Consider the following 144,179-nt stretch of genomic DNA (forward strand, 5'->3'; position numbering starts at 1 on the left):
TTGAATCAGACTCGTTTTGACTGAATGTGCTTTCAGACAAGAACAACTAGGTAATCAAAGGGTGAGGGAGTGGAAATCAAACCTTTCCCATGGATAGATAAGTGTGCACATGCACACATGCACACACGCACACACACACACACACACACACACACACACACACACACACACACACACACACACACAGACAGCCTACATTATACACATAAATAGCCTAAACTTAATTAGTGAAGAGACTATGAGTCAAAGGGGTTCTCTTAAAGCACCTGTCCTAGATCCCCCTCCTCTTTCTCCTCTCTTCCTTTCACACAACACTTGATGAATTACAAACAACACACACACACACACACACACACACACACACACAATGTTCAAATGTTGACAAATGTACTATTACTCTAATATCTTATACAGACGAAAAAACATGCTGTAACAAGAACAGAAACAGAAGTAACCAAGCACAGATATATTCCCTTCCTCACCACACACACACACACACACACACACACACACACACACACACACACACACACACACACACACACACACACACACACACACACACACTCCAAAGACCAGTGATCCATCCACCGATGCAGTGGGAACAGACTGCAGTGACACATTCTCACAGGTATCACATCCGTACATACAGTGTACCAGGTGGACTGTGTGTGTTTGTGTGTATGTGTGAAAACGAGATGGCACATCTTAAGGGTTTAATTTGATGTGTAATGTAATTTGTCAACATGTTTGTGTGTGTGTGTGTGTGTGTGTGTGTGTGTGTGTGTGTGTGTGTGTGTGGGGGGGGGTGTGTGTGTGTGTGTGTGTGTGTGTGAGCTTGAAAACAATTACATGACCCCTTACACTGTATAAAGCCTGCTCATTAGTTTATCAGCCTAGGAAATACACAGTGTGTGTGTGTGTGTGTGTGTGTGTGTGTGTGTGTGTGTGTGTTTCTAGGCATCATTGTATCCAATGGTAGCAATATGTAGTATGTATGGCAAAAATAGAAAACTATCAAATACTGTTCATACAGGTCATCTCAAACCATGAAGGTAATCATTAGTAGCATAACTTCTGCAGCATAAAGACTGATCCCTGTGAAGAAAGCTGAAAAACTCAATTGTGTACAATAATACAATTGATTATTTGATAATTAATTTAGTCTATTAGAAAGTGTTACCATCTATAATTTTAACATCACAATGCTCGTAAATGATTATAAGAAATTATTATTTAAATCAACCTTCACATTCCTTGGGTTTGCAGAGAAGTAAAAAGTTTGGACATGGCATTATTGAGTGGATTGCACCAAAGCTATTAACACACCTATAGTGAATATTAAAATGTTAAGCAGCTGTATGAAGCAAAACCTGTTTTCTAGACGTCAAAGATCTTTCTCAGCCAACAAACTGACTATTTTCTGAGGTTTTTACTTAAGAAATAATTCCCACAGCTGAGTGTGTGTGTGTGTGTGTGTGCATTTTCTTTTAACAACACACACTGAATTTTGTTGATTGACCCTGCACCACTTTAGCAAATTCTTCAAATAAGCAACTTTTAATAAAAAACAATCAGCAACGGGTTTGTTCTACAAACCTTCACAAACACTGAAACAGAATTTTGCTAGAATAGTCCTGTTTTTACCAAACAAACCACGAGAGAGGGGAAGTGGGTGTGAAACTGAGAGCTGAAAATGGTGCGTTTGTTTTGTTTTTGAATTTCTGCACCGATGCATTATGCAGGGATGAACTCCGAGTGAGGTCTGTTGGATGCTTGAATACATCGTGGCAGAGGTCAGCACTCCTGATGAATATATGCACCACTCCGACCGCCATCTGCCCTGAGTTGTCCCTGATTCACCAACCACACCACAAACACCGCCCGAACGCACCCGGGAGGGCTAATTTCATCAACATATTCAACAAACCTTGTTCGAACAGCAAAGGTTAACCATCCAGAGGAGGAAACAAGAGCGCGTTCTGAATCTGCTCTCCTTGTCTCTCAAAGATTACTATCCCTCTTCATTAAGTAAATGTCACATCAAATATTTGCTGATTGAAAGACATTATCCGCACATTAATTTTCAGCTCTCACTTTAGTATAAACGGACCACTTCACCTCGTTGTGAAGTGTTTGCGGTAATCTTCTGAGATCCTGTTTCTCAGGAAATGTTTTTGATTTCTTTTCTGTATTTTTTCTCATATAAGAGCAAATACACTAATACAAAGTCAAGTAACATCCATCTGTCCCATAGAAAAGATGTTGCAGAGCAAAAGAATTGTATTATGCGCTCAAAAGCTCCTTTCAACAAGTTCTCATTGCCTTCTGCAGTACAAAAATAAATAAGATGTAAAGGCCTTTAACCCTTAGTTTTTTTTTCTTTTTCAAACAAGGCTAAAGGTAGGCATTTTAAATTGGCAACTAACCTTTAATCCACCATGTGTTCACCAAGTCGCATCTCTTCACCACTCACCAGGTTCCATACAAGGTTATACAAATTAATAAACCATCCGATTTACCATCACAGGTTTTCAAATGCCCGTGCAAACACCAACATACAAGGGTAAAATCAAACACATGCAACATCTAACATCTCCAATTGTATTATAGTAAAGGGTGAGGAATGGCTGCAGTAAAAAAAAAAAAAAAAAAAGAAATAAAATGACAGCATCAACCTACTGTGAAATTCCAGCTGGGACCTCAGTTTCCTCCATTTCTCTTGAACCCAACTGCCACATATCAGCCATTGAGCTTCAGCCGTCAGCATACACTGTTCCTTTGTTCCTTCTGGAAAGCTCACAGACATTATTGGACTTGCTTAATATATTTATGTCACAGCATGCTGCATGTTTAAAGAGACTTTTATTTTACAATCAATATACAATTGTGGCACCCGACAAGTTTGGGCTTCTGTCTTTACATAGTCAACAGTGCTGCTGCTGGCATACTGCGCTTTGTGACTCTGTTCTTGTCGCTTTTCTCCTCTGCTCCTTGCAGTGCTCACAGTCTGAAAGACAAATCAAGTGAATAACAAAATGTTGAAACGCACGGGCAGGAAAAAGGGACAATCAACCAAATATAATAAAAAGAAAAGGATAAAATAAATGACGATGAAAGTGGTGGCTATATGGGGGTACTGTAACACTGCTTTATTCAGGACAATTTGAAGGTAGCACTTGTTGGTGTCTCAGCTCTGAAGTGGCAGTTGAATCCTTACAAAATCTGTCTTCCCAGACTTGTGTTGTGTACTTGCGTTGTTTTTCACTGTGAGAAATAGCTGTATGAATACGTTAAGTTCATCATCTAATTAAAAAATTAGAAAGGTTGTTATGTAAAACGTTTAAATAAAGTATAGAGTGGAACAAAGAACTTGGTAAGAGTGACGGAGTAAAAGAACGAGATATGTACAGTACATTATGTGCATGCTTATATGTATGTGATGTAATCAGATGAATTGAAGCGTTCTCTCCCCACTGGCAAAGAAAAAGAGAAAAAAAAATAGAATAAAGTCATACAGGATGGATGTAGACGGTAGCTAGGCAACAGGCATCTTGCTAGTTGTAGTTAAACTTTTTAGTGGTCACTACTTATTCTTTCATGTTTTGTTAAAAAACCATATTCATTACTAAATCACATTGGTTGTTTGTATTAATCAGCTTGAGTATGCAGTGCACAGATCATATTACAGTAAGCAGAGATAACTGTTACGTTTCTGGATGGGAGGGGCGGATTCATTTGAACTGTTCTGCATGAAGCAGTGCGAAGGCTCATGGGAAAAATAATATGTGTTGTGAACAGTTTCTGTCCTAGTTAAGTGTGATTTTATTATGTTCTGTTAATGTTGGGTGTGCATTAATGTTATCTGGGTTTTAGTTTTGTATGGTAGATTTAGTGTTCATGTTTATCTACATTTATTGTTGCACCATGACCGAGACCCGAGTGGGGACTGATGGGGTCTGGGCAGTGAAAGAAAGTTTTTGTATAATTTCATAACTAGGAGTTTTGTCTTTCACACAGAACAATACATTGGCATAAGTCAATGTTGTATGGTAATACTTATCTTTTCTCTTTAATTGAAAATTGAATGCAGTGTTCTTAAAGTCATACTGTCATAAAGGAATAACAATGTTTATATAAACATAATTTCTTTGATAGAAATAGGTAGCATAATGTTTTGTATTTGTAATGTTTCTTCACATGTTTAACTTAACATCTTATTTTAGACAACATGTCTCCAGAAAAAATTTAATTTACATTTAATAAAATTTTTTAGTAATGACTACTAATGTAAACTGGATTTGTCCACTGCATCACCTTACCGCTCTGTGTTAATACAACTTGACCTGTTAAGTTTCACCTTGTGTTAGAACTTAGACGGTTTAAGGCAACGGGTTTCCACGCAAATTTCTAGTAAAGTCAACTAATTTGGGATAACAGTGCATGATATAGACTTTTAGTTTTGTTTATCACCTTTGATGACACATTTGATCAATACAATTGGAGTTACTTTGAAGTTCATCAAAGGTTTTTATAGTTTAGAAGAGATTAGAGTTTTTTTTTAAATGGCAAGTAAACCATTGGAAGCACTACTTTAATCAATGGAATGTGACAGGTCATGCAAACGTTTTTTTATTTTCCCCAAACATAATGTTGAAAATTACTGCCATAAAAGCCAAAAGAATAACACTTGAAATATGTTTTTCTCTTGAACTCCAGAGCATAAATTAAATGTCAAAGCATAATGAAGGCCCCTTGAATCCCGTTAAACGTAACCCTAAAGATCCAATCTATAGATCTATAGATCCAACTGATAATTAAATCAAGGCAAGTGACATTTAATTTAATTAAGTCACACAGCTTTGCATAGGCAGCACTATATAATACAATCCATCCGCAAAACAAGTCAGACTATATAAAGAATCTAAATATAAGATTATTTCACTGAGGGCCTGTTTAGAAATAAAGTTTTGCATTGCGTAATATGCAGTTTAATCAATAGCCTGACATTCACAAAATCGAGAGTAATGGAATATATATCTCTGCTGCCATTCGTTTTGCCACTTGAACTTCTAAACATGCTTAAATTAAGACGACATTGAAATGATCCTCGCACTTCCAGGGTGCTGCACATGTTTGTCTCTTTATTTAATATTCATTGACTGCTGTCTGTGGGCCATTTTTTCCTCAGGGACATTAACAATCTACCTTTCTCTAACCCACTTCACTCTACGCTACTCATTAGAGTAGGTAGCTAAACTGTTAGCTTTCTCTGGAAAATGATTCTTTTTCAGACATGGCTAAGGTAATTTACTTTGTGAACTTCATAATGCTTAAGACTACAAGGTTAAATCTGGTCTCATCTAGGCTAAATCGATACGGTCAATTTCATGCCTCATCTGACCACAAGGAGGCTATAGAACAACAAGCACTGAGAGAATCACAAAACAAGAGAAAAAAAAAAAAGACAGATAGAGAAAGGAATGGCGAGATGGAGAGCAGTCTTGTATAAAGTACTTGAAAGCAATACTTGACTAAAAGTACAAGTATCTTACCAGAAAAAAGACTTTGGTAGAAGTTAAAGTCACCTTTTAGAATATGAAAGTATCTGATATTAACTGTACTTAAGTATCAAAAGTATCTTTCTGATATTAAATGTACTTACTTATTAGAAGTAAAAGTAAAAGTTAAGAAAAACCTTGATTATGAACTTTATTGATTTTCAGGGTTTCCACATCTTTTTTAAACATCAAACTCAGAGCCTGACATCCACAAAGACAGAAACAGAAATTGGAAAGAAAAAGAAAATTGCAAGGAAGAATCTTTCACTCCAATGTACGAAAACAATTTTTGTAAGTAACGATTAACAAAGATGCTTAGGGGGAAATGTAATGAAGTAAAAGTATATATTTTATTTAGAAAATGTAGTGAAATATAAAAAATGAAGTAAAGTACAGATACGTGAACATTCTACTTAAGTACAGTAACAAAGTATTTGTAGGCAACTACATTACAACACTGATGGAGAGCCACCCTCTGACCCTTCCCAAACCCAGATCTTACACATGTGTCCTTTCCCCTCAGCTTCATGTTTTGTGTTTGCCACAGCTGCAAATTCAGCACCATTCTCGCTGCTATCGCTCCTGTCGACAGGCTCGTCTGCGTGCAGTACATTACACAGAGAAATTATAATTGGTCTTCGAGGGGAAAATCATTACACGGGATTAGGGTATTTGTTGTAGGCAGCCTCAAGCTAACTGTATTTCAGATGATGACAGGCTCCTGTTGGTCTGACTGATAAGCTGGTTAACGTCGTGTTGGGTTATTTACATATCTGGATCCACGCAAGCTTGTAACCTACTGACAGCTGTTCAAATACAATAAAAGACAATGTAAACAAGAATCTAACTCAAATGGACGGAGTCTCTCTTCTGTCTGTCTGTACGCCTGGGTACAGCTCTCTATCTGCGGCTTACTACAGTACATTCAAAAACAGATGAAAAAAGAGAGACTGGAGATGTTACATTGCACACTCAAACTATTTCAAGCATCAGCAATTTAACTTTTGGAATGAACACTTTTGTTCCCGGAAATAGCCTGGTCCCAAATTTCTAGCTGTTAGCAAATGACGCAAGATCTCCAGCAAAAAAAATGTTTACCTGTTTCATTTCATCTGTTGGTGAGATATTTCTCTCAGGAGTAGGTGTACTGTTGAGCAAAATAGAGCTTCCATATCAAATCCAAATTCATAACAGATCCATATCAACTTTACAAGGTGATAATGTGTCAATATGGTGTTTATACATTGTTCTGCTGCAACCAAGTGGCCATGTGTTTGTTATTATTACAAAATGTCAGCTTTTGTGCCTTTTATGTTTAACTGTTAAAGGTTTCATTTGCATTAACAGTTTGAGAATTTCTTTTTTGGGACCTACAGAACCCTTACATATTTTTTAAATCCTAGTGATTCTCTAATTCAAAAGTTAATCCTAACCAAGCAATAAACCAAGCCAATTTCGTCGTTCTTGAAAAGTGTCAATAAAAGAACGAGCTCATGACTTAGAAGAAACGGTCCCTCAGCCAGGCTCACTCTGGCCACATGGCATTCATTTAGAACCAGTGGGCCTAGAGGCCATGTGTGCCCCTGGCTGCAATGGGTGCATATTAAACATGAAAGGATGACACTGACAGGCACTGGGTCTGCAACTGGTATATTGATAAGCACCAGACAAGGCAGTGTGGTGGGACCTCTGTGGGTTTAATGTGCAGACTATAGGGCTTGTCTGTAGTGACAGGAAGACAAAAAGCATAACATTTCACTGGGCTTGTGGCCTTTCTCTGCTAAATTGAAAGAGCTGGTATGATGAAAGCAACATAGCAAGTAGATTAAAAGGAGCGATAATTACACAAATATCAGTAGAAAATGGGCAACACAATACAATTTGAAAGTCTTCTCTCCCTTTTGTCAGTCTCTTTCTGTGTAATAAAGACCAGAGCTCAAGGGCTCAGAGATCAAACAGATGTGGTGATGAAAAGAGTAGGTCTCAGAGGGCTGATGGAGAAAGGAAGGGACGAGACACACAGATCAGAGAGAAGGACCAAATGAAGGCTAATTTGTCCTGATGATCTACATATAATGTAACTAAAAAGCTTCAAAGAGTAGCAGCACAAACTTAAGATCATTGGTCAGATTATGTAATTATACACCGATCATCTCAACGCACCTCAAGAGCCTGTTCAATGGAGTGCATCTTATTCCTGATCATTTTACCTTTGAAGACGTTTTCCACCTCTGCCAAACTATTTATAAGGAACTGAGCTAACTCGTCGGTAGGCACTCAAGTTAACAGTTCATGTTCATGAGGGCCCTTCGGAACTTTAATATGATGAACATGTGGCTGTTGAAGGAATAATCCAATAATCATGCTAATCTTATATATATTTACTGTTGAAGCATTAGTTGTGTGTTAGACTAAAGGTTGGGTTGAGAGGCATACAGCCTCTTATTATTTAAGAATGTCTATTTCAACACAAAATGTTTCAGCTTGACCTTTAATTAAATATGATCAAAAGAGGGTTAGATAAGATTGCAGAAAACCAGCTTTACTCCAAGGTTAGTTTGTTAGAAGTGTGGTGTAACTGTCAGCCGCGGTAAAAAACAGGAATATTAGGAGAGTGAATCATCGTTCCACCCTGGATACAGGAGAGATGAGCCGGTTGCTGGGGTGATGACCTGCCCGGAGACTGGAGGAGCAGAGTCAGAAACGGGGTTCATATTCTGGAAGGGACTGGACGAACCTAAACTCCGTACAGCATTGTCTGATTGCTAGGGCGAGTCTAGTCTTAAGATTGTGAAGCCGTATGCATACGTCTTGTAATTCTTGAAATACTGACTACTAAATTTGTGAAGCTGATCTCCATCGTCTCTGTGAAGTTACTTTGTGTCTTCTGGTCTTACCATCGACGAATACGTCGGGGAAGAAAAGACATTAGAGATAATTGGAGTCAGATTTTAAGGGGCCTAAGGGCCCAGGAGGTTCAGAACTTATCTTCCTCTTCACTGTGTGAATGGAAATTTCATTAAACCCACGATTAATATGCTTCTATTATCTATTTACCCTTATGCCACCTTTACCTTCAAGTAACAAACCTACTTACTTCTTACTATGTCTTATTAGGCTTTACACCAGCCTTCTTCAAAACAATTGAAGTACAAGTTATTTAGAATATCTTTAGGTTTAAAATGGATATAAGCTATATCTGCCACTGACAATCTAAGGTTATACACTAAGAATATAAAATCTTAATGTATTGGGTAACATTGAGGTAACAACTGCAATGTTATTGCAGTAGCAGTTATATATTTGTTCAGGCATGCTCTATGGGGTTGTGATGTTTCGAACAGCATTTGATTCTGTATCAACTGTTTGTGCTGAAGAACCAAGACATAAAGAAAATCTAAAGTACATCTAATAAAACTATTGTACTATTTATCAATAGTGCAATCACATACTCAAAGGATTAATGCCACACTGACTGTCATGAACACAGTTTGTCCTTACTGCATCTCTAAAGGACATGTACTCACCTACTTTTTTCTGAGAAAAACTCCACTATGGGGATAAACAATGCACTCTTAAACATACAAATGGTTGTAGGAATTGTAGAAGAGTTTATTAACTTTTATGACACAACAACCAACAGCAAACACAAGGGAGCTCCTCTTACATAACACATTTGGGAAACCACATAAAATACACAATTAGCAAGGCAATGAGTGGAGAAAACAGAGAAAAAGAAACAATGTAAAAGCTTGCATATTTTATTGTCGTACAAATTCACGTTTATACCCTAGGCATTTTTCATTTATAGTAATTATTTTTCAAACCAAAAACTAATGCAAGTTTATTGATATTTAAGCCTATTTTCAAGATTGTGATTTTGCCGCTATAGCTGTCATGTGATGTAATTCAGGGGCCACTGCACTTTTCAACCAACAACAATCCTAGAATAAATGCTTTCTAAACTACAGGACTGAATATTTTTATGTTAACAATGGATTAAAATGATTAAATGTGTGTAATATGAAAGATGTCGCTGATAGTGGTGGACCCAAAGTAAACTGTTGCCCACTCTGCAGTTCCCAGAAATGCAGGACTCGCATCACATGACTTGACTTGAGTTAGATTCAAGTCACAAATTTTAGGACTTGAGACTTGCTTGATAAACATTCATAAAAGACTTGACTTGACTTTGACTTGTGTGTTCATGACTTGAGACTTGGCTTAGAGTTGAGTCAAATGACTTGAAATGACTTGACTTTCTGTTTATTTCTGATATTAAAACATATACATATGAGAAAATCTGATTAGGTGATCTGATTGGGTGTTGTTGCACGCGCAGCCGGGAACCCGTTGATAATATTACCAAGTGCGGTAAACGAGTAAAGTAAGCCGCTCTCTCTCTTTCCCTCCTTCCCTCTGAAACACATCCCTATACCATAAGTTACACTAGTAGTAACAGCGGTCAGCAATCCAGACAGGACATTTTTAGCTTCATATATTAGACTAAAGTATAAATATATAATATAAATACAAAATAGCATCAGCTGATTGGCTTTGAATTGCAGCTCCTGTTTTGCTATCACACCTCTGTGCAGATGTCTCATTGGATTTAACAAATTGACTAATAAAATGCTTTACCATGGTGCCAACATGTAACTGAGTCACCATTGCAACAACAGATAGCACAGCAGCAGATCACTTGTTAATTAAAACATCTCATGGAGATAGGCTTGTGGATCTAAAGGAGAGTCTCTATATGCTAAACACCTGCTGGACACCTGGATGTAAAACAAGGGGGAAACTAGCACAGTGCTGTACAATGCAGCCAAGACACAAACCAGAACCCTGAGGCTGTTTTCACATGTTTCACAATGGTCTGAGCTGCACTTTCCGCTGGCTTAAGTAAGATCATAATTGATAAAAATAAAAATAAAAAAAACTTTTAAATTTATAGTAAAGAATCAATATATTAATATTAAAATTGTCTACATCACATCATGTGTAGGTAGCCTTAAGCCGCCTACACATGATCCGTGGCAAAATTGCGAGGTAGGGCGCAGCACAAAGAGGCACAGAAATTAATTGGTTGCGCCAATGGTTGCACATTGACAGCGGTAAATAGGTCAAAGTTGAAAAAGTTTGACTTTTGAGCTTCATTATTCAGTCAAGTTCATGTTGGGGCTAATATGAGCACACCAATTTTAAGTCAACAAAGAAGCTGCATTCGTGGTTGCTAGAAGGAGTTGTCCATATGTAGACCGGGTAAACCCAGCCCGATCTGCCTGTGATTTGATTTCGCCCTGCAGCTCAGGCTGGAAACCTGTACGTTTATCTATCCTGCTTCCATTACAAATTTGCGGGAACCAATCACAAACTGGCTTATCCACCTGGTGCGCTATTGGCGGGTTTAACATGATGACGATAGAGAAGCGAAGGCAAGCAGCTTCTTGTTTACATTCAACATGCAGCAACCCGCTGTCACTGCTGTTTTAAAAGATTTCAAAGGCAAGTTTTCTCTGAAAACGGAACAGAAACTTGCCCTGGAACAATTCTTACAAAAGAATGATGTGTTTGCCTTACTACCGACCAGCTTTCGCTCTGCTTTACTCTGCAAAGTACGTAACCCAGTTCGTTGGTCTGATTGGTTGAAAGACTATCCAATTTCATACAGAGTCATTTGAACTATGCCCGTTGATCACGCCTCTTGTGCAGAGAAAATACAGAGCATATTCCCTAGACTAATGTTCAATTAATGGGGTATTACTATAAGCTAGCACCTCCACTTTTGATAAATCATTTTAAACAAGCATCTGGTTGTCAGTCAATTTGAAAGTTGTTACAGGTTCAAAGCCTGTGTTTTGTTTACATTTAAATGACTAATTTATGATTGTGCATTTTAAATTACCTTTAAAACGTTCACATATTTCCTGCAAGAAATTATGAGACTGGTGTCAATACTTGCTAGTAAAAATTATATCACGTAAGAGGCAATTCCACTAAAAAAAGTATGGTCCTGCTGCAAATTGCATGAAAATAATCTAACATTTTAAGCACGTCAATACAAATATGTATCCACTCAAATGAACTGACTTTGGATTGTGGTATTGTTTCTAACTTATCTGTGGCCCCGACAAGGAGCAGAAACACTTGAGAGCACTTGATTTACAAAATGAGAATAAGCTCATGGCTAGGAGTGCTGGAGACTTTGAAGTGTAAACGAGGACTGAGAGAGGAAGAGGAAAGTCAGACAAAATTGGAAGAGCAAAGGAACAAGGAGAGCTGATGTAACGTTTAGAGGAAGCTAGCCATCAAAAGGTAGGAATAGGAGTAAATAATGAGAGCAATGAACTGCTGGAAGTGGAAGAAGGAATGTCATAAGCAGATTGTATAAAATACATTCTATTATCTTCTACCATTTTCATGGCAAAAAGAGAATATCACCAGAACTTTACTTATGTTTCCTCAGAAACCAATTAAAAGTAGCAATAATATCACATTTAATTATCCTCTCCAATCAGTGAAGTTGAGTTTTCTGACAGAAACAATATGTGGTGCAGGCAGAAATATAGGCTACTTCTAATTAAAATACATTAGATTGAAATTTGTGCTGAGCGTCACGAAAAAAACTGCTTTAAAATAATGTTTTCTGGGGTAAAAGTAAAAGTAATTATAGTTGCTCCGCAGCGATGGTCAGGGCCAAGCATTTTAAGATGGAAAAAGAAAAAGAAAAAGCTGTGAATGGAGAAGAGGAAGAGAAAAATTGCAAATACTGTAGATGAGCATTCTGTCAGCAGAAGTGCCAAACATTCCTGCTAATTACGTTGATTATGCCCAAGGAACAGGCCTATTGTTTAAGTGAAGGTTGATGAGTGGTGTGTAGGGGATTGAAACTCTGAACACCAGTATCAACCTTGTTGAGCTAGAGCTCCTTTAACAAACCTTTGTCTCTAATCCCCACAACATAAAGCCAGAGTACAGTGGCATGTTAACCTAGGACACAAACTAATGAGCTTATCATTTCAGACAGGTGTGATGCTCAGAAACATCAAAAACATGCAAAGAAGGTGTCCAAAGCACAATGGCTGAAAAGGTATAAGATAATCACATTATAGCTCCTGGAGGTTGAACTCACAACTCTCAGGTATAAAGGAAAATGCTCATCATCATTGGCAGATGATGACACTTTTAGCTTCTATGGGCAAGTTGGTCAGAAATGTTTTCATCATGAGAAAAATTCTGAGCATGTGTGTACTTTGTCTAGTAAGGTCTGTAATTTATTTTAAATCGATCCAGGTCAATAGAATTTCAATGCAAATGCAGGTTTTAAAATACTGTCAAAAATTAATGAATCACTAGCAAATTCTTAGAATTTGTTCTTTGTCTAGACAACATAAAGATGCCTGTAATTGATTGACTTTCCTAAACTGGAAATGGACTGATTGTTAATCAGAATCAGGTGTGTTAATGCAGACACACATTTAAAATATGCAAGGCAGTTGTCCACTGCACAATGCCTGATTAGATATATGTATGATCATCTTGCAACGCAGTACGTATTTGCGGCACTGTAAAAACATGGCCAGAGGCATGTAGACCTTAGACCAGGTTGAAAACATCAGTGTGGCCTCCATCAGCAGGTTCAAACTCCTCTTAGACGTTTTAGCAGAGTTAGGAGTCACTTCCTGTTTGGTGAGTTTATAAAATATTTTTACTCTTATTCCTAAAAGAAGACAGAAACATGTTGGGACTAATTGTGTCCTCTGAGGAACTGTAATTAGTTCAGGGGCAGGCTTTTCACAATAAGAGAATCCTTTGTGAAACAGAAAAACAAATGGCAAAGGTGGGATTTGAATTAACAACCTTCAAACTGCAGAGCTGTTTCTCTTCCAACTGAGCTGTCAGTGCTCCGATAGGTGGGCTCAATATTTCAATTATTATTACAGAGTCGGTTGACATCTGTGAAACAGGTTGCAGGTTATTTAATGGATTGATAAATGTATTCCACTATATTAAATGCTTTTGATTGGTTATCATTGGAAAGTGTTAAAGGTTTTTTTGAAGGATTATCGACAAATTTTAGATGTTTTTTTAAGGATTATCTGCATGTTTAACAGGTTTAAGGGGCAACAGAAGGAAAATACAAACTGTGTTTCTCTGCAGGTTGATGAAGGTGATGTTTCTTCTTTCTCATCCCTGGATGGTCCAGTGGGGAACCCCGCCTAAGCCACACAGGGGTGTTTGGGATGGATGGATGTGATTTCATTTGTGGTTTCCTACTTGCGAATTTCCAACATCGATTTTGACTTGCGCATTTCCAACATTGATTTCAGCTTGGGATTTCCAACATCGATTTCAACTTCTGACATCAATTTCAACTTGCAAATTTCCAACATCGATTTCAACTTTCAACATCGATTTCAACTTGTGAATTTCTAACATCAATTTCAACTTGCAAGTTTCAGAATTTCTATTTTTAGTGAGTAATTAGTTGTTATCACTTTAAATTGGTTTTAGTCTGCAGGTTGTTCAGCGGAAATTATAAAAGTTTTAAAGTGCCCATATTATGAATAAATCTGGGATTTGGGGTGTTATTGTGTGTTTCTGGTGCTTCCACACACATACAAACTTGGAAAAAACAAACATCCATGCTGTTTTGAGTGAGATACGGGTTTCTGACTGTATTCTGCCTTCAGTCTCCGGGTGAGCTGGTCAAATTTGGCAGGGCCATCTACATCATCGGATGGAACATTTGGTTTGTGCTAACCACTTTAGCTAATACCACATCAGCTAGCTGTTTCTCCAACTTCGGTCAGTACAAGGCAGGATTAGCCGGGAGACTTCTTCTAAACGAGAACGCATTTCCAACTTTGCGTGGAATACCTGCAGACGACGGACATGTAAGTAGTTCTATACAATTTATTTTGTAGATTAGGGTGAACTTGTGTGTGTTGTAGCAGTGTTTTGCCATTGAGAACGAGGTGGCTAACCGCTAGCAGCCCTAGCTAGTAGTCCTTACCTAGCTACTGCGCATGTCCAACTCCCAAAAAAGATGGCATAGAAGTGTGATGCCTCACTCTGTAGCTTAAACAGAGAGCTCAACACACAGGGTGAAAAGAGGAGCTGCAGCAATGTGCAGTACAACAAACATATGGTGTTTTTTGAAAATGAAACCATGTAAACCTATTCTGGTACAACTTCAAAATACAATTATTAACCTGAAAATTAGCATAATATGGGCACTTTAAAGTAATTAAAAGTGTTAAACCCCTTAATATATACAGAATAACATCACGTGTAACTACACTTTGTGTCATGTGACCTTTAACACAGAAAGAGAGATGATTAATATTAAAGAGACTGTCCTTCCCCGAGAAACTTTCCCAGAGGTCATTTGTGCAATTACGACTTATATTTACGTTTATATAGACAAACTGGCTGCACTAGTGTTCAGTTGTCTTAGTGTGTTTTTTGCAGTGCAAAATACAGTATACTGTAAAAGTTATATCATTCTGATTCTAATTCAACTAATTCAATTCAGTTTTATTTATAGTATCAAATCATAACATGAGTTATCTCGAGACACTTTACAGATAGAGTAGGTCTAGACCACACTCTATAATTTACAAAGCCCCAACAATTACAGTAATTCCCTCAAGAGCAAGCAGTGTGACAGTGGCAAGGAAAAACTCCCTCTTGGGAAGAAACCTCAGACAGACCCAGGCTCTTGGTAGGCGGTGTCTGACGGTGCCGGTTGGGGATGTGATCTAATCATTCTATTTAAGATGAGGCCCTACCATAAGGCTCCTGACAAGAGAGTGAGGAAGAGCATGCCAAGCATCATTCAACAAATCAGACAGCTACATAATGACAGCTACACCTCTAAAACATTAGAGAGTTACTATAAAAGATCCATGTCAGTAAAAGTGTGATAAGGAGAAAGATAGATGCTGTGCACAATAGTATTCTTAATTCAAATGTACATTATAGAACGTATTCTGAATTATATTATAATGTTTAATTTGGAGACTGCTCCATCTTCTACACTATAAAGGTATGTGCTGAGCTTACACATACCTTTTATAGTGTGATGAAGGAGAAAGATAGATCTTGCACACAGCAATAACAAGGCTTTTATTATTTAAACACTCAACAAAATGAGAAATAAATTGTTTTAAGACATTCTCTCAATTGTATTTGCTAGATGGTGAGCCAAATGACTATGCCCAGAGCAGTGCAGAGTCAGAGTATGCTACAGGACACAGACAGAATCAGGAATTGAGGAGAAAGAGACCATATCATTGTTATGAGGAGGGGGGTTAGAGGGGTTAGAGCAATAGCCCCACTAATAAGTATTGAGTTGAAAGCAAAAAACACAATAGCTGAACATCGAAGACACTGCTAAAAGCTATATTACTATAAGACTATATTTGGTACTCTGATTGCTTAATTGACATGTCTATTTTGTGATCCCATCTCCATCTCCTCCACCACCTATTTAATACCTCAGTAAACATTTGAGAACATATGAGTTTATGCTCTCAATGGCTAGTTTCAAGTCTTCTTCAACACAGCATTATGTTAATTTTGTAAATTATGGTCCCATTTATTTTCAAATAGAGGATAAAGCAGGAGATGCTTTAGGGCGTGTAGCTACACGCCAACCTGTCAATCAGGCTTAGCAATGCTTATGCATGGCACTGTGTAGCCTACCTTAAAATAGCGGTTAACTTGTTTTGGGGTGTTGTCCAGGTTTTCGTCATAAACTTTGACTCTTTATCAGGATGTTTTCCCTTCATAAAAGCTTATGGGAACATTTGCTGATTTTCAGTGTACTGCCATACATGTAGATGAATGGCACCAGCACCCAGAGGTCCACGTTAACCCACCGGTAAAACTCTGCCAGGTGACTCGCTTCAGCCAGTTAAAAATCCTTCCCAGCTGCATCCTGTCGTCCAAAAATCGTCACGTCCGGTTTCAAAAAAACAAAATGGCGAAACTAAAGGCTTCAAAATTGTAGTCCACAAACCAATGGGTGACGTCACTGATGCTACGTCCATTGTTTTTACTTTCCACCACTGGATGTAACCCATGTGATGTAATTCTGCCAGGGCTATCACGTCCCCTGTAGCAACCACTAGTATGTTGATGAAAACTACTGTATTTCCACAGGTCTTGCTGGTACAATGCTGAACTGTGTCAGCAAGGAAAGGAAATGACAAAACCAGCTGTCAAGTTCAGCCACAGTTGCACATTTTCCATCAGATCTGCTAGATGTGGTTGGTCTGCTTTCATGCTGTGACAGAGTGTCAATCATTCACCTTGTCATCATCTTTAAAGTAAATAGATGCAGACAGATATCAAGATGAATTAAGACTTTCTTTATTTGGTGCTGCTGTAAAATGCCTCGAGCTATCTTGTGCAAAAAAATGTAACACTGCCTTCTAACAGTTTTCTTTATAAAACATTTAGTTCAGCTTGATTCACATTGACACTGAAAATACAGTGTTTCCTGCAATGTGTTCCTGCTGAGATCTGCTGAGCACTTGAGAGCAAATTGTAATCTCTTTGGTGTATTACCTCTTTCTCTGAATTCAGTCACAGTCAACGGAAAAAAAAAACTCAAGTCTCATTTTTATTATTTCAAATCCCTGGTTATTTATTTGGTCTAACATTATTGACAGACATTATTGCAAACAAAGGTTTGGCATGTCAAGGGGAAGTATTTAACTGAGTTTTTAAGTTGTTTCAAATTACATATTGATATGTTTGACTACTATGTACTTACCATGGAATAGTATTATAATTAGTACAATTAGCATCTAGTAGCTAGAGAATGGTAGAAATGTGAAATGGAAGTCGGCCATAAGAAGTAGAGTCATTCAGTATCTCGTGAGAATTAATCACACATGTAAATTCACTTAACGTTTCATTTATGTTTTCAGTCTTTAAATGGGTTATATATTGCAGTAACTTTTGAGATTTCTTTTCACTGCCTTTTTAGCCATGCTGGCAGCATTACTCTAGGGATGGCATGTCAGTCAGTCCACCGCTTTGGTCTTGAGTCAGACCCAAATATCTCGACAATTAAAAATAATGGATGGATTGACATGATTTTTTTTTTTTTTACATTCACTTTCACAAAAGGATAAATCCTTATAACTTTGATGATCCTCTGACTTTTCATCCAGCGCTATCATCAGGTCAAAAATTCACTTAGTCAAATACTTGACTACTGCTAAACTCACGGCATTACCATCAGACACAGCAGTTGTGTTTAGTGCTAATTAGCAAACGCAAATATGCTAATATATCATGATCCTGGTAATCAATACACCTGCTTAAAATTAGCATGTTGGTAGCCTATTGTAATTATGAGCATGTTAGCATGCTAATATTTGCATTGATCTCAAAGCAATGCTGTGCCAAGTACAGCCTCACAGAGCTGCTGGCATGACTGAAGACGGTCTTGTAACAGCCATTTGAGTTAAATCAAATTCTTTTGATCTATTTGAACTCAGCAGTTTTTATTGTTAAACTTAACGTTGATTTATTTTACTTAAATTAAATGTGCCTGATTCTGTTATTAATTGCTGCAACTTCTCAAATTTCCCATGGTGGTCAAGAAAGTTTCATATTCTCTTAATACTGTATATGATCAACAAATGTATTTTTACATTCAGGCCTAACAGATGTGTTAAATGCATTTATTTCCTCATAAAACATGCATGGAGTGTTTTTGAATAGTCTATTTTGAAACCTGTATTATTTACATCTGTGTTTCCTACAATAGCTGCCAGTGTTCTTCTCCACTGCTGCTGCGTTGGCACATTTGCAACCTATTACCACCGGGAACTGTCAATCAGCAGAACAGTGTTAAATGGCAGCAGGAATGTGCATGTTGTGTCCTTGTGCATGCACATGATGCAAACCTGGTACCTTAAATCTCACAATTACCAAAGCAAATGTGGTACAACTAAAGAAAAACAAACTCTTACACCTACTGTTTTGACCTCTTGTATCATAAAACTGAAAATGATCACAGTTGATGTTAGAAATAGAGTCAGTTGGTGTTGAGCTCCAGCAGTGCAGATACAGTACACAGGAACCTGCATCTATTCCCGGCCCAGCTTGATGATGAACACAAACGTTCTCACAACAACACACATTGACAGTGGTGTCTGTTGCGGTTACTGAAACAGAACGTGAGAATGAAGAAAATAAACACTCCTTTCCACTATGGTGGACACATTTCAAGTGCATCAGCGCCTCCTCCTTTTGGCATCTGTCTACGCACGATCAACAGCTTCCACTATCTGCGTGAGTCCATCTGTAAGAATCCTGGATCACTAGAACATCTCATTCACATTTGTGACAGAAAATCCACAGACAATCCTGATTATCCCACAGAGAAACCTACATCTTTCCACACTGTCTGACTATCTCACAGACAACTGCATCTTGTTGTTTTAACACTTCATTTAGGCTGTTTCTGTATTACTTAGCCACATTGTGATTTTTGACTTCATCTTTAAAGGAACACGCCGACTTATTGGGAATTTAGCTTATTCACCGTAACCCCCAGAGTAAGACAAGTCAATACATACCCTTCTTATCTCCGTGCGTGCTATAACGCTGCCTGACGGTTCCAGCATTATCTTAGCCCAGCACAGATCCTGCAGGTAACTGGTTCCAACTAGCCTACTGCTCCGAATTATGACAAAAGTGACAAAATAACGCCAACATGTTCCTATTTACATGTTGTGATTTGTATAGTCACAGCGTGTACAAAAAACAATGTAACATGAGACACAGCCGTCTTCTAACAGTAAACAAACCGGGAACTATATTCTCATACAGGCTTGCTGCGAGCATATCACTCCGCCCAAGTACTATATTCTTCCGCCTGAGAATATAGTTTCCGGGTTGTTTACAGTTAGAAGAAGGCTGTGTCTCATGTTACGTTATTTTTTGTACACGCTGTGACTCTATAAATCACAACATGTAAATAGGAACATGTTGGAGTTATTTTGTCACTTATTCAGAGCAGTAGGATTGCTGGAACCATTCACCTGCATGTTCTGTGCTGGCCTGATGCCGCTGGAGCCGTCAGACAGCGTTACAGCACGCACGGAGATGAGAAGGGTATGTACCGACTTGTCTAACTCTGGGGGTTACGGTGAATAAGCTAAATTCCCAATAAGTCGGCGTGTTCCTTTAAATATTTATAGATATTCTTCAATATATTTGGTAGTGTATCTTAGGAAACTTTATCTTTGAACAGAAGTGAGATGCCTCACTCGGTAGCTAAAACAGAAAGCTCAACACACAGTGGGAAAAGAGGAGCTGCAGCAACGTGCAGTACAACAAAAATATGGTGTTTTTCGAAAAATTAAACCATGTAAACCTATTCAGGTACAACCTGTATACACAATTATGAACCTACAAATGACCATAATATGAGCACTGTAAGTTAATCTTGTGTTACCATCTGTCTGATGATTACTTTATCAGGTGGGTGCCTTCCTTCACTGCTGTTACAGGAAAACAGGCCAGGAATAAGTTCTGGTATCCCACAAAGCCCAACCCTTCACACATGCTACATTATATTACATAAGTATACCTGCACAACACACACACACACACACACACACACACACACACACACACACACACACACACACACACACACACACACACACACACACAATTCTTTTGTACAAGTTGTGATGTTAAGATATTGCCAATAGTGTGTTGTTGTGGTTGTTGAAGGCCAATAGAGAAATAAAGATATGTAAGTCATATTGGTGTCATTATGTAGATATAACACGATCAGTATTTATGTTATGTCTGGTATTTTAAATACTTAAATTAAAAATGGTATCTGGTATATTTATTAAAACATGATATTGTAAAATATGGTCTAGAGAACACATATTGCAGCAGGTCTAAGGTTCTCTCTCTCTCATATACCAACCATATATTCACGTTTCTCAAGACAAGTCAATTTATATTTGATTACGAACCAATTCTACGGCTGATATTATGATGACTGATGTATGCTCATTACAGAATGAATTAACCATGTTTGAAATGTATTTGTACAATCAACCATACTTTGAATTCACATGACAATACTACGATTTCTGGGGAAATGAGAATTTTGAGGCCTAAAAATTAGGTCATGAGCCAGAAAAGATGGAAACGATTCAAGTGTTAATACATAGTCTTGAAGCCAGTGTCTTCTGGGAGATTCTGATGTGTATGTGACACTGAATTGTGAATAGCACAGTTTTCCACACATAATCAATATGAAATAGTGTGTACTGGAACTTCTGTTTCATAATGCATAACTTCAGTTTTGTTGTCATGAAGTATATTTGCATAACTTCAGTTTTATTATCATGAAGTATATTTGCATATTCTGGATTTCGTGTCTTTTCTTTAAAGCCAGAGCTAGCGATTGTTTTTGTTGGCTGCTTCAGAAGTTGTAATCTCGACCATGAATCCCCAAACTCCCTGAGTAAACTGGTGGTGCATGAGGCTACAAATCCATGACAGCAAGCTTCCAAAGGGTTTACACAAGCATCACAGCCTCAGCCCCAACTGCTCGTTCTTTGCATCTTTAGTCCTCTTAGTCCATATGTCTCATCTGCTCCATCTTACAGTGTCACAGTTAGTTAGAAATAGTAATCATCCATAGAGTATTGGATCAAAATACCACTTCAGGTCAGGGTGGTGCTGACTTTCTCTGACAGGAAGCTGCTGCACTGTGCCACCACACTGATTCACCAACTCATCCAATGTGAGAAAACAAAATAAAGGGTTTTCTCGAAGGACTGTGGATATTGAATATATATTGGACTGTTGAATATCAGTGTAACGTAGACCAGACTGTACAAGACCCACTAAGACCTCCACCAAATATACTTTGTAATTGTTTTAAAACAGATGTCTTAGATGACACAGGCCATTTACTGTACTTCATAAAATAGTGAGGTAATACAAAAGTCTTCACTTGACCTCATTCCCAAGGGTGCAGTCACAATAAGCAACATGAGTCAACAAGCTTGTCTGCCATAGAACTGAAGAACCTTGTTTCTTAACAAGATTGCTTTGGTGACAAGTGTTCACTGCTACAATGTCATACTTCTTCTTTTTTGCTCATGTGCAGTGAGTTTTTGACTTCAGCTTCTCAAGTGCAAAATGGACAAAAGGTCGGGTATACTGTAGCGATTTCAAGCGTCTCAGGTCTCTAGAACATTTAAGCTATGCAATAAAACCGGTCTGCCCTTGGAGGAACTGGGCAAGATGGCGCCAGTGTGTGAAGCGGGCCGTCAGCTACTCCGACTGTTGTGTGTGTTTCTGCTGCTTGTGACACTTGTTGCACATACTGTCAACACTCTGCTGGTGTATGATCAGCAAACGCCAGATCGCTTGTGAATAAATCATTTATCCTTAAGGATTTCTTTGTATCCCGGGAACTGGATTTCCTTTTTATCTCCGAGACCTGGCTGAGTGTTGGTGAGTCCAGTGTTTTCGCCGACATTTTCCCAGATGAGTGCTGCTTTTTTAATTCTCCTCGGACGTCTGGCTGTGGAGGAGGAATTGCGACTGTTCTTAAGAGTGACTTTAAATGTAAACAGTTATTGCCGTCATCCTTCACCAGCTTTGAACTCAATTTGTTTGAGCTGGGGCATTCTAACTTGGTTCTGTGTGCTGTGGTCTACCGGCCACCCAAATACAACAGAGACTTTTTACCAGAATTTTCTGTGTTTTTGGCTGATATTATGCCTAAATATGACCGGCTCCTTATTGTTGGAGATTTTAATATTCATGTGTGTTGCCCTGAAAACCCTTTGGCGCGTGACTTTTTAAACCTCATTGACTCTTTTAATCTTGTGCAGTCTGTAATTGGGCCTACACATGAACATGGTCACACACTTGATCTTGTTTTATCTTATGGTTTGCCTGTTTTTAACCTGGTGGTCTGTGACGCTTTTTTCTCGGATCATATGCCTGTAGTTTTTGAAGCTGCTGTCTGCTGTCAGACAGTTAAACCTTGCGCTGCTGCTCGCAGATGTCGAGCTATTAACCCCTCCACTGCTGCTCAGTTCTCCGCAGTTTTCAGCCAAATCTGCGTTATTCCCGAGTCTGCGTGTGAGGATACAGAGGCTCTTAACTTATGGTTTCTCGACACCTGTCAAACTGCTATAGACATTGCGGCTCCATTAAAGACCAAGCAGCAGAAAGCCAAATCAGAGCCTTGGCTGAATGAAGCTACCCACACTGCCAGACAGGATTGTCGAAGAGCTGAACGAAAGTGGAAAAAGGACAAATTACAAGTGTCTTTTCAAATATTGAGGGATCGCTGGCGTCATTACCAATCCACAGTGAAAGAGGCTAAAAGAAAATATTTCTCTGACATTGTTCTTCTAAACTGTTGTAAACCTCGCGTGTTGTTTAAAGTTATTAACTCTGCTTTAAATGCACCACAGAATGTCATTGAGGCCTCTCCTGCTGTGTGTGAGAATTTTCTTCACTATTTTATTGATAAAATCACGTCTACCAGATCACTTAGTTCACCTGCTGCTTCTGATCCTTCGGTGTTTGTCCCCTGCCCTGCTGTGTTTGACACGCTTGAGCCTGTGACCCTGCCTTTTGTGCAGGAGATTGTGGGTCATCTGAAGCCCTCGGGTTCTCCGGATGATACTGTCCCGCCCCGATTTTTTAAGGAGGTTTTTTCTACTGTTGGGCCATCTTGTCTCACGGTTATTAATAGCAGTCTGTCGTCTGGAGTAGTTCCTGTAATTCTTAAACATGCAGTTGTACTGCCTCTATTAAAAAAACCTGGGCTGGATCCTACTATTTTGGCAAACTTTAGGCCTATCTCCAAATTGCCCTTCTTCTCTAAAATCTTAGAGAAGATTGTATATTCCCAGCTCATGGACTTTTTAAATGAACAAAGTATCTTGAAAATTTTCCAATCCGGTTTTAAAACATTGCACAGCACAGAATCAGCGCTTTTAAGAGTTTTTAATGATATCTTTTTAGCTACTGACTCTGGTCACTGTGTTATCCTTGTACTTTTAGATTTGACTGCAGCATTTGATACAGTCGACCATGATATCCTCATTGCTCGTTTGGAGCAGTGGGTGGGCGTCCGTGGCACAGCACTGGAATGGTTCAAGTCCTACCTGTCACATCTGACTTTCTGTGTCGGCCTTGATGACTCGGTATCCTCCACTGCTCCTCTTTCATGTGGGTTCCCACAGGGCTCTGTGCTCGGCCCTCTTTTATTTTCTATTTATCTACTCCCTCTTGGTTCCATTCTTAGGAAACATGGGATTTCCTTTCACTGTTATGCTGATGACAGCCAGCTCTACGTCCCCCTCAAAAAGACAGAGTCCTACTCTGTTAACCCACTGCTAGAGTGTTTACACGACATTAAAGCTTGGATGTCTTTACATTTTCGAAATTTTAATGAAGAAAAGACAGAAGTCATGGTCTTTGGTGTTACTTCTGTTACCACTCCTCTAGTTGATCTGGGTTCTCTGGCACAGTATCGCAAGCCAATTATAAAAAATTTGGGGGTAAAAGTGGACTGTGATCTCAAATTTGACAGCCAGTTTAAAGCTGTGGTGAAGTCTAGCTTTTTTCAGTTAAGGCAGCTGGCAAAAATAAAACCAATCCTTCAGAGACAAGATTTTGAGACAGTAATCCATGCCTTTGTGACTACTCGGCTGGATTACTGTAATGCACTTTACATGGGGGCTAGTTGTTCCTCCATTACTCGTCTTCAACTGGTTCAAAATGCTGCTGCACGTCTTTTAACTGGCACAAGAAAGTATGACCACATTTCACCTATTTTAGCTTCACTCCACTGGTTGCCTGTCCATTTCAGGATTCATTTTAAAATTCTTTTATTTGTTTTTAAAGCCTTGAATGGCCTTGCCCCACCTTACCTCTCTGACCTGCTGCACCCATACACTCCTAGCCGATCTCTCAGGTCAGCTGACCAGCTGCTCCTGATGGTGCCTAAAGCTAGGCTCAAGCTCAGAGGGGATCGAGCGTTTGCCGTTGCAGCTCCAAAACTTTGGAACGGACTGCCTCTGCACATTAGACAAGCCTCCTCTCTGTCTAATTTTAAAACTCTTCTTAAAACCTACCTCTTTTCTTTGGCTTTTAACACCAGGTAGAGTGTTGATGTTATGTGCATATTTGCATATTTTAATTGATGTTTACTTATTTAATTCAATTTAAATCGTTTTTTATTGCATTTATTTTATAGTGGGTACCTCTGCTTTTATTGTGTTATCTATTTACTTTGTTTTATCTTTTGTGCAGCACTTTGGAAACCTTGTGTTTGTTAAAATCGTGCTATATAAATAAAGTGGATTGGATTGGATTGGATTTATTTGAAAGGCTAAAAGCAAATGTCTCAGAAACTTGTACAATATGTTGCATTCAAATGCAATGCCATGTAATGATTTTTTAGAACTTTATAAATGGGGTTTCCAAGGTTACCTTTGAGAAAGCAGAGAGATATACACATAGGAATAGAGGGAGTAATGAGTAGTTTTAAAAAAACTGTCTTTTTAATATAAAATCAAGCTAACTGATGAACTGAGCACTCTATTTTACTACTGCACTAACACTCTAGTTATCTGAAACTAGTTATCTGCCGAAAATTATACTGTCTGTGTGCACTAGGGTCCACCAGGGTCCACGTGACGTAAATGTCAACATCAGAGGGTATACGCATAGTTTTGATCGCTGACTGTGTCTGTCTGCCTTTTGGTGCTGAGCAGGTAGTGTACAGTGGGGTTTTAGAGCTTTTTTAACTGAAAAAAGCTTTTTACTGCAGCTGGAAAAGGCAACGTCACATTATGAGAACAGTAAAGTTGCAGGCCGGAGGGCCAAACAATGAGCTCATGAATCTCCACAAAGCAGAGGGGAGCTGCAGATTGGGATGATAATTCTCCATAGGTTCATCACTGTAACTGCTCCAAATTACACAAAGTCAAGGAAATCATTATTTGAGCCAATATTGCTAAATCTATCAAAACACCCATAAACATTTTGATCAAAGACAAGTTTTGGGTGACTTAGCCTGACACTTGAAAATGTTCAGCTTGAGGCAACTGTTGGTATTTGATTTTGTTTGCCTGGAACATTATGCACTTTGGCTTTCTAATGAGCTCAGCAGAGTGTTGGAGCTATCAACGAGCCACCGCAGCTATTATCCATGCTCACTGCTGCAACACACAGCGTGTTTGGCCAATTAGAGGAAGTGCTTTCTGTGTAGAAATGAACACCATTCTGTTTTTGTTTTTTTGTCTCCAACTGCCTCTCTTGGAAAAACAGACAAATAACACACACACACGTACACCTTTACCTGCCCTATTATGGTGCAATGATGATACGTAAAGAAATGTATTCTAATTTTAAAATGCTACAGTATGTTTAGTGTTTTCTTTGTGTGCAAGAGTGGGATGCCATGTGTAAAAAGCTAAATTACTCTTCCACTGATGGAAATTTGTATGTGAAGCTTTTTTCATGAAATACCACCCTGCATCTGCACCTCTAACTTGACATTTAGAGCAACCGCAGACTCGAGAGTGTATATGTGTATTTGTTAATGAACGACTGATAAGATCTGATAAAAAAAGAGCTACAACTACTCCTACTGCAACTATGAAACATTTGACCTGGGGAGGTGCACAACTTGACCATGGATGCATTTGAGATAGATAGCCATTTTTTGATGAAAAGGAGTAATGATGCTCAGTTGATTTTCCCTGGATAAATTAAAAGTAAAAGAAAAATTCCATTTCTCTGAGAAAGTTACTCCTTTGGGATTTGAAGCTTTTTTTCCCCTGTAATTGCTAGTTGTTTCATTCCCTTTCTGGGTAATAGGCACTGTGGAAATGAATACAGGTCCTATTGGGATGAGACTGGAGCACGAAGTCGCTCAGGCAGAGATAATCCTGCACCAGCGTGAATGAAGAAATAGACCCTTACTCTCAGTTTTGGGCACACGCAGATAATAAGAGCTCAGTATATCCCCAGACATCTTACAGTGTTGCAATGATTTTTTTCATCACCTGTCCCTTCTGGGTTCTTAACCTTCCAACTATGAACAGGTAATAAAGGCAGTATTCAAGGTGCAGTAGTAAGTATATAAAACTGCATTCACTTGTGTGTGCATGCTGCTTTTTTACATTGTGTGCACTTCCTCAGAAGCATTTGTTTGCTCTCCCATGAAAAGGCTGTCATGTCTGTTTCTTGTGAGGAGGTAACTGGCAACATGTGGTTCTCCCTCACAGGACACACAGTCTGACAGGGATTGAAGAGTCTTCTCCCACTAAAGCAGGATAGATAACATCCTGCATGAGCATAAATTCTGACTAGTCTGGATAAACAGAAGTACATTTCTAGTATAATTGCCTGATTTTAACTGGATCCTTAATCTGTTTTCTCTTCTTAACATGTTGTGTACAACCTCAAATGACTAATTTATCCACAATGGATTCATTTTCTCTTGTTACTGCAGTCAAATGGTGGCATTTTCAGTTGGACAAAGTAGGACATTTTATTCACATCTTCAGGTATTCTTTCACATCCTCGGCTGTTTTAACATGAGGTTCTGACTCACTTGCCAAGACACGTACTTCATTTCCAGGTGCTTCCTCAAAACTCCAGTGGATAACAGTGGTTAACAGCAGATATCTGCTACGATATATAATGCTGACACAAACCTAGACCTTAGACCATCACTGAAGACAAGGTAAAACTCCTCCAAAGTCTCCATTTGAAGGAAAAAAGGGCAGAAACCTTGGGAGGGCATACTCAAAGCGAGATCCCCCTCAAGGACGATCTGTTGATGGCTGATTGTCTCTGCTGTTGTATAATGGAAGTCAACACTGGATGAGGGATTCAGTTGGCTGCCTACAGAGTAGGAAGTGACTTGGTTTACAGGGAAGGTGTGATTTGTCAGAGTTGCTTGTCAACACCTCATGGATGTGATGCACCCATGAGTTAGATGGCTTTGTGAAGAAGAGATGTTAACTGTATATAAACATCACTTTATCACCCATCATCAGTGTAATCACTTTCAACATCTCTTTCAACATCACCTCATGACCCTCTGCCTGGATCCTCCAGGCAGAGGGTCATGCACGACATCTGCAGCGGACTGGTTGACCCCCACGTCAACCTCAGCAACAACTTCTGACTGGTTCTGTGTGCTGCAATATTAACTCAACAGACAAAGTCCTGTGACAAGCATCTGGAGCTTCTTTTTTCCTCATCATCATCATCATTATCATCATCATCATCATCATCATCCTCAAAGGAACAGTTGACAGCACCAAGATGATTGGCTCACAGAGGTTATGTCATGTAGATAAATAAGTAAGCATGAAGATAGTCTTCCTGATTGAACTTACGCTATGCTTAATTTCATTACCTCATCTGTGTAAATTCCTTAGTTTAGTGTAAAAGGAATGCCTGCACGCTTCCACAATCTAATTACATAGATTTTTTTTTATTGCAGAACATTGCTTGGAAACAGTGAGTGGCTGATAATAACAATATACAATTCATTATTAGAGCATTGGCTACTTGCCAGCTGGCTGCAACAAGGTTTTAAAATTTTTGCATTCAGAACTTGATTAATTTTCTTCCTTGGCCTTAGGCTATGTTTGCAAGTAACACCAGTTCTTCAAAAAAACAATTATTTCACAAACCTAGCAGCAATCCATCAATAATTATGCATGTGATAAAAGCCTAGTGCAGCTGCTACTCCTGATTTGGCCGATCAGGGGAACTGGAGCAGTGCTTCTGGATGTCCACTAAACGACCATAGAACAGCTGAATGGCTGGCTCATCATAAAGAAGGGTTCCTCCAGGGTTTTGGCTAGCGTAAGGCATCCAAATTTAATTTAAACTTAAAATAATCTTGAGCTATAACAAAAAAACTGTAAATAAAGATGACATTGACATTAAACTTGAGCAAATTTAACTCCAAGAAATCCTACAAATAAATCCTATATGTGGTCAATGATGTGTCATTACCATGCTTAATGGCATTGTGAAGGGTTCTGCCAGAAGTGCAAAGAACCATTTTAGTAAAGAGTGTACATCAGAGAGGAAGGCTACTTCAAACAAAGCAAACAGATGATGTGCCAGCCCCAGTCTGCTCCTCAAAAGGCATTATCTGTGCCTCCCTTATTTGATAGCATATCTATCTATATCTGTATATCTAAATGAAAGTGGACAGCGAAAATGATTTTGGTGCAATTTTGCCATGATCCAGACTCTGTTTACAGATCAGTGTGGGCAGGCGAATGTACAAGATGCGCAGAGGCCTCTTTAGAGAATCAAAACCATGCTGGGTTAATGTCATTTGATCCCATCAGTAAACAGAGCACTGAGTGACACAAGACTGATGTGATTATAGGGCAAACCATTTATATTTTCTTCAAGCATTCATTTGTTTAATCACACCTGAAGTTGAATTGTTTGGACAATACACAAATTTGCTCTTGGCAAAAGTTAAATGGAGTTGCCTAGCAACCTTAGGACAATGACAAAATTCCTGGAAGACACTGTGCCTGGCCAAGAAATATTCCAGCACACAACTCCATGTAAACACTACAAATTGTTGTTTTTACACTTTATTTTTGTACTGGTTAAACAACATAATTGTTAATTAATGAGCTTTAGAGGTGCTAGAAGGCAGATTTTTTACCTTTGGAGAGCTGGCTAGCTGTTCTCCCCCTGTTACCAGGGTTAGCTTAGCCGTCTAATGGCTATAACATCATATTTAATAGACGGAGTTGAGAGTGGTATCAATTTTCTCATATAACTCTCAGCAAGACAGCAAATGTATATTTCCCAAGATGTCTAACAATTCCCCTACTAGTATATCCTGACAGTGCATTCAGTTCAACAGCTGCTTTCTGATCATTTCTGTTATGCATTAAAGCAGAGTATCCCTTCCATCCATCAGCATGCAGTCACTTTACTGCCCTTCCCAATCACACACCTTTTGAAGCAGGTTGCTTCTTTATGTTAGCAATAAAGAAACATGATTTTTGAAAAAAATTATGTTGGAAAAATGGTCCCATTGCGAGTTTTCCTAACATTGACGGATCAGTAATGGTAAGGCCGAATTTGTCAGTACCTAGTTGTTTTGGAATCATCATTTAACTACATTTTTAAATTGTGTTGTTCTGAACTAAATGAATGAACAGACATGGGGGCAGAAAGAAGAGTTTCTGGAGGGAAATAAAAGAAACTGGTGTTCCTGGTCATGTTTGAAAATCCGTCTGTTTGAGCGGTTACACAGAGCTGCTACCTGTTGCCAAATGCCAGTTAGGGAAAGCTATTTACTGCTTTTGCCCAGAAGATACAGAATAAAAGCTGCAAATTCACTTCATACATTTGTGTGATATATCTGCTACAGAGAGAGACTTTGCCCAAAAGCCAATTGAAGTTTGGTCAAGACCACAAGGACATGGAGCTGGTGGTAATACAAACCACTCGAGCCAGATTTAGAAACGCAGATTGCCAGGTGGTACTATATGGTTTTAAGTCTTGAAAAATAATTATTTCGCCTGCAGACAAATACAGCCATCTCTCTCAGGGACTATTGTCTCCAATCAATGCTGTGTGTCCCTGTGCCCATAATAAAATGGCAATGATGGAAGATGCCCTGGTTCCTCCATTCAGTAAGTATGCGAGTGTCTGTTGGCATTGATGGCAGTTCATTAGAATGGACTAGTATTATCTGTATCTGTCTCTGGTTTTTAGCACGCAAAGTGAAATTGACAGCTATTCAAAGAGTGACTCATCTCCTCACAACTGAACTGGACGCGTATTTGTGGTTGTGTACAAGTGGGCTTTTGTGTGTATGTGTTTGCATGTGAGTGGTCTTTTTAGTGTGTGGCAGCAACCTCTATTATCCTTTTTGTGAACCCACACGTGGCACTTTCCGTCACTGCCTTCCTGTTGTTTGGCTGGACTGAGGGAGCACTGAGCGAAAGCCAAAGCCACTGCAATCTGCGGTAATGTGTCGACTGGCATGGACTTTTATAGGGTCTGACTGAAGTGCTTTTAGACACCTGACACCCATGTCAATTTTTAAACTGATGCTGCCAGGATTTTTGTGCTGACACACAATATATTTTGACTATTTCTATTTTAAAAACTCTGAAACACAAGGATGTATGGGCAGTGTTACAAAAAAGGCCTCGTAAACAGCTTTTGGACCATCAAAGGACACTTAAACATGCCATGGAAAGCCAGACTAATGAAGGCAGATGCTTCCATGGCTTTTGCAGCTCCATAAGGCATAGTGACACAGGTTTCATTTAAACCTCCCACACAGTTAGTTAGTAAGAACAAAATGCAAACAGTTACTTAGAGATAAATTATTTGAAGTTATCAGGCTGTATTTGAGAACTGCCGTATCTGTTCAGACAAAGGCTGGACAGACCGCCAACATGAAAAAGTGAGTCTTGGCAGTGTCCCTGAACAAAATAGCTTTGCTTACCTTCAGACCACTTGGAGAGTGGGATGTTGGCTTACCTTGGAGCTTTTCCCAGCTAAGTATTATGTATAAAAAAGGTTTTAAGCCATGCTAGTAACATCTACAGTATTAGATGATTTGCCATGAAATTTGGAACAGACATTCATGTTCCCCTCAGGATGAATTGAACTTCAGCGATCCCTTTACCTAGCGCCCTTATCATCCAGCGCCATCATCAGGTCAAAATTTTCGTTTTCCCAATACGGTTGACAAAATACCTGCTATAACTAATTGCGTTATCATCAACCTCAACTGTACTTGTGCATGCCAAGAGCATAATATGGTAAACATGGAAAACATTATATCTGCTTAACATTATCATGTTAGCATGCTCAAAGCACCACTGTGCCCAAGTACAGCCTCACAGTGGCTGTAGACTACAGCATTAGTCTTGTTACAATGTTTAAATAAATGCAGAACATCCATGCCCTCCATGTCTATGACAATGCTTACACTCAGCAAACTATAATTACAAGTCTGAGCAAAAGAGAGAAAATAAGGGATGTTTTTACCCAAACTATAAAGAAACACTCTCTTTATCGAGCTACAACACTGTAGAAAATGTGGCATGTGTCAATGCCTGCACAGTATAATGCGATCAAAATGCAATTGCCCTGCACTATAAAGCTAATAATATTCGATTTTTGTTGAGGCTGAGCCAGAGTGGTGTGATTCAGCTTGTTGGTAATTTTTGAAGCTGTGGTTTGTGGTGGTGGTGGTGCTGTATAAGGAGATCTTGAGAATGAAAGCTGTTCATGCAAATATTTAATATCAGAGCAGCAAAGCAAACAGCAAGATTTGCAATACAACATCATCTCTGAATTAGATTTAAAGATGTTCACCAGCGATCAGTGATCAAAACAAGTGTTTTTTATGTTTGCAAAATCATGATTTATTTGTGTGTGAATCTGCCTCTACATCTTCCCCACCAATTCTTTCAAAGCCTGAGGCAGAAATGTGGGGAACTGGCTTTCATTTCAAATGTGAAAAAAATCATTTCAGAAGACTTTTTTGTGGTTTTCTGTGCGTTTCTGTGTACACCTGTGTGTGTGTGTGTGTGTGTGTGTGTGTGTGTGTGTGTGTGTGTGTCTGAATGTCTCTGAATCCTATCCAAAATTATTTATTTACCATGCCGTAAAGGGCTTTTTTCTCTTACCATTTCAGGGACATGTAAAACCTTGCCACACCAATTTTTAAGTAATTTCAACTACTTACATAACTTATCAATACTGTTATAATTGTTTGGGTTAGCTAAAAAAGAATGCAGCTTTATCTTTAGATGGCCCAGCAGTCACTTTACTTGCCTGTAGATGCCACACATCTGCTTTTCTACACCTTTAAACTGCTGTTGCTGCTGCTTTCATTTTTGCCCAGTTTATTTTGGGTAAATCCCAAAAACACCGTCTACAAAATGTCTGTTGACCTGCAGTTAAAAAGTCCCAAATTAATGCACTATTTCCAAAGGACTTTCACACAGGAGAATTTTGTGTCCCGTCACCTTCTCTGTCATGTGTCATGTACGTACTCACAGAAGTGAAGTATGTAACAAATGTACTGATTTTAATCCAAACCACAATCTTTTATTGAACTTAATTAAGTCATTTTGTTGCCTAAACCTAACCAAACTGTGACCGTTTCATAGCTTTAAAACCGTGATCATTGCGTTTAGGTATGAAGTTGGAAGGGCACGCTAATTTATAAAACACACATGTGGGTCGTAAGGGTAGGAACAAATGACCCATGTGGTCATATGGTTTGGAGTACTTGTGGCTAAATCACGTTAACTTTAGTATAGGTAGCGCAAGGGATGGGCGATATGGAGAAAATCAGATATCATGATATTCTTGACCAAATACCTCGATATTGATATTATGGCGATATTCTAGGGTTGACAATTGGTGCTCTAACAAAATATTTTCACACTTAGATTTTGAAATAAATAATCATCAGTAATGTGGACGTAATGTCTAAGTGGGGAGAAGGCAAATAATAGAACAGCTTGAACAGTCTGGTAAGTTCAGAAAAGTACATCACTTTACTGTAATGCAGCCTTTAAAACCAGTACACTTATGTCATATATGTCATATATCTCATATCACGATATTGATATAATATCAATATATTTCACAGCTTTAGGTAGGGCATCAATGATTGCCAGGGAACAACATAATAGTGGTGCACATTGTTCTGTTTTGAAAGAAGATAGCGCAGAGCATTGTGTCTTTTGTCGCAGCCTTCAGAATGCGTCATGTGTCGTTGTTGCCTTGGCCAGCTCTACCAATGCCTGCTTTACCGCAAACCAGAGGGCTGGAATTCATTGGGTAATGATTATGTTGTGATAGCATTGAAAAATCCATGCCACCCATCTGTCTCTCTTAATGACTAATAGCTGATAATGGAGAGCACAGTTCTCGCATGTACTACAAGTGTGGCCCAAAGTTGCATTGCACAGTATACCTTCACTACTGTTCCCACACTCTGGATAGAACATTTGGTTCAAATTATTTGTGTTGCTCTTGATTTGTAATTGTGTAGGTGGTGAAATAGCTGGTTTGTTTTGGAACTAATGGATTGATGTTCAGAAAAATGATATTTGAATACTCTCTTACCAAGTGATCCTTCATCCCCTAAAAACTCCAATTTATTGCTCTTGTGGAGGAATCTCAGGTGAAGTCACTGAAGCCACACAGTAGTAGTTTACAATCAGTGGCCCTCATTTATCAACCTAACGGAGGAACCAGCGCAGATATGAGCGCAGAAATCATCTTACGACAGGCTTCACGTGGGATTCATGAAAAGTTCGTATCACACCAATCCGAGCGTAAGAATGGTCGTACATTGATAAATGCGGCGGCTGGAAACGATCGTCATTTAAATATCACGCCCCAATATATTCTGGGTTTTGAGGCCGCGCCCCTACAATTTACGACATGGCGAGACGTAATCCGGCTGAGAAGCGGAACTTTTCAGAGGTGGAGATTGAAACCCTGATATCTCAGGTTCATTTGCACTAACGTGTGTACTATTTGGCAGCCTGAAAACTGTTATTAAAGGCTGTAGAAAGGATGAAAAGAGATCACTGATGCGGTCAACAGTGTTGCCGTAGTAAATCGGACTCCAGCTGAAGTTTAGCCTTTTTAATTTATACATCCTTGACAGTGACACATTTTCTATAGTCCTAATAGTAATATACAGGCTTCTATTGCAATCTATTAGGCCTACATGTAGGTGTACCTATAATTAAATAAACACACGGTAGCGGAGTTTGTGCAGTGTCTTTTATTTTACTCGTGTTCGTCGGAACGAGGCAACAGCTGAGGGAGAGCGCGTGTCCTCCGACCCCCGTGCTGGACCCTGTCTCCTGACAGCAGAGGGGCTGGAAAAACAAGCCGAAATAACTTGGTCAATGGCAGAAATAAATCATTCACTTGAAAGAGAAACAAAAACCTGAAGAATAAATAAAAATGTTGTGCATCATCATGTTTCCTGTATTGAATATCATTGCCAAACATAACACTATAGGCTACCTTTTAAAAGTGAGGAATAATATCCTGTCTCCTTCATATAGCCCTCAGTTGGGGCTGTTCTGGACACTGCTTTCTGGGCATCGGGTCATCTGGCTCCATCGCTACATTTATGGCACCGTGTCTTCCTGTGCGATGTTGTGCAGAACCCCACAGGCTAAAACAATGTTGCAGACCGGCGCATAGAGGTCTTCTAAAAGAGCCAGATCTGCCATTACTGATACGTGATCAACTGATGACTTCTCCTTCTCCTGTTAAACTCATTACATGCTGCACCGCAAGTCCACACTGACTCGAAAACTTGCGTACACGAGTTCAGACCAGACGTGAGATTTGATCGCAGCCTACGCTCACGTCCAAATTGATAAATGCCGAGCTTTGCGTAGGAATCGGAGTACGCCCGTCGTACGCCTGTTTTAGGTCGTACGCACGTTTCATAAATGAGGGCCAGTGTGTCTACAAAAGAAAGAATTGAAACAAGGCTAAATTCAGATCATCATTTTCTTTTAAATCTACATGTGGATCAGATCTGACACGAGGCACACGCTTGCAGAAACACTCCGATGATTCATATGAACCCTAGAGCTGTGTTGTGACACAGAGGCTGGCATCACTGCAGGGGTGTCATCACAACTTCAGCATCTTTTACTGATCTGATACTATGCATCCACCCGACTCCAACTTTGCATCAAAAACCTACAAAGCCAGAGGAATGAAAAAGATATCAATACCGACATGAATTATGAAAGTGATGCCAAACACCTATAGAGCGTCCTCCCTTTTTTCTCTCAAGCTTTTGTTAGAGGTTGCTTAAAATCTACACATGTGAGAAGTCTGACATTGTGACTGAGTGATTACGATTCACAGTAACAAGTTCCTGAGTTCAAATGTTCACCCTGATTCCTTGTGTGTGCAGATGTATGTTCTCTGTGCAAGTTTGTTTTCCTGTTGTCATAGTCATAGTTGTGAAACATGAGCATAAGTCATGCTAGCATTCATTTCAGGAATATATCCCAGGATGCGGAATGGAGAATTTGTGTACTATATAAAATCATTAGATGCTTATGTTTTAAGATTGTTGGTTTCCAACCTCCACAGTGTGATTAATGCAAAGTGCTGGTCTCTCCATTGGAAAGGTGAGTAGATGCGGATGTGTTTTACTTACATACAGTACAGAAAGGCTTTTTGCTATCTCTTATAAAAGTGGGTCGTTTCTGATTCCAGCTTAATTACCTAAAATCTTCTTAATAATTACATAGCTTTGCAGCTTGAGACAATTCCTCTGTTTTTTGTCTCCCCGTTTCAAATCTTCGCAGCAAGACAAACACATTGTATAATGGCAACAAAAACAACACTGAATAAAACATAAGATTCTCAGTGAGAAGGCCATACTGATGTAATACCTTGTTATTCCGAGTTGTCTATTCTATCCCAGTTAAATGAACAGCAGACAACACACCAGTTCCATAGTCTTGCAGAATAGAGAGTTTGTGTGGCAAATCTGCTGACCTTGTTGCATAACTTGCATGATAGCATAGAGGAGTGAGTCAAATATGTACTGTATTGGAAGCCTTGGCTTTTATCCGCTGCTTTCTACCTTATTACAATGTATATTTTGTTTAAGGAAACACATGGAATGGTCTTTTGTTTTAGATGCAATGTTGTTAATAAGCAAGACAGAAGTAAACTGTTTTGAGGAGTTCAAGATGGTGACAAGCACACACGCATGACTAAACTATGATCATAGTTCATTAATTCGGCTGTTTCATCTTCAAAAGTGACAAGATAAACAAATTGTTCATTGCTAATTAGCAACAACAAGGGTGACTGTCAATCCTCTATTAACAGATCCTAATTATGTCTCTTTGTATTACAGAATGAGCATTGGTGTGAGTGGGAAGGTTTAGTATTTCAAAACAATGAAGCAATAAAGATGGGAAGATAATTAGAAGCAGTTTGAAGGTATTAGGCAAATACTTTTGGTTCACTGCCGTGAAGGATGGAAGTAGCTTACAGTTTTTTGAGGTGACAGGAAAATTAGTAAAACTAAAACTCATGAATATTATCATGGATTAAAACCCCTCAAAGCTGGAGCCAGGGTAGCTCACCTGGTAGAGCACTGGCCCATTTACAGAGGCTTAGTCCTCGACGCAGTGGCCATGGGTTCAGTTCTGAACTGCGCCACTTTGATGAATGTCATTCCCCCTCTCTCTCCCTTTACTTGTCTAAGCTGTCCTGTCAAACATAAACCCTAACATGCCACTCACAAAAGAAAAATACCCTCAAGCAGCTCAGAACATTCTCCAGCAGTCTGTACAAAACCTCTCTCTTTACATTTTATGAGCTCATGAAACATTAGATTATTGTTTACTTTTGACAACTGCACGTCCAAGACAGGGTGCAGACCCACACTGTATACATTTTACATCACATTTTGTTACATTTATTCATTTTATTAGTTATTAAGTCATTTATAAAACAGCTTGACAACCCCCTGCAATTTTGGACTTCATCAGCCAGCAGTGAGAAACGTGCAGGTATACATCCTTTTTGCACCTTTTTGAATATTTGCGTGTGTCAGATAATATACTGGAAAGAGACAAAATAAAATTGTGAAATGAAACTTCACAAAAGAATGTAAATTCAATGCTTCCTTCAGTTTGTCTCCATGTCATTATTATACTGAACGTTTTTATAACGGACCAACCGTGTTCCTAAACTATGTAAATGTTTGTACTATTAGATTATTATATCTACCTGTATGTTGAATCATGGAAACTGCAACATTATGATCTAAATACTCCTGTGGAGGTTGTGGGTGTCCTGATGACAATGCCTGTGCTGTCTAACTTGGTTGGTTGAAGACATTTGCACTGTTTGAATATGCATAAAGTTATGGATTGCAGCTTTTTTATTAATGCTGTTATTTTAATAGATATAAGAGACAACTACAACATTTGGTTAAAATTAGGGAAAGACTGCTGTTTAAAAAATAGTTACATTTCCTTCCTCTCTCCACATTTACTCTCTCTCTCCTCTGTGCAACCCCCTGCATGCACTAACCTCTCAAATGTTAAAGGTGCTCTAAGCAATGTCACGCGTTTTTTAGGCTACAACATTTTTTGTCACATACAGCAAACATCTCCTCACTATACGCAAGCTGCCTGTCCCCTGAACACACTGTAAAAAACCACGGTCTCTGTAGACAGCCCAGGCTCCACAAACGGCAACAAAAACAAACTGTGCCAACCTGCACCAAGAAACATAACAAATAGTGTTCCAGCCAATAACTGACAAGAAGGATTTTGGGGTGGGGGTTAGTGCGTGGAAGGGAGGGGACAGGATGAGGAGGAGGAAGCTAGCCTCCGTTTGGTTTGACAATACTTCGAACGTCAACAAGAAGTGACATCACCCAAAATCGCTTAGAGCACCTTTAATAGCATATGCTATGCTATTTAATCGCAATGTGTTTAGAGATTACTTATTTATTTACAATAACATTTTAATGCAAACCCTAATTTAAAGAAGAATAAGGAGTCATTACAGCATATATCCATTATCTTCCGTATATATTATGAGATTTACTATTTTTAGCATTTATTTTCTTTTGGTTATGTTTGAAATACTACATTTATTGGAATCAAACCTTGCTTGAAATAATTGCTTCCCAGCAAACACAAAATGTACTGAGTAAGAAGACAGCATATTTTGGAAGGATTACTTCCTGGTAGAGTCCATACATCTGAAAGCTTTTAAATGCACTTCAAACACAGGAGAAGAGCAATAATGATACATGATGATGAAGTTACAGTTTTTCGAATTTTCTAGCTGTGGCTGCATTATTATAAACATATTTCATTTGTGAGTGAGCACTTGCTTCCCAAACAATATAAGCATGAATATGAATCGTTTATTGTCTGCACTCTTGTCAATCCTGTTAAATCAAGGGAATGTTACTCCACAGCATGATACATCCTAACAGTGAATCAAGGGAATTTGAACATCAACATAGTGAGCAATTTGCATAACACCCATTAAACACAGATTGCTGTATTGGTGAGTTGAGAGATTGATGGAAAATGCAACACAACACCTCCAACTCAAAGACAGGAGCCAGCTCATTTTATAACAAGTCCCTAATTATGACCATCATCCGTACCCCTAATGTAACCAAAATGACATCAACTGGCTCTTTTTGCATTAAGGATTTTCTGGTGCCTTCCTTGTTTCAACTCTTTAATTAATCTTTCCATTGCCTCTGGATAAAAACCTGCACAGATTTCACACTTGCTCTGTTAAATAAATATGTGAACATCTAATGTGAGCAAGGACATTCATTGGGGTTTAAATTCACAATAGGGATTACCCCTCTCATGTCCGCCACACATATAAGTCCAAAAACAACTTGAATCCTGCCTGACCTGCTAAACATGTACATCACACAAGGACATTCAGGGGTTTGTCAATAGATTATGTTAGACTGAGTGGAACACAGGTTTGGAGTAATTCCCCTCTTCTTGGTTACATGAAAAAGTGGCTTAATTTATCCTCAGGAATTCTTCTGAATCCTCTATTGCTTAAATATAACAAATGTTGACTTATCCTTTTCATATTAAATACTCGAAAGATTGATCACAAAGATGTATTTTATTATGAATCATGAAAATATAAGAACTTTTAGAAAAGTTAGGACATCACTTGTTGGGAATAGTAACATAAGGGGCTTAAAACGATTAGTTTTCAATAGTTTTCGAAGTCAAAGTCACACAGATATTAAACTGCACTACATATCCTCTATTTGACATCTCTTTTTAGCCCATTTCCACCATATGGAATCCCAAATTAACCTTCATGAATAATATAGTGTGAGATTAAAATACGGTCACAATGAACCACTGACACACATGCAACCTTTATGAAGTAGCCTATCACAGAAAATGATATATTGACTGCTAGAGAAAGCGCTTGTCTCCTTATTAGCCTTGGTTGCTGGAGGTCTGTTATTACTCTTATCTTGTCTTCACACCACCTCCTCACTGACGCACCTCTCTCTGAGCTCTAGCTATCGCCAATAAGCGCGCTCCCGTTGGCGCGCTCGCCCCCCCACCTTTCAGTCGACACTGTAAACGGGTGTCGGCGTGAACGTCGCTGAGCTGTGAATGGACATTAGGGAATGTAATGTTCCTCTGCCACTGCCTGGTTTCTTCTATCATTTATTCTCTGCAACGGAAGCCGGGTAAGTTAATATTTTGCAGGTTGCACATTTGTTGACAGTAAGGCTGTCATGCAGTTTCTGAATTCATGAACCGAAATTGGAAAGTAGTTTATAGACGGGCGCTTTATGTGTACGTGCACATGAGGTGTAATTGATATAACATACATTTCCACTTGTCATCTTAATTGGCTTTTAAACATTGCACTCATCAACGTTGTAAACAACCAGAGCACCTACGCTGCCTCCACCTTTGTGCTGAGTATAACTATTTTACTGCATGTAATAAGATAAAGTCTGGGCATGATGATCCTATAGACATATAGTAGCCTATAATGCATCTATGCATCTGTATCTTTCTAGAATTTTTTGTCAATGTGTCCAATCCAATTACAGTTTTTTCTCGATGACTGTATGATAATCAGAAGGTGATTTAATTATGTAAGAGAGAAAACAATAGCCAAGCTGGTGGTTGTACAGAGTGATTTGTATTGACGGACTGTTGCCAGGATCTTTAGCAGACCTGAATCATTAAGAGGGGGTCATGATGAGGAGATTCCTCTTCTTCTGGAGGGTTAATCTCAAAGCAAAGGCTCTACAGTGACTGCATGTGTTTGTGAATGTTCAGTAGCCTATGTCCACATACCGTATCTGTTCAAAATGAACTTCACATCCAGTGTAGACTTTATTAAAAGTAAGCAATGTGCCCCCCCTAAGACCCATTGGAATTTACCTGGGAATCTGTTCTGCTGCAATGCAATGGTTCTTTAAACCAACAGTGGGTCCACTTCCGGGACGTTTCTGGACCAAACCCACAAAATGATATGTAGTGTGTTTAAGAAGGATAGTGTGTGCAGTAGAAATAGAATGTAAAAGGGAGAGCATTGCGTGTGTGTGTGTGTGTGTGTGTCTGTGTGTTGCAGCATATGTGTAGGATACAGTCAGACTGGGTTGGTGTGATGGAGAGACAGTGAGGGAATCACAGGGGTGAGTGACTCGCAGGCTTTTCGAAATTTCGGGTCTGTGGCAGGATGCAAACTCTGGTCTTTTGCACGGCAGTTGGACACTGTACGTGCACATCCACCATCCTAGCTCTAAATAAAGGAAACACCACTTCCTGTGTTATCACTGCACACTGATATTGGATGTAAATATGGACATATACTGGGCAGGCCCATGCATGCCCACAGCAAAAATGTAAGCAAATGTATGTACAGTAAAGCTAGGAATTCCACTGCAGTGAAGGACATATTATTGAGGACACTTTCATTTAATTACTTGAAATATTGAAGAAGGGCTCCACAGTGAGCTCTTTCTGGCCGAGGAATCGCATTTACTCATGGTACTTAATTTAATGGGGGAGTTATCTCTGAAAGAAAAATAATAGACACCAGTGATGGGTAGCAGTGTGAAACCAAGGACACATCGGGGCTTCTGATGATATGAGGACATGAGCAAGCATTTACTGCAGTTCATCCTGTAGCACCCTGGCTTTTTTATGGGGATCTACCAATCGTTATTTTCCTCTACTGATAGTGATGATGATACTTGTCTAGTGACCGATACCAACAGATCTGATACCAATGGTCTTTTTTTCCAGTTGAGTGGAACTGGATCATTCTTTTATGTTTTTTTTAGAGTGTAGCTCCACACAAACAGGCGTCTGTATTGGTGCCAATACCGATACATTATTTATGTTCAAGACGTGGAGACCAGAGTACTACCTGTAACTATTATGAAAAATGCACCTTGTTTACCTTATTCTTATTTCAATTCAAATGTCCTTGTACTCCTTCCTTGTTTCTTCTATTACTTGCTTTCCCTTAGGGATCACACAACCTTAATAACTCTTAAGATGGCACATTTGATGTCAGCCAATTGCAATGAAATATTAGTAGCCATTTTATAGAGGGCACATTTGCAAGCTTACATGTTACGTAACTTAACTGCAATAGCTTTACAGATGTACTACTCTTTATTTACATATTCCTTAAACATGTTAGAAAGTGCTTTACAAGGAAAAACAACGCAATAAAAAGCAAGCAATAAAAATAGAGGCAAAAGAAAAGAAAAGCAATAACAACAATCTCATGAAACACTAGGAGGATAAAAGTGTCACGTCTTGTCCAGTGTTTAGTTGGTTTCATGTTTTCTGTTGGTTTTCCATTTCCTGTTTTGTTTTGTAGTCTCTCTGTTCTCTCTATGTGTTGTCTTGTTTTACTTCCTGTCTTTTGGTTTTCCCGCCTTTGTGATTGTTTGCTTCGCCCTGATGTCTTTCACCTGTTCCCTAGCCGCATAACCTGTATCACGACGGTGGTTAACAACTAGTTCAATCAACCCAGGGTTTCCCAATACAGCGGCGTGCGCGTTCACATAAAAGAGGCGGTGTTTGCGCGCCACGACCAATCGCAAACATCTACCAGAGCCGCATGTTTTATATAAGAAGAGCAAATTATAATTCTACATAAATATGAAGAACACAGACTCGGTTTTACAGGGAAAATGCAATACAGTCACTGCTTCCTAAAACAGGAAGGAAAGCTGGCAAAAAACATTTGCCGATCACGCTGTAAAAGCGTAAATTAGCCTACTCTTATCAATATCACTTCCCCATCATGGGAATGATGGGGTCCTGACCATAATTACACTTGTGCTTTCCATAATCTGTCGTTGCTTTAGCCTATTATTGCAGTTGCAACCCTGGCAGTGGTAAGCGATCGTGAGAGCAAATAAAATATCTAAAAACATAATTCAAGCCGATGTGCACATTGGCGACACACGGCTCAAGAAGCCAAGAAATAGCCGATATGTAATTCCCTCCCATTAAAATATATATAGGCTATTTCATAAAAATACCCATCAGGGAATGTTAACGGGGTTGTCGGTCTCTAAATGTTTTAACTTTTATGAGCGCACACCTCTATTATTTTAACCCGTTGGTCTCGGTGTTCCTTAGCCTGACAAGCCAGACCCACATCAAGATGTTGGGTCTGGGAACTCACCGTTGACGGAGCTCAATCCGAGGGGCGGGATAAACGGTTGTCTTTCAAATTCCCTCTGCATGTAATAGGATAGCGCTACAACCAGGCAGAGCAACGAAGAAGGTAGCGAAGCTAGTTGATAGATTAAACTTTTGCCATATCCGGTCAGCAAAACTCCGAACACATCTTCCTTTTTTAAGAATGATTTCTGTGTCGCTCTTTGTTCTTTTCTCAAAGAAAAGCTTAACTCCAAGTCTTCCAGAAGACCGCTGTTCCCAGCAGCAGCAGCCATAAGCCCCACCCACCGACTCTATACACGATGTGATTGGCCTCACCAAAATTTGTTTTTTCCTGCTCGCAAGTCAACGGAGAGTGCCTAGACCCCCCTGGCTGCAAAATAAATTTGCTGCCACTAGGGTGCGTCTAGATTTCTAGGCTAGATGTTCCTGGTATTTTTGTGATTTTCCTGTTTTGGGGATTCTGCCTGTCCCTGTTTTTGTATTTTGCCTGCTATTTTCAGGACTCTTTTTGTATGGATTGTTGTTTATTAAATCCTCAAACTCAACACTGCCTGTCTTTAGCAAAAGCAAATGGGGGTGCGACAGTAAAAACAGAAGCACATGTCAAACATTCACAAAAGTTCTCCACTCCACTATTTCTCTACTAATTCGACTAACGGTCGTCCAGGTGAAAAAAGATAAAAGCATCCTTGCAACTTTATTTAAACCTGCATATGACATCATTTCATTGATCCCAGGTAGCTGAAAAGGTTAACATGCTATTTACCAATGTATGCTAAAGTAACAAGAAAAAAATGATGCCTCTACTGAATCTCGTGCTAACTGGGTGTTGTGGCATTGTGCTATGAATATTTCACAAACTTTGACCTGTGACAGCCAACTGGCAAACAAAATATTTAGCTGAGCCAAGTTGAAGGTGTAGAGGAAATGGTTGCTTATTTTTACAATGATGTTGAACGTTGAAAGTGTTTCCCCACTTATTTTGTTTAGCCTGCTGGATCTAAGTGGTGAACTAAAAGTTCATTGATCTGAAATAACACTAAGAGGTTTATAATATATGGCTGGTACATGGACAACCTACACAGCTCCATATTTTTAATTAGGCCCACTGTTTCTGTTTTTATTCTGCTGGTTTTACACATTTTTTTGCACCACCGATAACATCACAGAATGCAACCAAGCTTAAATAACAGGGCCTTACCTTCTTTGACTGGAAGGGAATATTTAATACTTCTAATAATTCTGTTTGTCCTTTCTTGTGACAGAGCTGTCTTTAGCGTTTAATATAATTTCATTAGGACAAAGGTAGTTTGTGCGGATGGCATGCTCTTATGGTCCAACCACGTAAATTAGATTGATGGATTAGAGATGGATACATTTTTTGTAAAAACCTTGGCTTGTGTAAGCTCTTGGTGCCTTTCTATTTTCCCCTGGCTCTAGCAAAGCCCAGACAGATAGACTATCTGATGTAAAGCTTTTCACTGACAGTGGGGAGGGCCTCAATCAAAATCTGTCTGGATACATCTTACCTTTTCATGTCAGACAATGAAAATAGGCCTTTCTGAACTCTGTCTTTCCCTTATGTGTCTGCTAGAACCGCCTATTGTGAACGTTACTACATAGATGGCATAGCATTCAAGAATCAGTGTTTAATTAATTGTCACCAATCCGTGACAGATGAAAACTCAAATTCTTCTGCCAACGTTAGCTGCCAGAATTATGCAAATGCTTGACAGCTCTCATTGTTTTTTTCATGGATCTTTGAAGAGGGGTCTTTAAAACAAAGACAGCATAGAGCGAGCATACCGGTACTACCTTAGGGAATTTTGTTTGTGTGTCCGACAGATGGAGAGAGTGCCTATTTGCCTGCTGTTCTCTTGTTAGCAGAAAGGAATTGTGGCATTATACAGTAACTGACTTTGTAACTTTGACAAACTTGTAGGGGCTGAAGTTGACCTTAAGAGACCATCCATCAACTAGCTACATCTAAAAGAGTGGCCCCAGTCTGGTCTTTTCCTGTGGCTTCTTACAGGAAATTGACTCTTAATGGAACAAGAGTAAAAGCCTAAAGCCCCACTAGCAGCGCCTAGAGGCTGCAGTGTCCATTATATTTCACAAACAAGAGTGTTCTGTACTTACATTTTTGCTCCTCTTACAGCCTTACCAGTTGTGGGGCTAAGATACAAAGCTTGTCTTGAGGGTGCAATGGAGGAAGTACCATTCAGTTATTTACATCCATCCATCCGCCTAACTGTCTGTCCATCCGTCATCCAGTATTTACCCGCTCATCCTGTTGAGGGTTACTGAATCTTCATAGCCTCACTAGCATCACAGCAAGCTTGTTAGTTTTTTTAATCACTCCTTGTCAACTCGTAAGGTCAAACATTTCCAGTCATCAAATCAAATTTGTGGTACCACTGAGCACCACAAGGATGCGCAGAGTGGAGAGCGGAGCTGCCGTGGAGACGCAGGAACACTATGTTTCCTCTGCAGCTTGTTCAAGTCACAGTGAGTCAGAGCTATGCTGATAAAGCAGTCACACGTGTGGTTGAACTTTTCAAAACTACACGCAGACGTTTGTTGCAATACTGTATAAGATGGCATGCCGAAAGCAGCGGCGGTGTGGTTCCACCTCCTCTGAGACACTGGTGACAGACTGACAGGCTGGAGGTTGTAGGGATGGGTTTGGGAGGGAGAAGGGAGGTAGGAAAAGGTTTTTGTGTATTTTGTGTGGTGTGAAAAAGCTCTAAATTAATAACAAAATGTTCCCAGTAAATAGGATGAATAGGTTTGGACTTATTTTTACAACTGTAATTATATTTTTGTTATTCCGAGAGAGAATAACTAGAGAAACAAAGCACCAGTCCCCCGGTATAAGGCATAGCTGAGGCACAAACTATAGAACTAGAAACTAGAAAACTAATGGAGAAAAAAGCATTCCACACACTCAAGTCTGTGCAAAACTAAAGCAAGCTTCCGGTTAAAGGTCTCCGACTTGAGTGTGCGGATGCTTTTTTCCCCCATTTATCATCACCGAGAGAAACTTCTGAAAAAAGGTACTGTTCGGTATTGGTACCAGATTCCAGGTAGCGGTACTGGTACTAGCATCAGTTCAAATGTGAACGATACTCAACCCTCCTTGCCTTCCAATGATTTGTTCAGGTTTAGGCACAAAACCACTCGGTTAGGTTTAGGGAAACGTGGTTTGGGTTATAACTACTACTTTGTTAAGGTTAGGGGACCTCATGCTGCCATCCATGGAGGACATCTACACCCAGTGCTGTAGCAAGAAGGCCAACAGGATAATAAAAGACCCCAATCACCCAGTCACAAACTGTTCTGCATGCTGCCGTCAGACGATTCACAATTTTTTAGTTTTAGGCACAATACGAGATAATTAAAATCTCAAGGTAAATAAATCGCCATTTTTGTTATCTTTCATGTTCTGTGAGGGACAATTGAGTGAGATTCAACTGTTTTTTGTTTTGGAGGGGAGATATAGACACACCCACGGGGGGAATCAAAGTGATCAATGCTACTTTACCAATAGACCATATATTATATACCTAAAATAGAAGTATTTTTAACTAAGTTAAGTGCTGTAACGTAAAATGTTTATAGTGCCATAGAATGAGAAAATCCGAGCAGCGGTTGTATTTAGCCGCTACAGAGCTCCGGGACACTGGCTACCAGCGGCAGTTGTTTAGCCGCCAATAGGTGATTGCGAGCCGGCTACATGGTCCTTTCAGGGGCCATGGAAGTTGAGTTTAGCCAGAAAAGGTGAGCGTTATGCAGCGATGACAGTTAAGTTTAGGCACCAAAACAACTCGTTAAGTTTAGCGGTGGTTAAAACACTCCTGAGGAAAGAACAAGCGTTTCCTGGGTGAAAATACACTGTGATTTATGTTGACACCACGTTGTACTATTTCATTTTAAGATTATTTTCCATTGAATATAGAAGTTCATAAATAAGTGTTTTGGCATGGCTGACCGATATCCATGGTATTGAAAGGGGGATTCAATTCCTGCTTGTTTTTGTTTTGTGAATGATCACAAATTGTACCCTGGACACACCTACTAAGTGCACTTTTGTTGTTTGTATTTTATTTCTCTTTATATTTTACCCCATGTTTCAACTTGCACTTGCATCTCATGTCTTAGATATTATATATTTAGTCTTAGATTTTGGTATTCTTTTTTAGTTTTTTATAAATACTGTATTTAATGAGCATCGTTGGAAGGTGCCTGGGGCCTAAGATTTCCATTGCCAATTCATTGCTTGTCTAAATTTTTTGCACACATGATAAGAATAGATGGACTTATTTACCTCCTTTGCTCCCGTCAGAATTACTATGGCCGCTAGAGGGTCACTTTGTCACAGGTAAACAGACAATATGTGGTTTTGGGGCACCTGCTGAAATTCTTGGAAGTTCTTATTCCAGTTTATTAACAGGATGATTTTCTTTAAAGATAACGCTATATCTCTTCATCTCTTTATCAGCAAATCCTGGGACATTAATGTGTCTGTGTCTCATACAGCTAATGTCTCATTCAATAGCAGTCTATTGATTTCTAACACCCATGTGATTAACAACATGTCAAAGCTGCTAGCAAGAACAAACGGTTGAGTTTATATATATATATATATATATATATATATATATATATATATTTATTTTATTTGAAAGAAAAAGGGGACAATACATATTAATGAACATTTTCACAAATGTAAATATGCCAGATTATAGCCTTAGGCTAATTTCCATCTGCAGACCCCCTGGCAGGTTGGTGTTACACACAAATTAATGAATACATACAGAGACACTATATGCAGACTATATACAAAGAGACAAGGACAAGAACAAGAACACATCTGTCAACTTCTGATATACAGTATTTATTAAAAATAGATCATAACCAAAACCAAACAACAAGCGCAAAGCACAAAATAGCTTGTGGATGCAATTTTCTGTCCTTCTGTGGGGAAGGACAGACTAAATAACATCACCATCCTTAAAGCTGAGTTGCTAGGATGGCAAAAAGGAAGAAAATCTATTTATCAGAATGGAATTAGCAGTAGGGCAATGTACAACATTCACTCTTCCTACATACAGAATATGCTTTTATTTAAAATTAGCTATTAAAATGGGATCCAGACAAAGGACTCATCTCAGATTGTCTGCCATTATCACAAACTTGACATCTGTGAAAGATGGTGGTTGAAACTCCACCTCTTTGCTTTTATTATTGAACACAAAACTGTCTGTAGTCATTCCCCCCTCACAGATATTAGCTTGATGTTTCAAAGAGATGAAAAGGTAGATTTGTCCTTTGTGTAACTTTGATTACTTTTCTGTTGGTGCTGACTTTTTGAGCAAGCAGTGCCATTCTCACAACCACAAAACATTGCGCTTATTTGCTGAATGTGTGGGATAAGTCAAAGATCAAAGCTAATATGTTATGTTATTGCTTGGTGAATTTGGGATCCAGGCAGCACTCAGGGGCACATTGTAGCAAGTCAAGCTTTGAATGATAGATACTGTAAGCAATGCACACAAAGGCGGGCTAGGAACAACTTCCAGTTTTTCCTCCCATTTCCCATTAGTCTTAGCTGGGGACAGGCACAGAAGTTATGTGTCAATTCACCAGGGGCCTCATGTATAAACGTTGCGTACGCACGAAAAGCTTGCGTACGCTGGTTTTCACGGACACTTTGTGATGTATAAAAAATTAACTTGACGTGAGAATGTGCGGGCCGTCACGCAAACTGTTGAGCAGTCGTGAGAATGTGCGGGCCGTCCGCAAAGTCTTTTCTGGCTCTGTAACGTGGCAAATTCTAACTGAAAAGTGCCAAAAATCACTAAACATTACAAAATAAAGTTTCCACTACAGTTACTGGCTTACGTCTGTAACGTTGTCTATGAAAAAAAAATAATTATATCCGCTGATACTCCATAAAAGTTTGATCATTTATGTGGATAATGTTTCACATCTTTCACACAACTGTTTAATTCGCAGGCTACTTAATCTCTGTTAAACATGAGGATGGAAAATTATTGATAAATCCACTTAAAATACTTTCAATCATCCTCTGTATTTCCCATAGATGAAATATCTTACTCGCAGAAAATTACACGGAAAATGCAGTAGTGTCTAAAGTCTTTAGTTGCTGAGGCTCAGACATCCATGGCGCACAGGAGGCAGGACGCACGGATCCATCTCCCCAGGAACAAACGCTGTGTCGGGGGGACTAACTCATGTGATGCGTCATTAATCCCGTGGATGATTTGTAGACTATAAAGTGAACAAGGTGTACCCGTTCCACCAAACAATAGGCCGTCTTGACTGTTTTAATTCTGCACATATTTCTGTTACTGTAGTCCTATTTACTATTTCATTATTTCATCCATGCTTGGCACAGCGGATCTGTACGCACTGTCACCTGCCGCGGGCCTCACTAACATCTCCTCCTCTGAGTCAGGTCTCCCTCGCGCTGGACTCAGTTTCACTGAGCTACTAACACTTAATAAATAAAATAAATGGCATTACATCAGTGAGTTCAAGCTGCTTATTATGCGTAATTTGGACTGACACTGAGATGTATGTTGTTCTGTAACTGGTGTGGCGCTGCCACTATTCTCTTGCTTTACACTTTTATTATTCTGCCATGGTTCGGTGCATTCACCGCCCGGTCACCATTTGCCATTCTGGGCATTTTCTTTTATTGCTTATCCAAGATGACAAACCTCCAAACGGAAAAAAAATGTCTTGCCTCCACCTCCGCGATCAGCACCTCAACCTCAGTCAGTGAAGTTTTTTATTTTTTTGTCTGCAGCGGGATAACCCGTTGTGATTGGACAAAGAATGACGTTGGGGGCTCATTTATAGTAATTTCCATATTAATTTATGGGAGGAGGCAAGGCGGGGTCAGTCACTCATTCATGTGCGCTCAATTTCACGTGGATTGTCATGTATAAAGGAAAGGTGCGCAGGATCTGGCGTACGACCGGTTTTATACATTTACTGTGCGTAGGTACTTTTCAAGTTTTGGCCGTATGCCATATTCTGGTATGAAAGCTGCGCAGTCTTTTATACATGAGGCCCCAGGTCTTCATCAACGATTGAGGGTAAAACTGTTGCATAAATTTCAAATGGTTAATAAATGAGCTTGATCTCATGTTGCAAAAGCGATGAGCACAGTTTTAGTGCCTCAACTGATTCGCACTAGGGCTGCACAATATATCGTTTTGTTATCATCATCGCAATATTAACTGGTGCAATACACATATCGCAAAAGGCTGAGACATTTTTTATCAGTAGAAAACGTCATTTTAAAATGTAACTGTCATTCTTTTTTAGTGGTGCCTTTTATATTCAATCCAGTAAATAAAAGAATGTTGGAAGTGATCGCCTTTCATTTGTTTTAAATTCAACAAGCAATTGTTGTATTTAAGTAGAACACTGAAAGCAGCAGAAATGCAGAACTGAGTATTTATCGCAGGTAATATCGTTATCGCGAAATTCAACGTTATCGCATATTTTTTTCATATCGCGCAGCCCTAATTCGCACGTGTAAAAGTGTTTTAAAAAAACTGGATTTGATTGTGCAGCACTTGTCCATTACTCATCCCATGAGGATTTGCAGTGACCTCAATGATGCATTCAAGTTACTTTCAAAACTTTGTGTGTGTGCGGGAGGGTTGTTGATGCAGACAGGATAATGCGTGCGTGAGTATTTTGTGTGACTGTGTGTTAATGTGTTTGTGTCAACTGTGAACTTTCTCACAATGTGCACCGCATCACTCTCTTCCTACTTATAACTGATTTACTGCACAAGTGTGAATATCCTGTAATGTGTTCCCTGAGCTTTATAGGCCCACTTTTATTGCTCTCTTAAGCTGTACTGGAAAGGAGTCACACTCACACAGTACATCCTAAGAAGTGTGAAGTCTGGAAAGCCATTGTATCGATAGCAATCCTCTGGATGTTGTTCTGGTAGGGTTGTAATGGGAAGACAATTTGAATTGCACACATCTTTACTATCATCAACAGAAAACTCAAGGCACTCTTCATGAAGAGTTTGGTTAACTAATAAAGGTTTGGTTTGGGTTGAGTTATTTAATAAAATTAAAGTGATTTGGGAAGTATTTGCGGCTTATGTGAGCATTTTCCATATCTGTGAGCTTGCAATTAGGATATTTAATTTCTGAGGGTTTGGCTGGTTAAGGTTGGGTGAGGTTAGGTACAAGAAGCATCATTGATCGTTCACTGACCTTCTCTTTATCTTATTATCAAGTAAACTCATCTAATATCATTGCCACAATAGAGGAATCTGTAATTGGCTTAACTTATGACTGTGAGTGTAGTATTGTAAAATAATTGTCTTGTAAACTTCTTACATAAGGTTTTAAGTATGTGGGCCCAGAAGCAACTGTTACTGACAACGTTTAATTTGATACATATAAACTGTAGACTGAGGTAATGAAATGACGTTTTAAAATATGACAATATTTGCACGTTTGCAGTCATTCACTACTCCACACTATATGTTGACCACAACATGGGCTGATACAACATAGTAAAATGTCGTACATGCTCCTGCTATCCTTTTGTTTACTCAGGTGTTGTTATAAAACAAATCCATTACTTATCAGTTATCTGACAAAATATTTCCGCATTTTTTACAAAGATTTGTTTTTGTGCTAACTGCATACAATTGTCAAGCCTCCATGCTAGTTGGATATGTCCTCTATCAGGATAGGAGAACCTCCCTCGTACATTAGCAACTATAGCTTGTCCATTTGGAGTTGGCTGTCATCCAGAAATGTTGTTCCTTACTGAGGTTGTTGAGAGCCTGTGTGTCCCACAGTGATAATGAAATTACAAAACTAAATATTTTTAGGTGGATTGTTTTGCATGACTGCCTTAAAATCACAGCTGTTACTCCAGGTCACTACCGATTCAGTGACCAATTCAAGTCACTACCCCATTCATTTGTTATTTTGGGCTTTCTTTTTGGGAAAATAAACAATCCAATTCCACTTCCCGAAATCAAATTAGACCCTAAGTAATTAGCTAATCCTAACTTTAAAAACAATTTAAAAAAGAAACCAAAAAACACACTGTACATCATGAATCTGTGTGTAATCTAACGTAATTAATGAGCCACCCTGCTTGACCACATCTTTTCATCTATGTTAGGAACAATAATAATGTATATTATCTGCCGGTGAGCAGAGTAAAGGCTGATGGACCTTCTGAAAAATTAGTTTTGAAAGCCCTTAATCTCAATACTTGATAACGTAATTCAATTGGAAGTTTGTAATATATTGAAGCCCAGCAGCTATGTTAGTCATTCTCACACATATTTAAATTATAAAGCTTCATGCTGCTGCACTCAAAGCCTTTTCTCTCACCTTGCAGGTTTTAATCACTGATCTGTTTCCAACAGTGGAGAGCATGCAGTTTGATTCAGCAGCATATCAGAAGAAAATTCAGTGTTGTAAATTACCTTTTTTTAGAAGGTTTTATCATTTATTTCCATAAACATGTCACTAATACAAATAAAGCAAAAATCCCTTCCCATCATATTCTCTCACACACATAGGTCCACCTTGAACAATCACATACAGAGAGTGAGCCAAGACAATTACTTATCTTATTTTATCACCCAGTTTCTATCCTGCATTAGTAGCTACATTTTCCAACATCACTTTAACAAATGTCCAGAATGAGAGTGTACCTGTATAACCTTGATCTGCAACAACTGCAAGGAGACTTACTGAATAGATTGGTCCGTTTCTGTGATGCAGTATAGTGAACAGTCCACCCACCATGTATTTATGTGGCAAAGTTATGTTATTACATTGCAGTGCTGTTGATGCATTCAGGGACAACACTTCTGAGACATCAAAGTTTGCTGTTGAACAGCAAACTTTTTAAATCAAGAAAGGTCAATTCACATTATTCTTCTCATAGTGTTGATTTTAGTCGTATGAGGACATGCCATTAAAGGCCATTAAAAATTCCCTTTCCACATGAATTATGTATTTTTACATGGACCTCCCATTAGTTTAGCCATTTGCTTCATTGCCTCAACCCAGTCCATAATAAGGTGTTAGCTCCTGCTGGTTTAGGGAGGTACACTGATTATGACAGTATTTAGTCTAATTTTGTATGTATGTATGTGTGTGTAAACATATAGCCACAGTGTATTCATCTGACTGAGAGAACGGCTGCTGCACAAACTCATGTTGATTTGTAAAGAGTCATTGTTTATGTTTGAGAAATAATATGAGGTTAATACTAACATATTGATTTATGCACTAACTTAAAGCTTCATTAATGAGTAGTATTGTGATATTAACTTCAATCAAATGACTGAGCATAATGTGAAAGCATGCAATCACTCACCTTTGCAGCTATTTGGACCTTTTTAATCACATTAATTGAGTCTCAGTCTCTGTTATCAAACCCCAGAGCAAATCTCTCTCTATATATTATAAATTAGCAAATGAATACACTACACATACAATATAGTTTGACATCATCATCAGATCACAGATATTGAAACCGTCTAAGAAGTGCATGCATGCTAAAGTCCGAGGATGCATTTTAGATTTTTGTTAATATTTTTCAAATTCTTTTATTGAAATTACAAATAAAATATGGGCCACCTTATATTTGTGCAATTTTTTCCACTAACCTTCTGTTCTATTTTCACTATTAATTTCCACCCAGACCATTTACACATCTTTTATTTACACTCAGTTTAGACATTTTCTTATTTTGAAAGTAGGGTTCAAGTACATAGCATGATTGACAGTTATATGATTAAAATATTATATTATTTGTATTAGCTATTACAGGTGTTAATTTGTTGTCAGCTAAATCTGTAGCAAACATTTCAAGCATCAGCAATGTAACTTTCAGAATGAAGAATGTTGTTCCCTCTAAATAGCCTGATCCAAAATAACTAGCTGTTAGCAAATTACGTGTATATACTCTAACATTTCTTGGGCACGCAACTATGTCATGGCAGGTGTATTGCTCAGGACCCAAGGAAGCAAAGTGTTGACTGTAAAGTTGTTTGAATGGGCCAAGCAATCGGCTTGTTCCGAACAGGTACGCTTTGAACAGGCACTGCACTAGTGAACATACTTGTAAGAGGGCAGCGTTGCTTGCAGTTGTTTTAAGCTGTAAGATCTGATTAACCTGCTTCCTCTGTGTGCTGCCAGCCCACCACTGAACAGCAAAGAGAAAAGGTTATCCGCTAGCTGGTGAACATTTGAGCAGGTATTTGTCTTTAGAGCTGGAGGGACCAAAACAGAACTAAAAGAAAGTTTAGAGTACCTCAGTACTCAGAGAGAATACCTCAGTATTCAGGTAGCCAGAACACAGCTCCAAATGAATCAAAAGGTGAGGATGTGGTGTACACATATTTTGCCAATGCATTATCCGAAACAACTTAATTAGCTAATAATGTCTGGCTGCTGTTCTATCTGGCAGTGTGGGTTGATGTAGTGTTAAGGGGCCATTTTTGGCTGGTGATATTCTTTATATTTTCTTCTCTTCAGGAGTTTTCTAATATTGCCTCTTCTCCAGGGGAATAGCAATTTGAATTCATTAAGACCACATTTCTACTTGAACATGATCCTAACAGCTGTAACATTTGGGTACACTGTAAACGTAGATTTAGTTGTAATTCAACTTGTTAGTGGTCACTACTTATTCTTTCATGTTTTGTTAAAAAACATATTCATTACTAAATTCAATTCAATTCAATTCAGTTTTATTTATAGTATCAAATCATAACAAGAGTTATCTCAAGACACTTTACAGATAGAGTAGGTCTAGACAACACTCAACAATTTACAAAGACCCAAATGAAATTAGTTGTTTGTAATAATGGATGTTAAAAAAAACTATTATTATTCTAATGTTTAGTAAAACATTCTTGTGAACCGTATGCAGTGCACAGATCATATTACAGTAAGCAGAGATAACTAAGGATGTTAAGTTTCTGAATGGGAGGGGCGGGGTCATTTGAACTGTTCTGCCTGAAGCGGTGAAAAGGCTCATGGGAAAAATAATATATGTTCTGAACGGCTTCTGTCCTAGTTAAAGTGTGTTTTAATAATATTCTGTTAATGTTTTGGGGGCACATTAATGTATGGTTGCTTTAGTTTTCATGTTTATCTACATTTATTGTTGCACCATGACCGAGACTCAGGTGGGGACTGATGGAGTCTGGGCAGTGATAAGGTATATTGAATTTATATATATTTAAAATCAAAATTCTGTTTTCTAAGTGATACTTTCCACACAGCACAATACATTAGAATAATTCAATGTTATAAGTTGATAGTTTTCCTTAGTTATATTTGGAACTAATATGTTGAATATATTATTTTTGAAATCATACTGACATAAAGGAAAATAAATAATTGGTATACAAAAGAAGTTATTTCTTCAGTAGTGACAAGTTACATAATCTTTTATATCTTTTGTTTGTTTACATGTTTAACTTAACATCTTATTTCAGACGACATGACTCCAGAAAAAATGTATGTTTACTAATGATTTTTAGTAATGACTACTAATGTAAACTGGATTTGTCTACTGCATCAACTTACCGCTCTGTGTTAATACAACTTGACCTGTTAAGTTTCACCTTGTGTAAGAACTTAGGTTTAAGGCAACGGGTTTCCATGCAAATTTCTAGTAAAGTCAACTAATTTGGGTTAACAGCATATCAGACTATTAATTATATCAAACTACACACCTGCTGGGTTAAATATAAAAAAAAAAATCTTTGAAGTAAATAGCACAGATGTGTCCGGCTCCTGTTTCAGCCTTCTGACAAGTTTATTATTTTGAAAACTCACATTTGTATCTCCAAATTATATCCAATTTGGCAATTTAACACTATTCCCATGCAGAATGTATTAAATCATGCCCACCTGATTTAATATATTTACTATCTGATTTATACCGTGTTCATCCTAATTTGCATTGTGTGTTAAGGGCAAACCTATTCCTATTACACTGACCTTGTCTGTCACAGTTGTATTGGAGATTATTTTAATTTCGATGATTTGTAATGTAGAAGAGTGGAGAATTAACCGACTAGTATTATGTTTGTGTGATTATTTAGCTGTACCTTGATTTAAAGACCCTTATGTATTGCTGTCTGTGACAAAGTAAAAAAGCGTAAAATCCTGTAGGGGCTTTTTAACAAGGTAAACCGTAAGTCAGCCTGTTAATGGCGGGGGGTTTTGATGCAGCGCGTTCCAGTTTAAGAGCGCAGATCAAACATACCACCAGTCATGCTGGCTTCAAAGGGACTCTATCAGTTAAAAGGGAATGCCTGCTTCATGGAGTCTGAAATAAACTGTTGATGACAGACACCAGTAACAATTGCCCATTGATTTTAAACTCAGTACACTGCTTTTGGCATGTATTGCTATAGTCACACTAAACTTGTATTGTTAATGTGGAGCCAAAATCACTGCTCGCTTGATAAAGGCTTGAGCGGAAGCTTTTTATAATTATGGAGAATGTCTAATCAGAGTGATTTTTCACATTATCTAATTGCTGTACCACATGCTGTATGTGTGCTTGCCAGTGAAATCACCAAAAGTATGATATATGAATAATTGAGGCATTCTCACCATCATCTTTTGACAGATAATGATAAATTCTACCATGTTTTCCGTCTAAATGCAAGAGCTTTTAACCCTAACCACTAACCCTTTGTCAAGCTCACTTCTGATTCTGACCTGGACTCAACTTACAATTTTTTAAAGGTGATTTTTTTGGTGAAATTCATGTCTTTCAGTCAAGTCAAGTTTATTTAAATAGCACGTTTAAAAACAACCGGAGTCGAACAAAGTGCTCTACAAGTTAAAGTGAATGGCACAACAATAGCGAGTGAAATAACATTGACAAAAAACATTATATAAAAAAAGCTCAAATATGAAGTCTCTCCACGTTTGAAAGAATTCATCCTCCTCTGTAAATGTGCTTTTTACTTTCTCCTTCCTTACTCACGCATGATGTGACAGCAGCAGAGCACTGAGGCCAGATTTCTTTATACAAGCTGGATGATCATACAGTACGTCACCAACTTCCAGAAGCATTACCAGTCTTTCACGGTGTAGATATTTGTAATGGCTGTCCTGTATGTTGCTTCATTGAACTGAGTCAGTTTAAGCTAATGCATGGATGTACTGTATATAAATCAGCCTTAGCCAAAAGTACAAAATAAGGAAATTCAAATCTATACTGCATTCACATCCCAGATTGAGTGTAGGGGCACACATTGAGCAACTTCACAAGAAATAGACGTACAGACCCACAGATGCTAACAAGAACCATTAGATCCTTTTCAGCACGATAGAATACTGAAAGATGTATGTATAAAAAAAGGTTTCTGTCAACACAAACATTACTAAACGTCCTCTACTGAAAAATGTGTTTTACTTATTGTTACTTCATTTGGATGTTTCACTGTACAGAATGATTTATGTGCAGACTTTGACACTAGAAGGCTGTTTTCACTTTTACCTGCTGAAGGGGGAAAGTTTCTCCTTATTATGAGTCTAAGACGTGTACTTTATGCGTGTACTTGCTTTATGCACAAGCATAAAGCAAGATTTTTATGACATCACAACTAGTTTAGCCAATCAATCATGGTCCAATGGTCCGTATAACTAGAAGCCTCCAGTGCACATACACTGATGATGGTGATGATTTTGAGAATCTGTACAGTTAAATACCAAATATTTACACACAGCACACCACAAAGTGCGAAAGATGAGGTAAAAATGACCATTCGATGTGATGCACTGAGGTGTCGTAAAACCATATCGTTCAACACTAGAAATCACTGAAAAAGAATGTTAAATATGAAAACATTCAAATGTGTGCAACGTGCATCATGAAGTGATCCAGTCAAGCTTGAAACAAGGACACAGGTCAATGAGTGAGAACATTGCACTGCTGCAAAGTGGACATGACAGCAGTTTAGCCCACTCAGGGTAATGGGAATGATATCAACCCTTTTTTGAAATGCAGGACAGTTAGTACACACATTAGCCATTAGCACATACGTATTGTCTTTTAGTCACTTGTCATTATAATCCCAAATACTAGTCACTAGTACTTTTTTTTTCTTAATACTTGATGTGGAGCTAGATTTTCATGCTAGTGGTCTCATCTGTAAAAATGTGATTAAAAATGAATAGCAGTTGAATGGGAAAAAAAGACTATTAAAATATTAGTGGAAGGTTTAAGTACTCAGCCCTCTAATGAGCCTTTTACTTATTCAAATCGTCCCATGCCATTAACATTCCCAAAAAATACACTTTATTATGTTACTTTATCATGGCCATGTTTTCATGTAGGGTGTTTTTCTGTACCATAATGGTATAATTCATATTTACCTTCACTTATGTATTCCATTTCTTTCCACTTTAGTTTCAGGAGAAAACAAAAACAGTATTTTATGTTCTTAGAGGGAGCCCTTTGCAGTATTACTACCTGCCGACTTTGTCATTTACCTCCACAACCAAATTAAATACACAGCTGAGGAAAAATGATAAAGAGACAGACTGGCAAATGAATGAGAGTTGCTGTGCCGTCAGGTGCTGCAGTAAGTCATCTATTTTGCATCTTTCCAGAGGCTGTCAGTCAGCTTTTTCACAACTCTCCTCTTTAACAACTACACTTGGCACCTTGATGCCCTGCTTAGGCCAAACTGTTTGCGTTTCAGAGATTGTTCTCCATGTGACGGCTGCATCTTCCCTTTTCTTGTGAGAGAGAGAGAGAGAGAGAGAGAGAGAGAGAGAGAGAGAGATTGAATGTCGGGGGGTTGACATTCTTTTCGGTGACTGCATACCTAGAGTAAAGTTGAGGTTTGTATGTGTGTGCATACAGTATATATATATATATATATATATATATATTGTGAGTTTACAGTGTATCTAAGGGTGCTTGCTTATGTGTTTGAGCTGTAAGCGAGAGTTGAGAATGGAATAAACTAATCTTTATATCTTCATCTCTGAATGTGGAGGAAATATTTGACACGTTTCTGCTTTGTCAGCCTCCTCCTTATCTGCACAACCTTAATCTGTTACTTGTAGACTGCAGGAGCATCATCATGCAGTATTTCTGTAGCTTGATATTACAGTCCCATAATAACCAACTCAAATTGATTTTGAAAATTATTATTTGAGTGCTGAATAAATCTGCTAATATTGTAAAATCTACTGAACGCTATCAGGGTTTACTGGTTCTTATCTCTTATCACCCTCTCCATAATCAGCAGATCATTGATGAAGGAAATAATGTGCTGTAGCAACACCATACAAAACGAACTTGAAAGTTACAATATCATTTAACCCTTGTATGTTGTTCATATTTTAGTTAGACAGCCAATGTTCCCGGGTCTTGTGAACCCACCACATTATTAGGCTTTTAAATCAATACAGCCATAACAATTTATTTAAAAATATTAACAGATGTTTACTTTACCTCAATTACCAATGATATATATATCATTTATGGTTCATATTTGCCATTTACCCCTGTGAGATCACATTTATGATCATATGATCATTTTCGTTTTTTGTGAGAAAACAAGGAAATTCAATTATAAAAAAGGTTAAAAAATAAATAAATGTATTATTGGTGCTTATTTCTTAGACCTTAATCAGAACAGGTGAAAGAGCATGAAATGTAACAATTTTGTAACTTTGTGTGGGAATAGCAGGTGCAGAAAGACCTAGTTTCATAGCACCTACAATTAAATACACTCATATGTAATAGTTATGTGTAGGGGGGGTGTACCGTGTGCAGTCATTGAAAATAAGTTATTTGTTATGTTCTTCACAGAAAATGAGCCAAGGCCAAGGAGTTTGAGTTAGAAGAAATAATAAATAGCATAGTTTTTCTTTTAGCAAATATTGAAAATGGGTCCCACAGACCTGAACAACACACAAGGGTTAAAAACAATGTGACCGTCAATCAGTGAATGAAGCTGTTGTCCCTGTTTTGCTAAATTCATGCAAGGGCACTGGGTTTTGTTCTGAACAAAGCAGAGAGCCGACTCACTCTGCCTCGCTGGAGCTTATCTTAAGATGGCCTTGAACAGAAAGCCTGTGTTTTAGAACTTTTAGAGACAAAAGCAGATGATTTTCTTTGTTGCACCTTATGACAGGCTGACACTGTTGACACATACTGTCAATCTCCGCATGTAGCCTACATACATGCATGCTCATACACACGCCCCGCTGAGCCCATACTGTCTATTTAAATATATGTTTGTGCACTATTTTCAGATGCTCAGAATATGTCAGTGCAGTGACATAGAGCACAACAGATGTGCAGCAGTAATTATCATCTATCTATCTGAGCAAAGTGATCTGCATATCAAGTACTGTTTATATCCAAATTCATTCGAGGGTACTGTACATGGGAAGGCGTGTATAATTGCATCACACTCAGAGGAAGAGAATTTTGTTGTCTTTAAAGACTTAAATTACAGGTATGAAGAAACAAATACTCTCTATTGGTCCACAGCAATTTGTTCTAGAATAGCTATGACACCATTTACATTTTGAAAGTATTTTGCAGTGTAGCATAGTGAACTGTGCCCGACTCTTCTCAGCAAAGAGCTTAATTAAAGTGTTTGGTGAGACTTCACTTTAGGAAATAATTTTCTTGCACCAACCCTGAAAATCAATTTGAAAACCTTTGCTAACAGGCCAGAGCTGCTGTTTTTTTTAACACCACGCTCTGGCACCGTTAACAGTGAGCTAGACAAGTGTGTCAGGAAAAATATAAAGTAAACATAATTTGTAGTTAAAGTAATATAATGTAAAAACAGTGCTATGGTTCTTCAATAATCTAAACGGTTGTGTCAGTATGCTTTATACAATACAATAAAACCAACACACTAAGCAAAGAGCACCTAGGTGACTCAGTCTGGATAAGGGATGGCCAGTGCCCACACCTTGAATGAAGAAGGGAGACAATACTCATATGCCTCTGCACTGCTACTACACATTTATACTGTATAATGTGCTCAATATTGTAACGATGATGAGAATGATATACCATATACGGGGTTAGCTATGGTCCAACAGTAAATACACATTTCTGCCTTTATATAGAAGCCTTTTTGTCAAAAAGGGGTTTTGAAAGTGTTCCTGGTAAATTATATTAGCTGACACTGCCATCTGTTAAGGTGAACTGAAATCTCTCATCTCATTCCGTTGTCATGTAGCCTTGGCACCCTGCTCACCCACCCATCTACCCCCTGGACCTACTCTGGGAATCAAACAGTCTCAGGAGAGACCCAACAGTCAGAGTTTGGCTGCTTCTGCTCCATCGCCACATTAAGTAAAAGTACTGTACTTCTTGTTTCTATAGCAACAGTTCCCACTCTATGTCTTCAGGACACTGCAAGGCCGAGAGTAAATAGGAGAGCTGCACTGACAATAATACAAACAATCATAGTGGCTGTTGTTAAATTATTAATCAACCAATATATTCCCCATATACAAAGAGTGATATTTTTGGATTGAAGCAGCTAACAGTCTGATGTTGTATGGCTTCAAATATAGGCCTAAGTATGTTCATGGAAATAATTCCAAAAAAGTTATCCACCAAAGTTTCGTATTCTTATTAAGTTTGAAAAGCCTTTGAAACAGCATTAAGACTGTGATGTTATGAACTCAGGGTACTAATATTATTATGCAAGCCAATGAGCTATGTAAGACTGACCCTAATCGGAAGAGCAGAAGTCACATAGGTGAAACATCTTAAAATAAGAGCCACAGATTCAGAAAGTGGTTCACATGAATTGGAGAGTTGATTGAAATTCAAAAAAAACATGCAAACATTAGCTTTTGAGAAAGCATTCACGATTCGTTCATCTGCTGTGTAGGTGTACTCGTCCTTGGCTTGTTTTTTTACTGTATTGCTTCTAAATCTTTTTTTCTCTCTTCAATCTTACATCCCTATTCTCCTCTCTCTCTCTCTCTCTCTCTCTCTCTCTCTCTCTCTCTCTCTCTCTCTCTCTCTCTCCCAGGTGTTAATGAGTGATAGAGGTTATGTGATGGCTGAACAAGCAGGCAGGACAGATCCTGCTGCACACTGAACCAACTGGATGCAACACATTAGAGCCTAGACAGGTAGGACTGGATCGCTGGATTTTGACTTTGACAAGTTAAAATAAAGATTTTCAACCATTTAATGGTGTAAGGCCTTGGGCACAGTCTTTAAAGTGCATAATCTTCAAAAGCACATTCTGAGTGAAAACTTTCTTTTTATCCACTTTGGCATGTTTTATGTATGAAGTGCAGGAAGAAGAATAGTACAATTCTTGCAATCATTTTATAGTGCTAAAATGCTGAATGACTGATTAAATTACATGCCATATTATAACCAAATTAAATAAAAACAATATACACAGCAGTCAAAAAATTACAGACGCAAAAGGATTTGTCATCTACTGAATAAAGGATTTTTTGAAAATACTTTTTCCCTAAACTCCCTGCTCCCTTATGTCTAATGTACAACTCCCTTTCCATTCTGCTTGCAGAATGGATTTTCCCAGTTACACTGAGGGGGTGTTTGCCACAAACAGCAGTGGTAATGACTCACTGGAGACCACTAAACTCCCTCCCAGTAAGATCCTACTTTCGCTGACCCTGTCTGTACTGGCTATCCTGACTACATTCTTCAACTGCCTGGTGATCACAGCTATTGCAGTCACGCGCAAGTTGCACCACCCAGCCAACTACCTCATCTGCTCATTAGCAGTAACCGACCTGCTGGTGGCTGTGCTGGTCATGCCCTTCAGTATTATGTACATCCAGAAAGAGACCTGGCACATGGGCCAGGTGGTGTGTACCATCTGGTTGAGTGTGGATATCACCTGTTGCACATGCTCCATCCTGCACCTTGCTGCAATCGCCATCGACCGTTACAGAGCCATTACTGATGCAGTGGAGTACTCCCGCAAACGCACGGGAGCCAGGGCTGGGGCGATGGTGGCAGTAGTGTGGCTGTTGTCCATCCTCATCTCACTACCTCCTCTAATCTGGCGGCACTACAGCGGGGATGCAGAGCAGGAAGACCAGTGCATCATGATGCACCATCACATTACCTTTACTTTGTACTCCACCCTTGGAGCGTTCTACATCCCCCTGCTGCTCATACTCATCCTCTACTACAAAATCTATCGGGCCGCTCAGACCCTGTATATGCGCAGGGAGGCCAGCCGGGCCAGCCGTCACTCATGCATGACTAATGGGAGCATGATCCCATCATCCTACCCTGCTGGAGATGGTGATGGCGATGGGGGACCTCGAAGTCCAGAGCCCATAAGCCCACCAGAAAAGTCTTTCTCTGAACCCTCAACTGAGGAGCCTCCACGTGAACGAGTGCGTGTATCGGTAAAGGCTTTCCATTGCAAGTCACGCCGGCATGAGTCACGTAGTGAGTCACGTAGTGATTCACGTAGTGAATCACGTCGGAGCCAGTTTTACCAAGGACCACGGATCTCAGGCTCACGGGAGCGCAAAGCGGCATCAACGTTGGGGTTGATAATAGGGGCCTTTGTCATCTGTTGGTTGCCATTTTTTGTCAAGGAGGTGATTGTTAACACCTGCAGTTCTTGTAGTACTTCGATGGAGATGGCTGACTTTCTGACATGGTTGGGCTACCTCAACTCGCTAATCAACCCCCTCATCTACACCATCTTTAATGAAGACTTTAAAAAAGCTTTCCAAAGACTTGTTAGGTGCAGTCATTACCTCTGATCGTTACAATTGTGCATGATCATACCCATAAACCACCACACGTACACATGTAACTGGCCGGAGGTCAGAGAGTACTGACTGTATACTGACTAAATGTGCCTGAGAGACAATAAGGATTTGACTCCCATCTCCACCAAACACTCCAACAGCCTACATGACACCAGCTCAGCAATGAGCTTTGAAGCAAAGTTCCATGTTGAAATCCAAGTCCTGCTATTAATAGAACAGCCTGAGATTTCCTTGATGTTAATTGGCGTGTTTGAAAGGACACTGACATGTTGGTTTTTAGAAAATAGGCCATCGCTGACCTTTGAGGTTTGGGTTCTGAGCATTAGGATCAGCCCCATTAAAGGAGCTTGAAATAGCTGACCATTATAGCTATTCCATCTAATGACCTCCCTTCTATCTACTCCAAGCTGCTGGCTAACGTGTAAAATACCACAGCATACCAAGTTGTGATTTCCTGTGGCCATTATATTATAGAGGGTGATATTTATCTGATTGACTGTCGAAGTGATTGTTAACAAAAAATGTTGAATGTGATTTGTCTTCAGCAAAACACTCCAACACATATGAATTATACATTTGTAGATTGTTAAAGCTTTTTGTCTGGTAATGGCAATGTACTGTCTTAATTCATTTGAGAATCCGAAAGCAGGAAGTTATTGCCTGCCATTCATAAATTTCACAATGCTGAACTCAACATACCATGATAAAAATGTTTAGGATAAACAGCTAAGAATGCCTTCAATGTGAATTAAATGTGACCAAATCATACTATTAATAAAACATTCACAATTTTAAAATAAGATTTACTTGGGGACCAATAAAAAATGTAGCTTATTTCAACTTTACAACAAAAGGTTACCTTTTGGAGAGGTCTTAAGGTATTGGGGTTACATGTTCTATAAGATACTGCCACTTTAATTGATGTTTTGCACAACATTTTATGTTTCTTTAACTTATGTAGTGGAGTATTTATTTATGCATCTATCCTGGAGCCAATAAACACCCCATCCCATCTCACTCCCACGCAATAGCCAGCATTAGGTCAATGAATGTGAGAACCACCGGTGCAGAAATCCTCATTACATTGATCCCACTCAAGTACTTGGAATAGAACTACTATTTCTTTAGTGCCTCCAAGAGGGCACACGATATGTTGATGGAAATATTGTGGATGAGTCATGTGTGAGGGTGTACTGTACGCCTGAGAGATAATACACAGTTTGTTATACACACACATACATCAGTGACAGTATGACCAGTATTTGTAAACTGTTTCTTTCTTTGTCTCTCTCTGTCTCAATAATAAATAATAAACAGTCCACATATGAATGATCTTCCCCGTTCTTCTGAGTTAATGATCATTTTCTGAGTGAAGATTTGGTACAGAATGTGTACGGAGAGAATGATAGCAGGAACAACATAAATTACAACAAACTGATAATCTTTATGTTTGAATGAACATTGATAGGATATATTGCAACCCCATATTTCAATCTTCTGACTGTTAAATGTGAAGAAACCAGTTATTTTCCATATTCTGATGTGATGGTGCCCCCTTGTGGATAGCAGAAAGACTGCAGACATTCCAGTTGGCTGTGATGAACTGCATCCCTCTCTCTCTCTCCCTCTCTCTCTCTCTCTGGATCTGGAAATATGGTATTGCTCATATGGCCTCATACATCAAACAAATGAAAGTAATTAAAAAAAAGACATATGCATCATTGTGCTGGTCCTCTCTGTCACATAGACTGTTTCATGGAAAATATATATTTGCTTATTATTATACAAGAAATATTCTAAGAGTACATTGAACCAGAAACTGAATGCCTTAATTCACTGTAGCCTATATGTGATAGTGAACCTTTTCCATTGTATCCAGCCCTCCCATCATAGCCACTAGCCTTCAATAACACAGACATTCTTTTTTTTCCATCTGTCTTGACAAACTTATTGTTATGGGGATCATGTTGAAATCCCATTTTCTATCCCATTTTCTATTTTAAAAATGGAAAGAGGAAAGAAAAATGTCTCTTTTATTCCCACCTTTTCTCGCCAGTTTGAAGTTCCCAGTTCCACACACCATTGTTGTGGAGCTGATGCAGGCAGGAAAGTGGTTCCTTTGATACACATATGGTGGGGCCAGCCGCTTCTGTTTAACCTGTCGGTCGGTAGATTTGCTAAGGTAGGCTGTAGAAGTCCACACTATGTCTCCTTAATTAAGGCACCTTGTGCAGGAAACCTGTACAACTGGTGGGTGTCACTAGCAACTAGGACGAAAACAGGGACTTCACACTCTTCTCTTCTCCGGAACACACCACTGGCAGAAATAGAGTCCTAGGTCCCAACAGTGGTTTTTGCCCCTGCACCACCTATTATCCAAACTGAAGTCTGCAATTTGTTTCAAAAGTTTAAAAAATAAAACGTATAGGTAGAGGGTATATGTGCATGTACACACAAGCTTGTGGAGTGCTTTCACAAACCCACTGAGCCCACATCTGTTATGATACATTACATACATAGCTGTATGTAATGCAGGCATCATGCATAAATGAGGCAGTCTTTTTCCAACATGGTGAGAAGAACAGAATGCCTTTCAATGAATCACCTAGGCAGGCCCTAAAAAGTGGTTGATGTTCTCAGAGGTAAAGATGTTTTGCCCCAGTTCCCTTCTCACTGACAGTAAACAAACAGGAATACTTATGCTCTTTACTGAAGTTGATGTTACCAGTATTATTTTAATTGGCAGCAATTTAAGAGACATTATTTGGCTATAAAATGACTCCTTGGAGAGGGCTTTGAAAAGTTAAGGCAAGATGCCTCTTTCACAGAAGAATATGTACAAGTAAAATTTTATTTCATCTTTATTGCCAGGTTTGTTGCCTTAAAATGTACACCTTCTACTTGAATATATAATTGACTAACTTGTTATTAATAGATATACCAATTAGAGCCTGTAACACTCAAAACTGATTGTAAATTCTACTGAAAACACTTTTCTTATGCCTAAAATAATTTATAGAACAATACTAATCTGATGATTGTAAAATTACTTTCACAGACAGAAATTATGAAGATGAAGATATTTACAGTTTTTATTCAAGTTTATATATCCAGCTCAAATCAATGGCATAATGTGACAATTTGACTTTTACCTCCTATTTACAGGGGCCAACATCAAGCTACCTACACATATTTTAGCAGTGTGATTCTGACAATAGGCCCATTTCATTAGTTACATTATATTATTTAAATCAGTATTTAATCTATAAGAGGCATTTAAAATGGTTGGAGATGATGGTTTGTTGTGTGTATTGTCAATAACACAATAAACTTCACTAGTAGGCTACGTTCTACTGAGCTGTGGAGATACTGTAGGTCTGGCAATGCGAGACGAGTTTGTCATTACAGGGTTGCCAGGTTGGAAGTGTTTTGTCGTGGGGGATAGGAGGATGCTACCTTACAAACCTGGCAACTTTGGCTATGCGCTGGATACAGCAGACAGTATGGCGGACAGCGAAAGTGATTTGGAAACAGACGGGCTTGAATTAGCTCTGGACACACTGTGTGATAGACACTGCAGCGATGAGTCGTCTCTGAAGAGCAAAGGCTATTGCTCTGAGTTTTGTGAGGTATGTTAGACTCCATTTTGTTTGATGGTCTCTCCATAGTCGGCGTCTGTTTATTGCTAATGCTACTAGCTTCGCTAGCTAACGTTAGCCTCCAGACTAGCTCTACGTGTAGCTAAGCTAGCTACTGTTGCATCAGAAAAGCAACAGAAATAGTTAACAAAATGTAGATATCGACTGTGCTCCTTGCTATGTCACTTCACGTAGTACCCGTGTGTCTCGAGATATCAGCTTGACATTTGATAATGCTTAACGTAAGCTAGCTTTATACGTTAGCTAGTCAGTTAACGTTAAGCTAAGCTTATTAACGTCAACTAAACGGTAACGTTAACGGTATGAGGTTAACATACATTTAGGTGTTCTAGCAAGAAATAGCAATCATGTTATTAGCAGTAAAGTTAGTAACGTAAACACTGACGTTAGCTAAGGCTTACTTTAAGACACACGAATGTGAAATCGTATATGCACTGAACATGCCTACCTCACTGAACTTACAACTAACTTCAATAGTAGGCGTGCTCAGGAAACTATTTTAAATACGATGTTTTAATTGGTCAATTAAAAAAGGGTGGTGATCAATTGTAGCCCCTTGAGGTAAATTGTACGACTTTGTAAGATAAACTATTATATTTAATATTAAATCATATTGAAATGACCAAATATTTCATATTTCTACATTTTGTGTTCTACCTGCACAGTTGGTTGAGGAATACACAGGGCAATGGCAAGTTCCTCTCCCTCAACTAAAGGTGCTGCGCACTGCACTCTGCAGTTTCACTAAAGCCACTGCTGCCTTCCCTGATGACTGTCAGCACATCCACTATGTTCTCAGCAGTATGGCCTTGTAAGTAGTTTGTTACAACGCAAATTGAATATTCAATTTCATTAACAAGCATACTTTATTTTTATTTTATTTTAGTAACTATTACCAGAAAGCATGATGTGTCAACTTCAAAGCAAATATATGAATTGAATAAAAATGATTAATCAGTGTTTAATAGTGTAAGGTATTTAGCTTTTTCATTGAAACAATGTTTGTTGATTTTTCAAGAGGCAAATTAGCTTTTTAAAGGGGTTGTACTCAAAATACTGAAAAAATAAACTTCTGTCTTTACATAGAAAATATGTGTTTACTGCTATGGTAATGTTCTAAAAGTCGAGTACAGCCCCTTTTAGAGTATGAGTTTTACTGAGGGATTCTTAGCCTACACTTTGTATATCCATACCGGTAATCTAAAACTAAACCATGTACCGTAGTGAACATGGCAGCCTTGTTTGCTTGTTGTTAAAGCTGTAGTGCGTAGTTTCTGTCGCCCCCATGAGGAATTCTAAGTAACGACAACAACACTGTCGGCTTGTCCACATGATACATGCCTTACGTGATCGTACACGCACTACCACCCCTCCTTGATACAGTTGCTAGCAGCTAAGGAGGACAGGAGGATTAAAAAAACACGATGGACTCTTCAGAAGAGATAATTGTCTTCACTCGAGTTTCTGCTTGTGAATGTCACCAGACGACACAATCTTCTGAACATAGCCATACTGATTACTTGATTAGCTTTGTAACAACTCATTTGGCAATTGCTTGAATGTAACCGACGTTTATTAATATCAGAAAGTTACACACTAAAGCTTTAAGGAAAATGCTGGAGCATACTAATAGTAGACCAGTAGCGCTACAGTTAAAAAGCATTTTGCTAGGATCAGCACAGTAAATTATTAGCAAAATAGTGGCACATCAATGTGGTCATTATTTACTCTTTGACAGTAGCACTTGCATGGAAAATAACTGCTAAGGGTTTGATGAGCTGAATTTACAGATTAAGATGTCTCACTTACTGTGCAATGTTTTTTGGCAAACTAATGTTCCTCTCATTGTTTTGCAGGAGCTTCTTTGAACTGATGCTGTTTTTCAGCAAAGAAGAATTTGTGGAAGAGCCTTTAAAAGACATCCTTGATTCCTTTCAGGTGACAAAAACTGACAAACTCAATCCTTAGTTTACTTATTCACACAACACACTTTCATAAAACCCACTGCCATACCTGCCATTAATTAGTTAGTTGTGAGTGTTTAGTAAAAGTTACCAGCACCCAACCGACAGGTCTTACAGCAATTTCTTTTGTTTAAAATAACGACTTGAGTGTTTGCTACTGCTACTCCAGCTGTCCGTTGTAACTTAGATTCTTCTAGTACGCAATAACCAACTAAAAAATCCTAAAAATCATTGTTGTGAATGGCCATTTCACAAAAAAGATGCATGTTCTTTAAGAAAATTTGGTTGAACCATTTTTTTTGCCACTCTTTGCAGGAGTGCCACTCTCAGCTCCTGAGGCACAGGAACATCTACCTTCAGCATGTGAAGCTGATCATCAAAGCGGGAGGCCCGTGGGAGAATCCAGTGCTGCAAGGAATCCTGAAGGAGGCAGACTTGACACGAAAAGAGGGTAGGCTCATCGCCATATTTAATAGCTGATATTCCACACAGAAAACACTGCGTTGTAAAGTGAGTCACCCCACTCGGGTGACCGTACTTGCTACTGATAAGACCCACTGAGGTTGTGTCATCAATAAACATAATGGAGAGATGCAGATAGAAGAGAAGAGGTGAGCACACAGCTTTGTGGAGCAGCAATGCTGATTGATCAGGTGCGTGACAGGTTGTAGTCATAGACTCGTCTTCCTGTCTTTTCTTAACTAATCCAGTGGTTTCTAAACCCCAGAGAGAGAGAGAAAGAGGTGAGCATCAATAAGCTGTTTTCCCACTAAGGGTTAGTCATCAAGACACAATGCGATTTGACTGAGAGATTGGCAGTCGGCTCCTTAGATCGAATTGTAGTCACCACTACGCATTTTCTTGTCTTTGTTTTGGTAGTTGTGGTGTTTAGTTAAGCTTCATCGTCTGCTTTTCATTTACCTGGCACCACTTTAACAAATTTCTCCATGCTTTTCTAGCTGTGCAGCAGAACTGTGCATAATTTAAACAAGAATGTTGCTTGCAGGCTGTCATGGCTGATAGTCATGTGTCATTTACAGTATTTGATAAATAGTAGCTTTTTAAAAAGTCCAGTTTCTCCTAAAAAAATGTATTGAGCTCATCAGCAGTTGACAAAATGTTTTTAGCAAAACTATTAGCTGATTGTAAGCTGTGTATTAAGCTGTTGTTTATGTAATGCATAAAAAATAATATACCTAAGATTTTACAGTACAGCAAACCTTTTACCATCATATCGAAGATCAATAACACTCAAGGGCCAGTATAGGATTCTAATGACACCAAAATCAGACAGTGTTACTCTATTAGACATTACCCAAGCCAACATGTAAATACCCCATATCATATGCATTAACTCATTTAATTCCCTCCCGTGCAGTTGAAGACTACTTAAGCTCAGAGTTGCCAGTATTCTTTGAGCTGCGGATTCGCTATCTGTGTGCCTGTGAACGGATGCAAGAGGCCATGGCCCTGGCTAAAAGCTGCCTGGAAAATCGCGAGGCTGCAAAGCATCTGTACTTCCATCAGGTCTACCTGACCTGCCTCTACAAGGCCTCACTGCATGAACACCTCCACAAGGAGGTAAGAGACAAAGAGTGGCAAAGGATTTGAATTTGAGGCATTGTGGGGCTGTGTAGGTGAAAATGTTCCTCCCTCTCAGATGGCAGAGATGTGGTTGGTGGAAATGATTATATTTAAAGACAAGAAACTAAAATAGTTACACCATTGAAATGGGGAAGAGAACAAATTGTATTGCATGTTCTCTCCAAATAGTTATATGACTATGCTGTCAATAGTTTAATATGTATATCAGCCAGTGGTAATCTAATAAATGATTCAAACTGAACTCATGATTATGATGGTATACAAAAATGGAATTTGTCAACGCTGTGTGATTGATGTCAATGGACACTGCAATTACGAGCAGCCAGTTGAACACAACTTTCTTGTATTCCCTTTATCCCTGATTGTAATGCATTTTGATTTATTTTGTATTTGTTGTATTCTTTTATGCATGTATATGCTTCTGCATATCTCCTTCCTCAGATGGCAGAGATAGATGGCCGTGATGCAGTGGAGATCATCTGCAACACAGAGAGCGTTGAAAAAGATGAGCTTCCATTGTCTCTCTGTAAAGCTTTCCTCACCCAGCAGCTACACAATGGAGACATGTACTACATCTGGTAAGAATGACCTTCAGACATGTATACCACACTAATACTACATAGGGGTGGAACGGTACACAGAAGTCATGGTTTGGTTCATACCTCGGTTCATACATCACGGTTTGGTTTGGTACAATGGAGAGAAAAGCAAAACAAAAATGCAGAAGGCAATTTTTTTTATTGTGCATTTCTCAGGCTGTACCACCTAGTGTCATACGGTCTCTCCCCACTGAGCTGGCTGCAACAGCCTGAAGTGTGTAAAGCAATATGTAAACAGTAAACAATAAGTGCCCCACATCATCTCCAGACTCAATCTGTAACTTGTAAACAAAATAAGACAATCAGCTATAAAACTGAAAATCATTCAAAAATTCTGCTTAGGCGAGACCCTTCCCCACAAAAGATAAAAGTTAGTATTCTTGCTATTAAGTGCGACAGGCCTACCTTTCTAGTTTCCACTCTGCCACGACCTCCTGTAGCTTCTCAGCTAGGGGAGTGCTTGTGTGCTGCTCATAATGGGGGGCCGCGTCTGTACAGCTGACGCTTTCATTTCCCACTCAGTCAATAAAATGAGCAGTCACCGTGAGATAGCTTTCTGTAGCACGCAAAGTCCAACCATCAGTCATTAGTGAAACGTAAGGTGCAGCTGACAGCTCGTGCCCCATCAACGTCCGTGTTTGGTTGTATACGGAAGGGACTAGTTTGCCTCATGTGTAGACGCGATGGCATGTTGTAACGAGGTTTGAGTACATACAGCAAATGCTTGAAGTCAGGTTTCTCTACGAGTGAATATGGGCGTATTGAAGATGACATGTACATTCCGATTGCTTCAGTGATTTATTTTATTTTTTGGTCCTATTTGGATGTGTATCTAAAGGCTGGTTAAGCACTGTATGGAGGAGAAGTTGGACAGTTTTTTTTTTAGGAATTTAATTTAGGAATTAGAACAGTTGTTTCTTAATTAACACATAACTGATGTCTTTGGCTTGTCATCCACTGCCTCCTGCAGGGACTTGGTGTTCATCTGGAGCAGGTTGCATCTTAGGGCCCATCCCTCCAGACATGGCTTCCTGGGCGAGTGCTTGCAGTTGGCTTCTTTGGCTACTAACGCCAGAGCCATCTTCCCCTTCATCAAGCTGGTCACCACAGAGGTGAGAATGACATCTCAGCATCGTTTTTTTTTTTTTCTCAGGACAAATGATGAAAAATATTTTGCACGTAGTTTGAAGCTTTCATCTGAAACCTGTATGAACAAACTGACAAACACTTCGATCTGACAAGGATCTTACACGCTCCTCATACCTGAGGAAGATGATTGTTACACTTTTGGAAGCACACAGCTTCAGTTTTGTCTTGAGTCAAATTGAATATGTATTTTTTTCTCATCTTGGTCCATCGCATTTGATTCTCTTATCTTCCATTTTACCTAATTATTTGTATTTGGACAGCTGGGGGTTGACGGAGTCCAGGTCTGTGTGGAGCTTTGTGCCAGGGCCTTGCAGCTGAGTGACATGCAGGTAGACAGTGTAACCCGGTCCCTTATCTGCAAGACCATCGCCTTCCTGCAACCTCATGACCTGGAGATCTGCCGGGCGTGTGCCCTGCTGGTCTTCTGCCAGGAACGCAGCCTGGAAGCTTACCGAACTGTCTGCCTGCTTTACATGCATCCTGACCAGGAGCCGCATCCCCACAATAGCCCTGTCCGGACCAGTGTTCGCTTCCATATTCTGCAGGTGGGAGGGGATGAAGAGCGGCATATATGATCTGATATAATGACATATTGGATATATTAGCATTATGATTTGTGGCTAAGACTTTTACATCTTTGTTTTCTAGATGCTCAAGGAGCGCCTGTGTTTTGACCCTGAGTTTTGGAACCTCCTGACCCTCAGGACCCATTGCTTGGAGTTGATTAGTGACAAGGCCATGAAGGCTGCTGTTCTCAGTGAGATAAAGGAGGAAGAGGAGAAGGAATACAGTGAAGAGCTGTTAATAAACCGGTGTATAAATGACTCATGCACTCAAGGTTTCAATTCCTGCCAGTGCACTGAAGCTGCTTTTGTGAACCAAGACCTCCTAGAGGAGCAGACTGTGGATGGAAAGACAGAAAAGTGTGTTGACCCATCAAACCATGCTCTTCCGAAGAGGAGAAAATGGAGGAAAAGCCTGCGAAGGAGAAACCAATCTATGTCTGACGATGAGGCTGACCTTGGTGATGATCCAGAGATCAAATACAATCTCAAATCCACCTCTTTAGGCAATAAGCCTGTGTATTCACTAAGACACAATATCACTAACATGGAGAGTTCAACTTCTGTAAAAGGCCCCCTAACCCGCAAGAGAGAATACTTGTCTAGATATGTGAAGAGCCAAATTTTGAAAAGGAAGGGTCAGAAGAAAAGATGGTTGCAGGGTGTTCCCAGGCTGGAGCAGGTGCAGACCATTAAAGAGAAGAAGGTGAAAGTTAAAGAGAAGAAGGTGAAAGTTAAAGGGAAAAAACGGGGACGGAAGCCTTTACAGAAACTGGAACTCTCCTACCCTGATAATGAAATGTCCCTTACAGAGGAAGAGTCTGGTTTCGAAGAGATAACTGACACAGAAGACAAGGAACTGGATATGCCTCACCTGGAGAATGAACTTGAACAAATGAGCAAACCGAAAGAGAATCATTGTGAGCAAATGGATGATCTTGAGAAGGAAAATGGACTTGAGAAACATCCTGACCTTGTCTGTGGTAGCAGTCTCAATGAACAAACCCAAATGGAATCTCAAACACAGTTCTGTGAAGGTCTTCCCTGTGAACCTCAAGCTGCTGTTCCTGCTGTTGAAGCTGATCCTGAACTTGATGGTCCGCCCTTAGACTTATTGGATTGTCCAACAATGTTACACAGCTACTCTCTTAAGTCCAAAAAGCCTGATGGTGAGAAACTGCATCCTGCAGAATCCTTGGCACCAAATGAGGTTAATGGCGACTCGGGACAGGAGCCCAAACCCACAGTACAAACAGAAGTGTCAAACACTGAGGTCAGTTGTTTGTCTGTTATTATCCTTCCATTGTATATTCATAATTACCGGAATTTATTATAAATGAATGTGTCTGTATCTTGTCTTAATTGTTAGATGATGCATTAGCAGAATTTTGCTTTGAATAAGTTACTGCAGTGAAATGTGTGTGTTGCCACACATTTCTTGTGAAAACGGTTATTCAGGGAGAATATTTTTTACACTGACTGCATACAAGTAAGGAAAATATAATGACATCAGTGGGTTGAAGTATCTTTTTGTTTTGAATTTGATTTGATATTCTGCTGACTTTTTCTGTTGAACTCGTAGCACTTCTTTCAGTGGTTTGTTTTCTTTTCCTCCAGGTAAAAGCCAAGAGAACGTGGAAGGACCGAGTACTCCGTACTCAAAAGTATGCCCACTTGATGTACCACTGCAACTTCTGCCGCAAAGACTATAAAGGCCTGAATGTTATGAGGCATGCTCTCTCACACCTTAAAAGTAGAAAACTAAAATGTATACTCTGTGGAAAACGCTTCAAACAGTTCTCTTTTGCCGAAAAGCACGTCCTGGACCACATTGATGAAATGTGCAGGCAGAAGCCCCCTGATAAGGAGCCTCGCATCCAGGACACTCCAGCTGCTAATGGAATTGTAGATAATATGAAAAAACTGAGCCAGCCTCAGGATGAAATTCAGACTCCCATTTCGGATGAGAAAACTCCCGAACAGAAACCCGGAGGCAAAACCAAAGTGTCGAGCCTCAAGAGGGAAGATCGAATCATCAGGAACCTCCGCACCCTCATCAAAAAGACATCTGTGCTTCACAAAAAGTGCAAGAACCCTGACGCTAATATATTCAAGCAGGTAGACTTCAAGGATGAGCAGGTAGTCATTAAAGATGGCCTGGTGATTGTAAAAGATACATCTGTGATGGTGAAGGAGAAAGAAGGAGAAGGGGAGGAGAAGCCGGCAGGAGAAAATGGCTACGGTGTGGACATCACGTATCACCTGTGCCCCTCAGAATCCTGTGATAGAGTATTCTTGAGGATCAGCACCACACTAACAAAGCATGCCATCAAATGCCACATTAACGAAGAGAAGGTGCTGGAGAAGACTTTTGTGTGGGCCAAACACAAGTGCAGCATATGCTTTAGGTAAGACGCACAATATGTTGGGCATCACAGACTTCCTTATGTGGAGAGTTTAACATGATTATCTTTACACATTTATCTGCTCTATTAAATATTTTTTTGGGGTGTATGCACAGTACAATTAAAAGGTAGGAAGTTGGATATGGCTTGTACGTCACAACATCCATTTTATCTGGCATAGCTGGCAATAAATAGGTTCCCAGTTCTGCATCTGCGGAGGAGGGTCTGGCTAGTCCACACAGCATTCCGGGATGGAAGGAACTTGTTTTGGTGGAAAATGCTTGTTCAAAAGTTGTTTAAGTCGTGCGACAGAAAACTCAGATTGGACAGATGAGGGACATCTGGCGGAACCTCCGGCGGCACCGGACAATCGATATAGACTATGAATTAATCACCAACACGCTTTTCTGATGGGGCCGCTCATGTAAAACATGGAGGATGATGACACCCCAGTAGAGATTAGAGCATCTTCCTTGCATAAATAGAAGTGTTGGTGCCTTTTTGGATTCCTGAGTTTTAAAGACAAACCAGTGGTTGATGTTTGTAAACTGGCAAAGTTGACATGATGCCAATTCAGGATCACAACCATTATTTCCTTCTCCTTAGATGCCAAATGTACTAGCCTGACAAGCCAGACCCACATCAAGATGTTGGGTCTGGGAACTCACCATTGGCAGGGCTCAAACCGAGGGGCGGGATAAACAGTTGTCTTTCAAATTCTCTCTGAACTCATAGCTAACCAGAGCAACGCTAGTTGAGAGATTAAACTTTTGCCATATCTTAATCTTAACTCCAAGTCTTCCGGAGTCACGGCCAAAGCCGATTCGAAAGGCCGCTGTTCGCCAGCAGCAGCAGCCATCTTCTTTGTTTTCAAGTAGCAGGGAACCGTCGCAACTCTGCCGTCCTTATGTTAAGCCCGCCCACCGACTCTATTCACAATGTGATTTGGCCTGGCCAGAATTTGGTTTTTCCAGCTTGCAAGCCAACGGAGAGTTGCTAGACTGACCCTGGCTGCAAATTACATTTGCTGCCACTACGGTGCATCTAGATTTAGAAAATTCCACAATTTTTGCACATTCAATAGAAGTTACTGTTATTTTTAGTTTGTTTTCGAGAGGAGCTTATTGTGCTGACTGTGCTTTCCTCTAACAGGCAGATACAGGTCCTCCAGCATTACAAGGACCACATGAAGCTCCACAATACTGCTCTCCAGCACTTCTGCTACCACCTGGAGTGTACCCAGCGCTTTTTGACGCTGCAGGAATTAAAGGACCATGTCAGAACTCATCAGCCCTTCAGACCTCAGTGTTCGGTCACAGACTGTGAGAAGCTATTCTCGACCCTTCAAGGTCTCTATGACCACGAATGGAGACACTACATCCCAGCGCCTCAAAGGGAGGAGCTAGAGATGGGACTCAGCAGACAGATGAAGCAAAATCCCGAAGCTCCGTGGAAGCAGAGAATGAAGGTTGAGGAGATATGGCTGCAGAATAAAACGGAGCCGCGGCAGAGTCCGGCCCTTGACCGTGGCGTGGCCTATGGTATCGAGGATTTGAACGTAATTGTAAAACCTGAAGATCAGCTTTGTGAAGTCTCAGGCAGTAATCAAAACCTGTCTATACCTGAACACTGTGTGAAAACTGAGAACACAGTCACTCGTGAGCCCACGGATGAGAGCGTAGCCGCCATTAACGGACATGAGGCCGAGACGAGAAACCAGGCGTCAGAGGGGAAGATCTCCACTTCCCGAACAGGGAATGCTGCAGCAGCTCCAAGTAAGAGCTGTCGAAAAAGAAAGCCCATCGAGTGGGACCCCTTGAATGTCCGAGACCCTGAGGATTTGTCCACTATATCTGAGGGAGTGCAGCAGAAACTGGGAGAGCCACACATCACTGAGCACAAAACCTTCAAACCTGAAGATCCATCCTACGCGACTTTCATCAAGGCCCCCTTCATCCGGCCGCCGCCCTCCACCTACCTGGATGAATCTCGGCTCTCAATGCGCAAAAGGAGGTCCACCGATGAGGCTTCGCCGAGGAAAAATGCTTACTGGAGCAATAAGAAAAAGATGGAGCCTGTCCCAGAAAAGCAGCAGGTGGAAAATGTGGCCTCTGCGCAGAAGATGAGGCAGCGCTGTGACAAATGTCTGTCCTCCTTCAGCAGCTTAGAAGAGTTAGAGAAACACCAAGCCCTTAACACCTGCTCTGCACTCTTCGGCTTTGATTCCGACGATGAAAGTAAGTGTGCTTGATGCACTGATTATAAAGTGCAACAAGCAGTTGTTTATTTCTAACCCACTTGAACCACTGGATAATCAGTTTTTGTTTTGTTTGTTTTTTTAGGTTAGGAAGAGGAGCTGTAACCGGGGTGACAACTGAACTCATGAAAACAAGCCAGCTGGCTCAGGGCAAGCATTCAAGATAAAGGAACACTGGAACCCTTTCCTAATACTCGGATACAGTACTTATTTAATTCCTGAATACCAGTTTGTAAACATATGTGCCAACATGGTTAATTGGAGTTTTAGTTCATTGATGGAACCCTTTTTTTGAAGCAATAATTTCAATAGCTAAAACTGGTTTAGTCACGTTGTGTGTCACTTTGTCAAGTAGGTCAAAAAAATAAATAAAAAATCAGCGATAAATACACTCACGGGCCACTTGATTAGGTACACTTTGCTTATATCAGGTTGCACGCCCTTTTGCCTCCATTCTTCATGGCACATATTCAACAAGATGCTGGAAACATTCCTTCAGAGATTTTGACATGAGAGCATCACACATGATGCGAGTCTCCCTTTCTACCACATCGCAAAGGTGCTCTATTAGATTGAAATCTGGCGACTGTGTTAAACGATGCTCGATTGGACCACGGTAGAGATGTTCCGATACCGATACCAGTATCGATATCAGCTCCGATACTGCCTAAAACGCTGGTATCGGGAAGTACTGGAGTTTATGCACCGATCCGATACCACGTAATAAAGCCCTAAAGAAAATCTACATTAAAGTAGTTTATTTATGTTCTTTTTCCGTTATAACAGACTGTCAAACTGGAGAATAAAAGAAAGTTCTGGGGCATTCATTGTTTGTGTTTGTTCATGTTTCACAAAGAGTTTAACCTGAGCCAGACCGACAGCAAAGATAGAAATCATATCACATCCATACAGGGATAGTAGTATACAGCTGTTAAAACATAATGAAATATATGACACTCTGGTATCGGATCGGTACTCGGTATCGGCCGATACGCAAGTTCAGGTATCGGAATCGGTATCGGGAAGCAAAAAGTGGTATCGGACCATCTCTAGACTACGGGGCCCAGCGTGTGCCAAGAAAATATCTCCACACCACCACCAACCTGAACCGTTGATACAAGGCGGGATGGATCCATGATTTCATGTTGTTTTGACCATGTGTACATGCCTAAATGTCCTGGAGTTGCTGCCACGTGATTGGCTGATTAGCTATTTGCATTAACGAGCAGTTAAACAGGTGTACCTAATGAATGGCCGGTGAGTGTATATTCTCTTGATCTACAAAAAAAAATTATTGTTTTCTAAGCAAGTCTAAATGTAATGCTGAAAAATGTCTGACAAACCAAATATGACCCAAGACAACCTCCCTAGAATAAACAAACCCAATACTTTATGTGCCGCCTTAAAATAACTTAGACCACAGAATGCCAGTGTTTAAATGACGAACCATTGCTGGACTCGCCATACCATGGTAAAGTTACAGTACCACGTGGTATATGTAACTGAAAGATATTTATTTGTGTTTGGTTGTCTTTCCGTCTGACCTGTTGACACTATCATGTCCATTTGGGCCACACGCTGAAGCCTGTTGCAGTCGGCTAAAGTGAGCCTGAATGAATGTCATTTTTAATCCCAATGGCTTTCCCACCTGTGGTGTTCAGAATTAGCCATTAATGGCTTCCACTTCATGATTTGAAAATCCTATCCTATTTTGTCCTTAGAGTGTAGATTTACATGCAGTATATCATGAGTAGTTTGCAACTGTATGACATTTTCCAACTATGAAATATCCTGTTAACTGGCGGAAAGATGAGTTCAATGCTGTTTAGCATGTTTGTTTGATTAATGTAGTCTTCCAAATGAATCATACACAACTCTGAGCTTTGGTCTTTGTAGAGAGGATGTATAAAATATTATAAAAAGTCTCACAAGAAATGACAATAATAGTGGATATGTGGTGGTTGCGTCCTCTTTACCTTCTCTATACTGTATAAGTTTTCCAACCGAAGACGAGGTGTTTTCAGCATACTTTTTTGTAGGCAGCGTTTTTTTTTTTTTTTTTTTTTTGTGAAGCACGATTGGATTTGCCTGTATGACAGTAGGAATCACTCGAAGTCGTGACCAAAATGTCTGAAAATCTGCCTTCTTACTGTCACACTATTATTCTGTACAGTATACAAATAACTCACAATTGTATTAGTGCCAAGACTAAATCAGTGTTACACTGTAAGTAAAGATAAACATTAAAGACAGTAATACAGTACCTTAATACTTTGAATTTCAAGTTTTCTATTTTTACTCCGTTTAACTCCATGACCTTGTCTGTCATGTAGAATATTTAACATGGGTCGTTTATGTATATACTTTTGAGATGGTTTGATCTGTTTAATAACTTTTTATTGTAATGTTTTTATGGGACTGTGCACTTAACGTGCTTATTTATATGTAAAAATGTTAATAGATTCAATTTGTAAAGGTATTGATAATTCCTCATCTATTTTCTTAAAGAAAGTGATTACATTTGTTTGAATAAACAAATTGAAACTACGCCTGTTGTCATGGATGATATTTTTTGTTGCACATTCACGTAAATCAAGAACCAAGGAGTTTTTCTTTTTCCTTTAGTGGCATCTGCTTTAAAGCAGATATGTCGCATGCAATGATATAAAGTAAAAGAGACCGTAGACAAACTCATACATTTTATTTTTTAGTTCAACATTGCATATTTACTATTCATAAACATATTGCTTTATTGTTAACCCCAGGAAAGAGGGAAATAAATAGAATTGCTTGTTTAAAAAACTTTTTGCATCACTTTTTCCTGATACATTTTGAAAAAGTACAGGGATCAATAGTATACGTAAATAAAACCTTTTTTTTTCTGTCCATTTTAGCCCACAAAATGTCTTCCCCTTTTCTTTCTCAGTCACTCAATAATGGAATTGAGTGTAGTGAAGCCAAGGGTGTACTTGTCACTGAATAAATGTATTGACAGATGAAATACAGTCGGATGTTTTAAGTCTATTGCACATATTGTATTCCAATATTAGGGTCTAACTGACACTTTATTTGTCTAATTGGGGGCTACATGTTAAGGTCCCAATATTTCTTATGGCTAAATTTACAGGTTTGAAAAGAAGCAGTAAGAGAGGCAGTCCTGCTAGAGTCCAGCATTAAGATTGGGAAGTTTTCCAATATCTCATGCAGCAAAATGCATTCCAGTTTTAACACATGCTAATTTAACCATTTGCTTTGGTGCTGCTTATCGCTTAAGGACAAATAATCCTGACAGTTATAGTAATGTGCAGGACACAATGTCCGGGCAAAGGAATATGGACTGTGCAGACAGAGTTGAAATTGTTATACACAACATGCAGCATAGAGTGCATCGATGACATCAAACAACTTAATATCATTTTCACTCACATACATTTTCCTTTGACCTGAGATAAGAAAATCCTTGAATTATGGAAACAGAGAAAGGCCCTTAAATAGTTCTTCTAAGCCACACACAATCCTTATAATCATATAGAGTAATTATATGCACTTAATGTGTGTCCATCACACTGGAAGATTTATTTTTAAATGAAGTCTTACAAACGTTTAAGGCCAGGTAAAATGGAAACTAATAAAATGTTGGGAAAAATAAATGAAAAGTCTTGCACAGTTTTGTAGGCAGAAACTCAACACACCAAAAACCTGCAAACTCTAATCAAGACTTAAAACTGCTACATTTAATTGTTTCCATGACTACTGATTTGGGTAATGAAGTTTCTGCAGACTCCCTGGAAATAGCTGGATAAATAAACACAGCCCAGTACTCGCTTACTGACCAACAGGGGACATTTTCTTTGTGAAAAAAGTACAAATATGTCTCAACAGCATTCAAAGTTAGTGATAAACATGCTAAGTGTCAGAGTGCATCCCAAAGGGGTGACTTTTTGATACATATTTCTATAATTCAAAATATTAACTCTATCTTTTACCAAATAACTGTGCCAAAAATACAGCAGTAGCACTTCTCCGATTTAAAATGGAAGACCTGGATCGTAAAGATGGGTGAACAAGCATGTAGCTTCACGTGAAGGAAGGGAGAAACAAAACGCCACTAGGGGGGTTAGAAATGAAACCTGATCCAAGACATGCAAAAGTCGGAGCGCTGCATCCGTCTGTGCGCTCTAAACAAGTAACACTTTCATTTCTTATTCAGGGACTGGATCCTACAAATACGGGGGGGGCTTCAGAGGATACAGCCACCTCAGAGCCACCGCACCGCGCTACAGTTCCAGTCCGACCTGTGCCTTTTGTTTGTCCAATGAAAAAGAGCTTAACACTTGGGTCATAGATGTTTAGGAAAGGAAATAAATTACACATTTCTAAAGGCTAACATCTCGTGGTTTACAGCCACGAGCAAAGTAGTGTTTGTATTTTAGTATTTAATGACCACGGCATGGGATGATATACTAATGTGCCATTAGCATTTAGTGTTGCAAAGTGCAACAGCTGTTACTCTCGTTCCCTGTAGAAAACCAGGTCCGCTTGTCTACATCTGCAGGTTAAATGATGGACCAGCCTGGTGGAGAATCTGCAGCCCACTTAACATGAATGAGTGGGTTTGGTAAGTTCAAAGGGTTTTGATATGGCTTGTCAAGGCAGTGTGTTTGTCATCTCCATCTGCTCGGAGTCAATGCTCCACGTCAATAGCCCGACGAGTGTTGTACTGAACCGAGAAGATTGTGATAATCTATGACTCCTGAGTTGCTGACAAGTGTAAATACAAGGACTGGAGAGCATGGAAGCCATATTGATAAATGTTATTATTATTATTATTATTATTATTATTATTAAGTATGCTTTTGATTAGCTTTCTCCGCGTTCATTTACTCTAAGATAATTTGGGGAATGTCTGTCAGTTTTCAGGCTTTGACGTTTTACAAAAGGACAGTAATAACGGAAGTCAATAACACGCTTAATGTGCAGCTCATCCTATTAATTTATGCTGCTGCAGTACAAAGTTTCTGTGTGCAGCTTGATTTTTATAATAGGCTCTCTGTTACTTAGTGTACAACTCATATACAGTTAAGACTTCCAAACAGAAGTTATCTGAGCTTACAGTAAGAACTTAAAGCTAGGATAAGCCTACAAGAGAAGTAGGACTTGATGGTACAGTGCAAATGCGCCACTTATCACCTCTTGGATTTACAGTTTGTTTTCGCATTTAAAAAAAAAAAAAAAAAAACATTTGCATGGTTGAGGACCAGTGGATTGCATTTGGCAAGCACGTCATCACCAACCTACTGGATTTTAAGTAGATGCAGCTTAGCAGAAAGTGGACAGATGCAAAGAGACGTAGCATATAGCTGGACGTGAATGTGTTGGTGTGGGCATGCTCAGTGGGTGCTATTGGTGCTCCAGTCATAAGGGAGGAAGCTGACTTTGGTCTTCCCAGCAGAAAGGACACCCTGCAGGCTGGTCTTCTTCGGAGAGTCCCCCATGTGCTCCACCACCCACTTCAGCAGCTACAGGAGAGACAAGGTGGCAGGGAAAACCATCTGTGAGGTTCACGGTCGGGTTAGTCTATATCGCTGTGGAGCAAGGTCTGGCAAAGCGAGACTACAGTCGGGTAGACGATTATTGGGTTTTTAATATCACCATCTCTTTCCGCCAGTGTATAGCCATTTTAACCATGGATTGTGACATTAAGTTCATTGACTTAAGTACTGTACTTAAGTAAAGTACCTCAAATTGTACTTAAGAGTATTTTTATTTTTATGATTTCTACTTTCCACTATATTTTGGAGGCAAATATATTGTACTTTTTACTCTACTACATTTATTTGATAGGTTTATCAGAAATTAAATAGGATATATTATTATAGGTTAAGTAATACAATTAGCCCCACCTTTACCAGCTGCAACATTAAAGTCATGTACACATTAATGCATCACTAATCATAATCTAGTAATGTAATATGTAGGATTCTGAAATGGGCCATTCTGCATAGTGGGTACTTTTACTTTTGGTTCTAGTATATTTATAAGTATAAATGGGTTTGAATGCAGGACTTTTACTTGTAACAGAGTACTTGTACACTGTAGTATTGCTATTTTAAAAGATCTGAATATGTCTTCTACCACTGCTGTCGTCTGTGAATAAGACCACACGGTTGGCAGCCATAACTACCTTTTCATCAGTTCCTCCGAAGTCAGCTTTGTACCACTTGAATATCTGACTGAGTCGCACTTCTCTTTTCCCAGAATCCACCATACAGGCGTCGTCGTTCTCCAGGAAGGCCTCAGCTGCTGTGCGGAGCTGGCTGTCAATGTCCTGATAGAGTTGAGTAGATCAGAATTGATTTCAGACCATTCAATCCCTAAGTATTTACCAGATATGTAGATGACCAATATACCCCATAAGTGGTTTTGAAATGTGCTTACCTGTGGAGTGTATGTTTTAATTGGTGGGCAGCCCTTTGCGCCACAGTTCAAGGCAAAGTGAATGAGGGGCTCAGCATCCGGAAGGGCCACCTAGTGGACAACATAGGAAATGGAATTCCTCATTACATTAGTTGTTCTGCACAAAAGTGTCATTGGTGAAATAGTGAAATGTTCAGCTGTGATTTAACAGAATGTCTGAATACTTGTAGTCGTGGGTCTGTTTTGGAGAAGGGCCTTAGAAGCTGTGCGACGCCTTTCCTGTTCCCTCTCAGAACACCATTCTCAATGTCCTGTAATGTAAACACTTCTCCTCCAATCAGGTAGCTCACATAGTTGAAGAACTATAAATAGGACAGGAAACAATATTTTAATGTAATGCCATCCATTCCTGCTTAAATACGATGCAAATTGAATCAAAAAGTAAGACAATCTTAAATATAACAAAAGATTAAGATAACATGACCATTCATGCCACTTAGAATGCATGTTTTCTTTTCTTTTTTCTGTGCATCTTTATATTTCAATCTGGATGTAATTAGTGTAAATCAGCACCAAATATGGCTATCCTCAACCTAGCATTATTATTATTTAAAAAAAATAATACTTTTAGCAGTATTTGATAGCTGTTGCTAGGCTAAATTATGTAGAGCTCAACAGTAACCTCCCACCTTTGAACGGCTCTGGTTTCGGAAGGGATTTTCACTATTCAATAACTCCTCAGACATTTCATTAACGGCTTATATTAAGAGTTATAAGCCTGGAGCTAAGCCAACCAGCTATGATATAAATCTTAACCATGAAACATTTGATTTGGCACAAAAGAACATTTTGAAAACGGCAAAAAAGGAAAAGGTACAAGACTGTGTACATGAATGATCACAGACTTCAATGGTAGCAGCCCGCTCGCTCTAGCTGTTTTGCAAGTTTGGTAAACATTTCAAGTCAAGTCAAGTAGAACTTTATTTGTCTCCAGAGGGGCAATTGGTTTCCATGGTAACAGCGAGCTCCACCAATGAGAGACGTCACTGTTATGCTTAGGATTGTGGGTAGTGAAGAATTTCTTCATGACATCGCATAAAAGCATAGCAGAGCATAAAATATGTTTTTCTTAAAACAAGGTTAATATCATACGGACAAGTGGCTTCTACAGGAGCATAAACCTTTGTTTCACAAGCTCCTAGTCAGTCTACCTTGGATGGTTTAGACATAATAATAATAATAATAATAATAATAATAATCCTTATGGAGAAAATGAATGGGATTTTTACTTCTGGAACCACACTGTTGAGCTCTATAGGGACTCTGTGGAATATGGTAAGGACCGGGGATGTTTATCTTCGAGCGCAGCTGTGTGATCATACTCTGTATCTTTGCCACATGTTGGTGGGGGCCCCCAGGCGTAGGTACCCATGGATGACCAAGGCATTGTAGATGTTGATGAAGAAGGCCAGCTTCTCCTCCCGACTCAGCGAAAGCAGCTCCACCCTCTGCAGCTGAATGGCTAGCTCACAGTAATGCTCAAAGGCAGGGTTGACTGACATGCCCTTGTAGTCCACAGACTGTGGGAGCAAGGACAACACATCAAGTACATACCCTTGCAGTTAAAAACAACCATACCAACATACAGATGAATACGCTCATCACACATTACCTTGCCATCAGCAGAGAGATGCTCGGAGAACAATTTCAAAATCAACTCCCGTACAAGCAAAGAGAGCTCAGCAGCTGAGAGAGAGAGAGAGAGAGAGAGAGAGAGAGAGAGAGAGAGAGAGAGAGAGAGAGAGAGAGAATGTTTATTAGGTTTAATAGCATTTTGAGACAATATCAATATCTGAATGGTAAGAGCAATTGTGTTAGCATAAACCCCTTAAATCTTAACAATAATTGGATCTGTTTATAAGATATACTCAATGTTTTGCTGTAATGTAAAATCAACACAGTTCATAGCCAAATTTCAAAACATTAACCCCTGAGCTGGGACAACATTTTGGGGGTATTACAGGGTGCTCTTACATAATCGGTAAGTGTATATTTAAAGTAGCTGTGAAATAAACCCAAGGAAAAAAAAATTAACAGCATAAAGATCAGGCTAACCTTGATGTTGTACAAATGAGATTACCATTAGGAAACATTAACTGTGAGAAAAGCATGTTGCAGATAAATCCAAGAGAAAAAAAAAAAACGGCCAAGCATAATAACACTAACGCTTACAAAAGCAGTGTGATTATAATCACCTCTGTGTTGTACTGCACGGATTAGCTTGTTAGTTAGCCTCTAGCGGTGTGCAACATTCAGGTATGAATAGAATACAGAGCCAGGCAATACTGCATGTCTTACCACTACCACAGAACAAGAAAAAGGATTAATCTGTCAAAAAGATAACCGCAAACCTGCATAAACACAAACATGGTTTTGAAATAGGGCTTCAATGATATATATATTTTCAGGCCAACTTTTCATTTTTTCTTCAGGTGCTATCAGAATCAATTCAGGAGTTCTTGATACATTTGCTAACAGAAATTATAGGACTAAATATAATTTACCAGTTTCTTATACAATATATTTTCAAACACAGCATTTTATTTTTTCTTCAAAATATGACAGGTATTGTCACTACTGCATCATAGCCATCATACAGGAGGTGGAAGTTACTGAGGGAATGAAGATGAAGGCCATATATCAGATACATCATTAAGCTCTACTTCAGTTCTTCCCGCCACAAAGCTCACTGACATAATACACAAACCCAAGCAAACCCAAAAGGGTCATATACCAAGCCAGCAGCAAAGAAAGGACAGGAGTTTAGAGAGCATTTAAAGGACACCAGTCAGCGTGAACCTGGAATGCGATGTGTGTATGCCCCAAAGCCTGATCCAGTCCTGACCTACCCTGGATGGGACTGCAGGCTGCCGTCTGTCCTGCGTTGAGGGCTGAATGAGGGTCATCCTCCAGCAGCCTGTACAGTGTGTCTTTCCCTTCTCCAAAACTGCCATCCTGCTGCCCACAGCCACGCACACTGACCATGTACTTCTTCTGCAACAATGCTTGGCCAGTATTACAGGCCTCAGCACTGGCTAACACACACATGGCCACAGTCAAGAGTTGGCAGATTGTTCAATGAGTTTCCAGATTGTTCTAATAACTTCTACAAAATCAAACTGACACAACACTAAAAGCCTGTTTTACTGCGGGTCTGCAGCCTTACTTACCCATGCCCTTCTCTTTCTGCAGCCAGTCAACCAGTTGATGACCTGAGAAGCTCTTTTTGTACAAAGTCAGTCCCCTCCTATGACTGCCAATCACAGTGCCATGTTTCAGGTCCTCTACCACGTCCGCCAACTCATTCCTCTCACACATACACTCTGTGAGGGCAGGAATATGCCAAGCCACACATGTACAAACACACAAAAATACACATGTTCATTCATACCCACATGTATGAAAGACGAGTATGTGCAGTCCAGCATGTGCACTTTCAGAAAGGACCAAAGCAACAAGTTGCTTATGTTGCTAATGTGTAGAAGAGTTTAACAGTTTAACTTAAATAAACATATGGCATGTTTGTCAAAAAAAAAAAAGACATTTTGCTATACAGGTATAATGGAGAAAACAGAGAAAAACAGACTAAGTATTGCACACAAATAACTTATGCATCTTCTCAAATGAATAATTCATGAGCACAAGTGAACAGAAAATAACATAAATTTTGTTTCCATTTTAACATACTAAAAGGAATGTCAATAGAAATATTGTTCAACAGGCAAAATCCTTTGTATGTTAATTTGTTTCTATCCAAAATCCAGACAAAGCAGCATTGAATTCAAGTGAGTCATTTAGACTGACAACTTTGACTATTTTCTATTTATTTATTTATTTATTTATTATATCACCACATTCACTTTGGGCTATACAGTGGCCTGTATGTACCTAGCCAGAGCTGGCCAGTATTGTTGAAACTGTTGAAAAATGTCCAATGTACTCTCAGATAACTTATAATCAAGACTGTTGAGAGAGCAAGGACTAATGGAATGAAAGCTTTGACATAATGATATAAATACAAAGGAATACATTCTAGGTCACACCAAATTCAAATATTTCTCCACAAAAGAAGTTTAAGCACCCCTTTGGACAGACTTTGTTAACACAATAGGGAGCTTAAACATCACATATCATCAGGAACTGTGAGGCAGCCTGGGGCTGCTGGGCTCATCCTAATTATGAAGTTTCCTATATCAACTGTTTATACTGTCTGTGCACTTAACGTAAACTACAGTTCCAAGTATAGTTCATCTGAGTCAATGCCTCACATTAAGGAAGTTTTCCCCAGAGTGTGGTTCATTTCAAAACCCATTTCTGAGCAGATTAAACCAATCTCAAACTGATCTTGTTTTTAAACTAATCCTTAAACAATAAGCAAGTATGTGAAGACAACAAAAATCTGGAAAAAGCAAACTGTGTGTCTTTTGTCGGACCAATAAATCCCTCACCTCCATCAGTCTCCACGGCCGTGTCCTCTGGTTGATTTTCGTCTGGTAGTGGCGGAGCATCTGCTGGAAGAGGCTCTTTCTTGACCACATTCACCAACCTCTGAAGCTCTTCAGGAGCCTGAGATAGTGAAACACATACAGTACGTACAAGTTGAAACATTATTTTGAATTATAGTAGATGAAATTCAGATTTTTTTTTTTTTTTTTTACACTGTTAAAAATATACATTAGGGCTGCAACAACGAATCGATAAAATCGATAAAATTCGATTACTAAAAAAGTTGGCAACGAATTTAATTATCGATTTGTTGTGTCGCGCAACTATTAGGCAACCTAGTCGCGGAGATAAAAAAAAATGAGTTGAGCGCAGAGCGGAGCAGCGCGGAGCGAAAGAAAAGGAACAAAGAGCAGAGCGGGGGTAGAGGAAATACGGAGAGAGACCGGAGAGACCCGTAACGTTGTTCTGAAACACTCGGCGGAGGCAGAGAAATCAGTACGACCTAATATAAGTCATGCAAGGTGTGGGAGCATTTCACACTAAATAAATCAAAAACGTGTTAATTGCAAGATAAGCAAAAGCGACACGGCATGGCACGGGCGCACCACGGTGATGAGTCAGCACCTAAAACGTAAACATGTTGGGAGTCCGTGATGAGGAGGAAGTTCAACAGCAGGGTAAAGTCACTACACTATCCTACTTCTGTTCTGTTCTGAAGTGAGGAACGTACCGTCCCTCCAGTAGCTCTTCTGGTGCTGCTGTTTACTCGTTATCCAGCTGACTAGCATGACAAGCTAGCGTTAGCTCGGTAATAACAGTAATAAAGCAGGGGTGGTGTAGTTTGCAAGACTAAAGACATGGTTTTATTCACTCGCCTTTTTTGGCCCATTCATTTTTCAATCTGTTATGTATATTATGTGCTTTGTCCCATATCAGTTATTGTTGACAAATATAATAGTGTGTGGTGTATAAACGAACTTAACTTGCACTTACTACAGTGATGGTAATAATTTAATGAATAAGTGTGTGTGTGTGTGTGTGTGTGTCTGTCTGTCTGTCTGTCTGTCTGTCGGTCTTGTCTGTATCTGCTATTTGGGTTACTTACCTTTACACAACTATTAACTAAAACAATAAGTATGTATGTATTGAGTTTATGTAAATTAATGTTTTTTTTTTATCCGATTCATCGAAAAAATAATCAACAGATTAATCGATTATTAAAATAATCGATAGTTGCAGCCCTAATATACATTACAACAAGTTCAATAGTCAAATGGGGAAGTGTTTCCACTCCTCACCAATTTTTGTAGGTCATCGTTGCCCCCGACATGAATGTTGTTGAAGAAGATCTGAGGGACCGAGCTGCGTCCTGTCAACTCCTTCACTCTGGCTCTTAGCTCTGGATGCCTTCCCACATCCACGTCACATACCGGTACTCCCAAACGCCCCAGGGTGGCTTTGGCCTGCACACAGTGTGGGCAGCCCTGGATGGAGTACACCGTTACACGGCCCAGTGCACTGCTGTCAAACTCCTCCATCTGCTGCAATTATGGAAAGACAAGAGGGCAAAGAGTTTTAAGCTTTAGCTGTCCAGAGAAAACTGGCTGAGCTCCATGTTACAAAAACAGTTAGAGTTCCTCTTTCTGCTCTTGGCCACTGAAGTGTGGATTACACAGTAGGTGTTTTATCCAACACATCCTAGCTATGTTAAGGTCCTATTTAAATGTTAAGTATATACACATTTTGGCCTGAATGAAGTCTTAAACTATTGCTTTCTCTGGGTCAGTTGGCGGTTTCACATGTTGATTTTTGCAAGATATGTTGATCTCTTTGAGAGAGTATTCATGCATGCATACATGTAAGTTAATGTGCATACTTGTGAGATTACTTTTGTGTATAAGCGCGCACACACACACACACACACACACACACACACACACACACACACACACACACACACACACACACACACACACACACACACACACACACACACACACACACACACACACACACACACACACACACACACACAGGTTTGGTTCGTTTGTGCTTTGTGTTCCCTGAGGAAGGAGACAGTTCGCCAAATGTTTTTGCACAATACTGAAGGATTCAAGTACTTGTCCTCAAGTTTCTGTACTTTGAATGATATCTAATAGTAGTTTAGAATGGTGTTCTCCTGCTGAGGGATTTAAACCAGCAATGTCACAGTCCTTTATAACTTGAGAGGTGATATAAGTTGAGGAACTTTTTCTGCCTGACTTGCCTCCTCTCAGCTCATTTCTACTGATTTTGTAAGAAGTTAGCCAATGACACAGTTCCTCATTCATTGTTACACAGCTTTGGGCCAGCAGTCAGGTCGAGTGCTAGATCACACCTCATGTTAGGGGCAAGGTACAAGTTGTCCTAGTTTCTCAACAAATTTTATTTCCTTACTGAAGTAGTTAGTGCAGTTAGTTTAAGAAGTGAGACCATAAAATAAGCATATAAACTGTCCCCGAATGACTTCACAACAAATGTTCTAATTTTGGAAGTGGTTTAGTAAATTACCGTTTTTCTCGTGCAATTATCATATAACGTTAAAGATGACTGCAGATAAACCAAGCAGTAAATCTGGAGATTTTTTAAAATTAAGAAATGAAACGCCATTGTAAGGCTGTTTGAGAACCCCGATTTCTAGATTTGCACATTTTGTTTTAGAAAAAAGTTAAATTTTAAGGGGTGTAAAGCGTTACCAACAAGCATGACTAAAGTTATATTAAATTCCTAAAGTTTGTTATGGAGTTCAGCAAGGGGATACATTTGTCTGTTTCAATAACTGAAAAGCAATATAACTGACAATACTATAACAATTATTAAATCATTACACAACTCATTTAGTGGCATATGAGTAACACTAACGCTGAATATACGTTAACGTTAACCGTATACAATACAACCAGGGAATGGCGTTAACAAGCTAACTTATTGTGGATATATTAGCAAATGATAACGGTACGTTACCTTTTAGCGATTGACTCCCTTGCTTAATTCGGCAGTACAATTTTAAAACTCTGCTCCTAGTTCTGTTAATGAAAACATATTAGTTAATACATATGTTATGCATAACACCAGCTGAGAGGTCGCTTATCTTGCAGGTAAATTACCCAGTTGCACTGGCAGTACATCATCATTGCGCAGGCTAGCCCATATTAGCTGCTTTGGTTAAGCTAGCTATCTTGTCTTATGATGCCTTCAGGTGCTCCTCGTAAAGTTAATATTCTAGCGTGCTTGACTATAAATGATAACACCTAAAAGTCTATGGATAACACCATAGTTAAAGAAAGGATAACAACCATACTATCAATTCCCATTACAAACCGCAATCACTTGTTTTGAAATGACAAGTCAAGTCAAGTCAAAGTTTATTTATACAGCACTATTTATACAGACAAGCTGACCAATGTGCTTTACAGAGCAATAGAATTTCACACGACAGACAAAACAAGAAAAATTTAAGAACAAATTAAACACTATTAAAAGCAATTGAATAGAAGTGTGTTTTCAAGAGTGACTTGAAAACTGACAAGTCAGAAGCAGAGCGAATATGAAAGGGCAAGCTATTCCATAGTGTCGGGCCAGCAATGGCAAAGGCACGATAACCTCTGTGTTTTAACCTGTACCGTGGTATGGATAAAAGTTTCTGTGTCCCTGACCTAAGATCCCTGGAAGGAGTGTATTGCTCTAGGAGCTCCGATAAATAGAGGCGAGCTTGATTGTTAAGACACTTATAAACAAATAAAAGAATTTTAAAATCGACCCTAAAACGAACCAGTGAAGAGAAGCTAAAATTGGAGTGATGTGTTCGTATTTACGAATGCCTTTTAAAAGTCTCGCTGCCGCATTCTGGACTATTTGAAGACGTGTTAAAGATGTAGAATTTATTCCGTAATATAAAGCTTTACAGTAGTCCAGTCGGGATGATAAAAATGCATGTATCACCCATTCAAAAGCTTGAGGACATAGAAACGGCTTAACTTTAGTCAGCATACGTAAATGAAAGAAACACAAACTGACAACAGAGTTAATTTGTTTATCCAATTTCAAAGAACTATGACAGCAGATTATTTCTTCTGTTAACTCCATTCTGTCTTTTCTCCTGGATGAAATTTGCTCTTTTTATGTGGCCAATACAAACATACAGAATAGTATTATTTATCGTCTGACCATAAAGGAATTTATTTAAATTGTATTAGTAAACAATTCCAGATTATCCTAAAAGACACAACAGAATATGTGACACACTGTATGCAGTTTGTGCTGTCAGACCTAGACCTCTGCCACCAGATATGGTGAGCCAAACCATGCTGGTCTGTTAACAGGTATGGTTGCAAATGTCTTTTAATATGTGGCATATGTCATTATGCATGGACACATGCTCTTTGATCACATTGCTTAAACTGGGAATTGATTAGCAAGATCCTGGTATTATTATTATTATTATTATTATTATTATTATTATTATTATTATTATTATCATTATTATTATGAGATATTCTCTGTAGGCTTAAAGGGTGGCAGTCAAAATGAGGTGTTTAGTTCGTCCCACTACAAATAATGTATTGGTAAGATGTAACGTGAATGTTATAGAAGGAAAACAATGGACAGCTAGTAACAATTTATAACACAGACTGTATAAAATAGGTTAGAACTGAGTAGTAGTTAGGGTTGTTTGTGTGTATTTCAACCTGAAACACCGACTTATATACCTAACGGTATAATAAATGCAGCTTCTTGTCTTTTGCTGGACATACTGCCGTACAAAGGCAACCATGGCTTTGCGGGGAACGTTTTCCCACTTATACAGGTTCCTGTACGGACACATTTCTAGTAGGACACGAATGGACGCGGAGAACAGAAGCGTAGTTTTCGGGTGTCGAAGATGTCAACACTGTCAAAAACAGAGCGCGCAGGATGTACAAAGATACTGAAGTCTATGTCAAAAGGCGACTTGCTCTCACTTTGTGACACAGTCACGAATAAGTTGATAGTTGTGGAAAATGTTACAGGTAACGTTATGCTTTCAATCTGTTAACTTAGCTACGTTACCAGACAGCAAGGAGCAACGTAGCTAGCTAGCATACTATTAGTTAATTACACTTCATTTTCTGATATGTCACCGGACAGGTTCATGTCAAACATATATATTTCATATTTCATAAGTTAAAATTGTATACGAGCGGTTGTTAAGACCTCCACCGCTGTAAATACTTAAGGGTTAGCTCTCGTCGTGCCCCAACGTAACAGGAGGGTTGGCACGAACTAATTATAAAACGCGGAAGTAGAAGGCCGTACATTTCAGATCAGCGAATCACAACAAGTTTACCAATAAGGAAAGAATGCATTTCCGAAAATTGACTTAATTAGGCATAAGCTGACACCAGGGACACCAGAACCGGAACTGCTGATGCTCTTTAACGTCTGCCTTTAAAGGATATTATGTTCAGATAATAAAAACATCCAATCTTCTTGATCCTTACGTTCATCTGTTCATATAGAGGCTATGGAAACTATTCTCTTATACACTCAAAATGCTGAGGAGCTCCTGAAGAGGAAGAAGGTTTATCGTGAACTCATATTCAAGTACCTGGCCCAAGAAGGTGTGGCGATGCCCCCAAACAGCGAGAAACACCAGCTCGTGAAAAGGACACTGGAGCTTTGGTCGTCTGGGAAGGTAGGGACTGGAGGTCAGGTCAGACATCTCAGATATGTTGACACGGTTGAATATGTTATAAGTAACATTTAAGTAAGATGGTGATTGTGATATTACGTTATGGTGTCAATAGATAGCTGTTGACAGCATGTGTTATTAGAACATGACTACTAAAAAGTAATCCAGGCACAGCTTGGCTATGTATTCGAGTAAGCTATATCAATAACGTCTCATTTCTTTAAGACCGTGGTTGACAAAAGCCTTCCAGGAGAGACAAATAAGGCTGAGGTGGGCTTTGACCCAGTGGTCCTCGGCCAGCAGTTCTGCCAGTGGTTCTTCCAACTCTTAAACAGTCACAACCCCTTGCTGGGCCAGCCGCCTCAGGACTGGGGCCCGCAACACTTCTGGCCAGATGTGAAACTACGCCTCTTCTCTGTGTAAGAAAGCCATTATAATGCCACTTAAGGCCATTTAAATTAACCTACTGGTGATGTGTGTGTTGTTAGCTTCTCTGTGTTCACAGCAGTTATATGTTTTGGGCAGGCCTCAGCTACACCAATTGTCTATTTTTTCTGCAAGTACAAATACCATCATACTAATTTGAAAGATGTGATAAGCACGGAGAAGCTTGAACTTGACCTGTGTTTTACAATAGTTACAATTAACTTGAGGAAAACTCCAAATTTAAACAGTGATGACAGAGCTGTGTCCCCCTTTTCAGAGCCGGCCACGAACAGATGGACGAGTTCGTGGGTGCTGAACTGGTTAGCAGTCGTCTCCTGGCCTTGACTGGGGATGAGCACCTCCTCCTCAGTCCCAACATGCAGCCTAATGGCTTCAGGACGCTGACCTCCCCCCATGGCCTGGTACTAGTGGCTGTAGCTGGGACCATCCACAGAGGCGAAGCCTGTCTGGGCGTCTTTGAGCAAATATTTGGCCTCATCCGCTCTCCGCTGGAGAAAAACTGCTGGAAGATCAAGTTTGTTAACCTGAAGATCAAAGGGCAGGATGCTCTGGGTGGGACAGACATGGTAGCGCCTGCCTTGAGTTACAACTCCACCGAATTGCAGCTTCTCTGCAGGTGACGACTCATCTCATTTATTCAGGCAGTTGTTTCAGAGATTAGAACGTGGCATTTGTACTGTCACAAACCACTCTCCTAACTTATGTTTAGCATTTCAGGATGTAGAGGTAGGTGGACATAGTTGCATCTAAGTCTGCTTGGTACATTATTGATGTAACATCAACACATGACAAAGCTTGAGAAAAGGTTCCCTTATTGTTTTCTGCTTTCTATAAAATGGACATCTGCTGCTTCAAATATACTGTACTTTGATGCAAATTGTATTGCTTTTGCATCCTGTGCCTTACCTAAGATACAATGTAAATACAGACATGGGTGTGCTTTTGTAAATATGTATGATATCAAATATAAAAAATATATTAACACTTGTGCTCTATACAGTAATGACAAGTAGGGAAATAAAATACTTGCAAACAGAATAAATAGTATGTTTTCATTTGACAATATATTCTAATAAAATTGATTTTGAACATAATCTTAGATCGCTGTGCTTTCACGTGATGAGTAAATGTCAGCCCGTAATGTTTAGAGGTGTACTGTATGAGGATAATGTCAAACAAGCTCACAAAGTGTAAGCATGGACCCCTGGCCAGTAGTAGCTATTGAAGGGCGGGTATTGGCGTGGCCATAGTGGGAAAAAAGATATCGCGGCCAGTGTTGGGAGTAAATCACTTTATTCCACAGGATTATGTCGTAGTGTCATGGGGAGGTTATTCAAAGGTGGTTTCATTGCTGTAAGATAGTACTGAAGGCCCAGGTGTAAAATACACGGCCCGCCACTTCTCATAACATTTTACACTTTGATAGCATCGTGCACAGCGAGAATGACAGCCTAGTTGTTACTGTAAGTGCTTGTTTGTTTTCTGTGTGTTCTATTCAGCCTGGTCTCACAGAATTCCGTGAAATGATCATGAACTGTTAACACTGCATTACGTGGTGGTGGCACGGAATGTGTGAAAATTCCGATTGGCCACCAAGGAAAATGACGTAGCATTACTGTAAGAGCGACAACGCTAGCGAGTAGTATGAAAGGCCGAAAATCTACATAGAGAGATTGGTTGGGGTGGTGGATGGGTCAAACAACAAGGACTTTCACCCAGGAGACCGGGGATCGTGTCCCGCGTGTCACGATTCCTAGCCCTAACCGTCCCGTTCTTCTTTTCCTAAACCCAATCTGTCTGCTGTATACAGGCGTCCCGTCCTGTTCTTCTTTTCCTAAACGCAACTCGTTGTTGTCCCGCCCACCCACGACCTTTTCCTTAACTTAAGGGGCAGTTGGCCCATCACGGAATTTTCTACGATTCTGTGAAACTGTCACAGATTTTGAGTTAAGGGGCCGTGTTCATTTCAGGGAATTCTGTGAGATCAGGTTGCAGCGTTCTATTTTTCCTGACTGATGTAAGTCTAATTGGGCCTTAACCAAAGCAGAACAGTGATTATGTAAGGGATAATTACCGAGAGGCAGGGCAATAAACAGTTTGATATGCCCGGCTTGTGGACGGTTTTGTCTCGGGCGGTAATCTCCCTCAAAACAAAAAAAGTAGTCCCCTTTAGAACTACGGTGAATAACGTTAGCTCAGCTCAGTTTCTATAGCAACCACATCAAACATGCATTCCTTATTCCAAATAATTTTATTTGCAGTGAATGTATAACAAAATTATTGATTCATTTATGGGTAATAAACTGGACATTCCCATTGATTGTAAAATGGGACATATTGAGGGGCATAGGGAAAGATGAATCGGACGAGGTAGGCTGAGAGGATTGCGCAGCTTGAGGGGGAGAGATGCTTGCTGCGGAGGCCTGCTGGTGTGCGGACAACACCCGACTCCAAACCTTTTTGTCCATGTTGGATGGGGCCCAGTAGCCTAGCTTTTGAGGCTGGATTCACACCTGCAAAAAAATAATAAAAAATGTGGGCTACATTTGCAGTAGGCCTCAGGTTATAATTACCACAAAGAATTTATCACCTAGACTTAGGCTCACCTGTGTCCCGTAACAGACATGATTTGTCTGGACTCCAGCCCGGCCTCAGACAGACGATGGACAGCCGTGCTTCTAGTGGTTGGTGTATCTGGTGGTCATACCAGCTGCTTTGGACAATCGTGGAAGCATTTCCCCCAGGTAGTTCTTCCCCATCGGCTGTGTGGAGTAGGGGAGAGTGGGAGCAGTTGCAACACTTTTTACATTTCCTTCAGTTTCTCAGCAACCGTTTGTATTAGAAAGACAACAAAATTATATATTAAACCCATTTTTGTCACCTACTTGCCCATACTGCTGCAACATGTGTACATATGATAATATGAAAGTAATTTGTACTTATATGGACCCTGAAAAATGTTACAACGGTTGCAACAGTACCGAGGGACAGTTGAAACAGTCATTAAGATGTAATAAAACTCATATTTTGGCATAATTATTCAAATATTGTTTTAGTTTATTTGAGACCAGAGTTATTAAACCATTGAATTGCCTTTTATATCAATTTTATCTAATTGTCATTATTGTTGTCATGAGGGACAGTTGCAACACCATGTGTGGACAGTTGCATAGGGGGGCAACAATGCGTTGCAACTGTCCCACCCCCTGGCAGCCATCTTAAAACTAGCAATGCTAGCCTAACACATTAGCTTTAACATATGGTACCTAAGTCTGTTAAGAGCTAAGAAACTGCACAGTCAAAGTATATAACGATAAAGATCAATACTTAAACAGTTTAGACAGTATGACAAAAAATCTGGTCATAAAAAAAGCTACTTTTTCACCTTGAATTTCAGTTCTCCCATAAGGAACGATGACATGTGGATGTTAACTTCCAGAAAGATGGAGGGGCTTACTGAGCATGTGCATTAGGAGTTTCATGACTCTAGCTCATTCCTGATTGGAGAAATCAGCAATGTTGCAACTGCCACACGTTGCAACTGTCCCCACTCTCCCCTACCAGAGATGTGGTTTGGGGTCCTTCAGTGGATGGAGGTAGAAGGCGGTGACACCCGGCGGACGTCTGGCGAGTTATTTTTTGAAGCTCAGGACCGGACATCTGGGGTTGCCTGGCTCCGCATACATTGCACCTCGGAGGTTTTCCTTGTTTGGGTCATTTGAATGTTTGTGGTTCTTCGTCTCCGGATTGAACGACAAACTAACGTATTCATCCCCGGCGTCATCCACTTTTATGGCGAATGAGGACGCAGTCAGTTCCCGAGTGCCCTCCCTGCCTCGCCTCGCCAAGCAAAGCATGAAGTCAAACCAAACTTTGGAAACTAGACCTAACGGGGTGTCCGGGGAGAGAGCTGTGGATTAACGCAGCAATTTCAGGTCAGCCTGTAGGCTATTTAGAACTAGCCTACAGCGAATAATGTTAGCTCAACTGTAGCTAACGTTAATAGTTTCTATAGCAACCACACAAGGCTGCATCTGATCACTAATGTTAGTTTAATAAGGTAGTTGCTACATTGTATCTCGCTTGTAAAATTATGTTGGCCTATCGACTGACCTTCCGATAGATTTCAGACACGTTTTAGAAACTTTTTTAAACAAGGTTTATTTTTACAATGGACCTCATGTTTGAAATTTTTGTGATAGAAAAAAAAATACAAGCGGCGTATTGATCTACTATTTGATGACGCTGTGCTCAGTCAGCGGGCAATACACAGCGGGCAATATGCCGGGTTAATGCCCTCCTCCCAGCCAATCAGAATCAAGCATTCTTAAACGAAGTAGAATAATTTGAATTACTTTACTTGTTTGTAGGGAGGCCAGATGCTGTGCACTCCCATGGCTCAGAGCTCATGCTGTATTGAAGGCCCTAGAAAATCAGCATAATGACATCATTCACCAAAGTATTGTCATGATGAACAGATCTCTTTTTCTTTCTCACAAAGTCCAAGTTTTTCCACGGATGTGATGTTCTTCTTAACATTGCACTGCAAAGAATATATGTGTTTTTTTCAGAATGTATAAGTAGCATTCATTTTTGCCACATTTATGTTTAATTTTTGTGACTTACATCCCTCATACATCAGCAGAGGACAAACGTGTACATACCATAGCCTGGCAGCTCTGTCAGTGTCTCTCAAAATGTATAAAGCGACTAATAATCAATGCTCTCTAGACAGGTTTGATTACAGCTGTCATTACAGACTGAAAGCCTCCCACACCACACTGGAATGGTTTCTCTTAGAGGTCAGACATCTGCATACAGTGCTCAGCATAAGTGAATACACCCATGCTAAAGTTGACGAAAAAGAGGAATAAAAAATCATCTTTTGGAATTTGATCTTAATGCCTTAATTACAAAAATGAGGAAAAATCCAACCTTTAAGGGCACCAATTTTCTTTGTGAATGAATAATGTATCGTAAATAAATAAATGTTCTTCCTTAAAATACAGGGGGCATAAGTATAGACACCCTTTTTTATTCCTCTTTTTAGTCAACTTGGGTTTATTCACTTTTGCTGAGCACTGTATAAAAAGTATCAAATTCACTAGCTGTGGGCAGAAAGGAAACCTCCATCATATTTGACATTTTATTCCTCACTGGCCAAAATGGCATATGACATTCAGATGTATTGGTCCAGCCCTTCTTGAAACAGCAACAACTCTGCATTTTGCTATTAGAAGTGAGAACAACCCTCCTCACTGCATGCGTGAGAGCACGAGCAGTACAGGAGGTTCAGGTTATCTGCCCCACGGGACAAATATCAAAAAGATCAGGGTGATCAGGGCAAGAGTCAGGAGAGGATCCAGCCTCTTCATCATTAACACAGGACCTCAGTGTACTGTAAAACAGCTGAACAACAACCGATGGGAGGCCTTAACAGACTCCATCAGCTTTGAAAGTACTTGATTTATCCCCATAGCAGCTTTTCCTTTCTCACTAACTGGTATTTTTAGCCACATTTCACCTGCACAACACAGCACACATTTTCACTGATACTGTGTATGCTCCATTAATTCGACAAAACAAAAAAACTAAGCTCTTTACGCAAATTGACTGGATTGTGATATGTGGGATACGATATGATGAAAATATCAAAATTGCGATTATTTTGACTGATGATTCACAATATTGGAGGGAATGATCTTTTTTGTATCATTATTCTCATTGTCCTTGAAAATTCTTAACATCGAAAGAAATTAAATCTGTACCAAACAAAGATTTTTTTCTTTAGTCTGTGGATACGATTTGTAGGCCGGGACATCTCTGCAGCACCACAATACTTAATTCAGAATGGTTTGACACATATTTTGCCATTAACAAATATTGCGCCCCCTGTGATTTGGATATTGCACTAGTCCATATTGCGTTTAGTTTATTTTTCTTAAAGGTAATTTTTGGGGCTTTTCCCTTTTAAACAGTGACAGCTGATAGACATGAAAGGGGGAGAGAGATGGGGGATGACACGCAGCAAAGGGCAGCAGGTCGGATTCAAACCCGTGCCGCTGCAGTACTCAGCCAACGTGGGGTGGGCGCTCTTACTGGGTGAGCTAGAGGCCGCCCCATATTGCTATTTCGATACAATTGCGATTAATTGTGCAGCCCTAATTGTGATGTGGCTCTGGTTTTCCATTGATTCTACCGTGTCATCGTAGTCAGGGCCCATAGGGTCTGGTGGGGCACAGAATATGCCAGTATGACTCTGTGGCTTTGGTGGGAAATGTTACATGTGGGAAATTATTCTTGGCAGCTGTTTTCAAAAGCCCCTGGAATAGTTAATATCTGTGACTGTATGGGTCGGAGCCGCATGGCCTTTTGTGCTTTACTGAGCCATAGTTGTGGTGAGGAGAAACCACTGCAGCCATTGATCTCAGCCTGTTCACCTCTCAGAAAGAATAATAACAAGCTGCTCGCCTTCTGTCTTTATGGCACTTGGCTTCTCTGCGTTTTAATAAGCGGTTTGGCCACGGGCGCTGCTCTGACGCACAAGTTCAAAAATACCGCTGCAGTGGCGTCTGGTGATGGTTTTGACTATGTGAGCTTTTTTTCCCCTTCTTTTTTCGTTCCTTACCTCTAATAGGGAAGAGTGTTTCTCATAAAGAAACATGCTAAAACTTAGTTCCATGGTTCTTTGAAATAGCTTATGGGTGCTGAACCATGGAGACTGCTTCTTTGATTGTCAATCCATTTTCTTTCACCATTTACTTTAATTGTGACTGATTGGATGCTATGTTTGCTCTTAGAAACAGCCTTATTAGTTATCAACGATTACTTTATTAAATGTCTCATGCTACAGACATTTTTCACTCTCTGACAAGCTGATGGCTTTACAGATCCATTAATGCCAAAGTGTACTTTTTTTTAAAATAATATCTATAGCAGTTATTCTTAAAGTGGAGCCCAGGGACACCCAGGGTATTCTCGGGTAGTTCAAGGAGTCCTTGGAGTGGTTTTATGCAAAATTAGTAATAAGTCTCATCTTTATGTTTTATTAATTTAATAGAAATGATCCCAAAAAGACGGCTAGAGTAAGACATGTAGGTTTCTCTGTTCCTGTTAACTTCTAGCTTTTAAAATAGACATTTAATAATTTGCCCACATGGGTTAGTTTGAGGTACGTGACATCTTATGTTACTATTCAACAATGTGATTTAGAATGACACATATTTTTACAAAAAATACCATGTTAATATTTATTTTCTTTTGCTCAGTGATGCGTCAATATGACTTGACATAATGACAGCCTGAGGCCAGAAGAGGGCAGAGAAGCTACACCAAAGAGAAGAAAGACTTTGATCCCTGGCCAAAAGAAGAGTGGGTGGGAGGGGGGGGATCCTTTTAACACTATTACGTGAGGAAACTCATCAATTCCTTAAAGCAATCTGAGTGAGCAATTTTTATCTGGCCAATGCCATGAGAAAAACTGTAAATTTTTCAAGTTTGAATTGTCTTCCATTAAAGTAATGGGGTTCTAAAAGAGCGACACATTAAACTGTTGCCTTTCATAGGCACAAGAGCACGTATGTCACAAGTTATTGAAGTGTCAGTCATTTATCAGGACCCATGAAGGTGTCAGAGACAATTTTAACACAATACTCTGCAGTCTGCACTCTATGGACAATAAAGAATAGGATTTATGAATAGGAAAGGACTCAATCAATAGGCAATGGTATTTCTCCTGCTGACAATAGCCTACATGTTAGAGGAGAATTCAATCAAAGTTTGACGGAGTTGCTTTGTCATTTTGTTGGACTTGCCCTCCAACCCAGCAGTGTTTCATAAACCAGTACACACTAAAAGTGCACAGAAACAACCACATAACTCAAGGAGGAGGGATTGAGGTCAAAAGTGTTTGGCATTGGCATTAAAGCCACAATCCACAATTCTCCAACCTAACACTTTATCATTTGCTGAGGAGGGGTTACATCTTTACTTTTTGTTTGGTTTATGGAATTGCCACTCTGCTGTGGCTTATTGCAAGCTTTTGATTAAGATGTGTATTGCTCTACTGCTGTAGGCTACTTCTACACAAGTTAATTATCCGTACATTTGAAGTTGATCTTAACAACAATATTGATGTTTGCTATTTTTCTATACCCAAAGAGAAAAACATTACATCACATTGCTTGTCCGGTCACTTCTTGCCATAAAGTAGTTGTAATTTCCTGGAAAGGTACACTTAGACTCAATATGCAAGCAAAGTAATAACATTTACATTTTAAGAACATTACACAAAGAGGGAATGAGTTCAACAACATTGTGGCATCAGTAGAATCAGGTTTGGCCTCATGTATGTTTGACCTTACGGGACCTTTAAGCCTTTTTTGGGAGTGTGTCTGAGCCTTTACTTTCTGCGTGCATCACAGATCTGCCCCTATAGCATCACTCTTCATTACATTCCCTGATGTCTGAGCTGACATCACTGTTCCGTTTAAACACAAATTGGTTTGGACCGACGAGGCATCCGTCACAGTTCATATCAGCCCCTCTCTTTGCCTGGCGGTGTATCCTTACACATGCATCATTATCTCACGTAAACAGTGGAAATGCGAGACCGCCGGGGGAACGAACGCCATTCAAGGCAACAAAGCAAGGGCTGAGTGAAAAGATCCTGGGCGGTGACACTCTCGTTTACCGTCAATTAAAGAAAACAAGAAGCAGAGCCGTTTCTGAAGGCAGCTGGGTCAAATACGTTTATTTATACTGAAGCTAATATGCATGTTTGAGGGAATGCATGCAGCCAATGATGTTTCAATCAGAACAACATGGAGGGAACACAGGGGTAACAAAAAATGCCCCTCACATTGAGATGTACTTGAGTTGAGCCTGCACACAATGCCCTCCCCCCATCTCTCTTATCTCTTTATGTTCCTCTGTTTCTCTCCCCCTCTCACACATAGTGGCTCCACTGTGAAAGTCCCTTTCGTATGCAGTGCAGGGGCCTCCGGTGAGGGCCTTCTCTTGGCTCTCGAGCTGAACAGAGAAGATGGTGTTATCAGAATGCTGCCAGGAGGTTGTCAGCTCGTATTGGGCCGTGCTGACCGAGTGGCCGGTTGGCGGATGCGTGTCGATGCCAGGCTCCCAGCGCCTTCCCTCTGTGGACATCTGCTGTGTGTGGAAAAGCTGTGGAGTTTGTCTGTGGTTGCATCTTAATCCTCCATCTCTTCGGTTGCAGCCATGCCTGGCCGAGCAAACCAGCAGCTCTGCTCGCCTTGCTTGTATTAATTGCTCTTGCCTGGCTCGCTGTTTGCTTCTGATTACACTCATTAATTTCAATTCCCCAGTAAGCCACCACCACCGTAGCTGCCTTTAGACATGCTCTCTCACACACACACACACACACACACACACACACACACACACACACACACACACACACACACACACACACACAGCATGTACTCACTTCCACATACATGCATAGAAAGTTTGGGCACAACCTTGCTTTTCATGTACAGTGTGAAATATTCAACACTCTTCAAATTGATTTCTTTGTCTCAGCATGTTCTCCTCATTTGGCCCGCCCACATAATACTGCAATTATGGTTCAAATTAAAGGGGCAGGCAGCTATAGAATAATTACATTTGGGTGGGTGGAAAAATGTGTTTACTCTAAATATTACACTCCATATCTTGTCATCTTAAATCTTTTTTAATGTAGTATTTTTCAATGACTAAAACTGGATAATTAATAAGTTATGATGTATATGATTAGCGTACAATGGCATTTTCAGGTCAAATGTGCACTGTCTGTGCAGAGAGTCATGGTGTACATATGTTGACTATCATTAGTTTCATGTAGCCAGTTTCCTGTGATCATATACACAGATGCAAACACCCTCTATGTCATATGTTTGTATTTCATTAGCAGCTGTGAGCTGTGTCTACTTCGGCTGGTCTCTCTCTGTAATACAGGGGACAAGAAGAAAGTAGTTCCGACCTACTGGTCATAAGTCAATGTCCTCATCCCAGCAGGTGGACCACATCTGGTTAAGCTCCCAACATCTGGGCCGGCAGGGTGGCCTCGTAATTATAACAGTGCTACAGACTTTACTGAAAATTGCTAGGAAAAATCTATGTCAAACCATAATATTAACTTTGACTTATGACATTTTCAAGCTCATACACAACACTTTCCTCAGAGCAAATATATCATTATCAGCAAAAGTGCAGCAGCTTAGTGGCAATACTGATAAGAGAAAATCTGTCCTTAACGAACAAACATTAAACAGTGTGTGTGTTTATCTAAAATGCACAAAATATCGAGCAATTTACATATTTAAAACAGGACCACAAGCACTTGCTCCAGGATAACACATTACAGTCACATTTTGAAAATGTGTGGCTGCATGCAGGTGTGTGTTTCTGTACACATTGATGTCCACAGAGGGCATCATCCACAGTACTATCATCAGCTTGTGTTTTTTTTGTCCTGTGAAGTTGAGAGTGATGCACTGAGTGTGGCGGCTACTCCACCTCAGCAGCAGCCGCTAAGCTGACCAAAGTGGCAGTAAAACCCTCCCATAATACCAAGCTGTGTGGCCTCTTGCCTTCTGTCACCCTCTCACCTCAGAACCTGGGATTTTCTGGGAAAGCGGGGCTTCTGGACTGACTCATCAGACAGCTGTACCTTAAAGGGCCTCATGGGGGCATCACCCCGAGGGTCAGTGCCTTGGGCTGTGATTTGACGGCCAGGCACAAATAAAAACCCCTGAAGCTTGACAACTTCCTCGCTGAGCCCACGTAACCCAATTAGTCAACCAGTCCTCAGTCGGAGAAAATGAAAACATTCCGTACTCAAATTCCCAAGACAGCTGTAGTCGTTTATTAAATCCATTTCTTGTTTCACCCTCTTCCTGAGATTTTAATGGTCCACCAAGGAGTGACTCAACAGATTTAATGTCATGCCAGTGGGCTGCAAATGTACTCCGGGCTGCGCTGAATCCTGCAGACAAGCTAGAATACCTCACATCATTATGTTAACTCATTGCTGTCTTTTTAAAGGATAACCTGATAATGAGATTGCCTCAACTCTGTGGGTGATGAACGCCTGCGTTACCCAGTGTGTAGTCTGGATAAACGGAAGTACATTCCCAGGATAATTGTATGAGAGCCACATGCCGAATGCTCCTCACCTTCTGCTCCTCTGTATGTTGCCGTTCTCAAACTCTGTTTGCTTCGGGAAACAACAATAAACTTCAAGCTAGCAAGCTACACGCTTAAAATGGAAAGTTGTTTGAAGAAAATTTGGATCGTGCAACAAAAGGGGCCTGCTTGGTTCTTTCGTGAATTATTGATAAGATTTTCAAAGAAATGTCTACAGTATTTATTTTCTAACTGGGATGTTTTGGGACCGATTGGTGGGGATTGCTATGGGCGAAGTACACATGGCGATTCACTGGTAAGAGCAAATTACATCTAATCATTTATCCAGCTAATTCAACGTTACTTAATTGTGTGGGCAGTTAACTTCATTTGATATTGTATGTGGCGTTTTCTTTTGCGAGGTGCAAATGTTCCACCAAAACAAGTTCCTTCCAGAGACCATTATACAGAGCCACCATTGCTGCGTCCAGAGCTTAGCTCCGCCCAAGACGATTGTGATTGGTTTAAAGAAATGCAAACAACCCAGAGCATTCTTTTCTCTTATTCCAGAACGTATGTGTGGTGTAGCCGGTCTTTACTCCACACCGCTGTGGAGATAGGTCTGGCAAAGCGAGACTACCCAGTGGGCAGTGTAGGGTGTGGGGCTAAAGATGCTGGAGGGTGAAGGCAAAGACGAAGGGAAGAATCAGTGCTCTAGCAGAAGGTCATGTTGCTTGATAAAAGACCCTGTGGATTGGGCTGTGGATTGTTCACCCCCCATAGTGTGTTTGTTGTGGGATACCAGACTGCTGCCCTGAAGGCCCTGAACAAAGAGACAGGCCGTGAAAGACAGTGAAATCAATGACCGTCTCACACAGGACTCGTATACGTTCTTCCAAATCATCCAAAGTGGCTCCCTTGGCAATTCTACTTTCACCTTCCTCCACTGGAAATATAGCATGATTGACACTAGAGTTCAGGGAGGAACAGCACTAAAGCAATCGATGACTGAAGAAAATTAAATACTTAAAAAAAATAAAAATAAAGCCATCCCGGTATTATAACGCAACTCAGACACAACAATACCACAAATTCCACCTTGTGAAAGATGAGGATGATGAGGAATGCATGTGAGTAAGGCTACATTTGCCTATTGAGACCAGGCCCCTTGTGTCTTTTCTCTCCCTTGTGGGCTCCTGACAGAGCCAGATAGGCCTCCTCACTGCTGACAGCCAAATGTCCTCATCCATCCTCATCCAAGAGGCCCGCAGGCGTCATCAACCCCGTCTAGATTTCCCCCGACGAAACCCCAAAGCAGAAATCTCTTGCCCTAAGCCCAGCACAGCGATGGAATTGGGAGTGTCCCCGTGGAGCCTCTGTCAATATGTCATCATCGTCATAGCTGCCAGTTGGCAGTAACCCGCTGCAGATGTGTCAGCAAAACAGCCTCCACTTTATTATTATTTCTTTCCACTGAATATCCATTGCAGGACACACTCTTCTTCTCTGTACACAGAAAGGGTCATAACTCAAGCAGCCCATGATGTGCTTCCCATTCCTGTGACGGAGAGGTATTTGTGATGATGAACGGACACATGGGGGAGCGTTTGTTTTGTGCAAGAGGGGGACTCTCAGCCGGTGTAGCTGTACACAGTAAGCAGACGTAAGCACTTATGGTCCAATTTGGCTGTGCTGACAACACAATTTTAGCCCGTTTGGAGTACAAACCGGCCGTTTCATTGGATGATACACCTTCGGTACAAATGTAGCATGTGAATTATTTAGTTTATCTTTGTGAGTGAAGCTACAAGGGAAATTGTGGTGCTTTGGCTCTACAGAAATACTTTATGGCTCCTCTTTGCGACAGAAAAGACGGTGTTTATAAAAAAGCTTTAAGAAAAGCCTGTATGGAGGTATAGAAGCATATAGCACATACATTTTGAAATGTGTGTCCTTAACAATGTTCTGACTATGCTGTACAATAGCTGTTCTTTTTTCATTGTCGCTATCCATCCTCCACAGCAAGCTACTACAATTTGCAATCATAGTCCACAATAGTATCGCCATACAAAATTTCACAATATTTATTGATTCAGACCAGAAAGTGCACTGTAAATATGAGGCACGTTGCTAAAAGCCAGGAAATTACTGCAATATCATGGACATTTAGAGAACAGAATCAACTCAGTGGAACATTTCTGGGCTTCACATCATCAGGCTTGAGACGGTAATTGTCTATACTGCATTTAGCGAGGGTCACAGAGGAAGGGACACATTAAGAAAAAGTACAGGGCAGAAGGAGAACAAATGAAGGCTAACTTCTCTCTACAGTCCCAAAACAGAACGTCCCTTCCTTGCAAAGGATATTGCAACTTTGCAGCTATTGCTGTGAATGAATTATACGTGTGAAGGAGGAGAGCAGAGCTAGTCTACACATGCAATGCACAGCTAATAGGGGACGAGATGACACTGAGATTTCATTTCAGGAGCAGCAGCGGTAATGGCAGAGATGATGATCATGACTGCATTACATGTAATTGGATTTAAAACATCTCAGATATTTTGTCCCTGAGATGTCAATAAATAAAGCTTTCCTCTGGCTTTGGGGGCAGACAATAAGATTTAAATTTGCATTGATATTTTTGAACATTCTTTTAAAGTTGCTTTCTAACATTGACTTGTTTGGGATGGTGTTTGTACTGAGTCTAGCCCACTGGATTATGGGTGGGGAGAGTCAGAGGCTGCATGTGAGGTGATGTGTGATCTTTGACCGAGGAATGTTTTTCATAGCTAGGTCATCCATCTTAATTTTCTCCTGGTGGTTACTGTTCTGTACAGCATTATTAATTCAAACTGTTCGAGATGTTTGGATAGCTCGTTCCATTGGACTAAACACACCCAAACTGTCTGAAATGACATCCATCAGTCAAACTTTTTTAAAATAAAGGATCAAGTTAACTTAATGTTATTACTTACTGTAATTGATGGATCACATTCTTTCAGCTCCATTAAAATATGGAAACAGGCTTTTTAGGAATGACTCCAGATATCCAGAGAAGCCATAGCAAAGGGCAGGCAAACACACTTCAGCAAAAAGGGAAATTTAGTTCCTATGCAGTTTTGTATAATGCTATCTTACACTGTAACCTCAGCGGGAAGCATGCAAGAGTTTCCTTGAGGTTGGGAGCAAACTAACCAACAGGGTGGATAAATCCATTATTTTTATTATGTGTCCAGTAAGCTTCACCCTAATATACTTTATAGAAGTGCAGAGCATACATGAAACGTTTTTTTTTTTTTACATTTTATGTATAATATGAGTGATTTTGCAGTTTGCATTAGCAATGCCAACTACAAATAAGTGTTCGTTTTGTTGCCATTTATTGAGCCAAACGATCTCCGACCAGCACTGGATGTTCTGGAAAATGACACTTGCATAAATTACTCTTTGTTAGTAGAAGAGATTACCATTATTTGCAGTGTTTTCTTTCTTTCAGTTTGTCTGATATAAAGTCAACCGTCCTTCCTGCCTCCATAGATGCTGAGACACTAACAAAGTGAAGAAGCATTCAAATCAGCTCATTCCAGCAGCAGTCGATGGCTGGCCCCTGAAGGACGCTGATTGACATTTTATACAGCTCCTGCAGTTCAGTGGTATTCATGGCATTCAATTTAACTGTAAATTCTTTTAATAAGGGTGCTGCCAGATGCCTGGTGCTTTCAAAGTGCTCTTTAAGAGACAGTGAGTTGCGGAGAAACAGAGGGAGGCACAAAGAAGGTCAGAATTAAGTGATGTGCTTGCTCTAAGCAATTATTTTAAGATGGTGGCTTTTTTCACTTGGCTGGGTAAACGCTGTGATCAGACAATGACACATTTTAATCATTTGGCTCTGTACTACAGGACAGATTTGTAATTAAACAATGGCTATGAGGTCAAAGTGCTTAATGTCATTTTTGATTTGACGATGCTATAGTATATCCACATCAGATGGAATTGATATAATTGACATTACTGGAGGATAACATCATTCTGTTTCTGTACATCCTTTGCAATAATAAAGTCCTTGCTAAAGTCTACAACCAATACAGTAGATATCATCAGTGGTGGGATGCAACTAAGTCCATGTACTCAGGTACTGTTCTTAAGTACAAATTTGAGGTACTTTTACTTTACTGTAGTCTTTTATTTTCATGTCACTTTTGACTTCTACTCCACTACATTTTAGAGGGAAATATTGTACTTTTTTTTTCCTGATATCTGATCCGAAGGAGCTCCTGTACAGGTCAGACAGGAGAGGCTAAAAGGTGTTTATACAGTATGTCACTTGTGTCATATGTCCTGAAGATAATTATTTAGGGGGAAAATTATTTAGATTCCCAAATGTGGTCAGTTTCCCCAAATCACACCTGTTTGGAAATGTCCTGCTAAGTTTTCGGAGATCAGAGCCCCCCAGTCAGACTGCTGGGTGCAGGTCCCCAGGAAGCTTTGAAGCCAATTTAACATTTAACAGTGGAATTACAACTTCCGTGTTTGTCATGAGATGCCATGGGACCCAAAAAGAGATGTCTAGAAGAGTGGCACGATTAAAAACCTAAACCGGATGTAGCCGGCTCGACCGGCGGAGGTCTCTACGGCGCCTGCTCTATAGTCCCATAGTGCGGAAGCAGCGCTGATCATCCGGTTAATTTTATATGCGGTAGTTGAACGTTTTTGGCTTCATGTGCCACTGACCAACTCTCATAGGAATGAACGGGGCGCCGTCTGGAACGCTGTCTTGTGATACTGCTGCCAAGATTCAACAACAAACTTGTTACGTCTGTTTACGTAAACGCTGTCCATGACTACGGATTACGTGTCAGGGTCTTAAAGGGCTGTCCCATTTCATAGGCGACAATTTCAACCACGACCCCTTGTAACTCTTCCAAGGGCAAGTCAAAAAGCGAGGGGCACTCGAAAACAGGGGGTAGGGGTAAAAATAGGAAATGGGATTGGGCCATGGTTTCATGTGAATTCTTATGTGCATGGGTGGAGACAAACATAATTAATATAGGTATATTAGAAGAAGTAATTTAAATGATGATCTTTACTGTGCTTCTTGAGCTAGGGTGCTCTAATACTTCAATATGTGTTTACACTGGATGGTGTGAGGGTCCACGGTACCTATAATCCAAAACATTAAAAGTGTTGAAAGGCGACTTTGTCCTCCTCTGACTCTCCAATCATGTCTAGGGTACAACATCTATTCCCAGCCATGTTTTATTAATCCATCAGCATTCTCAAAAACTAGGCCAGTCACACAGAGCCCAGACTATCCACTTGTCCTTTGTACAGTTGGCATTATTGTTTTTTTTTCTTCTGTTTTTATACTCGGGTCAAATGCACAGAGCAATACATTCTTTCATTGTTGTAATGAGAGCTGTCTTTCGGGGACACAGAGCAGCAAAGACTGGGCTACAGACGCACAATATGTTGTTGAATGTCTCTGCTGTTCAAATACACATTCTATCAATATGACAATATGCACTTTCAGTTTTGGACAGTAATGAGCAAACTAGTTTGCAATGAGTTTGAGAGGCTCTTGTGTCCAAACAACAGTGAAATACTGCTTTAATTCATAAGACTCTCCAGTGCCCTTTCCTCGGCCATCCTCTTTATAAATGCCATGGGGCATCCACTTAGTCTAGACGCTCGACCACACAAGGCGACACTGGTTGCCCCCTAGTCAAAGACACTGCCATGTGTGTGCGTTCTGCTGAGTCTGTGTATACCAAGCCACTTACACGAAAGGAAAAACAGATTCATGTGGCACACATGTGCACCACGTGGCTCTGACAGAAAGCCCCCCACCCCCACCCTCTTTCTTCCCATGGGTACAAGGAATCTGTGGCAGACAGTGTCACCCGCCCTGGCTACTGCTTTAATTAAAGCCCTGATGATAGGCTTTCAACTCAGAAGCAACTTATCATCACACATAATCGCTCGCAGCTAGTTAGCACTGGCAGAATTGCGACCATCTGCTCTGCTAAGAACACATTCTGATCATTCTTTATATAGCACTAGATAGTAGTTCACTTACAGTATTTATATTAGGAGACCCCCAATGTGAAAGTCTGTTTAAACGTTGTAGATAATGGGACACATCTGTGTTCGAGGCGCGAGGATCAGCAACGCAGATGAATAGCCAAAAATCCTCTTTTTAGTATGTCATCAAGATAATATGTTATAGGTGACTGCTGATTAGGTGATACTGGGGACTGCTTTGGGTTTTCTTTTTTTAATGTTAAGCTTTTATCACTTCTTTTATTTGCATAGTTTCTTCATCCCCAGTGCTGCTGTTCACCAGTTGTCATCAAGAAGAGGATTTTAAAAGTCCTGCAGTAAGCACTGATATACTGTATGAGCACAATCAAAATGTAATTCAGAAAACATATTTTTAATATGAAATCTCTAACTATTCCTGCACATGGCCACCCTCTCCATCAGACTATTTTTTTTTTTTTTAATGTTTATTTGAATTATCCATCTTAAATTGTCCCTCATGTAGCCCATGTAAAACGGCGAATTGTTATCTTTGGACAGATTAAGCAAACACAATATAATGTGTTTAGGGAGAGTTTAAGAGGTTCTGGTAGGATTAGCCACCATTGGACAGAGCCTGTTTCCAGTCAAGTTAGCCGGTTGCTGGCGCTAGCTTTATTTTACAGTAAAAACATGACCGTGTTATCGACCTCCTCATCTAACTCTCAGCAAGGAAGCAAATAAGTATGTTTTCCAAAATGCCTTTAACTTTACCAACACAACCGTATGTGGTGTTCACATTCATTTAGTTTGTCTAGGTATGTGTCTGCACACTGTGACCCCCAAACAAGATGAGTGGTTGACAGAATGAATGGATGGTGGATGAATAGATGGATGGATTTCAGTAGATATTCATTTTCAACTATAAAAGTAAAAGACTTACAAAATCTGAAAAGAAAAATGTACAGCTAAAAAGGAGAAGCATTTTCCAATAAGAAGAGAAACTTCTTGTCTATAAAGAAATATAACAAGTTTGGCTTGTGAAGAATGTCTGTCTGTAAACTGAATATTTTGAAAGATTCTATATGGTGAGGAAATCAAAGAGGCTTTAAATCAAAAAGCCTCATAACATCCTCTTGCTGTTTGATCTACAGCATGAGAGAAATGCTACTGTTATTTTGAAAGTCTCCATATCACAGGGGGATTGCATTAATGTACATAAACACCATTTACAAAGCAGGTTTTTGTGATTTATTGTTTTCTTAATGTTTGATTTGTTGACGTAAACTAAATTGCTAAGTTACAACAGACTGTTTTCACACTTTCATTAGAGTGCTTTCATTTCCGTGCACACGGCAACGAGATTTACTTCCAACAAATCAATCTGAGGTCAAATAAGGAGCACTTAGGGATTATTTACTAGCGCTGAGACACAGTCAGCCTCACTGACAGAAAAGCTGCACCCTAAGAGCTGATGCAATTCTCCTCCACGTTGGGTGCCTCAATGCTCCTCTGATAGAAAAAGCTTTGGCCCTGCAAAGTGATGAGAGCAGCTTGCCTCCACTGATGTAAATCCTGCCCCTGTTTAGGGTTTCTGATCAAAGGACGGAGGGGAGAGATGGAGGGTTGCAGGGAGAGACATGGAGTAAAGTTGCAGAGTTGTAAAGCTGAGTCACTGTAGGTGTGTGTCTGAGGTTAACAGTGTGCGTGTGTGTTGGGGTTTAATGTGGCGGCCTAATGGCCCGCATTAAACTGAGAAGATTATGTTTGGAGTTTTCATGCCGTTCTGATTTTATATTAGAGCAGGTCACTTGTCAGGGTATTTTAAATATGCCTGTACAATTATAATTCTGCTCCAAACCTCCTACTTTAGAGCTCTTTCGTGGTGAGATAAACCTTTCTTTTATCTCTTATATTCTCAGTTTATCTTACTTTTTTTTTTTTTTTTTTTTTTTGCAAATGTGTCTGGTCTCCTTCGAGTTCACCCTGTGGCACAACATCTCCCACACTTTCTCTCTTCTCTTTGTGTATCTCCTGCCCCTAGCTGAAAGTGAATGGAGGATGACACAAATAAAAAAAAGGTTTACCATCTGCAGTGTTTGACAACCTCTCCCTGCGGGGCTCTTTTAATCATTCATGCTTCATTAACTGGCTATCTGTTATCATTTTGCATCTCTCTTTTGAAGATGATGAGAAAGGTGGAGGGCTATGTGGCAATAATCAATTTTCCTCTAACGAAACACTGGCATTTATTTATCAAGCTGAACAGAATAACATTCAATAAAGCAAACTTTTTGACCTTAAAGCAGGTCAGAGGGTCCCAGTATTTTGAAAGGCTTCCTGTCGGGTACAGATTTACACTCTTTATTACAGCGTCATGACAGAAAATTGTTCACAATTCTTTATGGTGCTGTAAAGAACAGTTTTAGCGGTTTGCTGTAGTTCTATACTTCTCAGATTTTTATGGTGCTGTAAGGAAACAAATAAAATGCTAACCACCACCAAGTCTCATGTTGATCTACGTCCACGAAATGCTCGAGTGCTGTGCCAGGGCAGGTTGTATTTTTTAAAGAGTAGGCTAACTCACGTAAAAAAGAAAAAACTTGTTTCAGAACTAACAACCAGAATCCACAGTGATGTCAAGATAAGGACCTTTCCAAATACTGCATTGTGAATACTGGCATCTGTATGGGTCAACCATAGCAAAAGAAAACTTTTTCTAGAGGAAGTGCAGAAATAGTGTGTGTAAAAATGAAAGACATATGTAGTAGGCTATTGCAGCAATATAGTTTCACAGTTCAAGACATTGTTTGAAAGAAACACAGTGGAAGGAAACAGAAGGTTTTGGATCACAATCATACCAAAGAACCTTCTCTGTGAGTTTTCCTCCCACTTTTTTCTGGGTAAGAAAAATATTTTATTAGTCTTTATTTTATTTATTCTTTCAGTTAAGATCGATAATTAAAAAATTAAAAAATAAATAAAAGAGTAATATTTCAGGTATTTTGTCCTGAGTCATAGAGGATAATGCAAACCAAAAGGTATATTAAAGGACCATACCACTGGTGATGTTGGCCTTATTTAATTGATAACATTTTCTTCATTCTTTCTCAAGATAATTCTTTTCCTGGATGAAGAATATTTGTATCTTTATAAACATGCCACACAGAGGTGACATAAAGTATATGCCTTATTATTTGAAGTGTTTTCAAACAGTTTGTGTCAGTTTTATAAGAGAAGAGGCTTTAGGGTTAGGACTTAGTTATTGTTTTGGCAAATGTACGTCTTATTAACTTCTCAGCAGCAGCGCTCTTAATTTGGTCTAATCCCTGACAGAACAAGAGGTGAGTGTCTGAATGGGATATATGGTAGCAGCAGATCACGGAGCAGGACCTTAATGCACAGCAAATGTCACAGGTAGATTTCATATCTTTTTCATAAAGCCCACTGAGCGCTACTCACTTTCTGATATCATGACTGTGCTCTTTGGTTCACTTCCAAAGCTGTGTGCCAGCCCTTGCTTCAAAACACGACTTCTGACTCATACATCATGTAACTGGTTTCACTTCATCAATTTGATATCTTCAAATCTTGAAGACAAGGTGTTTATTGGTGAAACCTGTAACCTCAGGTCATCTACTCACAAAGCTGAAAGACTGCCCTTACCTGTTTATTATTATCTCGTAATATTAGGCCTTCAACCTTTTCCTTGAAATATTATGACTTTTACGCTTTCAATTTTTCACTTTGTTCTTGAAATCTCAGATTTATCTTTCCAGTTACCCGTTAATTGGTAAAGCAAAAGTGAATACTTCTGTAGTTTTCATACATTATGTGTGTCGTTTTTATTTAGTCAAGTACAAATCTGACGTGACCAATCTTAAATGACTTGAACGAATGTTTATGCCTTTCTTGCTCGCCACATTAGATCTCCTCTGACCATTTACCACTGTGATGCTCTGATTCAAGTGTGTTCTGCTTATGAGCCGTGACATACATTACAACCATCGGTCTTCAAGGCTGGCTCTTAACCAATGTATCATGACAGGCAATTGACTCTGTGTGATCTCCCCGGTTCCTCCTGTTGAACTGCAGAGATATGATCAGAGCTGGGGTGCAGATGCGAGGCTGGGAAATGGTGGCAGTTCACTGGAGTTGAATTGTGCCCCGGAGAGGAGGAAGTGTCATTTTTCTATCAGATGGAAAGATCAGAGGAGACGGATAATTCAGTAATCACATCTGCAGTGATTAGGGGGACAGGACGCAGTTTGCCGATAAGGATCTGCGGGCTTCTTGGAGGCTCTGTTTGGTTAATAAGAAACCCGAAAAGTCTCTGTCTCAACACGGTGTCCTCTTTCTGTTATCTGTCTCTTTTTTCTCTCACCTTGGTTAATCTTGTTTAATATTTTGTCATTTCGTCTCATTTATTATTAAAGGTGCAATATGTAATATTATATGTAATACTGAAAGCTAGCGGTTAAAATAGTTTTTACCAATTCAAAATACTGGAGAGTCGTCTCCCCCGCCCCCTCCTGCCCATACTCGAAGTTCACGGGGGTTGCCAGGCTGAGACCGCAGCATTCACAACAATGTTGCTAGACGCTTTTCTCACATAGCCAGACATTACTCCACAGCACAGCGGAGTAGCTAACGGTAGATGCTAGTCTCACATAGCCAGACATTACTCCACAGCACAGCGGAGTAGCTAACGTTAGATGCTAGTCTCACATAGCCAGACATTACTCCACAGCACAGCGGAGTAGCTAACGTTAGATGCTGGCTATATTGACAGTCATAAAAGCCCGTGCTCACGCGGAGCTCTTTAACCAACTGACAGACACACTTTTTCGGCTTATAATTACAATACGAAACGCTAAAAATACCACTACCTTGCCGACTGAACACACTTCATTGGCTTAGAATTATGGCAACAATCGCTAAACACACCGCAAAATCACAGTCCCCTCTTCCCGATTTACAGCCCCCCTCTCGTGGCTTAAAATAACTCACCGTTGTCGGCTCCAGCCGCTGACGAGGCTACACGCTGTAAACAGCCATGGGCTGCTTGCCTGGTCCTCCCGGTAACATTAACAGTTAGCAGGGTTAGCATGGAGGCGTTAGCAAGGACCAGTCGGGATCACTTTACTGACTATGTCTCAATTGTTTTTGCGAGTAACCAACTCGGGTACTCTAGCTATATAATTCAATGTGAGTTGTTGAAATGACAAAAAATGCCCATCCCTAGTAGCTGTGATAAATTAGCTTGAAGCTAATGCTTACCTGTTCAGGAGAAAATAAGCCAACTCTGCGTCCTTTGGGATCTAAGCTGTCTCCATCTTTCAAATACATCTCCAATATTTACCAGGGGGTTGTTACGTCTCTGGTCACGCAACTGTTAGAAACATGCCGTTTTCTTTTTTTTTTACATCAGGTAGAATCTATCTCCGTTGATCCTGTTCGTTTGTTTGCTGCTTTCATGGCTGTACTACCGTTACAGCTGTAGCGCGCTGGGTTTACGTTTTTACAGGTATATCTGGCAACCCGGCCTGGCTGTCAAACTGGGCAGTTGATAACAACACACAGTTCAAAACATAAACATAAATTCCGTCACGGAATGTAAATTTCAAAAATAAAAAATACTGACATTAGCATTGTTGTCAGAAAAAATAGTATTTCAGTTTAACATGTTTCCTTAATATCTGATGAGGCATTGGTGTCATTTTTGGATTTATTACAGTACAAATATTACATATTGGACCTTTAAGGGATCGGTGACAGCCAACAGATGCAGAAGTTTCATCTGCTCATGAGTAGGGCTACGTCGACGTCTTGATTACGTAAATGCGTAGACACAAATAATTTGCGTTGACGCGTCACTAAATAAAATAAATAAATAAAACTTGTGAGCAAATGAATTAATGTATTGCGGAACTAATGTAATGTGGAACTACTGTTAGATACGCGGGTTCTAGGGACACCTAAACTGTAGCCCCGCCTTAGCTCTGAAGCTAGCCGAGCTTCTCCGCCTACATGCAGTTTTTTGTCAGGTCGACGGTCCAGTGAGTGAGTCAGAGATAGCCGCACAAAAGGACGAGTATGGCGAGTGGTGGCGACCCACAAGAGTTCCCCGCCGGCCTCTTTAATATCGCAAGTTTGGTAAAACTTCGAGACTCTATGGCTGCAGCCTGGAGCCTCCTGTGTCATGTCCTCTTGTCTCACGCCGTCCCCCGCCTCGAAAACTTCGGTCTTCGGGTCAGTTCCAGTAGTAGGCTACAGGCGAGAGAGTGGTGGATAAGACGAGGACTGTGTCGGCGTTGTTCAGCAGTTGTTGGGTACGTGAGTGGAAATACATCTAACATGCTAACGCATATCCAACGCCATCACCCAGATGTGCCAATCACTGGAACGAGACAAAAAAAACCTGTCCAACTTCTCCTCCCTACAGTGCTTAACCAGCCTTTAGATACAATAATTAAAGTTAAATTAAAGCGAAAAGAGCTTGGATGTTAAACAAGAGCTTATTCATTATTTTACCTACTGTTAAAAAAAGCAAATACAGGTTAATCTCTCATACACTACTCTTTTTGCACTTTGCACTTGTTTACTTTAAGTTTTTATTTTTGTATTCCTCCTGAAAGTGACCTTATTTTGTGGTTGGATTGATAGCCTACATTTGAATTCAGGTTGCACTACAAATTCATTTTACTTGAACAGTGCAGTGTTAAACAATTTTAATAAATAGAGATTTGAACCTTTTTGAAATTAGTTTTGTGTAAATTGTTAATAACTAAGCAATGGGAAAATAAATGCTAATTGAAAAATTAATCGTTAGATTAATCGAAAAATGTATCGTTAGATTAGTCGAAAGATTAATCGTTAGATTAGTCGACTAATCGAAAAAATAATCGCTAGATTAATCGTTTAAAAAATAATCGTTTGGGACAGCCGTACTCATGAGTTTTCACCTCGCATCTTGTCTCATATTGACTTGAATTTGTCTTTAGACCCCTTGAGCCCTTAAAATCGTTTTGTTTCATTTATACGGTGTCAGAAGAAAACAGAGACCAGTGCTGCCTCCTAATAGACAATTCATCTTTTTGCTGTTTCATCATGTTTCATTTTCAAACAAATGTCATGCAAAAGAAGGTCCCATTGTCATTTGAGTCTTGTCTCATACCACAATTAGTCTTCCCTCATTAATGTTGTCTCACCTTGTGTTATCTCATCTAATTCTGACAGCTCACCTCATGTTGTCTTGTCCTGCTAAGTCGCAATTCATGTGTTCTATATGGTCTTGTCTGAACATTTCTCATTGTCATTTTGTCTCTAGTACTCACCACTTTATATCGCAACTTAATGATTGTTGCCTTGATGTCATGTAATAATGATTTCTAATCTCTAATATCATCTTGCATATTTAGCATCCTCTCTTATTACATCTCTTTTTCTTTCATCTTGATTCCTGTTGCCTCATCTCATGTTATTCCATCTCATCTTGTTTCACACATTTTCCCGTGTCTTAAATTTCATTTCTTCTCGTCCCATATTGACTTCTGTTGCCTCATCTCACCTCATCTCACCTTGTCTCACACATTTCTTGTTGCCTCGTTTCATCTCATCTCATGTAACTTCATCTAAATTCATCTTGTCTTATTTTTGTCAGCATATTTTTCTTTGTCTTATTTACATTGCTCTCTTGTATTATCTAAATCATTACTTCCGATCTTGTTTTGTCTGATGTTGTCAGCTAATTTTCTAAATGTCTCATCTTGCCTCATTCTATCACGTCTTGTCTTCTCTCGCCTAATTGCTTTCTTGTCTGATTTGTCTTGTGTTTCCTCTTACATCAGTTGTTTCTCTTTTCTCTTACCCTCTCCTACCTTGGGTAACATGTCACCAAAGGAATATTTTTCAGTGGGTTGAGATGAGCCCATAGACATACATCCTGCAGCCAGACAGAAACTGCTTTGGATTTTTTTACAAACATAAATAAAATAATTTATTCTGTGTTTATCCAGATTTTTTTTCTCATATTGAGACTTAAAGTCAGACCTAAAAACTTCCACTAAATAACATTTGAAACACTCACCCTTATTAAAATTCCTGGAAACAGAGAACGGCTCACTCCGTATATTTTAATTTTCTTTGTTTCATGGTTTTGCTTGATAACAAATTAAAATGCAAGCTGTCTCAGTCTGTGTTTTTCATAATGCAATGTTACAAAGACAGGTCAACATGAAGAGACAATAACAGGGGATGTGTACATATAAATGCCCAGACGCTCCCTCTCTCTTTCTCTCGGTTGCACACACACACATACACACACACACACACACACACGCACACACACACACACACACACACACACACACACACACACACACACACACAGACACTACTTTGCAAGGCATAATCATCTTTTTCTACCTGATGAGCCCTCCACGTCCTTCCATCATATCAGTCATGTAAATCATCTTCTATTGTCGATGCAACCCGGTGGCTAACGTGACAAGCCTTCTCTTTCTCTTTATCACAGTAATTAACAGCCTCCACTGTACGCTTGCGCGCGCGCACACACACACACACACATACACACACACACACACAGAAAAGAGCCAACATCCTGTTTTTTATACCCATTTCTGTTTCTTGTACTGCTCATACTTGTCAGCCTAGTCATTATCCTGTCATGTTGGCCTGCCAGATCTCATCACAGATGGATAAATTACTGTTGAGAGCAGATGACACAATGTGAGTGTGTGTTCATGCTTCCCTGCGTGTCTGTTTGTATGCATGGGTCTTACATTATCATATTAGTGCATATGTGTCTGCTGTCAGCGGAATCAACTGAGTTTGAATTTGAAACTTTTGGTCTCAAGGCCTGTTGAGTCTAATTGCTGTATTATGTAAATTCTGATAAATTGTACCACATGAATATTAATTGGTGCATATTTTCACAAAATGTCTGTGTGTCTGCGAAATACATGTGTATATATCCATTTAAGTTTAATTTGCAAATAAACAAAATCCCTGTATTACAATACCAAGAACTATTTTGCACAAAGTGAACTAGTGTTATAATTTACATCAATATCAAATGTTTGCTCCTATTTCACATTTGAAAGGAAAACCCTTCACGTGTGTTAAATAGTCTTAAATCAGATTTGGGTGCTATGAAGTAACCACAAATCAGGTGCTTTTTAGTGATTCACATATGAGTCTTTAATACAGTATATACTGGGGGTTTGACTGAATGACTACAACCTGGTTTTAAGGCCATGTTTGTTTGCAGAAGATGATTTACACTAAATCCCCACTAGTTGCTGGGATACAGACAAGAAGCAGATCTTGACCTTGCAAGGCATAAGAAAGGGAGGTCTTTCTAAAGGCTCTGATACACTAACCCGACAACCGACTGTCGGCAGAAAAGGCAGTTGGACTGATCAGTCTTCCCGAGTTGGTCAAAAAAGTGCCTCGGAACACATTGAGGCGATGCCAACTTGAGCGTACATTCTGCGCGTGCGCGATACGTAATAAGTCTCCATAAAAGCAGTCAGTATTTTCGCCCAAAAAAGGAAAACTGGCAGTTGATTGGACGAACGCTTCTCGTGGGTCTGGCTTCTCCCGAATTTCAAAGCCAGGCTCGTTCGTAATACGATCTTGTATTTTACGAAAAATAGTTCACCGAAACGTATTTCTGAAAACATTTTAAGCGAGAAATAGGCCATGCAGTTGCTGAATCTGTCTTCATTTTAGATCGACAAAGGTCAGTTTAAAAGATTTTCGTCAGATTTTGAGAGGCGTTCGTCATGCTCATCCCGCTCGTCATTTCCGGTAATTGGTCATTGAGTCCGACTGCCCACTGGCTGATTCAACAAGTCGAATCGGCCCAAATGAACGTCGACGGCTCCTCCGACTGATGACGGCACGGAACACACCGAACAGACTCGGGTCAACGACCTCGCCAGACTGTCCGACGGCCGATAATCGGGTTGGTGTGTCAGCGCCTTAAAGGGATGAGAACATTTTAAATTCATTAGTATCATAAACATCACAGACCTAATTATACCATACAGTGAATCATTGCTCCTCTTATCCTCCCTGTGACAAACTTTTCAAAACACACCACAGCTGTGTGGATGTCCCAGTCAAATCCCACAAGACTCAGGGCTTGGACGGGGACATATAAGAACTGGTTTGCGTTATGCTCTTTGACGTAACCAAAAGGAAGAAAGAAAGAGCTCGAACACAGCAAAGTGGTGGTCATGTTAACCCTTAGATGCATACAGTAAGTGGGGTCAAAAATGAGAAAAAAAAAAGTTTAGTCTATGGAATGTAACAATAGTTACAAGCTATAAAGACAAGCATGTTTTGCAAGATTTCATGTGTTTTCAGTAGAGCAAATATGATTTCAAAATGATTTATTTTTAGTAGTGGCTCTAAACCTGCTAGCATTTACAGCACTTCTCAGTAGTTTGTGAAATGTTCATGTTATTTAATCTATGGATTCTTATACAAGGACACATTTTTCTCATTTTTTGTGTTGGTGAGGACGATTTAAACTAATGAATTTCAACAGGAAGCATATTTTGTGATCACAGCACGATTACAGTAGCAAGTAGTATTAAATGCCGAAAATCCAAGTAAGGAGGTTGGTTGGGGTGGTGGATGGGTCAAACAACACAGGACTTCCACCCTGGAGACTGGAGTTCGCGTCCCGGCATAAACCTCAACCGTCCCGTTGTTGTTGCGCGTCGGCATCCCAGAGACCGGGGATCGGGTCCTGGCGTGTGGTGTGTCCTTTCGCCGTGCTTCTTTTACAAAACCCATCCTCCGTATAGATGCTTCCCATTATGTGCTGACCACACGAATAAATGACATTCTCAGCAACACAAAATAAACGAGATAATTGTGTCCGTGTACATGAATCGAAAGATTAAAAATAACGTGACCATTTCACGAACTGCTGTGAGACCGTGCTGCCCTTAGACATGCACACTATGTAATATACTCTTGAGCACAATCATGAGGGGTGTGTGTGTGTATGATATTGTATTCTTAAATAGTAAGTAGTTTTTTGACTTAAGAAAGAAATTTCTTAAGTTTACCGCATAAAACGCATTCATTCTAATTGGGGTCATTTTTGACCCCACTCATGGAAGAGTGTAGGTATCGGTAGGTCATGCATCTAAGGGTTAATGAGAATAAAATGTGGGACTCATCACTCATCAGCTATGCAGGAAATGCATTGGTTGCCACACTAACAACTACTGTGGATCCAAACAAAGTTATATTATGGCTTTAATTAAAACTCCCTGAAAGCTCAGATTTGTGATTGCATCCATCCAAAAATAATGACCTTGCTTTTTGCTTTTGTATGAATTATCATGGAAACTGTTTTAACAGTTGATGCTCCAAATTGTACTTTGGCTTGATGAAATGAAACCTAAAAGTGTGTTCACACTGACCACAAACACATTTTTTTGCTTAGCTTTATTTTTGCACGTTGTGTGGCCGTGCAAATGCATCTAATAAGCATTTTCAGTGTACTTATACACTTTTTTTTTCTTCAAAAAACCTACTGCAACTTCTTAATACTACTTTCCTCCAGAGTCTTAAAGGAACACGCCGACTTATTGGGAATTTAGCTTATTCACCGTAACCCCCAGAGTAAGACAAGTCGATACATACCCTTCTCATCTCCGTACGTGCTGTAATGCTGTCTGACGGTTCCAGCATTAGCTTAGCCCAGCACAGATCCTGCAGGTAACTGGTTCCAACTAGCCTACTGCTCCGAATTGTGACAAAAGTGACAAAATAACGCCAACATGTTCATATTTACATGTTGTGATTTGTATAGTCACAGCATGTACAAAAAACAACGTAACATGAGACACAGCCGTCTTCTGACAGTAAACAAACCGGGAACTATATTCTCAGACGTGCTTGCGCAGAAATACACACTTCTTCATACTGAGAGGTTTCACTCAACTGGACTACATCAAAGTAGGAAAGCATTATCTGCTCCTTCATTCTGTGCTAGCTCAGTGTGAACAGGCTATTCAAAGAGCGCTTGAGTCTCTGTGAAACTTTCCTAAATAAATAAAGGATATGTGCTTTTGGGCGTTTTACAGGCATCAGACATACACCAGTAGACAAGCAGAGGAGTCAGTGAACACGGATGAGGCAAAAACAATATGCAATGACCAAACATATGGACTGGGGCTGACTAAGCACTACAAATGAGGGCTGCCAGCACAGATGGCACTCATTCTGTCAGGTAGGAAAAGGTTGACAATCAAATACAGGGTGTTTGAATACTGTGGAGGCAGCTTGGTGTCACAGAGGGGAAAACTAATTTGTGCACACAATTTATTAATTTAAGCTCACAAATGGCTTTTTTTGTTACTATTTTGGGCACGCAGAAGAACATGGCAATAAACGCATTGATGACATTTTAAGGCCCAGACACACCGACTAGACGACCGACCTTCGGCAGAAAAGGCAGTTGGACTGATCAGTCTCCCTAAGTTGGTCAAAAAAAGTCCCTCGGAACACACCAAAGCGACGAGACATAATACGTCTCCGTAACAGCCATAGACAGTATATAATGGACCAACAGACCCCATTGCTATGGATGGAGACCAGTGGAGGCTATTAGAAGCACTTTTCCGGTGATGGCCAGCTTTACTGCGCAGCCTCCAACTGAGAGAGACAGCGTAAATGTGACGTGAGCAACGTGTCTGAAAGTTGTAAGTCTTCTGGTAGCTGTGCCAAGAGAAATCTCAATCATTCCCAATCTTACAGAGAAGGAGAGTGTAGGTATATATGTAAGGAGATAACATGGGCACAGGCTAATTATTGCTAACTAAAATGCTAGTTAACATTAGTAATTAATCCTAAACAGCTCATGTAAATCGAAACTGCCTGCAAGCTTATCCTATACGGTAATTCCTCTACTATGTGACACAATCGTTAGCCTATTTTTACAAAAACGTTTGCTACGGAGCCATAACGTGAGGTACAAGGTAATGGAGCCTTTTTACATTGTCGTGTTTCTTTAGAACTAAACAATGGACAAATAGAGTCTTTAAATGCTTCAGATGTAAAGTTATTCGCTGTCAAATGGCTCAAAAATGAATGCTAGTCAGTGGAATGCTAACGGAAGGTGATGGCCAGGTAGCAACAAAATGGCGCCATAGGGGGTTTGAGTTCTGAAGCGAATCTGTATTGTCGCCCAAAAATGAAAATGGGAGCTGATTGGACGAACGTGTCACGTGGGTCTGGTTTCTCCGGAAATTCAAAGCCAGACTGTCATGCCGGCTTGTTCAGAATAGAATCTCATATTGTACTAAAATAGTTCACTGAAACGTGTTTCTGAAAACATTTTAAGCGAGAAATAGGCCATGCAGTTGCTGAATCTGTCTTCATTTCAGATCAACAAAGGTCAGTTTAAAAGAGTTTCGTCAGATCTTGAGAGACTCTAGTCACGCTCATTCCGCTCCCCGTTTCTGGGTTAGCACTCTACCAATCAGATGGGTCATTTGAGTCTGACTGCCGGCACTGCCTGCCCCGCCGATTATACATCAAATCGGCCCCTCGGACGGATGACGGCACGGAACACACCGAACAGACTCGAGTCACTGACCTCGCCAGAATGTCCGACGGCCGATTATCGGCTCGTGTGTAGTAGGCTTTACACGTTAAAGCAAAATCTGATATTGACGTATCTTTTACCAAGAAACTTTAATGCATTAAATGTATTAATGAAGTTACAGGTTGCTGTGTGTTAAAAGTTAGGGAGGAGTGTTAGCCACCAGCTAGCAGCTGTGTTTTGCTGTTCAGATGTTTACTACTGAATTTATTCCTTGATATTATTATCCTTGGCCTATCACATTCACACATTAATTACATGTTGTCCTTGTCCCCTCAGCAGTTGTTTTCACACAGTTGTAATGCCAGCTATATCAGGTGCTATTTCAACAATACTGGCCAGCTGTGGTTGCTATCAGTGAGCTACACATACCACCATGTAGCACATGTACAAATTAATCTTTGACATCCTGTATGTTAATATGTCAACTATTGTTTGCTATTCTCTGGCAATTCATGAAGACAAACGATTCATTCTAGAGCAAGGGAAATTTTTTGCTATTTTCCATGACAAATTGGGGAGTTTTCTGAGCAAATCAAGGAGCTAATATTTACCAACCTCCTGCTCAGTTTCCATCAGGGAAGTGAAACCCTTACACCACAGACCTAATCAACCCATTCAGATCATGAGGTGACTTGAATACATAAACATTTCAAAAAGCTGATGATGCATGATTATTTCCACACTCTGCATTCTAAATCAGGGCAGGGATTCAGAACTGTGCCTGTTTCAGTTAGCACAACTCAGACAGACCAATGATTAACTTGCAAGAATTTGTGAATCAACTGAGTTTTATTTAATGCTCAAAAGGCACTGATTTCCTTCTTCCTTTACTTGTTGACCATATTAATCTTATTTTGACAGCAATTGTAAAAAAAAAATCAAAAATCAAAAATGGAAATAATCCTGTGCCAATGCTGCGTTCAAGTCATATGTTCATGACCTGCAAGCATTCACGTCATCAGACGACTTAAGAGGGTTAAATGTTTGCATAGTTGGTGGTGTAAGGATGTTCCGAGTTGGAAAATTGTAATAACTGTAACTCTGATACAACATGAATGATGCATAAGTATAGAGAGTAACTTGACACCAGGCAGAAAAGCAGTGTTTTTTGTCTTCATGGTTGGAAGTCTGTTTCACCTCTGAACATCAGTGATGAAGGGTCCTTTGTTGCACCTGTAACCACACCCAACACTGATGTTGTACGAGAGAATAAGAAATTAAACTACTCCAAAGTCAGCGTCATTTTTAAGGGGGTGTCGAGGTGGAGGTCCCACCCTTCTCAACTGTCCACCATGTGCAAAGACGTTCAAGAAACTGAAGGAAACCAATGAAAAGGGCCATGTTGACTGGCAGCCTTGGATACAGTTGCCTTCTGGCTGATCGCTATGTTAGCTACCATGTGCTCCAATCTACAGTGGCAATATGTAGTAAGTATATGTGTTTAATGTCCTATAATAATTGAGCAGTAAAAAGTACAGGTGTGGGATGACTTTACAAATTGTCTGTATTCAACACTGGCAACTCAGTTTGAGTCCCTTTTCACGTTAGTAGTTGTAGTAGTAGTCAGTAGGCACTGTTATAACTTCTTTTATAACTTTCATTTTGTTAATGCAAATCAGCTGCATATGAGCATAATTTGTAAGAGGTAAAGGTTGGCCTGCAGCTCACTCAGAGATGCCAGCCTCTCCTTGGCTGTCCCTGTCTCTCTTTCCTTTCTCTCCTAAGCCTCCTCTTTGTTTGGGTGTTTTGGTGTTTCCGTGATTGCTACTGGTTCCCAGCAGCCAAAACATGAATTTGTCATTGTGCTCACCGCTCTCATGAAAACTAATGGAAAGAAATGAACTGTGCCCACTCAAGGGGGGTGATTGTGACAGTTGCTGAATTGGCAGGGCGTGGGAGTGGTGGGTGGTGGGAGTGAGTATAGGGTGGGGGTAGTAGTGGGGCTGTGGTGAAATTAGCTGGAGCTGCAGTGCTGCTCACCTGCGTGTCGGCTACACAGTTTGGGCCACGCTGGCTCGCTAAGTAAGTATTTGCACGCACACTGGTGTTATTTGATCCACCTCAGTGTCAAGCGCTTCCATAACTTTAAAAATTGAAGAGTAGGAGGTTCTCTCGTGGCTCTCAGCTGGCAGTTTGATTCAGATTTTATTATCCGTGCTTGGTTCTATAATAAGCAGGAACTGTCCTGTCCGATTAGGCACGCTCGGCGGCACTCTCTGTCCCCCCCCCTCCCACCGACTCGCTCCACCCCCACCGCCTCTATCCAACTCCTTACTATTGAGAGGAGGAAGACGAAGCTCCCAACAATCACCAGCCTCTCTCTCCCTCACTATCACTCTGTCTGCTCGGGTAGGGAGCTGGAGGGGAGTTGCTCCATAGACTTAACCCATTAACTGCCATAGTCTCCACCCCCATTCTGTCACTGGCCACTCTTTTTCTTTTTTTTCTCACTATGGCAAATAACTTTATTAGGAGCGTAGGACTGATAATTTGTTTTAGCGTATTAGCCTCCTTAAGGAGTTTGTCTTGACCACATTTTTTTTAAATCTCTTATTATATTTACACCAAATATCTGACCAGGCAAATCCTCTTTGTGTTTTGATATTTTATGTAACAATCTGTAAAACCTGCAATTAACTCTGCCTGATTTAATTTGTTGGGGATTACATTCAACTATGGATGTTTGTTTGTATGTTTGCAGGATGGTGTATTTGGGATGGACTCCAAATTAGCTAGAGCGCCCATGTTAATCATAATGAAGAAACATGACGCCCAATTCAACAGTGTGGCTCATTGATGTCTTTATGAGTTTATGAACAACAATGGTGCTCTATGGCATAGAGGAATAATAGTCAAAATATTTTGATAGTCAAAATGTTCTGCATGAAAATGGTCACAATGGAAGATAAAAAAATATCAAAAGCATACAGATTGCTGACAGACTCGCTTTAATGTGTGTCTGGTTATTTTCAAATATTTTACTATCTAGAAAAGTTATTATAGGTTAGGTTGAAATAATTATTAATATATGTGGTTTAAAAATTCCTTTTCATTTGGAAATTCAAATGAACTGTGTAAAGTCATTACGCACAAATGTAGCAGCTTTTCAAATTTCCTGCTGTTATGCACTAAAATTGTAAAAAATTAATTCTAGCATTGTTTCTGATTCATCATTCTGTCATTGGTAAGGCAACAAGAAACGTATCATTTCAATGTTTTATATTCAACTCAGACTAGATTATCTATGTTCTGTACAGATGATAACTCCGGATGAAGAGGCAGGGATGAAGTCCTAGAATATTCAATATGGTGATATACTGTAGGCCTGTTTGTTGTTTTCAAGAACAGCTGGATTTCCAATGTGTCTCTGCTGTTGCCACTCAGTCCAGTCAGCAGTTGAGCTATTGGCTGCTGGGCTATGACCAAACCCCTGGGGACAGACTGTCTCCACACCGGCACTGTGTCTGTTTGTACTAAGCTAGAAGAATGCTATACTTACTGTGAGTCACCTTATGAAAGAAAATGATTTTATTTTTTTGAACAAGAGATGGATAATTAAAAAGCCAAATCAAAGAAAAACCTTTACAAAAATGCATAGACAAACTTGTAAACAGTATTCTAAAAAAGTCAACTGACAATACCAAAAATTGGAAAATGTCATGGCAATGGCTTGTTTCATCTAATTACATTCAAAAAGCTATTTGATATTCATCAGTAATGTATGTCTCATTTAACATTAGGTGACTTTTTTTAATACATGACATTGCTGAAATTCATAGTTACAAAAACCTCCTTATTTGCGCACAAAACAATTAAAGGCATTCATCATTTCAAATGCTCTTTTAATATTTATTTTCAGGTTTTAGAAATCAGATTTCTACTGAGGTCACCTAATTAAAATGATGGTGGTGTCTTGAGTTGTGTCTGTCAGTGTTTGGCATTAGGCAGCTTAAGAAAATGTGGTATAAATAAAGTATCCTGATGAAATAACTGTCAGCTTCTCCCTTCTGCAGTATGTGGCTGTACAGCCTGAGGCAGGCAGGCTGCTGCTGATGTGGAGTATTTACACCAAGGATGCATATATGCTCAGTATCTGTAGGCTGCACACTAACCACTGGATGATTTCTCACATGGGCCACACTTAATGTAACAGCAGGCAAAAATCTGTGTTACAAAAATTGACAACAAGGAAGGAAGTTACCTTCCGCACAAACGTTTGTTTATGCCATTTTTTTTTTTTCGCGGCAGCAGAAAATTGACCCAGGACTCACTTCCAGTAAATAGGACGAGCGTTGCATATGCTGTCTGCACATTTTGTCGTTTTCTGGGAGGGTGGGTTATGCAAGCTCCCTTTCATTGCTAATTCCATCAAAGCTTTGGGAGCAGTTCTAATTGGGCGTCTCTATTTTTGGTTGTCTTCCAGCCCTGTTTTGCTGCCTTTGAGTAAAGGCAGCGCAGCGAATGTAAAGCTGTGAGATAACAGGGCCATTCGCCACAGCACTGAGTTTGACCCTGCAACCAGCCTCCATGACGGATGTGAGATGATTCCTAGCCCTCCAGCTCAGCACGACACACTCGGCACAACTCAAATACACTCTCCCAAACTCTCTCCCATTTTCCTGACTTCCCTGTCTTAATCTCCATCTCTCTCTCTCTCTCTCTCTCTCTCTCTCTCTCTCTGTCAGTCTCAGTTACTCTACAGATTGACTATGTGCTGTATACTGTCTATTTAAAGCTGGTGCCGTAACCACCCACTGCTTCTTTAAGAAGTGGTGACTCACCTAAACAGATCAGCTGTGTGTGTGTGTGTGTGTGTGTGTGTGTGTGTGTGTGTGTGTGTGTGTGTGTGCGTGTGTGTGTGTGTGTATGTTATATCATCTCGGCTTTAGTTGTACTTTGCTGGGGCCGTCTCTGTTTGGTGACAAGTGCAGCTGTTTTCTAACGATAGAGCTTGTCTGTTCGTCAAACTGCAGGATTCCCAGATTAATGCAAACACACACTCTCACATACACACACTCAAACACAATCTGTGCACTTAGTGTCACTGAGTTATGTGCTATTCTGGGTGCATCTAGGGGACTTCCAGCTTATGGGAAAAGCAAATGTGCAAATTTGCATTTTCTCTACTTTGCTCAGTAATGAGATATATGTAAGGGACTGTACAAGTGCAAAATGAAGGTTGTGCATCCGAGAAGACCAGGTATGGCTGCCAATTAGAAACTAAACAGGGCAATGCATATGGCGTGTTCTGTATCTGTGGCAGGAGCTTCCAGGCAGCCAGGCTGAGCAGTTTTCACTGCCATGGTTTTGAGTCTCCCCCTCACGTTGCTGCATTATTAAATAATCCCTGAATAATTCACTGCCTTTCGTATCAAACAAATATTTTTGCAAATTGCACCTACAAAAAGGTGAGTGGAGGGCTGCTGTACCATAATGTATGTAGTTCAACGGAAGGCGACATTGGGATGAAGTGTTTATGTTTGTTTATGATCTGAATACTGTCCAGTACTTCACTGTACCGAGTTATGCCCTCACAGAGAACTTTTATTCTTTCTTTAATATACACTGTAACATACAGTATAATATCAGTGTGCCTCAGCTGGTGCTTTTATGCCATACTTCTCTAATGTTGACTCCACAGAGCTCCATCAAGTTACTGTACATGGCAGCCTATGTGCCTGTGTGTAGATTAATGCATTGTTTCTCAATGTAATATTATTTCATATTGCATTGTAATATCTGTGTAATGCTTTTCCAATTTCGACACAGCATATAAACATGTTCTTCATGGGTTGATTGCATTACTTTTGTATGTTTTTTGTATCCTAGTTTTTTTGAGTTGAGAGTGAGACACATACATAGCGTTTGACTTGGGTTGACCATCCCCACCAGGAATAACAACATGTCTTGTACACCTGAAGTGCATTGCGACAGTACAGTGTGTAACTATGCAAACTCTGTGTGGTGAAGATTTTTAGACCTTGTCTGAGCGGTGATAGGCGACCTCTAAATCCCAGCGAGGACACCACGTTGTCATGGCGGGCAAGGACTGACTCGTGTGCTGACTTGTTAGTTATGCCTTGATGCACAGTTTAAAGAGGACTCCAGTCGAATGCGCATGCTCACTTCACACACACACACACACACACATACACACACACACACACTTATTTGCACAAAGGAACACACAGCCGCTGAGTGCTTAAAAGGAAAGTGGCTGCATCATTTGGTAGTCTGACATGAAACCTTGGTCATGTGTTTGTATTAGGTGACATCAGAACAGTTTCCTTGTACAGTTAGGGAATTCATAAACACTGTGAAATTACAGCATTAAAAAAATAGCACCTCAGAATCAGGACACCCTTTATAAAAAAATAAATAATTACAAGCTCCAAATTACAAAAAAGACTATGTGTTTCACTCATATCAAATTATAGTTAATGCTGTTTTATTTATGACTTTGCTTTTAAAATCTGTGTCCCCCTGTAAGCTTAAACATGACGGTTGACACAATTACTGGTATGCCCCTAAAAGCTTATGGAAATTCTTTACTTTTGAAGTTAAAACCTATTCAAATCACTCGCCTTAATTATGATTTAAAAACAAATTAGGTCTGTTTTCTCTTTCAACCTTCAGTGAAGCGGGATTGTTCCCACAATGACACAAGGTCAAAACCTTTAGAACAAATGCATGACAAATTTTATTTAGTATAAACAATTTTATAAAAGAACTGTTCCGGGTACATTGTGGTTATAGTAATTCAGTCTTTCATTCTCTTCTTAATATACACTGTAACATACAGTATAATACCAGTGTGCCAGTTAGAGTTATACAAGTCCAGAGCAGTTGTACAGTATGAGTCATGATTTCAGCATGTAATCTTTTATGGAAAAAAACTGTTTTACTTATATAATATATGTTATATAGTTTAGTTATATACCGTAAAATTAAACAGTAGGTGATAACGTACTTGTTAGCATATATGATGAAATAGTCAATCAACTCTGTAAATATAGCTGAGTCTGACATATTAGAAAAAAACACATTGTAATTATCTGCTACATTGCTGCTCACTGTCTCTGGTGGAAAATGAATAAGAGTGATACACATTAAAATAATTTAGGCTATTTTAAATCTTCATCTGTCTTAAACTAATTTAAATCTGTCATGGCCACTTTTCTTACTCTTCTATATATTTTCTATATATAGCCTATAAATTTGTTTTGTGATGTTGATGTTTCTTGGTAAAGAGAGAAAATTAAAAGTAAAACAATAAATTACCCACAAGATAATCGGAAGCACTGGTACGTTTCATATTTAACATTAAAATATTCTCACTTATTTCAATATGAGTAAAAAAAAAAATACATTTTTGCTAACGTATTACATCATTGCCTATGTGGATATGCATATTTTTCATATTGTATTTTGCTTTGCTATTTTATGTTTGTATTATAAATAATTCCCTGTATAAAAAATTATTTATTATTTGACTTTACAACAGTCAAGTGACGGGTTAATCTACAGTGTGATTTCAGGATGGTAAACACACAAAATAATGCATGAGAAATGATTTTACAAAATCTTGAAATCTGCTTGAAGTATTTCTTACAGTAATAAAGTGAAAATAGCTTTTATCGTTGCAGCTTTTTTTATTTTTTTTATTTTGCCGGCCAACTTGAACGCGAAACATTCTGGCTTAATGCCAAATATTTGGCAGTGGGGCTCTACACGGTCCATTTATTAGAAAGGTGCTGGCTCATTTTTTTAGGAAGGCGGAGTGAAGGAACTCCAGCAAACACTCAGCAGCTGCAGCCACTCGCTCTTCACATGCAATAAAGTTTGCTGCCTCATGTGGGGGATCTCTCCCTCTTTTTGAAGCAGACTTTTTTGGTCCATAATTTATACATTTACCTTACTTGCTTCTGCGTGCGTTGGCCTCCTGCATTTTTTAAAGGCCGGGTATTGAGGGATTTTCTGTCATGCTCTCTTGCTTTGTTCTGATCACGCAAGCTGCTGCCATCCCACATACGGGAACACTGGCAAACACAGAGGCCTAACTCATGCCACCTAGCTGGAACAGAAACACACACATGCATAGAAACACAGGCGCAGTGTAAGACCAAAATATAGTCAACACACACACACACACACACACACACACACACACACACACACACACACACACACACACACACACACACACACACACACAGAGAGTGAAAGGCCCACTCCCTTCAGCTAAGGAACAAACTATCTTGTGCCATTGCGTGAGTGTTTTTCACACAAACACACACCAAACTGAGCCATCAATGTGTGTCTGAGCAAGTGAAGGGGTGTTCAATCTACCTCTCACACCCATGCATGCGGAAGCAGTCTACCTCGTCTGCTCTCTGCAGAGGACACATGGCAGACAAAAATAGAGGAAGAGGGAGAGCCCAAGATGAACAGATTTAAAAAGCAGAACGATAGTTCCTGGATAAGTTCTACTACTGAATTATTCTCTCTATTTGCACAACCGTACCTCACACTGTGAAAAAAAAATATATATATATATATATATATAAAAATATAAACTCATTCTCATTTGAACCTCTACAGTATACATGCCTGTAAGATGGCAGATAAATGTAGCCTTCACCTCTTAAATGGATTTAACTTAAAGTATTGCAGAAAATGACTGGAGAATTCAATGCATTAACATATGTTTGCATGTAGTATTAGATATGTAGGATGTTGGATATGTATGTTGGTATGCTTTTGAAAATGTTCTTTCTTTTACTGGTTGAAAATGGTTGAATTCAGGCTGATTCATTTCTGACACCACAGATAGTTCTCTTGTTCGAGCCAAGTAATGTTAAAAATGTGGATATATGACGATGACCTAATTGTGTCTGCAACAGAGTGAGCACACAATTATAATAAACAAAAATGACTCTACTGTTTATAAGTTTCTTTTTTCTTCTCACCAGCTAATCACTTTCTTTCTTACTAAGCTACATTTGTAAACACTCATTGGCTATTTTGCCATTTAGCTTGAGACACACATTGTATAATCCTAAAATTGTATAAATCTACCAAACTACAATAATGTAATGTTATATTATATTAAAATGTTATATTATAATTGCGCTACTCTCCGTATTATTTCTTGTCCAAAAGTGACTTCCAAATTTGCAATAGTTTTTATATAAAGTAATAGTGGATGTATAATAACACTAGACATACAGTAGCTCTTCAATATTGTTTAACAGTCATTAAGCACTGTGAGGCCACACAAAACTCTAAACTCTAAATAATAATTCAAATTAAATCTTAATTTTATTGGTGTGTCTATTGATATGTATATATATATATATATAGCTATTTAGTTGAAAGCAATACTGTGTAATTAAAAAAACAATATGAAAAAAGAATGATAAAAACCTAAAGCAACATCTTGGCTGTGCTGATACAGAAATGGTTTGTGTTAGAGTTGTCCCGTTGCCAAACTCTCACTTTTAAGTAGCCTCATCCTTATATTGTGGAATTTGTTTTAAAATAATATTCGGCTTTTTCCAACTCCACTAGACATGTGTTAAAAAGACAAAATCTTTAAAGAAAACAAAAATATCAATAAAATGGAAAAAAGGCAAATATCTCAGATCAACCACTACGTGTAAGTGATTATTTTTTTAAATAAAATAGACCGTACAGATTTAAAACATTGTTTTGTGTCTTTTTTGTCTACTTAAAAAAAAAAAAATTCATTGTTTCTCACGATATTCTGTACAATATTTAAATTCTAGATTTTTGTGCATCTTTTATTTACATTATGTAGATAGTGACATTATGATTTATAAACTAATTTTATCATGATGTATTAATTTATTTAGATGCCAACAAATCTGAAAAAAGTTTTTCTAATTTAAAAATAAATAATTATAATCTTTTTTTAAATTATGTGTATTAGCTTAAAACCCAAATGTATTAAGGCAGCGCATCAGAGTTATTATCTCAAAGGAAATATAATTAAATAACAGACATAAACTGGGAATCATAATTTTAACTTTTGAAGTTGCTCATCGGAACAAAAACATAGATGAATATTTTGCTTACTGTCCGGAGGAAGTCCCTGACGCCCCCTCCTCATCTCTAGGTCTTTCTCACTCTCCCTCCTCCATGTGCTGTCATCTAGATTCCCTCACTAACATGTAAATTTAGGTCAGGCCACAGTCTCCTCTCAGGGCTTCACAGGAAAATGTGGAAATGGATTGTTTCACACTACTTAATCTTATTGGGAGAGAGGGAGGGGAAAAGCGAAAACAACAGGGACTAATGTGGAGGACGAGGGAGAGGAGAGTAGAGGAGAGGAGAAAAAGGACTGGGGTGTGAGTGGGTGTAATAACAAAAAAGAGAGAGAGGAAAGCACAAGAAGATGGCAGAAGAAGAGTAGTAAAAAAGAGTGGGCAGATGGGCAGAAGAGTAAAGAAAGTAAATATGAACAGACGAGAAAAAAGGGGAGGAGAGGAGAGGAGGACAGAGGGATGGGCAGAAGACAACAGGGGGAAGGAGGAGGAGCAGAGACAAAAAAAAATGGGCGAAGAAGAGGAAGAAAGGCGATGAGAGGAGAGAAGAGAAGAAGAAAGGGGTATGCCACTCACGTCTCATCTCGGCGCTCTTTGCCAGCGTCACAGCTCCCAGTGCTGGCAGCTCCAGACTACCAGACAGGCCATATGGCTTCATTATGAGACACACACACACACACACACACACACAAATAAAAAACCCAAACACACCATGCGTGAGGACACACCAGCCTCCACAAACTCATAACCATACAGACACTTGAACTTGCATGCACACACACAAACACAGGTGCAAACACTTGCAGGGAGAAGAGGAGGTGTGTGACAAATTGAAAGGGAACGAGGAGGAGGATGTAATGGCACGGTGAGTTTTTCTACCTCCGGGGGCTCTGAGGGAGAGCAGAGCTCGCCCAATTACTGAGGCTAACATGGACAGACACACACATACACACACACACACACACACACACACACACACACACACACGCTCACATACACATACACAGACACACTCGCGCACACCTATTCTGAGCAATCTGGGAAAACTGGGAGAACATAATCTTCATTATCAGATACAGGGAGAGCAAATATTTGGAGTACAGAAGAGCAAATCACAGTCTTTATGCAGATATAGTAACTCCTCCAGCCAGTGCACACACGCAGACACACGCATACACCAGCCTTTACTTACAGCCGTGGAGGTGTTTGGGAAGAATGGACTGGCTATGTAGGATGCACCACTGTGTAAACCACTTGACACACATTACAGTCATTAGTGTCATGATGCAGGGGATGGATGATGCTGGTCGCAGGGCCTGGTGCTTGGTTAGGCCCCTCTCTAGGGGTCTCTGTAGGTGTCCTGGAAAAGCTCTCTGCAGACTGTGCGAATAACCTGCTACGGATCAGGGACAACTGTAGTTTATGGGAAGGATATTTAAACTTGTAAACTTGACATGCTGCCAGGTATAAAGTGCTGTTATCAAGTAAAGGTATTGTTGCATTGCTGGCATTTCATTTAAAGAAGAAAATAAATACAACGGGAAAATATCAAAAAAGCTAAAAGTGAGTGCCTCACTCAATTGATGATTGTGGCTATGGAGACCATTCAACACCTATCACCACTGCAGCATATGCCAGTTAATGACACATTTACATTACCTCAACTCAACATGGGCGCCATTTGGTGTTGAGTGAGATTGCTAGAATGGTAATGTGTTGTGTCTCATCAGGAAGCTGCTTAATTCCTCATCCAACAAACACACAACTAGGTTTGATCAATTTCTCTTCTCTGTGTGATACTGAAATTGAATTGTGCCATGACGTAACACATTTTTAAATTTAAAATAAAATACATTTATGTTTTAGTCTTGTCATCTTTTATCATCATCTGCTGACTTTTACTGATGTTCGCTGTTGTTTGAGACAGTAAACAATGGCTTAGCTGTGCATCTACTGAGGAATGATCACACTGACTGTCCATAACTGGCTTGGCATTTTTATTTTAAAAAGTACATACATTTTGTCATAGGTTTTGTTTATTAATTAAGCTACATTTTATTTTTATTTTGGCCGATTGTTTGGTTTTCATGGTGATGAGGTTGTTAATTAAAAAAAGGTTTTGTTATTTTTGTTAAGACTGAAGAATGTAGCTAAATGGATAGCTTGCTAGCTTGCTAGCTTGCTATAATTGATCAACTGAAGCATTTAAAAAATATTGCTGATAGTTGATTAAAATGTAGCACAAAGTAGAAAATGTTTTAAACACTAAAAACATTTAAACTTAAAAAAATATATAAATATCCTGAATCAACGTAGCGACGTATATGTACAGTATTAGCTTATAAAAATGATACTCATTTACTGTAACAAGTGACATTTTTGCAACATCTATTGACCAATGGTTCTCACCCATTTGCCTTGTAACCCCTTAAAAGGAGCGATTTCCCCCAATGTTTTATCTTATATTTTTAGGCCTTAAGATGTTAAATTATCCAGCAATTCAAGAAAATAACAAAGATTGAAGGAATGTATTTAAAATGAACAAGTGTCATCTAATGGGTCTTTTTGTGACCACTCAGATATTTCTTGTGACACCTTTGGGTGTCCCGACCCTCAGGCTGGCAATCACTGCAATAGACTGTATACAAAACATGCTGACTTCATGTAAACTTCTCGCATACTGAGCAAAAAGCACTTTTCAGAGTTGTGTTGAGTGTTTCCAAAAATAATTCCTTGCTGCTGAAGAGTTCAGCAGACAATGCCTGCAACGACAATCACTTATCTTCTTAAATATATTCATATCAGAAGTTGAAAAAATAAATGTGTAATAAAAAAATAAACCAGAAAAAACATAGCAGAAGAAAACATACCATCTAGCTAATTGTGGCATAAATTTGGTGTATTATTATCAGTTTGAAAACCAAAGGCTATAGGTAGGTAACACCGCACTGCAGCTTATTATCTCTTGAGTTTCCACAGCTCTCTATCGAGCCAGAGATAACAAGATTTTTTTTTTCTTCAAATGTGCGTGATATTGTAAATGTGAAGTTCCCCTTGAAGCCCTATATTTCTCTCCCTCTGACTTTAACAACATTCTGTATGGAAAGATCATTGAAACAAATGCCTTTGCTCCTCAGTCTGTTTCTCATATTTTTTTGTCCGTAGACACACAATGCTAATGATCCGTAGTTCATGGTGTTTTTAATAACTATTTGATTGGTGCAAGATGATTTACCACCGTTTGTCTGTTATTTCTCTTTTGTAATCAGCATATTATTTTGAAATTAGCAGGAGGACAAAGTGTTTTAATAGATTCAACAGTCTTGCAGAGCAGCAAGCAGACATTTTTATCAGATGATGTGGTAAGTACTGATTTTTCTGTGGTTTCCTATTACACTATACACCGCCTTATTGAATTCAACTAAGCGTGTAATCCTGGAATCGCTGACTCCTCTTCATTGAAAATCACTTTGTAATGTACTTGACATTATTGGATACCAAGGCATATGTTATTCTAATATAATGACTTATTTGAATAGCTCGAAAACATATCAGTGGGACATTTGGATGGTGCTGCATTGGATTCTCTCTTCAGTCTGTGAGTGTACTGGCCTGTGATGCAAAAGGTTGCATTAAGTTCAGTGACATTTGAGTCATAAATTACAGAGTAGACACGCACAAACCAGGCACGGCGTTATGGGTGGGCCTGATGGGCCTAGGCCCACCCACTTTTCAACAGGCCCATCCAAAACATTTCCTCAAAAAACATTAATTAATTAATATATTATAATTTGGTGAAGAATTATTAAAAATCGGCAAATAATCTCATAATTTGTGCTAAAATGGTCTAAATGTTTAGTTTTCAAAAACAATTTAAAAAAACTGGTCATGTCTATTTTTATGTTTCTGCGCAAGTTCTGCAGACAGTGAGGTTCGGATCGGATGTAGCTTGTCTGTATGCTAGGCTAGCTCCCAGTGATCTGAGAGTGTGAAAATCATTTCCAGTAAAGGACAAGGTTGCAACAGTCGTTGTTTAGGTACCTTAAACGTGCACGAACGGTCTCAGAGTCATCGCTGCAACCAGGAGATGAAGGAGAGCTGAGATCCACAACGCCTAGCACATCTTTGTCTCGGCCACCGCAGGATGCTAACGCGGCTAGCGCGGCCAGCGCGGCTAGCGTGGCCAGCGCGGTTAGCGCGACCAGCGCCGGTGCTATAGCCTTTGCCTCTGCCTCACGAGTGGAGGATATATCCCCTATGGATATAGCCCTGTGGATCGGTCTTCCGTGGATGAGCCCGCACCTCAACCAGTGCTAAAGTATCCGGTCACTTCTGCTTTAGGGAGTTTAATTGTGTAGGACCGCCAGAGGATAACAGTAAGGTATGTGGCTACTCTGCCTGTATTGTATTATGTCGTTATATGAGATGTATGGATTAAAATAATCAATTCATAACCCGCTACAGAAGCTGCAGGCGCAGTTCTATTTCTATAACAGCTTGTTACTGTTGTCAAGTTGTTGTTCCCTCATGATATTCTCTTGTCATGGCCAATAATGCTTTAGGGCTATTAATGCGATTTATTTATTTTTGTTAAACATGTTTATAACATGAATCATCACACTAAAGTAAGGAAATAACTTGAGTCTTGTTTTACATGACAGATGACGTTGTCAATGAACACGTTCTGTGGCCGAGTATTGATTGAAACTGTAGGGCAGTGTTGTTGATCTGTATATTGTTGAAAACTTAAAACAGTTGAAAAGAATTGTGAAATATTCGGCCTCATGTTATACGAGCAGAACTAAACTATGTTTTGGGGAAATATTAGATTCCTGACTACTTTTACAGTCTTTAGGCCTTAGGTTAGGAGAGATGCGCTATAGCACAGCCAAGTATGGTGCGTAATGGAGATTCCAAAGTGCTCTTCTTTTAGGCAGAACCAAGGAGAGCGATCGCGGATAGGTCCGTCCTTTGCACCGAAACATTTTACAATGCAACAACATATAAATAGCATCAAGCTATTACAATCTTTATTATGTAAGCACATATAATATATATAATATAACAGTATATTAGCCAGTCATTTTTATTAGGTTAAACAGGGATTTGAAAACGTTTTTAATTTAAGGCCCACCCACAATTGGTCAGGCCCATCCAAAACTGGAATCCTGGCGCCGTGCCTGGCACAAACCAACACAACGCATCTAAGGTGGACCTGGTTATTAGGTCATGCTAATATTTCCTTGTTGTGAAGGAAATATGAGGGTATATAAATATAAACAGCATACAGTATACTGTATGTACACATAGTTTTCCATTCTTATTGAAACAGTTGTTCAAGCAAAAAGAAAGGAACAAACTTTCCATATCTGCCCGGCATGGTCACAGATGATTTGGCATTACCATTGTTTTCACCCAATAGCAGTGCGATCTGAACATTCTGTTTAATTGCTCTCCATTCTGACAATTGCGAACGCTTTACTGACCCCTTGTTTCTATTGTTCAGGGTAATTCATCTAGGCCGAGTGTAGGAACGCATGAATTGAAGCTGATGAAAAGAGAATGGAGCCCTGCAGTCTCAATCACCACCGGACGGGTGCTCTCAGGGTTCGGGGTGGGGGTGCGGTGCCTGTTGCCAGGATACTGGCCGGATCCAGTCTGGAGGTCCCGCTGTTATATTGGACAACACGCTTGACCCTCTGGCGACCTCAAATTGGCCCCTGACCTGAGAAGTCACACCTAATCAATGCAGCCATGCACACGCTTACTCTGGGAAAGGTTGGTGCTGCCTACCTGCTGGCCGAGACACAGAGCCCCGAGCGGCACCGCGGGTCAATATCATACAAAGTGACATCTGCAACCATTTAAAATCACATTTAGTGTGATTACGCTTTGATATGTTGTCATCAACTGGACATGTGGAATCTCAAAAATTTGTTTTAAGTGGTTCCCTTCTCCGCTAAGGATACGAGCAAAACACACCAATTGGATAATGTATCATATGTGTGCAGTGTATGTACATATTCCAGTACATACTGTATGTGCACGCATTTTCAGCCCTAATTATTGTAAACTTATAGATCATACAGAGATGTATACAATGATAAAAATAGAAAGCAAATAAAAACTGGAAAGTTCCAAGCAGGGCCTTAAGGCAGATCAATCTCCCTGTGAACATAGAGTTAGAGAGTCTTGTTTTGTTCTTTTCCTTTTAGGGGCATCCTGCTGTCCTTGTGGTCAACATGGCTACCATATGACCACAATGTCCTCCGTTTGATTTCAGCAGGGGACCTTTGTTGCATGTCATACACCATTCTCCTGTCTACATCTTCACCATCAAACTATCCAATGAAGGCCCAAATGACAGTTTTGTGATGTAGGATTGGCTACTCATAACTGCATTAACTTAGTCCCCAGCTCGAACAATGCTGTCATAGCTCTTTAGCCATCTGCTCATGAAAAACTCATAATAACTGAGAATTATGGGGTTTCCAATCATTTTGGCCAAGAAAAGCCAGTACGTTTTAAAGTATATTCCTTGAATATGCAGTTGTTAATGCTTTAAAAGACCAAATATAGTGCACATGTCTGCCGGGCGTGGTACACTGAATGTGAAACTGCCTCTCGATCTGGCCTGTCACCAGTCTGTCAGTGAATACAAACCATGCACTAATCCCATGGATTTCTTCATTCTGCGGCCTGACATGAAGAGAAATAGGACGACACGCCCAGTGATCTCTCAGATTGCTTCAGAGTGGCCAGCTGTCTCAGACAGTTCAGACTGGTGGGACCGACAGGCTCACCAACCAGACATGCACTTTTAGAAAAACAGCAGGCAAACAAACTTACACCTACGAACTACAGAAGTTTAGAGAGGAATTAAAAAGTAGGCATTGGTGATCAACACAGGCAAACAACCACAAAGACAACCTGAAATCAATTATATTTACAATGAGAATAAAAGTGAATGAATAAAGATTTAAAAATAGTCCAGCCAATAAATTGCGGAGAAAATAATTGGGTTTAAATTGTTTACCGTACTATATTACAACCCTGATTATGAGGTCCTCTTTTGGTAATTCTTGTTTAAGGGATAATTAAACTTTAACAAGACTGTTAAAAAAAGTTCTTTCAATGGCCGTTTTCTAATTAAATTAATGCCAAACTCTTGCATACACACATGTTCATTCTCATTCAAATCAGTCATCAGGGCTAAACACAGATTAGGGCAACATAACCATCCATTGTAAAATCTATCGCTACTAACTGAAAGATGATGTGGTCATCTTCCAACTATGTGATGTTATTGTCGAGTGATAAGTCCGTAGTGCCGACATAATTTCTCTCTATTCGGTCAGCTGTTGGGTTCTGCCCTGCTCAGTCCACTGTGGTTCTACTCAGCACATGCTTCATGTCTGACATATCGCTCAAAAGGTTTTGTTTTGCTTTTGCAAAATCACTATTCAGGAATTCCCTTTTTTCGTAGAGAAATTATCATGTTTTAAGTTTTTTTTTTTTTGTTAGTTTAGAAACGTTTAATTTCCTGTATTCACCAAAATAGTTCTATACAATAGTTCTGTGCAATAGAGAACCATTTAAGGGTTCACAATGATGATTTACAGATCTAAAAAATCATTTTCTGATGCACTTAAGAACCTTTTTTGTTGTGGCTTTACACTAATTACGGGAGCTTTCCTGAGCCGGGCGGGATAGTTCAGTGCACAAAGAAGTTTCCACTCATTGTTGCTGAAAAAAGCAGTGTGGAATAATAGGAGAGGAGCTGGCACGGATCCTCTGGCAGAAATCTAATCTGTTTGGATAAACATAACATGCATCCAGTAATGGACAACGCCAAGTGTTCCTCCATTTTGACTCCATACGAAATAACACAGATTTGCGAGGGCCTGGTCAACATTCAGCTTGTTTGTGTTTCATCTTTAACATGCAGTAACAGCTGACTACATGTTTAGAGTCACATTCCTGTTCACCACATCAAGTGAGTTGCAACAAAGGACATAGCAAGGAAATGGCCAAATAAATGTTGCCACAAAGAATACAGAAAAAGAACAGTTCTAGATTAAAGCCAGTTTTAATCAGTTTGCTCTTCTTTTTGTTGTTGTTATGGTTTATTATTTTCAAAAAGCATCTGAAAACTGTTGCACTTTTAATAATTACTTTTTAGATGTTCTACGACTCATCACTTTATTACAATTCATTATCTACTCCTGTTTTCTCTATTAGAAATTGCACATATGTCTGTATACTGTTAACCATATTT

The 144,179-nt window shown here is 39.6% G+C and overlaps 4 protein-coding genes and 1 long non-coding RNA gene across 8 annotated transcripts; 3 read left to right on the forward strand and 2 right to left on the reverse strand.

Moving 5' to 3' along the window:
• The first annotated feature begins 39,792 nt into the window (after window positions 1-39,792).
• On the forward strand, window positions 39,793-65,067 carry htr1fa (5-hydroxytryptamine (serotonin) receptor 1Fa). 2 transcript variants are annotated; one of them, XM_028591367.1, is made up of 4 exons: window positions 39,793-39,918; window positions 61,185-61,306; window positions 61,992-62,094; window positions 62,505-65,067. In XM_028591367.1, exon 4 carries the CDS (start codon window positions 62,506-62,508, stop codon window positions 63,724-63,726), a length of 1,221 nt encoding a protein of 406 aa, XP_028447168.1. In that variant the 5' UTR covers window positions 39,793-39,918; window positions 61,185-61,306; window positions 61,992-62,094; window position 62,505; the 3' UTR covers window positions 63,727-65,067. The 2 variants fall into 2 exon arrangements, with proteins under 2 accessions (XP_028447168.1, XP_028447167.1); XM_028591366.1 differs by lacking the exon at window positions 39,793-39,918 and having other exon boundaries at window positions 60,834-61,306.
• A 2,043-nt stretch (window positions 65,068-67,110) lies between these two features.
• LOC114564593 (uncharacterized) lies at window positions 67,111-78,068 on the forward strand. Its single transcript, XM_028592019.1, has 12 exons — window positions 67,111-67,364; window positions 68,060-68,205; window positions 69,251-69,332; window positions 69,674-69,809; window positions 70,737-70,939; window positions 71,405-71,541; window positions 72,533-72,674; window positions 72,972-73,256; window positions 73,360-74,547; window positions 74,892-75,682; window positions 76,832-77,916; window positions 78,022-78,068. Exons 1-12 carry the CDS (start codon window positions 67,119-67,121, stop codon window positions 78,024-78,026), a joined length of 4,446 nt encoding a protein of 1,481 aa, XP_028447820.1. The 5' UTR covers window positions 67,111-67,118; the 3' UTR covers window positions 78,027-78,068.
• Window positions 78,069-80,620: 2,552 nt separating this feature from the next.
• On the reverse strand, window positions 80,621-92,092 carry zgc:152951 (uncharacterized). Of its 3 annotated transcripts, none has more exons than XM_028591887.1 (12): window positions 92,006-92,092; window positions 91,863-91,924; window positions 90,158-90,397; window positions 88,862-88,979; window positions 87,584-87,736; window positions 87,263-87,448; window positions 86,026-86,099; window positions 85,736-85,933; window positions 84,578-84,715; window positions 84,375-84,464; window positions 84,121-84,264; window positions 80,621-83,455 (listed from the first exon to the last, which is right to left on the reverse strand). In XM_028591887.1, the coding sequence occupies exons 3-12, from the start codon at window positions 90,395-90,397 to the stop codon at window positions 83,327-83,329; spliced, it is 1,470 nt and encodes a 489-aa protein (XP_028447688.1). In that variant the 5' UTR covers window positions 91,863-91,924; window positions 92,006-92,092; the 3' UTR covers window positions 80,621-83,326. The 3 variants fall into 3 exon arrangements, with proteins under 3 accessions (XP_028447688.1, XP_028447687.1, XP_028447686.1); XM_028591886.1 differs by having other exon boundaries at window positions 90,158-90,400; XM_028591885.1 differs by lacking the exon at window positions 91,863-91,924 and having other exon boundaries at window positions 90,158-90,400; window positions 92,006-92,088.
• Window positions 92,093-93,710: 1,618 nt separating this feature from the next.
• c11h3orf38 (chromosome 11 C3orf38 homolog) lies at window positions 93,711-96,052 on the forward strand. Its single transcript, XM_028591720.1, has 4 exons — window positions 93,711-93,907; window positions 94,397-94,572; window positions 94,795-94,988; window positions 95,273-96,052. Exons 1-4 carry the CDS (start codon window positions 93,781-93,783, stop codon window positions 95,634-95,636), a joined length of 861 nt encoding a protein of 286 aa, XP_028447521.1. The 5' UTR covers window positions 93,711-93,780; the 3' UTR covers window positions 95,637-96,052.
• A 1,267-nt stretch (window positions 96,053-97,319) lies between these two features.
• On the reverse strand, window positions 97,320-98,831 carry LOC114564591 (uncharacterized). The gene is made up of 3 exons (XR_003693778.1): window positions 98,402-98,831; window positions 97,623-97,778; window positions 97,320-97,529 (listed from the first exon to the last, which is right to left on the reverse strand). It is a non-coding gene; the product is annotated as an uncharacterized LOC114564591 (long non-coding RNA).
• Window positions 98,832-144,179: the final 45,348 nt, after the last annotated feature.

This window comes from Perca flavescens, chromosome 11 (assembly GCF_004354835.1).
Source record: "Perca flavescens isolate YP-PL-M2 chromosome 11, PFLA_1.0, whole genome shotgun sequence".
Taxonomy (NCBI): domain Eukaryota; kingdom Metazoa; phylum Chordata; class Actinopteri; order Perciformes; family Percidae; genus Perca; species Perca flavescens.

Bases quoted from the DNA above. Each gene is read 5' to 3' on its own strand.
- htr1fa (XM_028591367.1), top strand. From the start codon at position 62,506: ATGGATTTTCCCAGTTACACTGAGGGGGTGTTTGCCACAAACAGCAGT.
- LOC114564593 (XM_028592019.1), top strand. From the start codon at position 67,119: ATGCGAGACGAGTTTGTCATTACAGGGTTGCCAGGTTGGAAGTGTTTT. The intron at 68,206-69,250 runs GTAAGTAGTTTG...ATTGTTTTGCAG, and splicing joins GTTCTCAGCAGTATGGCCTT to GAGCTTCTTTGAACTGATGC. The intron at 69,810-70,736 runs GTAGGCTCATCG...CCTCCCGTGCAG, and splicing joins AGACTTGACACGAAAAGAGG to TTGAAGACTACTTAAGCTCA.
- zgc:152951 (XM_028591885.1), bottom strand. From the start codon at position 92,032: ATGATGATGTACTGCCAGTGCAACTGG. The intron at 90,401-92,005 runs GTAATTTACCTG...CCATAATTGCAG, and splicing joins TGTACTGCCAGTGCAACTGG to CAGATGGAGGAGTTTGACAG. The intron at 84,265-84,374 runs GTAAGCACATTT...CAACTCTATCAG, and splicing joins TTAAAACATACACTCCACAG to GACATTGACAGCCAGCTCCG.
- c11h3orf38 (XM_028591720.1), top strand. From the start codon at position 93,781: ATGTCAACACTGTCAAAAACAGAGCGCGCAGGATGTACAAAGATACTG. The intron at 93,908-94,396 runs GTAACGTTATGC...CTGTTCATATAG, and splicing joins AGTTGTGGAAAATGTTACAG to AGGCTATGGAAACTATTCTC. The intron at 94,573-94,794 runs GTAGGGACTGGA...CATTTCTTTAAG, and splicing joins AGCTTTGGTCGTCTGGGAAG to ACCGTGGTTGACAAAAGCCT.